Source organism: Camelus bactrianus, chromosome X, assembly GCF_048773025.1.
Source record: "Camelus bactrianus isolate YW-2024 breed Bactrian camel chromosome X, ASM4877302v1, whole genome shotgun sequence".
Taxonomy (NCBI): Eukaryota; Metazoa; Chordata; class Mammalia; order Artiodactyla; family Camelidae; genus Camelus; species Camelus bactrianus.
The window spans coordinates 35,910,189-36,032,084 of NC_133575.1; the positions used below are offsets into that span (position 1 = coordinate 35,910,189).

The 121,896-nt window shown below is 40.1% G+C and overlaps 1 long non-coding RNA gene across 1 annotated transcript; it reads right to left on the reverse strand.

Moving 5' to 3' along the window:
- Positions 1-29,133: 29,133 nt before the first annotated feature.
- On the reverse strand, positions 29,134-121,027 carry LOC123612167 (uncharacterized). The gene is made up of 8 exons (XR_012504585.1): positions 120,778-121,027; positions 119,903-120,004; positions 118,540-118,641; positions 92,641-92,804; positions 81,911-82,057; positions 52,756-52,926; positions 30,994-31,036; positions 29,134-30,886 (listed from the first exon to the last, which is right to left on the reverse strand). It is a non-coding gene; the product is annotated as an uncharacterized LOC123612167 (long non-coding RNA).
- Positions 121,028-121,896: the final 869 nt, after the last annotated feature.

Here is a 121,896-nt window from a genome sequence, read left to right on the forward strand (position 1 = left end):
TAAAAGGGCTCTCATTTTAAACAGAACTTTCTTCTTTTGTCCTATTGGATTTCAATTATGTGCCAGCCCTGTAGGGAGACACCAAGATGGAGAGGACGTAGATCTGACCCTTACAGCTTAAAACCATGCAAGGAGATGATTCTGGATAGCCAAAAGCTGAATAAGAACATAGGGCTAAAATAATAGTAAGAGAAGACGTTGAACAAGAAAGGGCCCATGCAGACCTTGTTTGACTTTCAGGTTACCATTACAGACAGAATATACCAAAGAAGGTCTGAGGAAAGAGGAACACCTTGGGGGTTGTGGTCAGGAGGGCACGCGAGGATGGAGAGAGGAGTTCAGATCAGAGATGCATCTGGAAGGAGTTGGAAGGCAGAGTTGCAGGGGAAGGTATCTTAGGTGGAGAATATGTGGGCAAACAGGGCCACCAAATGAGGTTGCACAATCCATAACACAAGGGATTGCCATTCACATCATATTCTCTGCACAGAATACAATCTGTGTGGCCACTGGTGGCAATCTTGGGGCAAAAGTCTAAGAGTTATCCAGTATAAAATCTCTAGTGGAGACAAGGAGTAGACTTGCTACCTGGATGTAAGTACTCAGAAGGCAAGGCCTGGGTCTTATTTGTCTGTGGATCCTCAGAGCTTTGCATAATGCCTGGCACATCTTAGTTATTTAATACATGTCTCCCAAGTGAATGAATTGTATAACTCAATCTTATCCACATCCCACCAGTTGGTTGGTCCAAATGAGGGGGAAGTCACAGAATGGGGAGAACTCATATTTCTTTGAGAACTCTGGATAATGTTGGGACTTCAGCCCCCACACTAGTCCCATCCCAAGTCATTTCAGTTACTCCCAGGACTTTAAAGGGTGTTTTACAGGTGCTCATACACAGCCCTCTCTTATTCTTCCAGTTTGGTCTTTATCCAGTGTTTTGAAAGGGCCAGCACCCCTGCCATGCCCACTCTGCAAAGCCTTCACCCCTTCTGCATGTACAGTATATCTATCGCCCAGGTATTTATCTGCAGCGCACCCAAAGCTGCTATAGGAGAGGCCATGATGGCGTCATGGTTCTTTTGATTCCTGGGATTGAAGCCTTATTAATTCTATGGAGGAATGGAGAGAATGGCCTTTTGTCCTCCAGGGTCATACACATAGACACGAAGCTATTGTTGAATGTCTCATATCTGACACAGCCCTCCGTAAAAAAAATGTCATCAGCTTCTGCTGATCCCAACAAAGAGATGCATGTCATGCAGCTCTTTCTACACCCTGTTCTCGAGGATCTTTCTGTTTTTTGTGAAAGAATGCACATTAGAAAATATGGGAGGTCTGTGGGAACATAGAGTATTTTAGTTTGGCTGGAGCGAAAGTTTTGTCCAGGCGAACGGGGACAGAAATTGGCTCAAAGGGAGACTGAATTAAATCGTCAGAATGAATAAATATGAACCCTAAATATTATTTAGTGGAAAACCATTTGAAAGTTATTTGACGAGAAGCCATGGTTTTATGATTAAGTATGGAGAAAAACATCATTATGACTGGTTAAAAATGTAACAAAAGTCTGGGCAGAACAGGACAGTGGAGTTACACAGACCCGGGTTCAAGTCTCGGCCACCTTAGTTAAGTCACTTAACCTCAGGGACTTCCTCGTTTCCTTATCTGTAAAATACGTATACTACCCACTTCTCGGGATCTTTTGTAAGAATCATTCATAAAATGCTTAGCACAAAACCTGGAACATAGTAAATATCTAATAAAATGACCAGAAAAAAGGAGCATATTGTAAGGTATGCTCACTTCTGGGGTGATCAGGAATCCCCAAACATAGCTAAATAATAAGTAAGCAAAACTGCAAAGGAGACAGAGTTTTTTACTTGGGGCTCCTTATCTTCTCCTTAACCAACCAATGGCCCAGATAATAACTAGGGAACCAGTTTGATTAATTAAGTCACATTGTGGTGGTAGCACCTGGTTTTCTCCCATAAATTCCAAAAGGAAGGAGGCTGGGAGTCACCCACGGTAGAAGTTCAGAGATCAGCAGCAGTTTGGGACAAAGATGGTGGTCTTTTGAGTATGATTTTTTTGTCCCTAACCTTTTGCCCCTAACTTTTTGTACCACACTTAAGATGACTCATCATTACCCAGAGTTTATTTTGGATACAGTGGCTCAAGGCTTTTACTCCACTGAGCACTCTGTGTATTTCAGTCAAAGTTCATTGTGGAAGACTGGCACTGGACATCCAGAAGTGTGACCTACAGTTGCCCATCCACCATTTTTAAGCACCCTATTCCCAGAAGCCAGAAAGCCCTGGATTCCAGGAACAGGCTCCACTTACCAAGAATTTCTAAGATCCCTGAAGATCAACTTCCACCTTATCAAGTACCTTCCAATTATTTTGGAAGAAGTGACAACACTACCGTCTCTTAGGATTATGGTTGCAAGTCTAGAGGTTCCTGAAGAGAGTTCATCATTGCATTTTTAAAATTTCCATTGACATAACTTCCAATAATATGAAGAAGAAAATTTTTAAATTGCAAATCCTGGCCATTTTGTAATCGATGGTGTATTTAAGGATGAGTCATACTTATGGTTACCAAGGGGGAGCGAGAGAGAGGGATAAATTAGAAGTTTGGGACTAGCAAATACAAACTACTATATACAGAATACATGAACAACAAGTATAACACAGGGAACAATATTAAATAACTTACAATAACATATAATGAAAAAGAATATGAAAGAATATATATGTATGTCTATGTGTATGTATAACTGAATCCCTTTGCTGTACACCAGAAACTAACACAACATTGTAAATCAACTATACTTCAATTAATTTTTTTTTTAAAAGAGAATCATTCCTACTAGATGGCACTAGAGAAACAAGAAGTTTCTTGATGTGGTCTACTTCCCTGAGACACAAAAACCGCCAAATCTTGTCTCAATCTGAAAACTGAGTGATCAATCCATGGGATGCCTGACTTCGGAACAGAGGAATAGGACCACGCCACATGTGGGGGACTGGATTAAGAGCCAAGAAACCTGGGTTCTTCATTCTCTCTGCCCATATCTTGTAGCCTTGGAGAAGAGAGTTTCCAGGAGCCTCCTCATGATTTATGACACTGCTCACCTTGGACCAGGAGAGTTAAGAGACTTAAGGAAAGAAAGAACTTGGTAAGAGCTTCGAACTAACTGGCACTAGCAAAGTCGTCCACCAGTAATACTCAAACAAGGAGTCCTCGAGAATACCAATGTTGTAGCCAATCTTTCTGACATGTCAGCAGCCTGAGAAATGCCAGTGGGTTTCTACTGTCTGGGGCAGAGCTTCCTCTGAGGAAGTCCTCCTGAAGTGGCAAGTGTTTTCTTTTCCACTGCTTGAAGGTCACACCAAATCACTTCTTCCTCAAATAGATCTCATTTTCACAGGCTCATAAAATGGCCAAGTTAGGATGTGTCTTGGTTGATGAAGTCAGTTGAGGGTGTGAGGCTGACTCAGGCTTACCCAAGTTCCTCTGTTTATTCAGTACCAGGAATATTTTAAATCAGAGCTGACCTTAAAATAACAAGTCTTTTGAAAAAGGGCTCAGTACTGACTCTTAAGAATCTCCTACAGCGACTCCCTTACTTTTCTCTTTCAATGGTCACTGTTAGAAAGTCTATGACAATATATGCCTCGTGTCTGATATTTTCACTTTCGCTAAAGAACATGATTGTGCCACATAAAATTCTAGGATGCATGAGGGCTGATGAGAATACCTTAAATTCCTTTGCTCACTGAGAACATTATGGCAGAATTTTATCTCTTGCACTGGGATACTTAGAAATTGGCCTGCGTGAATATCTTTGTTTGATAGATATTTGAAGTATAATATTCTTCATTAAAGTTTTTAAGAAAAGAATACCACATTATTTCCTCTCATTTTATGTACTATGATCAAACCAATTTTGATCATTCTAACTACAACTGTGGACTCTCAAACTTCTCTCTTGGGGTCTAATTGGCTGCTATAACTTTCCACCTGAATGGCTCATAAAAACTCCAAACTCAGTGGGACTAAAAGATAATTTAAACCTATTCAGTTTTCTGGCTTCATCTTAGTTAATGACATGACAGTTGCCAATTCTCTCCAACTGGGAAACCTAGAGTCACTTCTCAAGCCTCCCCCTCATTCATCCTTATTGTGCAATTAGTCACCGTACACTGTAGATTCTCTGGCAGAAATGTCTCTCGGGTTGGTCCGCATATCCTTTCTCGGACAGCTTCATCAGCCTCCTGCAGAACCCTCTTGCTAATCTCCTCTCCAAGGGAGTCCAGGACCCACATCTGATCATGCCACTCCCTTGCTCTGAAACTTCAGGTTGTTGGAAGATTAAAATCCAGACTCCTTGGCTTGGCACTCACAGTTCTTCTTAGCCTGGCCCCAGCTGCCTCTGCAGCCTAATTTCCTGCCAAGTCACATCCCCTCCATCCCGTAGACTCCAGCCACGGTCATTTTTTCACCACTCTAGAAATATGGCTGACCTTTTTTGCCACAGTTACCTGGGTCCAGCCCCTTCCCTCGCTCCCAAAGGCCTCCTCCCTCCCATCTCAGCCCAGCCAAGTGCTACTTATCCTTCAATCCCCATTTCAAACGTATCCTCCCGAGAGAGGCCTTCCTTGATCTGTTCCCCAAACTCACCCCAAGTTAATGACTGCACCCTCCACTCTGCCTCAGCATTTATTCACAGCTAGATGATAATGGAACTCTCACTCAGCATTTGTGAGAACCTGGCAAGAGGTGCCCTGTCTTTTCATTTCATCCCTGGCTCTCAGTAGCCTTTGATAAATGGATTGATGGACAGATGGATGGGTTGGGTGGTAAAATTTTGTTCTGGAGAGTGGGCAGACATTAGAGATGAAATTGTATAAGAAACTGGAGAAAAGGGGAAAAAAATTGGAAATCATGTCTCTTCATTGACTAGCTTCTAAATTTTATTCAATTCATCCATTTTCCTTCAAATGTACTTATAATGAATGTTAATCTTCTTAACAGCCCTATGCCCTTGTATTTAAGAAGCTGGGAAATTAAATTTCCCTTCCAAATCTGCTTACTGAATTCATGAAAAACATTTTCCTACAAGTTTATTAGTGGAAATTGTATTGCCTTTTAAATATTTTACAGCAAACAAAAGTACTATGAGCAACTTCCTCTTCGAGCCCAGATGGAATAACAGGGAGAAGATTTATCTTCTTATCATCTTCGACAACTAAGGAATTGGACAAAATATATGAAAAAAAAATGGTTTTTAAGACATCACACAGCAGGCAAATAAAGACAGTGATCCCTGAGAGGAAGTAGGTTCTACAATCACTCCTGCTTGCTGTCTAGAGAAGGTATCCAGGTCACAGTGCAGGGAAGAACAACTCGGGGAGGGGGCAGAAGACTCCTTGAGTTGAAGACGTGGAGCTGAGAGATCAAGGCAACTAGAGCTCACAGTGTAGAGATAAGAGAGGTATACAGAGAAAAAAAACTCAGCAGATCAGCAGAAGGCCCCCGCTTAAGTATTCAGCAGAGTACTGATCACTGTGTGTGTGTGAGGAAACTACGCAAGGCTGGGCAAAGGACCACCCCAAAGGGTTAGAAGGAACAGAGTCCAGTGCTCACACAGAGCCAGGAAGAGTGCATAGTGCCTGGTCCTACCAGCCTAGGGATGGGTGGGGACGAGCAGGGCTACACGGAGTGGGAAGGAGACATTATCAAAGGTCAGGAGGAAAGTTTTGGAGGTGATGGCTAAGTTCATTATCTGGATTATAAGGATGGTTTCACAGGTATATATGTGTGAAAATTTATTGAACTGTATAATTTTACATCTATGCAGTAGATTTTATGTGAAACATATGTCAATAAAGCTATTAAAAATATAGCAATTAAGGGGGGTAGGGTATAGCTCAATGGTAGAGCACTGCACTTAGCATGCACAGGGTCTTGGGTTCAATCCCCAGTACCTCCATTAATAAATAAATAAATAAATAAATAAACTTATTACTTCCCCACCCCCCAAAAATAAATACATAAATAATAAAAAGAAATAAAAATTTAAAACTATAGCAATTATATGGTGGAAGTATGGAGTTTCTACAGATAATTCTTCTGTGTTTTGCTTTGAAACAATGATTTATGATAAATAGTTCACATAGATGTCCACCCATTCATTGATTTCAATGGTTTTTAATGCAAGTGCAAATAACTCACTACATGTAAAAAAAATTAAACATCCAACTGCTAATGAAAAAGAAAAACAAACAATTACATAGCAAAGTAAAACGTGAGCAGTGAGACATGAATAGGCTAGAAGGAAGGTGAAAGGTGGGCTGCTTCTGTCCCAGAGAGATCCTTGGGCTGGAAGAAGCTACCCCTCCACAAGCATCTCTCAGCTCCTGGGAATGGGTGAGGCATAAAAATCTGACTCAAGCTGGGTCATCTCTGAAAAATAAATCTCCATGTTCTCCACAGATTTTCTCTTTTATGTGGATGGATAGACCAACTTTATAGACAAGCAGACTGAGAAGCCTGGCTAATTCCCCAAATCACGAGTAGGGGTGGAAAATGGGAGAAATTAAAATTGTATGAGTTTCCAATTCAATTTGGTGGGTGAACTTGAACTCATTTGAAACTGCCTTGTGTTGGAATGAGCAGGTGCTCACCAGAGTGGAGGGGACGTCTACAAAGACATCTAAAGGACAAAGACTGCCTGACAATTAGCGGTGAATGTACTGACATACATTTTTTTTTCTGGCTGACAGAGTCATGAGGCAGCACTAGAATCAGGTAGAATATAGTTGGAATTACAACAATCTCCCTAATGGCTTCCATAATCTACAGCCACTTCAGGTTGAGGTAGGAGGACAGAGGCATGTGTGTGATTGGGCAATACTATGCCAGCTGTTTCTTCTTTCCTTGTTTTTGTATGTTTTTTTTTTTTCTCACGCACGGCTCATAGCCCTTTACAATATTTAAGGATCCATTCCTTTGTGTTTTTTGAGAAACCAATTGTGGAACATTTTGATTTCGATTCTTCCAGTTGCCCTATCCAGTACCCACTAAGTATTTGGCCTTCCTTGGGCTGCTCTTAGAAGCCTGACCACAGGCATAGATACCAGATGAAGGATGGTATTTGCCTGTGAGAAAGAGTGTGGCTGGAAACAAAAGATAGTTTTTAGGAATTCTCTAGAAGATCTCGGTATTATTTTATTTGCTTTCTTTTCTTGAATGATAATCAGAATGATTATCAGAAATAAGTCTCTTTTGGGGTAGATCAAGAAGAAAAGGTTGATCAAAATTGGGATGGTCAATTTGAATTAACATTTATTGAAGCCTGGTATGTGCAAAGCTGTGCTTGGCACTGTTGGAGATTTATAGGCAGGAAAGACTCAGATCTTGCTTTCAAGGACTCAGCAGCCTGACATACAATAAAGGTAGGAAATCATCCACACACAAAGCTAGTAGGAAGATTAAAAGACAAAAGTAGTAAAATCATCTACCACCACAATAGGCAGTTAAGGAATACACAAAAAAACTAGATGTAAAATATGATATCAGAAAGAGTAAATGTGAGAAGAGAATGCAAATGCAGGGTTGTTAAAATGCATCTGAAATGAAGACATCAGCAACTTAAAAATAATCACATATATACATAGATTGCTATATAAAAAGCTCATGGTAACTTCAAATCAAAATTCTTTAACTGATGCACATAAAAAAGAAAAAGGAATCCAAACATAATACTAAAGATAGTCATTAAATCACAAGAGAAGAGAACAAAAGAAGAAAGGGAAAAAATATATACCAAACAACCCCAAAACAGTGAACAGAATGGCAATAAGAACATACATATCAACAATTACCTTAGATGTAAATGGACTAAATGTTCCAATCAAAAGACATAGAGTAGCTGAATGGATACAAAAATAAGACCTGTATATATCCTGCCTATAAGAGACTCATTTCAGATCAGTGGGGAGAAGGAAGGGGGGGCAAGTTGGGGTAGTGGATTAAGAGGTACAAACTACTATGTATAAAATAAATAAGCTACCAGGATATATTGTACAACATAGGGAATATAACCAATAGTTTATAATAACTATAAATGGAGTATCACTTTAAAAAATTTGGAATCGCTATGTTGCACACTTGCAACTTGTATAATATTGTACCTCAACTATACCTCAATTGAAAAAAAAAGAAGCCAGTAGTCCGTTAAAGAGGAAATGACCAGTAGACAAATGGCTGGAACACAAAACACAGAGAAAGTCAAGACCTAAGACTGGGCCAGCAGATTTAAGCTGGGGAAGAATCTGGGGTTGTCCCCATGTCTTGCAGGCACCAGGCAAATTACTTTACAGTGATCTCTAGGGCTGGCATCACAGATAACCGAAGTCACAAAATGGCTTCAAGAACAGAGAGCAGGCTGGGTTGCTTGAATCCTGCTGGAGGAGTGTTGGGGCAGATTATTAAAAATCATACCTTCCTGTGTCCATGCCCCTTTGCAACGTGACCTTGCTGCTTTTCCCACCAAGACGTGACATATTTTCCCCTCCTCTTGAATCTGAGCTAATCTTGCGGCTTGTTTTGATCAATAGAATGGTCAAATTTACATCACCTGAGTGGGGCTTGTTCCATGTAATGAGTTCTTCCTAAATCCAGGTCATCCTGAATCCAGGAAAGAAAAAGAAAACGTTTTCTGAGCCCTTCAAGCACTTTAAGGCGTCACGTCCTCTGCTATCCTCCACTGTCAAGGATTTGCTGTCTCTTGCTTCTAGATGGGGCTTTGTGATTAGTTCTCATTACCTGGAGTGCACGGAAGTGAAGGGTCACTTTTGGGTTGAGGTATTAAAAATTCAGAGGTGGTGCGCCTTCTCTGAGTTTTCTCCACCTACCTCCTGTCTGTAAGCAGATGTCCCAAGGTAACTGTGAAGCTACGTGAAGATAGTGGGATCCCGCAATGAAAGGAACTGGATCTCTGGGTTTTGCCTGGAGCAGCAACCCCTGTCAACTGGTATTATATGGTGATGTGAGCAAGAAATAAAAATGTATTGTGTCAAGTCACTGAGAGGCTGGGATTGTTTGTAAAAGCAGCTCATACAACCAGTTGTGTGCTGGTAAATGTTTAGCAACTGGATCTCCAAATGATACAAAAGAAAAGAAAACAAAAAACCCTGATTTGTAGAGTTTACTGATTTCCATGGTATAAACACTCGCACCGTGGCCAATTTCAAGCTACCAAAGTGATGTCACTGAACACAGAGTCGGGAAGTGGTGCTAACCACTGGCTCTTGTGAGCCTGTATGAACGAATTCCAGCACACCACTGTGCATAACTTACCCTGACTAATTTACTCCGCCATCTTCAACTCAGGCTGGGTTTGGTGAGACTTCCGTCAGTGGGTCACATGGCTGGAGAAAGCTTGGGTCACCTCATCATCCTGCCAACGCTTGCTGACTACATTGGCCTGTGACTTAAGTGTTTAGTTACTGAGATTTAAGGATTGTTTGTTAGAGGCAATGCAATACCTCCTTAGCATCTGGCCCAGTGCCTTGTACGTGGCAGGCATCAATAAAGGTCTGCTGAATTGAATTCTTGAAGTTAGTTCTTGATGAAATTTGTGTAGCTTTCAAGGCTCATATACATTTTTTGGTGTTATTCTTAAGAATGCGGACTAGGAATGTTCAGAGTGCAAGTAGTCAAATTAGCCTTAATAATAGTTTTATATATACATATAGTTGTATCTGATAATATATCTAGCAGATATAATTGTATAACATATATAGCAGATATAACTGTATAACTGTAAAATATATAACCATATGTTATATAGTTATATCTGATAATATATAATATAGTATATATTATATATCTATTATAAAAATATATAATAAATTATATTTTTATATGTTTATATATGGAACATATATATATTATCAGATATAACTATATAACATATATCTGATATATATCAGAATTATATGTATCACATATAACTATTTAATTGTTACATATTATAATATTATATATTATAATTATGTATATAGTTATATGTACTTTTTCTTTTCTTCACATTTCTTATGTGCTAACAAAAATATTCAAAATGAGAGCTATATAGCCATATCATTTTGATACACTCCAGCTTATGATTACTCTTCTTTAAAGTTATTTTGCTAAAAGCAGATACATACCTTGGTTTAGCAGCAGGATCTCAGTACCCTCATCCGTAAAATGAGAGCAATGCGCTCTATCTGTGAATTGCTGGCCTCCCTGGATCTAAAGGAGCTTGAATAGGTAATATTTTTTAAAAGGAACTTATATAATATGCTCTAAAGTTCATTTTCTAATTCTTCAGTTTCTTGCCAGCTATGAGGTTGTTTTGAAAATGGGACCTTAGAATAAACAGAGAAACCAACAAAACCGGGTCCTTGTGATATTGGAAAGTAGCCCAAAGACTTTAAACATATCTTAAGTATGTATAATGCAGAACAGAGGGCAAGTTGATTGTCACATTTCTGCAGAGGGATTTTTTTTTTCGCTATAAATCTTCCAGCAAATGGCATCAGGACTTGGATTTTAAAACACTCTATGTTTGCCCTTTCACTCAAATTACCCAGGACATATTTCACAGAACTAAAACAAATCATAATAAAATTTATATGAAACCACAAAAGCCTAGAATTGCCAAAGCATTACTGAAGAGAAAGAAAGAGGCTGGAGGAATAATTTTCCCAGACTTCAGACAATACTATAGAGCTATGGTCATCAAGACAGCATAGTATTGGTACAAAAACAGACATATGGACCAATGGAACAGAACAGAGAGCCCAGAAATGAACCCACAAACTTCTGGTCAATTAATCTTTGACAAAGGAGGCAAGAATATACAATGGAGAAAAGACAGTCTCTTCAGCAAATGGTGTTGAGAAAACTGGACAGCAGCATGTGAAGCAATGAAGCTAGAACACTCCCTTACACCATACACAAAAATAAACTCAAAATGGATCAAAGACTTAAACATAAGACAAGATACAATAAACCTCCTAGAAGAAAATATAAGCAAAACAGCATCTGACATATATCTTAACGTGATTACAACTTTAGAAATGCATACCATCAGCTGAGATATGTATGTTACAGATTAAAAATTTTCTTCAGTTCTATGTTTACTCTTGGGACTGATTAAGATGTGAATATTGATGGACCAAAGGCTGTGTGCAGGTTCAGTCATTGGAAAAGGAGAGAAGGACATTTTTACAAGAGATCAAACATGAGCCCACATGGTAACTTTGACCAGAGGCCATGTAAGCCATGTAACAAACATAAGAAGTTACCAAAAAAAAAAAAAAAAAAAAAAAAAAAAAGCTCAGACTTTAACCAAACTCCTTGCATCTGAGCTGAGTTCAAATGAGAAAAATCCAGTTTGCCCAAAGGACTAAATACTTCAAGAACTCATAAAACTGATGATCCTTTAACTTTGATTCAGCTGCCAAACAAGCAGAACACAAACTTGCTAAAGGAAATTTCAGGGCAAGGAGTAGAATTTGGGGCATGTGAGCTAAGCCTTCCTTGGCTTATGGGCTAAATCCTTTTTGGTGGCTGCTTTCACAATGGTTACGGCTCACCGAGGACTGCTGGGGTAAAAATTTCTGGGTTTATTATCTTTGTACCAAAAAAATCTTTGTTTACACAGCAACTTGGAGTGACAACTGAATAAATGGAGAATATTCAGCTTACTCCTTTTGGTCACATATTATATTCTTTTATTTTATGAATGAAAATGAATTATTTAGCTATTTCTACCTTGGTGACATACTATCACTCTGTTTCCAATTACTGGTCTCTTGAACGCACTTCTATTTGCCATTCAGATGCTAAAAAAGTGTTTTCTGCAAATAAACACACCAAGCACCATGGTCCTCGTAGCATCCACCATAAGGCTGCATGAAGGTCTTGAGCATCTTGTAAGAGTCTCTGAAACTTCTATAACTAAACCACTCCCCACTAAACAGAATCCTACTGTGCCTCATTACAAAGAAACAAAACAAATTACTGGGAGAAGGGCCATATGCAAAGTGAGAGGGCAAACTCTTTAAAACTGCAAGTTTCTGTATCACTTACGCGGGTCAGGAATTCCTTAGAACTAAAAAAGTGTGATGTGAACAGGAATATTACTGGTTGCAAGAGTAATAAATGGCTTCTATAAAAAACTCATTTGGATATCAACATTGCTATATTCCATAAACACTAAAGTCAAACATTTGGGAGAGTATTTTAAAATTTCACACCAGATGATCTTTTGACCAAACATAGGGTCAGAGCCACTCCAGAAGAAGGTGTCTTCTGTTGAAGCCTGTGGACACTATAAGGAAACAGGCTTTCAAGGACACTGGGCTGATGGATGCCAAGAATGTCCAGGGACACGTTCACACTCACTCTGTATTTTCCTTTAAATGAGGATGGGGTCTTGCTAATGCTGAGTTTCCTCAAGAATTGCTTGCGTGTCTACTCTCCAGCTTGCTTCTAATATTTTAAGATATCTCTAAATAGTTCCCTTTCAGGGCATACATTTGTATAAATTCTTCTTCATTGGTACTGGGGTATAGTTTTTTTCCTTTTCTTTTTAATTAAGTATAGTCAGTTTACAATGTGTCAATTTCTGGTGTACAGCATAATGTTTCAGTTATCTCTCTCTATATATATATTCCTTTTCATGTTCTTTTCCATTATAGGTTACTACAAGATATGGAATATAGTTCCCTGCATTATACAGTTTATCTATTTTATATACGGTAGTTAGTATCTGCAAATCTCGAACTCCCCATTTATCCCTTCCCACCCCATTTCCCACCTGGACACCATAGTTACTTTTCTATGTCTGTGAGTCTGTTTCCATTTTGTAAATAAATTTATTATTGTTTTATTTTGAAATAATTATAGACTCACAGTAAGTTTAAAAAGAAGTACAAAGAAGTGCCGTGTACTCTTTATCCAGCTTCCCCTAATGGTGACGTCTTAATAACCATAACAAAATGAGGAAATTGACATTGGTACAATCTACAAATTGTACTCAGATTTTGCCAGTTTCACGTGCACTTGTGTATGTCTAAAGTTCTATGCAATTTTATTATGTGTAGAACTGTATATCAACTCCAGAATCAAGACACAGACCTGCTCCATCACCACAAATACCCCTTGCTACTCCCTAACAGTTACACCCATGTCCTTCTCTCTCCATACCCTCCCACCCAGGTCCTAAGTTCTGGCAATGTGTAGGTTGTTTTTTTTTTTTTTTAAATGAATTTCTCAGGTCAAGAAAGAAAACAAACAAAACACCCCAGCTGTGCATGTTCAGTGTCATTTGCAGCTTCCAAGGGATGCTAGGGAGAAGGCTGGAAGGATAAGCTTTGTAAACTATGCTGAACCTGCCCTTGTTCTGTTTGGCCAACTTGCTTCCAAGATGATTCCATGTTCTTTTCTAAATAAACTACAAGTTTAATCTAATCATCTTCTGTGTGTGTGTGTGTGTGTGTGTGAGTGTGCCTGCATGCACTCACGTACACTCAAACACATATGGTTTCTTCCAACAGTTGCACTGAAATCTGCAACTGTCATTCAGAACCTTATGTGTATATCATGAATGAGATCTAACATTTGAACATATGGCTAGATTGAGGGGAGAGAGGGGTGGTGGGAGCAAAGGGAGGAAATAAATGTATCAGAAAAGCACAAGACTATTATATTGCATTTAAGTTAAAAGGAGGGCACTGTTTTGGATAATAATGACCAACTGAACACACACATTCTATCAGCCATAGAGCCATGAGAACAAAGAGAAGAGAGAAGACAACAGCAATAAAATTATGGAAGGTGGAAACAGATGGAGAAATGGTAACTGACTTAAGAGACTCAATTCAGCTAAATCCTAAGCCAGCAGTGGAAAAGCCAAGAAACAACCCATTTTGCACCTCAGACTTTCCTAAGAGCGCAGGGATTGGTGGCAGCTGTAGAAATGGCAGTTAAGGTAAGACTAAACACAGGAGGTTTCATTGAATAATCTGTGTAAGAAGTTAAACCCCAAACTGTCCCTACACTCCCAACAGCCAAGAGACAGATCTTACCTCATCCTAGCAAAAGACGGAAGTTTTATTCCTTGTAGTGGGTGAGAAGGACAGTAAGTTTCTGGACTAGGGGACACCAGGTACAGCAGACAGAAGAGATGCTATAATGAACCTGAAGAGAATAAGGGAAATTTCACACACTAAATGTTGACATGGCCAGCTTTCTTTTCCCAGTCAGGTTCCCAAATGCTGGCAAGAGATGAGAGTCCTCTCTTGGGAAGCTGACCAGTTCAAGGGGGGAAATATATTATCACTGGGGATTTCCTAGTGAAACAGATCAGGCACATCATCCTATAGTGTCTCCCACACTTGAAAAACCTACTCACGTGCACAAAGCTTTATAATGTATTCAGACAATCAAAGGTCATCAGATATGAGAAATATGAAACAAAGTAAAACAACCAAACAGAAAAAAGAAACAAACTAACTTGGCCGAGAGAGGGAAATTTTTCTTTCACAAAGGAAAATTCATTGTCTCAGAGAGATAAGATAGATACTATATCTACAAAACAAGAAAAAGATGGTACAAGAAAGGAACCTTTAGGATATACAAAGAGTTGAAGAGCTCTTGGAAATAAAATTAAAATTCAATAAAAGATTAGGAAGATAAAGTTGAGAAAATCTCCCAGAAAATAGAGCAAAACATATGAGATTAAAAATAAGAGGGAAAAAAAGATAAGTTAAGGACCAGTTCAGAAGATGCAAATTTAAGTGAACTGAGTTGGTTTTGTAGAAGAAAACTGAAGTAACTTAAATCATTTGCTGAGGTAATCTAATGAGTTCTCAAAAATCCAGTTGTTTTTCTTATTTAGAGCTTAGTTTTGTAAAAGCTGCAGGGGAATCTACAGAGTTTAAGAGGCAAATAGGTCTATACAAACACAGGGCAAGGAAGAACAGATGAGAAGACATCATCAACAAAATAATTCCAGAACATTTCTCAAAATTGACAGACTTGAATTTCCAGTTTAACAGAGCTCATCACAACGGAGAAAAATAGATCCACATCAAGGCAGAGTTTTAATCACTTGAGACAAAGAAAACATCTCTGCAGAGAGAAAGAGAAGAAGAGAAAAAAAACTGCTTGCTTATAAAGGATCATGAATCACAGCATTTTATTTTTCCACAGCAACGCTGGGAAGCTAGAAAACAATGAAACAATGCCCCAGAACTTGAAGGAAAAAATAATTTCCCAACTAGAATCCTACATGCAATGAAAACTCTGAATTAATTATAAGGGCAAAGTAGTCTCAAAATTTTTACCTCTCATGCCCTCTTTCTTGGGAAGCTACTGGAGGATATACTCACCAAAACAAAAGACAAAAGAGGAAGATACAAGAAAAGGCAATAGAAAAATCAAGTCAAGAAGACAAAACAACCTATCTAAGATGGCGGTGAAGGAAGATTCTTGGATGACGGTATTCAGCAGGTGGAGGGAGCCAACTGTCCATATTTAAGCAGATCTTGAGAGAGAGTTCTCTGAAAAATAGACTTAACTGATAGAATGTCTAATGTCGTCAAACTTTACTGAGAGGAAGGACTGAGAAGAGTCTGGGGGTGAGGTATTGGTAGGCACATAGAAAACTAAACAAACAAAAGAGACAGGAAAATTATTCGTTCCAGGAAAAACAAAAAGGGACACAGTAAAGTAAAAGAAAAAGAGTACTTCCTGGCTTAGCTATGACTAGCTTTTATTACACAGTCATAATAACAAAACACTGAATATTGTTCTAATTGAGATGTCTAAATGGCTACCTGAGGAGAATAAGGTATGGAAAGTGTGCTTGTATGGGATGGCTAGGGGACAACTTTTAGCACAGAAAAATCAAGAAATGGCAGTGTAAGGATTGACTTAGAAATATAGAAGTAAATACGAAACAAAGGAAGGAAAGCAGTGGAAGGGGGGGTGTCTCCAGGGAGTGGGAGATGCTGGGGAAGGGGAGAGTTGAAGGGGGACATCAGGGAAGGCTGTTTCTCTTCTCCATAAATCTTACAGACCTGTTTGCCTTTTAAACTATGTGTATCCCCCACCCCCTGCCAACTTTCAGAAAGGTAAACTCTAATAAGAAAAAAACAACTAAAACTTTAAGAAACGGAACAACGTGTAAAATGTAATTCATAAGAATCCCTGGCCAAATGGATTAAGGTGTTTCAATTTCCTTCTACAAAATGAACACAAGTTGCTGATTACTACGTGCACAAATTAGGTGACAAAAATGCCACAGTTTAAGAAAAACAGTGTATAGGAGTTGCAGGACCCTAGAATAAATAAAACAAAAGTATGTTTTTTGTTTATTTGTTGACTAGATCAACTTTCTAAACGAGAGGTTAACTTGAGATGAATAAGACCCAACGGAAGAAAACTATTAAAAATGACATGTCCTTAATTTCAAATTTTGTGTGTGGTTAAAACAATGATATACACAAGTAGCCTGGCTTTCTAGAATACAAACTATGAAAAAATAACCGTAAAAAAAAAAAAACCGAAAAACCTCTGTTTCTCTCTCTTTCACTCAACAAATGACAACAAGCTGATTTCAGGGAGAGAAGAGGATTATTAAAACACGAAATCAAATCCCTGTAGGACGCTATACAATTAAGGATAAGGATTAGACATTACTAAGGAATTTCATCATCCCGATGTTTTCTAAATTAAAAACGGAAATAATTTAAATTTAACAATAAATGCATTTTGCTGAATTTTAAAACTTCGAAAGACCACCTCCCACGTGGGGGTGGATATACTATTCAGTTAGCCAAAATAACCCATTCCTAGCCATTGTGGATTAATTACAATTTATAGTCTCTATTAACAGATGATGGTTATCAGTTAAGAACTTCTTTTTAACAGCACATTCCTACTAACTTGGGAATACCTAGTCACAAACACAATGAATTATTTCAAGAGTCATACATATTTTACATGCAATCTATAATTCCAGTTATTATATATGTTCTGGGTTACCTAAGTACACTTGTGTTAAAATCTGAAATTGTATGTAAACTATTATTTACCAGATTTGCTCATGGAAGACAAGTAGGCTAAGTGCCATCAAGCAAAACAGAAGATTCACAGGAGACAAAAATATATTGCATCTGCCCCCAAAAAAGTCTTGTGTCCTTGCTAGCTAATTCAATCTCAATTTCCACAATTTGGGTAAAACAAAGCAGTTCCATTGTTAAAATGTGTGTCCTGTGGAATGTTTTGGAACACAGAATCAAGTGAATTTAAATTAAGATTGTCATCATCACATATGGAGCTTTGATAAAAATACCCATGGCCTTTAAAACTCTTACCAAAAGAGCTTAGGACACCCTTATTAGAGGAGGGGGAAATAAAGAGGCAGAGTTCTGAAACAGAAAACTTACAGCAAGAGAGTACATTTTAAATCTAGATGTCCACAAAGTTTGTTTTTTTTTTTTAAAGGAAATTTCAGTAATACAGCCAGTTCATCAACCAACGCTTTTTGAATTATTCAGAGAGTATCTACCACATTACCACGTGCTTGGGTATAAAAAGACAAGGTCATAACTCACGTACATCAAAATAAGTCCAGCCTCATTAGTAATCCGATAAATCCAAATTAAACCAAGACACCATTTCTACCCAACAAATTGACAAAGATGCAAAAAGTCATATTATAGTGATACGGTAGCAAGGAAATTGGAACCTATAGGGCTAGTAAGATTGTTAATTGGTATAACTGTCCCAGAGAGCAATTTGAATGAAAAGATTAGAAATATTTACATCCTTTGAACTCAGTTATACGTCTAAGAATGCCAAAATAGCAAGATAAACAAATCATTTTTATGTATGTCTGGTTGTCTAATTTACCATACTAAAAATTATTATGTAATGTCTAATAATCGATTGGTTAGATAAATTATAGGGTGACCATATTAAATAGCCCAAAATCGTATTTTAGAAGGATATTGAATGTTATGGGGAAAGGTTTTGATAGATTGTAAGCAAATCTGGACACAAACCAGTATGTAAAATATGAAAATATGTGTTCATAACTAAAGAGAGTGGAAAGATACTAACCAAACTGTACTTAGAGGTTGAATTTTAATTTTTTTTGTGCTTTTCCTACATTGAATGTTATTACTTTTATAACCAAGGAGAGAAAAAGGTTGCTTTTACTGGAATTATGATCTGCTAAATTTTTAATAAACTTCAATGAAAGCAAATTTAAACTAAATGAAAATAGCCTTACAAAAAAAAAATGCCAAGCAAGGGTAATGAAGTATTTAAATGCACTGTCCTGTTTTTGTAAATTTGATAAGTCATCCATCATCAGCCAGGCACTTTCAAATCAGGATTTCTTTATAGAGCTGACGGGTCTAAACAAACCAGCCGATCACCACCAGAACAGCCAGGGCGAGGCTGCCCGTGTCAGAGCTGCAATTTGCAACCCTGGGATGGGTATCGTCCCTGTGGGATACTGACTGAATTTCAATGGGTCTTGACTTTATCATAGATTTCATCCATGTAAAGCTTCCCTAATAAATGCGGCGCTCAACTCTGGATGTTTCTCAACTGTAGCATCATTACTCCCTTTCCTGTCATTAAAAAAAAAAGAACTCTCAACGGGTAGGGATATAGCTCAGTCATAGAGCATGTACTTGCATGTCAAGGTCCTGGGTTCAATCCCCAGTACCTCCATTAAAAAAGAAAAAACAAAATACTAAAAAAAAAAAAAAAAAAAAAAGAACTCTCAAATACGAGGAAGGTGACAAGTTGATATGCCTGAGATTTGTAAATTTGTAAATTTGTATTTGTAAATTACATCCGGGGAGTTTATTTTTCATTTGATTTATATAAAAGCAATAAATCACAGGATTAAAAAATTCAAACTTGACAGGAGGGAGGGTATAAGATGAAAAGCACGTCATCCTCCTCCCGCCTCAGCCCACTTCCCAGATGTAACCACTTTAATATTTTCTTGGGTATGTCTTCAGATAATTTTCATGTATACGTACAAATAGTGAATGAGATCATATTACACACATGACCCTACATTATGCTTTTCTCACTTAGTTATAGGTCTTGGGTGCACTCTCATATTAGTGCATTTAGATCTACCTTGTGATTTTGAACAGCTCCATGGATGTATTATTATGCACTTAGGGAATCCCACTTAGTAATTTTGAATATGCACATGGAAACAGTAGTTCGATGCTGAAACCTAGTGTAGTAAGTCAAAGGAATAGGGAAAGAGCGGAGTTGTGAGGTTACCTCACTAGGAGGTCAGGTGTTCCCAGCGTTGATGACAAATCAGATGTTTTGTAGAATCTCAGGTTGCTCAGAAATCACTTTCTCCTGTTTTCTTCACTCAGGTCCTTGGATTTTTAAATATTATGTAAGCTTCCTATCGAAGTATAATATACATGCAAGAAAAACCTAAGCCCCTTTCACTTTTGAATATAGATGCAAAATTCCTAGAAAAAATTGACCAAATTAATTTTTCAAAAGGTAACAGCAGCAGCATGAACAACAGTAGATCATGTTTACACCAGGAATTAAAGGATGGTATACAACAGACTAAAAGGAAGAAATCGTATATTATCTTAACTGATGTAGAAAAATAATTTGACATAATTCTTTACTTATGACTAAAAAAAAATCAATCTAGGAATAGAAGTGACTTTTCTTACTTAATAAAACTTACTTCCAGCATTATATTTATTATAGAAAATTCAAAATGCATTCCTCTTAAGATCTGGAATAAGACAAAGACACCCACTAAAACTGCCACTAATTAATATGGTCCTGAAAACACTAACCAGAGGCATAAGAAAAGAAAAAGAGATAAGAGATTAAGTGTTAGAAGGAAATATATGAAACTGTCAATATTTTCAGATAAGTTTATCTCCCTAGAAAAGCCAACAGAATATAAACTGTTACATCTAATAAACTGAGCAAAGTTGACAGGTACAAGAACAGCTTACAAAAATCAGTATGTTCTTCTGCATCAGAAATAAATGATACCGTTGATAAAATTTAAAAACCGTAATTTATCTAGGAATTATTTTATTCAAGAATATATAAGACATCTATGGAGAAGACAAAAATTTTACTAATGATTGATGATCTGTATAGAAGGGGAGAAATTTCATTTTCTTTGATGTGAAAACAATATTATAAAGATCTCAATTCAATCTAAATTAATTTATAAATTCAATGCAATTCTAATCAAAATCCAAGGTGGATTTTTTTTTTTTTTTTGGAAACACAATATATTTACTCTAACATTGGTACAAAATAGAGGTCATAAGCTAAGCCAACCTCAAAAAGAAAAATTTAGGGATATATCCAACTCAGTAGTAAGATCTTAATATCTACAGAATCTGCAGTGATGTCCCCTTTCATTTTTCATATAATTTGTGGTTTCTCTTTTTCGCTTCATCAATTGTGCTGGAGATTTTTCAATTTTTATTGGTGTTTTCAAAAGCTAGGCTTTGGCATAATTGACTTTTTTCTATTGTTTGTCCATTTTCTAATGGATTGATTTCTGTTCTTTTTTTCATTTCTATCCTTCTACATACAATGGGTTTACTCTGCTCTTTTTTTTTCCAGCATCTTAGGTAGAAATTTAGATAACTGACATTGGACCATTCATCTTTTCTAATATTAATATTTAATGCTATACATTTCCATCTAAGCATTGCTCTTAAATGTATCCTACAAACTTTGATATGCTCTATTTTCATTTTCATTCGGTTCAAAATATTTCCTAATTTTTTTTTTATCCCTGGATTACTTAGATGAGTGTTGTTTAATTTCCAAATACTTAGGGTTTTTCCAAATGTCTGTTGTTTATTTCCAATTTAATTTTGTTATACCAGAAAACATATCCTATATCCTTTCAATTGCTTAAAATATATAAGAACATGTTTATGAACATGATTTATGTTTATGATTATGATTATTAGCATGTTTATGATTGCTTGGTGAGCAATCCATGTGTATTTGGAAAGAATGTATATTATGTTGTTGTTGAGTAGAATGTTCTATAAATGTCAGTTAGGTTAAGCTGATTGATACTGTTATCCAAGTTTTCTATATCCTCATTGATTTTCTGCATTCTTGTTCTATCAATTACTGAAAGAAAAAGTGTTGAAATCAACCAGGAAAAAAAGTGAAAAGACACAAATTCCTTGGAATACACAAATATGAAAACTCACTCAAGAAAAAAACAGAAAATCTCAAGACTGGTATCTATTAAAGAAACTGAATTCTTAATTTAAAATCTTCCCATAAAGAAAACTCCTGGCTGAGATTACTTACTGGTGAATTTTTATCAAATATTTAAAGAAGAAATACTACCAGTCTGATGCAAACACTTTTAGAAATTAAAAGAGGAAGGAATAGTTCCCAGCTCATTTTATGAAGCCAGCTCATTTTATGATACCAGGGTTATCAAAACCAGAAAAAAATTACAAGAGAAAAAATATAGACCAACATCCCTCATGAACGAATCTGCAGACATTGTCAACAAAATATTAGCAAGGATTAGATGTTTTGACCAAATATAGTATAATGTAAAGTCGGTTTAACATTTGAAAAAACATTCCATGTAATTCACCTTACTGACTAAAAAAGATATGCCATATGATCATCTTAATTGGTAGAAAAAAATAAGAAAGAGAAAAGAGAAGTATGTTTGTTCTCACAACTTCTATTTAACATTGTACTTGAAGCCTTACCCAGGATAATAAGACAAGAAATAAAGATATATATATATATATATAGGAAAGTAAAACTGACTTCATGCACTGATAACATGACCATGTTTGAAAAAAAAATATCCTGAGGTATCTACAAAAAGCTACAAGAATACTGCAAGGGACTGAATGTCTGTGTCCCTCCAAAATTCATATTGAAATCTTAAACCCCAGTGGGATGGTATTAGAAGGTAGGACCTCTGGGAGGTGATGAGGTCCTGTGGGTGGAGCCCTTATGAAGGAGGTTAGTATCCTTATAGAATGAGACCTTGGGGAGCTCCCTCATCCCCTTTGGGAAGCAGACCCTCACCAGACACCAAACCTGCCAGTGCCTTGATCTTGGATGTCTCAGCCTTTAGGACTGTAAGAAGTAGATTTCTGTTGTTTATAAACCACACAGTCTATGGTCTCCTGTTATAGCAGCCCAGACAGACTAGGACAAATATGTAAGTTTAGCAATGTCACAGGATACAAAAATCAATTGTATTTCTATGTATGTAGAATGCAGAATTGGAAACTGATATTAAAAAGACCAGTTTCAATAGCATTGAAAAAACATAAAAGACTTGGAATAAATTTAACAAAATATGGACAAGATCACTACTCTGCAAAATATAAGTCATTGCTGAGAAAAAATCTCAAAGCCCTAAATAAAAGGATACACAGACACACACACACACACACATTTATACACACCATGTTCACAGATCAAAAGACTCAACATTGTAAAGATAATAATTCTCCCCAAATATATCTACAGATTTTATGTAATCCCAATCTCCCACTAGGTTGTTTTATAGAAATTAAAAAGATGATTCTGAAATGTATATGAAAATGCAAAGGATCTAAAATAACCAAATGAGATTTGAAAAAGAAGAATAAAGTTGATGGACATACACTACTGACTTCAAGTCTTACAATACAGCTTCAGTTACCAAGACATTGTGCTATTGACAGGAAAATAGATGTACCTGTCAACAGAACAGAATCGAAAACATAGAAATAGACTCACCCATGTACAGTTAATTGATTTTTTTAAAAATGAGGACAAAGTAATTAATTAGGGATAGGATAATCTTTTCAGCAAATGATGCTCAAAAAAATTGGAAATCTACATGGAAAAAAAGAACTTTGACCTTTACTACACACCACACACAAAACGTAGTCAGAAATGTATCATAAACCTAAATATAAAAGCTAAAAGTATGAATATTCTGTAAGAAAACATAATGAAAAATTTTCCTGACAATGGGAGAGGCAAAGAGTTCTTCAACAGGCCATAAAAGCAAGATAATCTTAAAAGGAAACGCATAAATTAGATGTCAAAATTAAAATCTTTTGTTCTCTGAACAATACTCTTAAGAAAATGAAAAGGCACTCAACAGACTGGGAGAAGAAATCAGCAAAACAGGTATTTAATAAAAGATCTACCTAGAATATACAAAGAACTCTTAAAACCCAGTAATGAGAAGACAAACAATCCAATTAAGAATGAGCAAAAAATAAAGAAATATTTAACCAAAGAAGATATATGAATGGCAGATAAACACATGAAAAGAAAGTCAATTGCTTTAGTCATTATTACTGCAATTTAAAACTATTATTAGTGCATCATTAGTGCAGTTTAAAACCATAATGAAATACTATTCAAATTTTAGTGTAGCTAAAATTAAAAAGGACTGACACTACCAAGGGTTAGCAAGAATGTAACGCTAATGAAACTCCCATAAATTGTAGGTGAGCACATAAATGATACAATCACTTTGGAAAACAGTTTATCAGTTTCTTATAAAATTATAAAATTAAAATTACAACTACCTGTGCCTCATAGGTATTTTCCCAAGAGAAAACATGTGCCCATACAAAGATTGAATATTCATTAACTATTCATAAAAGCTTTATTTATAATAGTAAAAAACTAATGAACATAAATACAAAACAGAAACAGAGTCATAGACATAGAATACAAACTTGTGGTTGCCAAGGGGGAGGGGGGTGGGAAGGGACAGACTGGGAGTTCAAAATTTGTAGATACTAACAGGCATATGCAGAATAGATAAACAAGATTATACTGTATAGCACAGGGAAATATATACAAGATATTGTGTAGCTTATAGCGAAAAAAAGTAACAATATATGTATGTTCAGGTATAACTGAAAAATTGTGTTCTACAAAGGAAACTGACACAACATTGGAAACTGACACAACACTGGAAACTGACACAAAATTGGAAACTGACTATGGCTCGATAAAAAAAAATAATAATATAATAGTAAAAAACTGATAATAACCCAAACATCCATCCACAGATGAAAAGACAAATTGTATGATATTTATACAGTAGAATAGTACTCAGCAAAAAAAAGGAATAAACTACCGATACATGCAACACGAATGAATCTCAGAAACATTATTCCAAGTGAAAAAAGCTTAACTCAAAAGGCTACATATTAAAAATAAATAAATCATACCTACATAAAAATGATCAAAGTAAAATTTGAAAAATAAAAAAAATAAATAAAAGGCTGCATATTGTATAATTCCATTTACATAAATCTCTAGAAAAGGCAACACAACCTACAGTGATAGAAAGCAGGTCAGTGTGTGCCTTATGTGGTGGCAAGGATGGGAATTGACTTAAAAGAAGTACAAAGGATATTTTGGGGATAACAGAATGCTTTGTATCTTGATTGTAATGACTGTTATGGGTATATACATTAACCAAAACTCTTTGAACTCTATACTTAAAATGATTTCATTTTAACACATGTAAATTATCTTATTAAAGGTGATTTTTAAAAATTAATGTAATTCACCACATTAACTAAACAAAGGAGACAAGAATTAGATGGTCATCTTAATAAATGTAGAAAAAGCATTTGATAAAATTCACTATCTTCTCATGACAAAAACTCTTACCCACCTTAGAGGAGAGATAAACTGCCTTAAAAGATGTCTACTCTACAAAGAAACTATAGTAAACATCATACTTACTGGTGAAATGTTGAAAGCTTTCCTTTTGATACTAAGAAAAGGATGCCCTCTATCTACTCTTCTTCTAGTCAACACTGTACTACTAAACAAAAATAAATAAGAAATATAGAAAGAAAGTAGAAAGAAAACTTATTCACAAAGAAATCTTCGAAAGAATCTACAGTTAATCTTGGAATTCACAAATAAATTTAGCAAAGTTGCTGGATACAAAGTAAAAACAAAACAAACGAACAAAAACGCTGCATTTTTATATACCAACAACAATCCATCACAAAGTGCACCTATCACTGCATCAAAAAAGATCAGATACCTATGCATCTAACATATGACTTACAAGAGCTCCACATGGAAAATTATGAAACACTGTAAGAAAATAAAGAAGACCTAAACCAATGGAGAGATCCCAATATTCATGTATCAGAAGCCCCAATAAAGTAAAAATGTCTATTCTCCCAAAATTGGTTAACTACAATTCCAATTAAAATCCTAACTTTTTTGTCAAAATTGACAAAGGATTCTGAAATTTTATAACACAAATGCAAGATGCTAAAATAAAGATCCCAAGCAATAGCAAAGAACAACTCTAGTGGATATCAAAACTTATATAGTTTAGTAATAAAGGCAATGTGGTATTGGCACAAGAATACTCAAATAGACCAATAAAATAGGTATCTACATACGTACATATATGGACAGTTGACTTAAATGTGGCACTGCAGAGCAGCGGGGAAAGTCTTTTCGACAAACAATGTTGGGTAAGTTGTATAGCCCTATATTAAAAAGTGAAATCTGATGTCTAACACACCCAATTTACAAAATGCAATTCCAGGAGAATCGTTGATTTAAATGTGAAAGGCAAAACAATAAAAAAAAATTTTTGAATAGGGGAAGATTTTAACAGGGTACACAAAAAACCCAGTACTTATTATGAAAGAAAGGATTGATAGATTGGATTACATTAAGAATTTTTGATCATTGAAGTGGAGAAAATGAAAGGGAAATCAGAGTAAAATATATTTGGAAGAAAATAACAAAAAGCTTACATCCAGGACAGATGAAGAATTCCTACAAGTCAACAAGTAACCCAACCCAATATAAAAATGAGCAAGAGATTTGAACAGGCACTCTGTACCAAATTGGGTATGTAAATGGCCAATAATCATATAAAAGGGGGCTCAGCCTCATTAATCATCATATTAAATACACCATAAATACCACTAAATACTTAGCAGAATTTTAATTCTTAAAATTAAGAAGATTTACAATAATGTGTCGGTGAGGATGTGGAGCAACAGGAATTCCGATACGTGGTTGGTGGGAAAGTATAAACTGTAACAATCACCACGTAACCTACTAAAGTTGACTTATCCAAACACTAGGACCTAACACTTCTTCGCCCAGGTATATTCCAACAGAATGAGTGTCTATCTGCCAACAGGCTATAAGTGAAAGAACTTTCATTGCAAGGTTATTCACAAGCACACACAAATGGAAATACCCAAATGTTTATTAATGTAGATTAAGGTGCAGCAATGAAAATGAACAAACTACACCTCTTCATGAAGCATGGAGAAATCTCACACTTTTTGAGAAACGTAAGTCAAACACAAAATATTATGTACTATATAGTTCCATTTATAGAAATTGCATTAACAAGCAAAACTAAGCTAAAATTTTTGATTTTAGGGGAGGAGTTTCCTTTGGGGAGGGGGAGGGATAGTGGCTGGGCTAGACACACAGGAATAGTGTTTCTGGGGGTACAAGCAATTTTCCATTTCTTGACCAGAGTGACGGTTACACAGATCCACTCAGTGAATTGTTCATTTACTTTATATGCATTTTCCCATCTGTGCACTACATTTCAGAATTTTAAAAGTTAAAAAATGGGAAAAGATATGGACTGGAGAATGATGCAAAACTCCCAAAGCTCAAATGCATATGACAAGATGTTCATAATCCTTAGTAACTAGAGAAATGCAAATTAAAACAAGAAGATGTCACCTTTTGGGGTTTTTTGGGGGGAGGAGGGTACGTTTATTTATTCATTTATTTAAATGGAGATGCTGGGGATTGAACCCAGGACCCTGTGCATGCTAATCACGTGCTCACCCACTATACCCTCCCCCCACTTGACACCTTTTAGACCGGCAAAAACATCTTCACTGAATCAATTATTGGCAGAGATAAGCATAGGATGTCTCACTCACTGATGTCTGGAGCATAGACCGATCAGACCATTCTGAGGTGTATGTTGTGTGTGAATGTGTGTGTGTGTGTGTGTGTGTGTTTATCTATTATGACTCAACAACTCCACTCCTCACCATATATTCCAAATAATTCCCTACACACATCCAGGAGACATGTATTAGAATGTTAATTACAACGTTATTTGTGGTGACAAGGAATTGGTTCCCATTTGGGGTCCATCACTGGAAATGGCATAGATGAACTGTGGTAGTTGCAACTCCATGGAGTACTATGCAGAATTAGAAGCAACAAATTAGACAGCAACGTAGACTGACCATGAAAACATAGTGCCTAACTTTAAAAAAGTAAAAAAAAAAAAACCAGAATGAGGTATAAGACAGTACCACTCGTGTAAATTAAAAATATCTGAATGCCAAAAACAAGATGTCTTTTCAAGAATATATAAAAATGAAATGATGTGTATTAAACATAGCTAACTTGGGTGGGGAATGAAGGAAAATGGGAGTACAGGATGGTGATAGAAGGAAATTTTTTTAAAGCAAGAAAGAAAAATGAAAATAGCCAGGATCAGACACCAACTTAACCAAATGATCGTTAACATCACCAGTAGTGGGACAAACCAACATAATGTGCCTTCTGATACGACACACTACGAATGACACTATGTCATTTGCGTGGTATTCTTGTCAAACATGTGGAACCCGAATTTAAGCAGAAGGAACCATCAGAGATATCCAACTGAGGGACAGCCTACAAAATAACTGGCTTGTATTCTTCAAAAGTGGCAAAAGTCACAAAAGACAAAGGGAGGCTGAGGAACTGTTCTGGGTTAAAGGAGACTAGAGACAGGACAACTAAACACAGCATCTTAGATTGGATCTTGAAACAGAAATAGGACAACAGTGAGACATGTGATGAAAGCTGAATGAGGCATCCAGAGTATATTAGCCTATCGATGTTAATTTACTGATTTTGTTAGTTACATGAGATGTTAATACCTGGGGAATTGATAAGAAGTAGTATGTGAGCACTCTCTGTATCTTTTGAGATATAATTCACATATCATAAAGTTCATCCTTTGGAAGCGTGCAATTCATTTGTCTTTAATATAGTCACAAAGTTGTGTAACCATCACTGGAACATTAATTCTAGGACATTTTCATCACCCCAAAGAGAACCCTTCTACCCATCAGCACTCCCCACTCCCTCCCTCTGCTAGCCCCTGGCAACCACTATCTGTCTCTCTAAACTTGCAGATTCTGGTCATTTCATGCAAATGGAATCATACAATATTTGGCCTGCTTTGTCTGGCTGCTTTCACTTAGTGTTTTCAAGTTTCATTCAATGTTGTGGCAGCTATCAGGACTTCATTCCTTTTTATGGCTGAATAATATTCCATCATATGGCTAGATCACCTTTTGTTTATCTGTTCATCTGTTGATGGGCATTTGGGTTGTTTCCACCTTTTGGCTATTATGACTAGGAACAGTGCTGCTGTGAACGTGTGTGTACGTGTATTTGCTTAAGTACCTCTCTTCAATTCTTTGGGGTGTATACCCAGGAGTGGAAGAGCTTGGTCATAGATATGGTAACTCTGTTTAACTTTCTGAGGAGCTGCCAAACTTTCCCAAAATAGCTGCACCATTTTAAACTCCCACCAGCATTGTCTTTGTATCATCTTTGGTAACTTTTTTCAAGTCTGAAATTGTTTCAAAATGGTAAGTTAAAAAAAATAAGAATATAGCCAGGATGCTGCGACTCTTTTAGAAGAGCCATCATACCCATGTCCATCCCTTCCTGGGTCCCACAGAGTGAGAGTTGAGAAAAAGTGAGAAAATACCCCCTAGTCATTTGCACCTTTATTCTTGCTTTTGAGGATCAATTCAACACTGGTCTATCAGACTTGAGAGGGAAATGAAAACCTGACCACGTAACGACAGAGGCCAGTGACAGCTACAGAACAGATGATGGAACTGACTGGTGGACAGAAAGCCAAGAAGCACACACACGCAAAAAAAAAAAAAAAAAAAAAAAGTAGAGTCTTTTAAAAGCTCCAAGTCATTAGCTTTATTTTTATTGAATTCAGCAGGGAGTGACAAAATACATTATATCATTACCATCGGCTATTACATGCAGACTTTGCTTGCGTTCCTTACATTCATTTTCAACTTTAAATCTGTTAATTCATATTCATGTAAAAGACATGATTTCTTACTGAAAAGTCTCCAGTTCATACAACCAAGGGTTTATAACTTCTCTTTTAAAAGTCATATTCTTTTTATTATTAAAAAATTGAGGGTTTAGCTTGATTTTTTCTTTCTTTTTTTTTTTTTTTTAGTGTTTAGAGATGTAAACTGATTTTCCATCATTCTTTTCTTCCTTTACTCCTGCAGACTGGTGGTTTCTCTTCACAAGTTCTCTGTCATTCTATAAGAAAGCTACTTTACTTCTGGTCTCGTAAGAGATGGGGAACAGTGGTAAAATAAAAAAAAAAAAAAAAAAGAAAGAAAAATCCAGTTTCCCTCAATTCTAGAGTTCACTTCAGGGAGCAAATGATGGGATTCGATGCTGGGCAGAGTGAGAGATGGATTTTGGTGAGACTGAGAATCACTCACAAAAATGATGGGGCTGTCTGTGGTGAAGACAGAACAAAAATAAACCAGGCCCCCGTAGGTGGGCAAGAAGCCAAAACGAGGAGGAATGGATGGTGAGGGAGCCGGGCATTGTGGTTAGGCCCATAGGAAATATGGACAGAAACCCAAACAATAATTAATAACAACATGTGAGTGACCCATCCTTGAGAGCTGAGGCAGAGAGAAGGAAAGACAGCATTACACCTTGGGTCCAATTCATTGAGTTTCCTGGGCTGATATTTGACCATCTTGGGTAAAATCATAATAAAATCAGTGTTTGCTATGGTGATCAGCCCTCCTGGGGTTCTTTCTCTGCATTTTGTCCAATGATAGAGCCCACGGATCATTATGCCTCCTAGAAAAGTTATTCCAAAACAGTACAGGTGAAGCATTGATGAAACCGCCATGAAGCACATGTTTCCAGGTAGCCTGAAACCCAGCAGACAATGTAGCTGTTGCCCATCAAACACAGAAATCTACATTGTATGCCAGGTTCATGCCCCAGACCTGGACGTCGGGCCTGTCCAGTCTTCCCACATATGATTTCCACATCACTTGCCTGCTTGCATTTGAGATTTCTGGCTTTCAAATTCTCTACCATGGGAAAAGGACAAGCACAAGTCACAATGCACTGCTGGGATGTATTTACGACAAGTGAAATGTCCTTAAACTGAAATCACCACGTTATTTTGAGAATGCCCATTTAAAAGTCAAGAAATGAAGAGAATAAATGGATGGATGGATGGATAGATGGATAAGATAGATGGACATATAAGACAGGTAGGTAGGTAGGTAGATGATTGATAGATAGATAGATAAATGTAGATAGTTTTGTAACCAAATGCTTGATTTATAGATCGACAGATAAATAGACAGACAGACAGACAGACAGGAGGATAGTTTTGTGACCAAATGATACCTTCCACAGGGGGCAGAGAGAGGGAAAAAAAAAAGAGACAAACAATCCATGGATAAAATAATACAGATTCCTTCCATTTGTGGTGTTGAAATCAAATACATCTCGTTATTCACAAGACCTTGACGGTCCCCCACTCCATCTAATAACAGAAGACTCATCACCCCAGAACTTAACTCTGGGTGGGTGTATGTTCTGTGTAAATCAAGGTAAAGCTTGCATTACTGAGGACTCTCCAATCGCTGCACTCAGGACGCTGTAACGGAAGGTAGAAGATGCCATCAGAGACCCAGTAGCCAGATGTAGCTACTGATTACCAAAGACAGGATCTACACTGGCTACTGAGCCATTGAGGGTACCTACACATCCAGCAGCCGGAGGATCCGCAGCCTCCTGGTAAAGGGCTCTGTGGAAGGAAAGAGAAGACGTCAATTCTGGAAACTGACATGGAAATGGTATCAAGAGATTTCAACCGCTTATCTTCTTTTAGTGACATTCGGACAATAATCCCATGAATGAAGTTTAAACCAACCTCTAGGCTGATTTACTTACACATATACTGACTAAGTAATAGAAAGTGCTAGAAAGTCTTATCAGGGGCTCAAAATCCAGCAGCAAACAAAAAAAGATGACAATCCTTGACCTTTTAGCGTGCATGCTTGTTTGTGAGGAAATCTACAATTGACTGGTGTGTTTTTGCAGTAAAATGTAAAAATATATATATTTATTTATATATTTATAAAAATACATATACATTTATATATATTTGTGTATATACAGATATATATAGATATATATATATATAAAAGAAAGACAAATGAGCAAGCAAACCAAAAATCCAATCTACCATTTCATTGTGCCCTTGGAGCATTTTTGTTCACTTGATGCCATTTTAACTTTGGGTAATCTAGTGATGCTGCACATAGGGCAAGTAAGTTGCAGTAAAAATATACTGTTTCCCCTATAAACTGAAGATGATAGAGTATTTTTACCAAATGTCTAAAACACCAGAAAACTGCAAAAAAAGCATGTTGCAAGGTATTCAAAGCAGCAGCTCTCCAGTATGTTGGTTCCAAGCTTTCCTCCCATGATACGATGTCGTGAGAGGATGGGTGTCCTCGTCATGGACTGACTGATTCACTGATTCATTCATTCACCCTAGAAATGCCTACTGAGTGCCTTTTCCATAGCTCCCACCAGGCACTGGGGATGTGACACTGAACCAAGACCCTACACTCGTGGAACTGAGAGTCTAAGATTTATGGTGAAGGTAAGGACCAGACAAAAAAAGAAACTCGACACGTAGGTACGGTCATTTCATAGAGGAATGCTATTTTCCAGAAGGTAGTCAGAGTGTGACTTTTGCGCAGACTCCTGGAGGAGGAGGAGGAGGAGGAGGAGGAGAACTATGTGCACACCTGGGGCCAGAAAACATCGCAGAGAAGAGGCAAGAGTCAGAACAAAGGCCCCGTCTTGGAGAAGGTGTTTTTATATTAAAATGTGACCACAGTAGCCAATTACTGCTTTCAACTTTGAGGATTTTTTTTTTTTAAGACTGTAAATGACCATGCAGCTTTGCTCCAACTACACACGTTTTAGAATCTGACCCTCTTCGGAATTTACAATGCTTTGGCTATCACTTCTAAAAGACTTAGGAAAGCTAAGATCAATTAGAGAAAAGCTATGCTCAGAACTTTGAAGGTATATACACAGTTTGACTGGACCTGCAGCTGGAATGCAAATAGTCATTGCCAGAAAAAGTAACGTTTAAAAAAATGTGTCAAGTATAAGAAAAGATGACCGGCTTTCTCAGAGCTTGAAATAATATAAATTGCAAGGGAATGATTTAACTCTAATCACAGATGTCTAATTTTCAGAGTTATAAGAATAGTGTTTCGCCAAGTGGTTAGCTCTTAGGAAAGGAGGAGGGTGGGACTTATAAAGTGAAGTAGGTTTTTGTTTGATGGCTTGGGTTTCTTTTAAAATAAATTAAGAACAACTCCAACTGTAAGTATACATTGGCGTTGCCTAAAAAGCCAGGGTGTACATACCAAGGTAGGAAAAAAGACTGCTTCGTACAGGTTTGGCTGAGTCTCACCATTAATGTAAAATAAAGCATTTTTGGAACATACAAATTGACATTTCATTAACCACTCAAACTAAATATGCAAAACTATTTTTATAAATAAGAAGGCTGATAATTAAAGCGAGGCAAGAGTTTAGTTTGGTAAGTTTTTAACAAAAAAAAAATCCAAAGGATTATCTCTTATAAATTTTGGTCTACATCTGGATTAAAAGAATGGTATTTTTAATTCTCAAAGCTCGCCTGAAGTATCCTCCAAATCTTCCTAAGTCTAAAGAACCATAAAGTTAAAATGGTCTTTGCCGTCTTCTTTTAGATTTATCTAGGTCATAAAAAAAAAGAAAAAACTATAAATGAAATTTTATTCAAGGCTGTTCTATAGATTATTGTCAATCACTAACCAATAATACACATTGTAAAGTTTATTAAAATATAGAGAATTGAATATATAAGGAATATAATATAACGGAGACTATTAACCAATAATACATCTTAGAAGTTCGCAAATCAAAGTCAAAGAAAAGAATTAAGTTCCAACTGAAAATGGCAAATTATATAATTCTATTATCTAATAATTAAGAAGACAGCTAAACCCCAGGGACAGGTGGCAGAGCTGTAACCAAGGTACTCACTGCTCAAGTCCTATTCACAGTGCAAATAAATGAAACAGAGACAACAATAAACAAACAAACAAGCATCCATTCTGGCTAAAGACCATTTATTTGAGGTACACAGAGTGGGAAAGAGACTTTAAAGGAAGGAAAAGACTAATTAAAAGTTAAGCCTGCCATCTGCTGTTGGAAAACCCATTTGGGACTGGGATAAAGACCATTTCTTGCAACATTCACCTAGAATTTGAAGAGCTTCCTCTCCAGAATTAGAGCAAGGGTGGCCGATAAACCACACCAAGAAGTAAAGAAACCCGCTGATGTTTAATGACAGATATAAAATGATATTCTCATCAAAGTTTCACTATAGAAATGAAAGAAATGCTGCTTCGTGGGTCATTCAACTGAAGGAAGAGGAGACATGCCTGTCTTTTGAAGGCATTACCTGGATGATTCTCTTTTGCACCCCCACCCCACCCCCATAATTTGCATCCTTAACTGTAGAAACTGTCATTTTTGGAGAAAAAATTGGACCCCAAGCACTGTAAGGGCAGTAAATGAAGAGGGATGAACAATTTCATAGCCTCACCAGGATGTTAACTTTCCTGAGCCAAAATTGCCAAGTTTGGCTCTAGGTGTCTAGATGGTCCCTCCAGCCCACGTCCGTGATATTTCACGTGTTTTAGCACATGTAGCCAGCAGCCTTCTGTAACCAAACAGGAATACAGTCCACCACTGCAGCTTCTATTATGGATTTGACAGAACACACAGCACTGTGTTCCTCCAGCAAAGAGTTTACTTCAAAAGTGAACAAAAGTTGTCTCCCTTGGTGTCAATCTCATGTTAAGTGTTCTGACTACACATACGTTAAAAAGAAAAAGGACAGAAGGGAGCTATGGGAGGTACTGGACATGTCTATGACCTTGGCTGTGGTGACGGTATCATGGGTGTTCATTCGCGTCTAAAAGCATCCAATTCTACACATTAAATACGTGCAGGTTCTCTGTATATTAAGTCTACCTCAATGAAGTTGTTTACAAAAAGACAAACAGACAAAATAACTGCCTTCCACATGGCTAAAAACAAAGAGTCTAATTAACTCTTAACTGTAGCCCAGGAAGAAATGCACACGGATATACGCAGGGTACCACGGGGTGAAATTGTGCCAGAGGGAAAACCAACTTTTTAAATACAGGTGTCTAATTAAAGTATGTTCTTGTGAACTTGGATTCCTCGCGTGTTACGTTAGAGGCTTGGAACCAGGGTCTCACCATAACCAGCTCGTGGTTGTAGCCCGGCCAACTCCTGCATACCTGAGATCCTGTGACCACACAGACCGAAAACATTTACACCAGCTGATGGTCACTTGATTCGCACATCGCTTATTTAGTAAATTGCTCTGCAAGTCAACTTGAAGACTGAGGTGAACATTTTCCGAGATGTTCCTGCTCATTTTTTTTTTTCAAAAAAACAAAACAAAACAAAACTATTCCCTGCCAGATAATTCTAGTCTGAACAGGCCTGGGAAAGGATGGGGTTGGCACAAGATCCTAAAACAAGCTTCTAAAGGCGAAACCACTCACAGCCCATAAAGACAGACTCAGACCAGTTCTTCCAAAATAATACTCAGCAATTAGGCACATGCCTTTAATCCGTCTCAACAAAAAACCAAATTTTTTAAAAAATAATCATCGGATAAAAACACTAATCATTTTACTCATTAAAAGCAATTCAGAGAAAAAGTAGAGTTTTCACCTAAGTAACTGCCTTTTTCAGGACAAGTTACATAAATGAATTGCACTAAAGCCATGTGCAAATCTCTCTTCTCTGTCACTCCCTCCCTCTCTGAAAGAAATTCCTAAATTCTCTTTACCCAATGTCAGCAGTGTGCAATAGTGGTGAGGCACTCCTATCATTGAGAAAAAAGACACAAAATAATTTGCATTCTATCCATGCTAAGTGAAAAAAAAAAAGATTAGCAAAATAAGGTGACTGTCTTCTAAACCTGTAAATAATAGAAAAAAAACAGATCTCCCAAGAATTCCTGACTTAGATTTTTCATCACCATCAACCCATTACTATTCTAGACTATTGCTGGGGTCTTTCTAAATTTGGTCTCATTTCTAAGCCTTGGCCTGTTTTCTAAAGGTACCGACATCATATACACCTAATATTGCAGGTTTTATTTATAATAGAATCTCTACCAAGCCTCTATACAGAACTCCTTTTGTCACTGAAAGTTCTCATGGTATAAAACTCTTCGCTTGGTCTCCCTTGACCCTTCCCATCAAGTTTCACTCAGCTCAGATGGATAAGGGAGGAGCAGACCCTTGGGCCTCTGCATCTTGCTTGCCCAGTTCCCCTTCACTCTGCTGGGCCTGGCTCGGAGACTTTTCTAGAATGTTCGAGAAGGGGGCTTCTTGAAGGCCTCCTTAGTTGCGTGCTACTCAGGGCCAGCTCCCTGATCCCTCAGTCTGTGTTCCAGAAACTCATGCCAAATTGTTCTTCAATTATTTGTTTAGAAACAAGTCTCCCTGTGAGAACGTACTCTTTTGAAGGTAAGGATTGAGTCCCAATCGTTGGGGATTTCCCCAGGCACTGGAACTACACACTGGATCACAGTCATCTTTTAATAAATATTTGTCAAATAAAGAAATCTGAGTGAAGGGCCTGGCACCTGTACTGATACACTTCAAAAAACAAATAACCAACAATCAGGTTCTACTGTAGAGCTCAGGGAGCTAAAGTCAATACCTTGTAATAACTTATAATGAAAAAGGATATGAAAAAGAATATATAAATGTATGTGTAACCGAATCACTATGCTATCCACTAGAGATTAACACAACATTGTAAATCAACTATACTTCAATTAAAAAAAAAAAAGACCCTGAGAAAAAAAAAATAACCAAAAACAGTGGGAGAGTATCTCTGTTTCAGGAAAATTCTTCTATTTCTTTACTCTTTAAATATTACTCATGTCCCATCTTAGTTTTAGGGTAACTTTCTACAATATTTGTTGGTGCATCTAGGATCAAGCTATTTGTAAAGGAATATATTTTCCCAGCAGAAGTGTGGACTAGTGAAAGCACTGTCTCAAAGTGAACATTTCAATACAATCCCTTGTAGCATGGAAGAGTCCTTGAAACTCAGGAAAGCTATCCCAACTGCCTTCCTTCGTCAGAGAAGTAAACTCTGATGAAAGGGGAAAATCAACACAATTGAACAGGTGATGGCGAAGGGTTGGGAGAAGAGGACAGAAGAAAGAACAAAGGGAACATCCATTGTTGCAATTTCCCCTGCCTGTGATGGCTGTGAAATGAAGTATATTCTGTGATCAAATGAAGCCTCTTCCCCAAATCTTCGATATCCACCAGGCGTTCACACTGGGCTTCAATTATTATGAGGTCAATGGTCGTATGTTGATTTCTAAAATTGTGTGCTTTGCGTAAATGGCTCATACCACAAAAGAAGGCAAGGGGAGGCAGCTAAGAGGTAAGTGTGAAGATACGGAGGTGCTAATAAAAACGATTAGAAAAGGATGGTGGGCTAAAGATATCAAGTATCAGCCTTTCTGATACTATCTGATGACCTAGCAGATACGACACCCACAAGACAGCAAAGAGGAACAGGAGGAAGATGTGAATTCTACTTGGGTAACTAACAAAGAGAAAATGGGAAAGTTAATTGAGATTTATAACGACTGCTCTGGTACGTGTTAAATGAAGGAAAAGGGGGGGGGGGGAATTGGCTATTTGTAAACTTCTAGAGAATGGAAGACAGCAACATAAAGTCCTAACCTACACAATCAAGTATTTGCCCCCAGAGTGGTTACCGCCCAGTGGATGTGGGATTGGTTCTTCAACTGGACATAAGGAAACCAAAAGTTGTTTGGTGGTAATAACTCAATATACAAACTAAGGGCCTGAAAAGCCTTGATTTTTTGCCTCTTTCTTCTCTCCTTCTCAGTTGATGCTGGACTACGTCTATGCATCATTTTGGGATTTGGGGATCTGGGGAATTTTGAAAAGGTATGGACGATTTTGTAGAACAAATGTTAAGTGTTTAAAGCAATGCTATCAATCTAATTAAAAATCAGATTCAAAACCATAATGTAAGAAAAGATCAAAAGATCAAGCTTGCAGCTTACAATGGGAGATGAATTTTTGAGATCGTCACCAAAGTCATCTGGAATGTAAAAGGAAAAAGGGATATTGAAGAAGGAGGGCCATTGAAAGTGACAAAGATCAGGGAGGAGCGATGATCGGTCAACACAGCCAAAAAGGGGTAGCAGAGAAGCCCAGAGCCCCACCACAACCCCAAGGCACTCATCAACGGGGCGACAGCTCCAAGGGGGTCCCATGAACTAGGCAGAAGAAGAAGTTTATGAGATGGAGAAAACCAGAAGGTTGGGAGGGGAAGGATATGGGACCAGTGACTCTCAGGAGTCTTAAAAAAAAAAAAAGTTAGAAAAGGTGAGCACCTGGAATCCAAGAGAAAGGGGAGATTATTCACCAGCCTGGGAAAAGTCAAGAGATGAGGGGAGGAAGTCTTTCTTCCTGTGCGGGGTCGGGGAGTGGGGAACAGCAGCAGTAGCAAACTTTATCGCTAGGTTGATAGGGAAAATGACAGAAACAAAATTACTGTTTGTACTGATGGTAAGTAACGTGGGGGAAATCTGGTTCCTCTTTCTATGAGTGGAGAAAGAAGTCAGGAGAGGGACTTGGCACTAAAGGATAGTACAACCTTGAAGGGTTGAAGAAGGACAAGAGAATGTGTGTGTGTGTGTTGTGGCGGGTGATCTGGGAGAGTGTAAATAGTGATGTGTTGCAGGGGTTAATTTCCAGTCAAAAAGGAACAGAGAAATCCTCTCATGGAGAGAAAAGGCGGGGTAGAAAGGAGCTCAGAAATGAAGCGGAACCCTCATCGTCTGATGGGAACACACTAGACGTTAGATGGTGACTCTAGAGGAAGAGTCAACCTCAAAACCTGATGAACAATCCGAACCACAAGACCAAGCCTTCCTGGGATACCCAGCTTGTGTCTCTAGATCCTGTCGGTTAGATGTCACAAGGCAGGAATGATCCAAGTTTCATAAGCCCAGAACTGTCTGCTCCCCTTCCCGACTCAACGTCCCGAACCCCATGTTCATTCTCCTGCCTCCCATTCCTAGCTCATAGTCAATGGCATGGAGACTGTTCAAATTTCTCACCGACAATTGCTAGTCATTCTGACACGCTCTGTCTTCCAAGTCTTATCTTGATTAAACTTTCTGGAGTCTGAGGAACAAACTATAAAACCACACTCCATATGGTGAGAATCCTTTTCATGCTGAGAGGTCAAACTCATCCTCCTACTGCGATCACTAAAAAGTTAATGCAAACCCTATGCAGATGGGAGGGAGCTCTCATGTCCATCATCATTTTTTTTTCATGTCTGCCCCTATGGAAGCCAGGACGGGCCACGGAGTCAGGGATGGAATCAATGAAGGTACTTAAAAGGGCAGAATCTAGAGGATTCGGTGAAACACACACACACACACACACACACACACACACACACACACACACACACACACACAAAAACAAAATAGGTAGTCCCTCAATTGGGTTTCATCCTTAGACAAAAACCTCAGACATGCCAGTAGAGACAGACAGAAAACTCTTAGGAAAACTGTCATTTTACCAATCTATCAAATAACAGGTTACAAAACATTACCCAAAGTGTGTTCTTTGAAGTATTAAACCAAGAGATGATTCACACAGACATACACACACACACACACAAACACACACACACACACAAAAACCCCACACAGTTCTCTGAATCTATTAAATTTGGGAAATGTTACAAATGCACCATATGTGCCTCTTGAAGTTTCAATACAAATATGAAAGGTTCTGAGAAGTCCTGCAGGAAAGAAACCTCTTCAATGTTCAACCCAGATTTTCCTGAACTTACTGGACCGTGGAATTTTTTTTTTCCTATCTCCTGAAAATATGTTTTGTGAAATGCCATCCTAGACAGTACTCAAGGTTCTACTGGTCCCCACACTGTGTATCGTGTACGCTGGGGAGAAGTTGGGTGACAACAGACCTGTCAAGAATTCTGCTGAGGCAGCTGCCCCCAAACCAGGGATGTAAAAAGGAAGAGGGATACAGAAGAGAGAGGGCCACTGAAAGTGAGAAAGAACGAAGAGGGATGTCAATCAACACAGCCAAGGGGCAAAGGGATGCCAGGCATGGGCCAATCTTCTTGGCTGAGTAAACTCAAATGGTACCTGCTTTTAGCTCTACTTTTGTCTCCTTTCAAAGCCACCGGTTTCAGTCACTTGGGCCAAACTAATGACTGTTTAGATCTTTAAAAGAAGAACTGAAAATAATCCAGTGTACTAGATTTCATTTATTATGAAACATGGCAACCTTGATGGAAGTCCTAGTGCAACTGATGGAAATAAGCTGTCATGTTTCCCTGTTGGCTTAACAAAGCCACTCGCTCAGTACCGTGCCATCAGTCATCAGGCCGGATGAAGGCGGTCACATAGTGAATGTCAACACCCGCTGCGTATACAGTACTGTCTGGCGCTCACAGCTGTTTCACATCCGAGTCTTTGCCCCTTGCAACAACCTCGTGATGCCTGCCGTTGTGTTCTTATCTATTTACAGATGGGGGAGCAGGATTAGAGGGGATCACTGCCATGAACACCTCATCTGCAAATAGAAGGGACCGCCCAACAAATTGGTAAGCAAAAAGTCCTCGCCAAATACTCAGTGACATGAGTTTGGGGAAGCAGCAAGGTGCCCTGGGAAGAATGGCAACTCTGCCAGAGATGATGGGGGCTCTGTGATCCAGGCAAACAACTGTCATGGGATCACTGAGACGACCACCCACACAAAATGAGGCTTATGCACGTACTTCATGAATTCAAACAGAAGACATTCTACTTCTCTGACAATGATGGAACATGAAGGTAGTATTTCCCTGTCTTTGCGATCTGAATCCTGCTCCAAATGCTTTAATCCGCATCAGACAGTGAGTGCCACTGTAGCTGTGTTTAAGTGCAAATTCTAACCAACCAGGCAGGCGGCTGCTCCCACAGTGCTGGACAAGATAATTTTCTGAACCACTTGTTACACACCTTGTAAACAGGAGGAACTAAAGTGGTAACGTTTACTATGTTCACCACTTAACTGTGGTTTCTCATCTGTACTAGAAGGTTCTATTTCTATCCCCAGACCATTAAAACTTCACCAGGCATTTTCTTTCCTAAGAGATGTTACGTCTTTCCTTTGCCAGATGAGAGCACTTTAAAACCCCTCCATCCACTGTAACAATGATGGCTCATTTTTTAAAGTTTTTTTTTTTTTTAAATTGAGGAATAACTAACACACAATAAACTGCATATATTTAAAGCATACAATTTGATACTTTTTGGCATACGTATACACCCACGAAACCATCACCACCATCAAGGTAGTGAAATTATCCACCAGCCCGAATGTTTCCTCGTGTTCTTTTATAATCACTCCTGCTTGCCGCCCCTACAGATCTGCTTTCTGACATTACAGATTTCTTTGCATTTTCTAGAATTGCATATAAATGGAATCATACAGTATGTACTATTTTTTTTTTTTTTGGTCTGGCTTCTTTGACTGAGTGCAAGGTCATCTGTGCTGTTGACTACATCCTATATCAATAGGTCAGTCTTTCTCATTATTGAGTTGTACCCATTGTATGAATACGCTACCATTTGGTGATCATTCACCTGCTGATGGATGTCAGGGTTGGTTCCAGTTTTTAGCCATTACTTTTAAAACTGCTGTAAACATTCATCTATAAGTCTTCATACAGACATACGCTTTTTTTTTTTTCTCTAGGAGTGGAATTCCTGGATCCAATGGTAGGTGTATGTTTACCATTTTAAGAAACTGCAAAACTGTCTTCCAAGATGTTGGTACCATTTTATGTTTCTACCTACATGTATCCTGAGAGTTCTCAATCCTCCAAAATCATGGCAACACTTGGGGTGGTCAGCTTTTTTAAGTGTAGACATTCAAACAGGTGTGTAGCGGTCGTTTTGCTTTGCATTTTTCTAATGACTAATGATGTTGAACATCTTTTCATGTGCATATCTGTCATTTGTATATCGTCTTTAGTGAAGTGTCTGTCATCCATTCATCCATTTTTTTCCCTATGTTGTCTGTTTTCTTACTATTGAAAACTCCATCAGTTTTAATGGGTGGTCCAAGACTGGTAACTAACAACTCAATCAAAATTTTACATAATTCATGAGGGCCCAAGAGAATAAACGATTCACAGTGATTATTTCCTAAAACCTATGCTGAGCTAAAATATTCTCTCAATGGTATGACGAGCTTGAAATTCTTTTAAAGCTTTTAAAGAACTTAATTATTTTTATCAGTATTGCTACTAGGTTCAGAACTTAATGAGTAAACAGAATAATTCTCTTTCCATATATTCCAGTAGAACATAAACCATTTTAGCTCTTCCTCAGTGCATTAGCTGAAAATCACCAAAGGTTGTCTCTAAGCTCCAATTCACACTGTGTACTAATCACATTCTTATTCTGTAAGACTTCATTTCACAAAAATAATTCTTTGATGTCAAACTTGGGCCCACATTCCAAAAGTGATGAAGGCTGAAAACCTCCACTGCATTGTTTCTGCAAATGGTAACAGCTAAAATGTGATTTGCAGGCACAGAGAAGAATTCTCCTTTAAGTTCTGGAGAGGAGGCTAGATTTGAGGACCACGACAGGCTTTCCTTTGAGGAAAAGCAGGCTGAGCTCTGCTGTGCAGGGCCATTGGTTCGCAGCTCAATTGTTACAGTTGATGTGGGTTTCCTTTGAGATGCCTGGAAAATGACTCTGCTGACCACATCCACATTCTGAAATACTTTTTGAGAACTTGTAACCAAACTGCAGGAACTGACTCATTTTGCAGTGCCCAGCTACCACACAATCGTACCAGAATAGACGCCAGTCAAAAGCAGAAATATCAAGGTCTGAGACCAGGGGCAACAAATTGCCTGTTTATATGGGGGAAGAAAGGGGGAAATCCCCAGGGCACATGGGGCAAAACGGCTCAAGCCCCAGGAGACCATCAGATGTGATCAGCCTGAGAGGAAAGACCGAACAGAACACATGATTTTAGGGGTAATCCGTGTGTTTTCCTCTGTATATTACACTTAGAAAGTAGATTCAGTTAAGACAGCTGTATGCAGGGGGAGAGGAGGGGAGACGATGTCTTGAATGCCCATTCCTGAATTCCTTGCTCAGTAAATCAGGAACACACCCCTCATCTCCCAGGAGATAAGCAGGAATAGACATCCGGCCAGGGCTCAAGGACACCTGGGCTGAGGACCAGAGAGATGTGCAGGTACCCTGAGGCTCCCCTACATCCTTCCTTCTCCATGTCTACATCATCCTCTCTCAGCTCCCAATGCAGTTCATCCAAGTGGGTCAGCTTCCTCCTGACGGGCGAACTCTCATTCCCTTGCCCAACGCAGAGGTCCTACCTGAGGGGGAGGACGGGAAGGAGCAAACGAGGCCCTCCTCCACGAAACCCTCCATGTTCCCAAATTGCTGATTTCTCCTCCCCACAAGTGAAACTGTCATTCTCTCAGTCAGTTTCAGCCAGAGGCGGGGAGGAAATCCGGTCCAGTTGAACGAAACTATAAATGACAAAACCATTAACTCTTTTCTGCAGGTGGGTTCCTGGCTAAAAGAATATGAGTGTTAACCCAAATGCATAACTAACTAGTCAGGCTAGGTCGGGCGAGGTGATAAAAATTAGATACAAAGTCTCAGATGGTGTAAAAATAAGAGAAACCTGGACAATACCTGCAAGTAGCTACCGAGTAACTGTGAAGAACTGTATGTTATCGGACCTGGTTTCACGGTCCCACGTTGATAAAACGATGTGTATATATGTTCTGTGTCTCATCTCCCTGATGTGATGTCTCTTAACATGTAAAATTCCAGAAAACGGAAACTGTACCTACCTTACACAAAAGGTAGGACTTTGAATATCAGATTATGGCAATGAAAGACTGACTACGGGTTGCAATCCATTTATAGCAATTAACTCTATCTTTAAGAAACTGCAAAAGTGTTTTTAACACAAATTTAAAGAAAAAAAGTAGATACAATCCTATTCTTCCCAACCGGTCAACTGCGTTTTTCTTCTCTTTTTGCCTCCAATTGTAAAATGTTCAAACAGTAAATTTTCCTCCAGAATTAGAAGAGGGAACCTGTCAAGTGATTGAACATAAAACTAGGTGCTACCAAAAAAACCAAAAAATAACAACACTTTTAAAGGCAGACTTACCTAAAAACCACGCAGTTCAAACGTCTAAACCATCTATCACTGAGGGTAAAATCAGCAAAGATGTTCCCCATGGAAAGTGAGTTTGGGACAAGTATAAATTGAATCAAAGCATCCCACTGCTAGAAAACTTGCTATTGCTAGAAAACAGAGCCTCTGAGGAATAGATGTGACAGAAAAAAATGACCCACTTTTGGATCTTTAGCTGATAAGGAATTGTCACCTCAGCTTTACCTTTCTTTACCAACATTTTCATCCCATAATCGTTTAAATGACAAAAGTAGCGTTTTACCGAAAGAGAGCCCTACGCAACTTGTACACCACCTGGGTATGAGGCACGATGGGCTGGACTCTCCAGGATCCCTACATAAATCACCTGTACCTTCAGAACCCCATCCTCCATCCCTTCGCTTATCATCTCCCACTTTCCGGCAGCTTCTTGCTATGGCCCACAGGGCCCTACGTGATCTGCAATTCACTACCTCCCAGAGCTCATCGACTACTTTCCCCCTCGCTTGCTGTTCTACAACGACCTCTTTTCTGTCCCTTGAACACACCAAGCTTGCTGTCACCTCCACTGCAAATGGTTCTGTTTTCTCTGCCTGGAATCCTCTTTGCCGAGATACGCGCATGGCCGGCTCCTCACTTCCCACGGGTAAGGCTCTGCACGAATATTGCAGCAGAGAGGACTTTTCTGTCAGCCTTGGATAAAGCAGCGCTTTCCCAGACCCCTGGGTACTCCCTATGTGTCTGATCAGGTTTGATTTTTCTCTCTAGCACCTTCTGACGCCCAGCATATACTTACTTGTTCGATCATTTGTCAGTTTCCATCCCCTCACCTCCCCACCCCATGCAATCAGGGCCCCTGCTCGCTGCTGTATTCCCAGACCAAGAACCCCATCTGGCATATGGGAGGTGTGCAATACATTGCTGTAAAATGAACATTTCCCACATGACATCTTTGTTCATTGTTCCGCTACGAGCTTATGAGGTCCGGTTGGCACCTGGGACAATTTTTGTTAACATCTTATCAAATCCCCCATCCTTCACGGGCCAGGTGGACAGGAGCTGAAGGAAAGTGATCATTTCTCCAGCATTCAGAGAAACTGTGCAGGGGTTGGGGGCGGGGAGTGGAGAGAGAAGTGTTTCTTTATACTTTCCCTGCTAGCCAAGGGTAGAAGATCAGGAAGAATCTTTTTTAGAATATGGCTCCCAGACAGGATGGAGGAAAAGGTAGAAATTTACTATCTTTATCAACCTAGCTTTTCCCAGTCAGTCCTTATTTGATCTTGCTCAGAGAGAAGAGCCCTGAGATGATGAGCCCTCCTTTTAGAGGGAGACCCTCTAAATGGTTTTGTTTTTAAATCCACATTCATATTTCCTTCCATGGGGCCATGTATACCTACTATTGATGGTGACTTCACATTTCATGCTGCAAGAAGGAAAGCATTTTCATTGCCTTTGTCGCTGTGGTCAGCCCAGTATCAGCAAACACACGTTTGTGCCGTTACAACGAACTTGGATGGTTAGTCACGTGTTTTCCAAAAGCTATGGAAAATAACGCCCAGGTTTAAATTCCTACTAAGTCACATATAAAAATTATTTTCCAAGCCAACATTGCAGAGGCCTTCGTTCTCTCTTAATTGTCTCCAAACAGAGAAATGAGTCCAAAGCTCAGGGGAATTCTTAGACTGTCTTTACTGACACATTCCCTGCTATGAGCCCTTCTACCACCACTAAAAAAAAAAGAGAGAGAGAAAGAAAACCATTTCTTGGCCTTATTTTCCTGTCATGAGCCTTTTCTTTCCCGTACTTTTTAAAAAAAGAAGATCGGCTGTCAAAGGAAGATGCTTAAAGACTTTTATGCATGTCAGTCTGTGAAATGTGCCTTGTCTCCAAGATGGCAAAGGATCAAATAAAAGATGGAGTCACTGAGGTGAAAGGAACAAAGAGTGAGCTTGTAGTTCCTCCTCTTCCTTCCCCTAATGGACCCTCAGCTCGGCCTTTCTTTCATCTGTCTGCAGGTAGGCGTTGAATGAGTTACACGAGAATACAGATAAATGAATGAATGAATGAACAAACGAAAGAAGGAAGACAGGTATGCTTTAATAGATCCTCCTACAGGGAGGCTCAGTCCAAGACCAGGAGATTTTTAAAAGAGATTTCTAAGCACTCTGAACCCATGGGCTGGGGTAGCCTGCCCTTGCCTTCAAAGACAAATCCTCAACCCACATTTGAAAGGGGAGGAAATTCTCAAGGTGAAACGTCTTTTTCCTGTATTCTGAAAATTAACCCCTCATCCAAACATAGAGTTTTACGCATATGGATGGCTTCTTATACATCTGTACTTAGAAATTTTGCCCCTTGAGACAGTGCCCAGAACAAGATGGAGATAAAGGAGAACATATTCGTAATTACTGATCCTTACTCATTTTATTTTCGATGGACTAATTCTATACCAGGTAGAAGAGTCTCCAGAAAGGCTGATGAAAATGCATCCCTAGGACTCAAATCCTCACGTACTTCTCCCTTCCGCCCCCACTTTCAAGTGAAAACATTAGAGGAAAAAAAAAAAAAATAGGGGAAGTTCCATGAGTAAATCTGTTAAGTGTGTGAGATCAACTGAAAACAAGGAATTCCCCTCCTGGACTTCAGTGGCCTAATTAAAACTCATAAAACACAACTGACTAAAACTGCTCCCACTGATCTGTGAAATAAGAAGCAGACAAAGTCAATCTGGTATTTCAATATTGAGAGGGCCAGGCCTGGAAGAGGCGACACTTTGCAAAATAGAAATGAGAAGACCATTTCTGAGACTTTCAGGTTCACTCAACTTTTGTTTTGCTGCCAGAGGTACTCACCATCTGTACTGGCAACATCCTATTGGGATTTAGATTCTAGTTCCACAGCTTATCAGCTAAGCATATGCCTTTACCTCTCTGGGCCTTACTGTCCTCATCTATGAAATGGGCACCATCACTGTACCAATGGGCTGTCAAGAGGACTAAACAGGCTCTCACAACTGGGAAGTGTACAATAAAGGGCACCCACCATCGTCATCACTGTCTTGCCTCATCTGATGTAAAGAAAAACACGTAACTTAGGGGGAGAGTGTAGCTCAGTAGTGGAGCATGTGCTTAGCAGGCACGAGGTCCTGGGTTCAATCCCCAGTACCTCTGTCAAAAGCAAACCAAAAACAAAAACAAAAACAAAACAAAATTAAAAAAATATATATCACTTAGGATGGAGCTGCAGGCTTTGAGACTAAAGTCTGTCCTGAAAGGCTCTGGGAAGGAACTCAAGTGTATTAGGTGCCACAGTCCAGGGACCACAGCATGTGCTCTACTTGTGTTATTTCGTGTTAACAGCCCTGTGAGTTAGTAAGGATGCTCCATTTGCTGGGGCTTAGGGAAACAAACGGGATAACCTATGCAGCTAGCAAAGGGCACCCCTGCCTCACTTCATCTATATATTACACAAACTCTCATTGAGAGAAATCAATGGATTTTCATTTTAAAAGTCTTTATCCATCTGCTTTTTGGAAAGGTAGGGAAACTAAGCTGTCTTCTGTTACCACCACCAGCCACGGGCTTTCAGTGGACTCGGTTGCTTAAAGAGAATTAAACTCTTCCAAGGCAGAAAGGGAAGAGCCTTTCGGATAAAAACCTTAGCTTGCTTTTCATAATCAATGACCCCCTCCTCTTCCACCTGAAAGCAACCAGTTGCACTTTGTTTTTAAGTATGTTAATACTTAATTAGATTAACCACTCAGAAGAAAGCAACTAGAAATTATTTTGCTATTAAAACATAACTAAGAAAAACAAAATGTCTCAATTATTATATTGACTTGCAAAAGCACATTATATTCAACTTCTGTAAGCACCTAACCTGTTCCTTTAAGAATTAATTCAAAGAAAGTCAACTCTTTGAGCACTCTACTGATGTATTTACATGATGATGCTATTTACAGTTAATAATATATATGCATTTAAAAATTTTTATATTTTATATTATCCTAAATACTTTGGAATGTATAAACTAAAACAAATATAGGACTGAAAGACAAGAGGTTACAGTTGAGAATGTAAGAACTTGAGCCAGGAAATGTCCAAGATGAAATCACTTACATTCTTTAATATAATATATAGAACAATCGTTTTATATTTTTTTAATTTTTTAAAGGAAAAGGGTAGCAAGCATGTGGGTTTAAGATGGTCTCATTGGAATAAATGTTATGTATAGTTCCCCAGTTTCGTATCTAAATTGAAGGTTAGTTCATAAAATATCGAAGAATTTTACATTGCGTGTTCTGCTTAGTAAGTTACAATCTTGATTTTTAAAATACTCAACGATCATATTCAAACTTGGCTAAGTGTCCTCTCCTGAATGAAGACAGTGATTCTCCAAATTCTGATTGCACAATCAAAACAGTTTGGTTAAGAAAAAGAAATCCTCATAGTTGTGAACATAAAAATGGTAACTAATAGCAAGAAAAACCCAATGGGCAGAAAAACAAAATCATGATTTATAACAATCTGAGATGGACAAGAGGAAATGAGTTTGAATATAGAGATCAAAGAGAAATAAATCTAGGACCCTCAAATTTGTTCCAAGATAACATCACTGCTAGTGTTTGACTGAAATGCCAAACAAATAAATAAGTAAAACGTACAATATGGCAGACAGGGGTAAGTGCGAAGAAAAACAATTAAGCAGGGTAGACAGTTAGAGAATTTGGGAAGTAGAATGGGGAGGCTGCTGTCAGCTTGGAATGAATGTTTATGCCTAGAAATACATAACTATTAGAAGACATCTTACATATTTTTTTTTTTTTGCGAAGTACTGTTAAAAGTAACCTTTTGTGGATTTAGAAGATCATGCAGCTCTAATTCCACAGGCTTCCAGAATTCCCCCAAAGGGCCCTTGCTGTGTCCCAGTGTGGCTCCCACGCCATGGAGCTCGCTCCCTGTGAGGGGACCCAGGCCCTCCTCAGAGCCCAGACCTCCTGCTGGGTCCAGGGCCCAGAAAAATGTCTACAGAAAGACTTTTCCCACTGTTCAAGATAATTTCCTTGGGGCCGGGCAAAGAGTTACTTTGTGCATCTTAAATTTTCAAGATTAAAAAAAGCCAGGCTGACAGCTGACTGCTGATCAATGCTGCGAAACCTCTCCAGAGATTAAGAGCCTCTCAGAGCCCTGGAATTCCCACCCTCCCACCCAGGAGACCTTGTTAGAAGCATTCCACAACAGGCCCCTGGTCATGACTAGGAATGAAAGGCTGAAACGCCCCTCTGACTCAGTCAGGAGTTCCAGCGCCATGTCTCCAGGCCTCCCTCACACTTGAGGTGGATTCCTTAAGAGCCGGACTACAGCTAGACCGCCTGCTTTCCCTTCTTGCTTCTCTAACTTCCTGGCTCTGACCCTTCAGGCAAGCTGCATCACCTCATCCCTCCATGGATAATGGGGATAATAATCATACAGACCCTGTTCAGCTTTTGTGCGGATTAAATGAGTTAATGTATGAAAAGCATTTTCTCCCCAAAACATATCTACTGAGTCTCTACCACGTGCCAGACACTGTTCTGGATGCCAGGGACTCATTTAGTCCAGTGCCTGACACAAGAGCTCAGTGTATACCCGTAATTAGAGGTCTGCAAACCCTCCTGACACTCAGGCTGATAATGATGATGATTCTTTTCTAAAGATAATAGGGTGAATCTTCTAGCTACAGAATATAGATATATTTTGAAGCTTGAGGCCTTTTCATGGACAATTCTCCGTATATACAGACATCCTTTTAGCTTTTGAATTTCTGGACATGCTAATGGCCAAGTAAACAGTCAAAGCCATCCAGCAGGAGAAAACAGGGAGCTTTTCAGGCATGGAAAACCCACAACTGTGTAATTAACCTCAATATTATCTAAAGAATCCTTCCCCACCAAATACAGTGCGCCATTAAGATTCTCAGTCAACCAGTTCCTTTCCACAAACAACAGGTCTCAAACCATTTTTCAGGGTTTTTAAGAGTAACCATTGACTATAGGGTAACATACTGAAGTTTTACCACTAGTATAATAATACCACCCTATCGTTCCCCCATGGAAGAAAGACAAGCTATGATTTTAAATGCTAAATAACTGACTTAAAAACATGTACCCTGAAAGAATACAGTCCGCTCTGTAGTCAGTCTAAGGGAGGTGAATAAATGTTAATGCCAAAGTGGAAAACTATCCCGCCACCAAAGGAATTTTCCCCACATTGCATTTAAGGAAATAACCTGCAGCTCTCAGAGAGCTATTCAGTAACCGGATCAAGATGTTTGCACTGCTGGTCCGCACTGGCTAAAGGATTTGCACAAACTCATGGAAGCTGACTTCTCTTGCCTCTTTATTACCCCCATATGTTGTTATTTATCTCCCCCAACTTCTCTGACCCGCTTCCATTTATTTCCTCCTGAAGGATCGCCTTGCTCAAGACCTAAGTTCACCACTCTCACGGTGCTCGGTACACAAAGGCGAGTTAGGAAGACATGAAACGAACAGAGATATTTATGTTGCTTCCTGGTTTTTTTTCCCCTTCTCATTATCCTCCTACTCAATGAGACTGTAGTGGGAGGTCTGAATGACATTTGCAAAGCAAGAACTTCAAGCTACATTTCAACACCCAACCCCTCAGTTGTCATAGGAACAACACTGTGAGGCTGATCTAGGGTCTGACAAACAACCACTTGTTCCGCTGGTGATTAAAGTTCCCCCTTCCAATCAAGTATGTACACACATGCATATCCAGTCCTCAAAAAATGTAGCTGGGCCAAACTGTGTACCACACGAAAAATTTGAAATACAAGCCCAACGGGGAAGGAGTTTATATTCCCGAATATGCAAATATCAATACTATTGCAGAGAAATTATTTTGAGCTCTGTCACTTGACTTGAGTCCCTTCAGTTTGTAGCTTTCCACACCCACAAAGACAAAGACAGGGCGTACTGCTAATATCTTTGAATAAAGTATACAAAAATATTAATATCTCTCCATAACTGTAGCAGAGAACTCAGGGCAATGCTAAGTAAGTTACTGATTGCACATGTATTTTTAAAAATTAATAAACTGATATCACATCAGAGGACACAGAATTGAAAACATGAAGATCTAAAGGAATGCTTCTGGAATAGATTCTCCAGCATTTACTGTTTCAATCTGCTTCTGTCATCTTTTCACCATTCAAAACAATGGCTTCTAAATGGATCAGTAAAACCTAAAATTTCGATAGAGCCTTTTTTCCATTAAGCATGGCAGTGTTTAGACAGATTATAACCATCATGTTTCTCCTAAGTATTTACCTGAAACACAGAGCTGAAAATAATTGTGACTCACTGAACACACACTAGCAGTCGGATATAAATTACCTGTAAATATCTTAATGCTTTGTCACCATTTTTCTGTCTTCAGGACTTTGAAACCAATAAATCCATACACTTCAAGGAAAGCAGTAGCATTTTCCCACATCCTCAGCCACATCTTAATTAAGTCAAATAACTTGGAATATTAACAAGTTTGGATCACCAACCTGATTTATTTGGAGGACCTGCCCTTAATGGTCACGCTTACCTTGCTTTTTATCTATTTCTTTGAAAATAAATATTTATACAGAAGTCCTGAGAGCTATTAGTTGGAGAAAAATAATCTTAAAAGTTCTCAAAGTATATAAGCAGGGGGAAAAAAAAAGACCAGTTAACAGATGCCACTAGATTGCTTTTCCTCCCCTCCACTCTCATCTCACTCTCATGCCAATGAGATAAACTGAAGAATTGTTCCCCTGTTTTTATTATACATTTTTTCCCTTCCAAGTGAAAGATTTTAAAAATTTCAAAAGTAACAGAATGAAAACCAAAAGTCAGAAATGCAGATTCAACTTTCAGTTTGAAACAAGGTACTTTAAAAAGTAAATAGATAACATTGTGTCCTCCATAGCCCCACACTTACAATTCTATCAAGAACAGTTTTAATTATATATAGTCACATTCATATAGGGCAAGCAGCAAAACTGCCTGTATGTTTGCTAGCAGTGAAAGAACAAAATATGTTTCCATCTGTTTCTGTGAGTGGACATCACATGATTGCTTCTGCTGACCAATAAGAAACTGGTAAAAATCAGGTAGCCACCCATCATTCTAGTTTTATTTTCTTATTTTATTCAACTTTTCCGACACAATCATTCTTAGGAAGCCAAATCAAGAAATCAGACACTCAATGCCTAATATAAAACTGTGTTTCCTTACAGTTCATGAACAAGAATCTATTGTATATAATGCAGTTATTCAAAGGTTTATTGTATTTTTCTGGAAATTTAAACGCAGGGGCTGTTTGGATTTCAGATTAGAAAACTGAATTTAAGGTTTCAGAGGAAGAGAGACACAGGCAGACCAGTAAAAACGGCTGATCATGATTTCTCAAAATGTCTCTCAAAATGAAACATATAGAAAGAACCACCTTTTCCCTGCACTAACGCAATCAAATAGACCAATCTTAAAATTCACGACACAAATGCAAAAAAAAAATCTCGTACCATCTTAATCTGCCCCTCACAATCAGCAGGAAATTGCTCCAATACATTACTTCAGCTTTCATTTTGTACAGTTCTAACTAAATTCTTGACCTCCTTGGGTAGAAAGAGGGAAAGGAGGGACAGTTGACTAATTTTGAAAGCATCCCTTCAAACATCTAGCATACATACTCTTTAGACTAAATGGAAATCTACATCCATGGAACGTTAATGCCACAACTCTACCAAACAACCCATCTTTATTTTTTTCCCCCTCATGAAAAGAAAAAAAGGGACGGGGGGTGGACCCAACTAGCTGTAGGACATATATTTGGCTAAACTGGTAACGCTCAGCTCATCTTTGTTAAATTACCTGGCTTCTTCGTAGCCTGTAATGCTCTATTCTTGGGCTGTTCCTTTTTAGAATTCCTCACTCTGTTTATGTGTTCTTTGGTTCAACACGGTTGTTAGGGGTCTGTGAACAATTTTACAATTCCCACACACACCATATGATATCTATTAGGGAGCAATGCCATTTTACGCTTACCAATTCTGGATAAAGCAGTATTTCCCGGTGACAGAATGCCGCTGCTTCCGTTGGCTAAAACGCCCTCTTCACAGCTTGATAAATCTGATTATAAAATGTCTTTGTTCCAGATCACACGAGGCGCTTTTTTTCCTACGAAAAGTTTTCTAAAGAGTTATCTGCATTTCATTCCTGTGACAAAACGAATAAGAACAGAGGGTGGGAAAGGGGGGAAGGGGGAAGAGGGGGGCGGAGGGAACAGGGAGTAAGTCCACACAAGTTCCTGGCAAAGATTTTTAGCTGCATTTTTCTGAGTTTAATCAGTAAAGCTATATATTAAAGTGACAGTTACCAGTTCAGGGAGCCAGAGTTTGAGCGAGTCAGCCACCACCGGTTTGGGTGTCTTCCACTGATGTGCGGACCCCAAGGAAGTAGTCCCTTGGTCATCTATCACATGTGGCTGAATCACTGGACCTGTCGCCCCCCCCCCCCACCCCCGTTCCTGTTGAGCAGCAGCCCAGGCAGGAGAGTGGCCGGACGCCCAAAGCGGGACCTCTTATAGGGACCCGCCAATTAGCTGCTGACCAATTGCAGGCTGCACCTAGTACCTAAGTCACATGACAGGGCAGTCCCTCTGACAGAAGGATTTCTGAATTACTGGGGTTACACAAAGGACACTCATTCAGGAAAAGAGAAAAAAAAAAAAAAAAGCCATAAGCCGAAACAGAAAACGCCCAGACTGTGACAACTCCGGCTTTAAAACAGGGAACACCCGAGCCTCACACAGACAGAGAAAAAGCCACAAGCAAGCCAGGATGGAAATCAGAGGAATGGCGGGCACATATTAAAAAAAAAAAAAAAATCCCAAAGCAGAGACTGAGTTTACAAACCCACTTCAGCTAGAGGTCGTCTCCTCCTCCTTCCCCTTCCTCTCCGGTCTCCCCAACACTTTTACATTCTAAACTTCTTTCTTTCTTTCTTTCTTTCTTTTTTTTTTTTTTTTTTTAAAAAAAAAAAAGCCCGGGTGAGCCTTTTTGCAAAGCCACGGTAGGAAAATACGGGAGACACACAAGCCCCAGCTCTTCTCTGCCCCTCAAAATACCCCTAAAGGAGATTCAAAGTCTGCCCTGAAAAAGTGTTGTTTTTTTTTTTTTTCCCATGAAATACATTTCTCTCAAAATGGTTGGATACATCAGGCAAAATTAAACACTGTCAGGACAAATTCGTGCCGTGAGTACCACATCACTCGTCTCCCCTTTTCTTTCTCCCTCTTCTTTCTCTCGCGCATGATCATTTTGGACTTTTCACATCAAGACCGTTCTTCTTAAGTAAATGAGCTCCCACTTAGTGAACTAGCTACCAATTTATTTTCATTTTAACACTCTCAATTTATTTCCTAAATCTTTTTTATGTCCAAGGAAGAATTCTACTGTAAATACCCTCACTTTTTCTTTGACACCCCCCCTCCCCACCAAAACGGTACTTACATTTGTTCCTTGTTTGTGTCTTGTCGGTATCTCCCCCTCCCCCGACATCTGAAGCCAAAATATGGGCTCCGTTTCAACCTTCAAACCTAAAAGGCCCTATTTTGATCGTGCAAGCTCCAAGAGCTCCTCCGAGGCAAGCCCGGAACATCGTGCTGCTTGCCATTCCCAATTTATGGAAGGAAGCGTATGTCAAACAAACCAGGTGATGACTCAGACTGCCTCCCCCAGCCACGTTTTCCCCAGAATGGGAGGGTAGCGTAAGTTCAGCCCATTTGGATGTGACTCAGTTTTATTAGACTGATGATTGTAGTTCATCTGACAAGCTCACATTTTTTTTCCTTCATAACTCGTACATTTCAGGATCAGAATGCACGTTCTAAATGGTTTCAAAGAATTGGATTCCGTACAGGAGAAAGTTGCAGGATTATTTTTAAGGGACGGCAAGGCGCTGGTCCTATTCCCAAATATTTAAAACTTCGTAATTGTTTGCTGAAATTTTTACAACGGAGGCTAACCGAACATTTGAGTTCACATGACAGCAGTAAACCAGTTTTATAATTTTAGGTCTGCTGGAGGCTTTTACCACGAAGCAGGGGGTGGGGGTGGGGTGGGTGGTGGGGGGACTCCGACTCTTTCCATCCTGAGGATCTAAGCTTAAGTCTTTAAGCCTGCAGCCCACACGGCAGGTTCTTTAGGAAGTGGTCAGGGGGCAAGAGCGCTATGTTGCAGATTTCACTTTTGCATTTACTGCACATTCTAACGTAAGCCACTCACACACAAACATACATGCAATACAAATCTCTCTCTCTCTCTCACACACACACACACACACATCTGTACTGTCCTTTAATCCCAACCTGCCTACAAGCTGCAAAATAAAAACTTGAAAAATCTTCAAATGTCATCTGAAAAAATTCCGATTAAATAAATTGGCATGCCTAAAAGTCTTCCTCTTCAATAAAAAAAAAAAAGTTTACTACCAAGACGGGGGTGGCATCACATGGAATAAATTGTTCCCAGGTATTACACAGACAGGAAGAATGCAGTAATAAGAAGTGCAAGTCCCCACACAAAAAATCTGGAAGGCTCGGTCTGAGCAGTTTAACTACAGTTATCTCCTCTCAGCACACTTCCTTTAGCCTTGAGCAAAGTCAGCAACTGCTTGGACCAAGGCTCGACATTTATTGTTGATTACGCCTTGATGGAGAGCTAATTTTGTCATAAAATAAAATAATACATTCTATTTCTATAATACATAAAAATGTTCAACTATCTAATTTTCCAATTGGTAGAGGAGGGCAGACGGAAGGGATACACACGGAAACAATGAAATTCAGTTCATTCGGGAGGTGACTCTGCACTTTGCAAAAAGTGACCCTTCAGGGTTTTACTGGAATAAGCCCAATGAGCTCCAGAAATTAAATCCACACAAAACAATTTGGCAGTGCATTTCCAAATTACACTTTCAACACCTTTCCATTTTAACTCTGTGCACGTATTTCTCATTCGGTTCTGAAAACACATTCATACTTCAACAGGGATGTATTAATCTAGCCACTGGCTTTTGTCAGTAAAATGGTTGGCTTAAAGTTACCTTTCTACAATACATAAAGAACGTAAAATCTATAATTATATGGCTTTTGATGGAAATAAACACAGACTATGAAAACAGCATATTAATAAAATCAAACACGTAAATTTTTGGCAGCTCAAAGAACCTGTAAAATATTTTCAAAGCCTGGAGCCAGACTTGCTGGGGTATGAATTCTGGCTTGGCTATACCTCACTGTGGCATCTGCATTAAAAATATAATATATGACCGGGGGAGGGTAGAGCTCAGTGGCAGGGTGCGTGCCTAGCATGCACAAGGTCCCGGGTTCAATCCCCAGTACTGCCATTAAAATAAATAAATAAACCTAATTACCTTCCCCACATCCCAAAATTTAAAATATATATAATCTATGGACGTGCGCTGTGTGAGGACTGGCCGTTCTCTCATTATTATCATCCAACCTCTACCCTTTACCTGCTCTTTGCGCCACCGTTTTAGAGTAACACACACCTTAGTCATTTCCTAAATAACATTTCTGCTTGAGGAAAACACAATTCCAAAACTTTTTCCAAAAGAATCACTTGTAATTATTTTACTAATGATGACAAACACCTAGTCAATCCGTATTTTCCTCCCAGAGTTTCAGTGGTTTAAGTACTCATCCGCTTTTACATTCGACATCTGTTGGGACCTTTCTATCCAAATTTCTCGGAGTTTCCAAAAGCCAGTGAAGGATCGGGCTGGGGCCAGCTGGGGAAGACATTCAAGAAGAATTTCCACTCCAGTCAGCCCAGATGGGTCAAGACATGGAAACTCATCAGCCAGAGAAGAAGGTGAATAGGTCAGAGACTGGGGCAAATACGACAGCCCTGTTGGGACAGAGCACGCACCACCCCTGACATCAACAAGGGGCCCCCAAACAAGAGGCATGAGGAAGTGGTTTCCCACCCAGAAAAAAGCACCCGAGATCCACTGTTTTTTCTCTCTACAGGGTCACGACATAAAATCCCAGCATAGTTACCCTAAGGGAAAACCATGGAGGGAGGGTGTGCAGGGTGGGGTCCGAAAGGAAACATACATGCATTCTCTCCTATGCTGTCTTTCATTAAGAAATTTTATTTCTTTAAGGAGAAAACTACGTGGATTTCCATGTGAAAACTATATGAAGAAATTCAAGCATCCCACAAACCCTCCAGTAACAAAAGCTAATCGTTTCCAGCCAGCATGGAACATATTTGACGAATGATAAAAAGGACAGCAACCAGACATCGCTGAGGTGCGGGCAAGCTTTATAAATATGGAACTCCCTCAAATATGGTGCTCCAATATACTGCTCTGGGGGAAAAGAGGAATAATTCTCTGTTTTGTTTGAGGGCGAGCAACTGCTCCAACTTGTCTTTATCCAGGCAATGTTTCTGAGACAGATGGTAACATAACGCAGGGACAGCCAGCAGAACGGAGAGGAGGTGATTAGGATTACAAATGAGTATTTGGGGGAAGGCTTGATTCCGTTCCCCTCCATCCGGGAAGTCAGTTAGAAGGAAGACGCACAGAGACCCGAGATGCAACAGTGCAGTGAAAGGCAGGTTTGGAACTTGGGCATAGAGCTCCCTCTCGGTCACCACTCCCGTCTCCAGACAATCTCTAAAACACCAAATGATCCAACTGTGTCGGGTTCCCACGAACCACAACTACAGGTCAGGATGCAGACAGACAGCCTGGGTTTCAATACTGGCTCTGGGACTATTACCTGCGGGGACTTGGGAAACTGACTTCGTTTCATCCAGGCTTTGGTGTCATTGGGAGAAGGGGGATAAATGAGCAAATACACAGAAGGAAAGAGATCATGACGTCAGTAATGTTTGCCACCACCATCAGCTCACTGGGGGTGAGCTGCCACCCCCAGTACCAATTTTCCAAATCCTCGGGGGGGGAACCCCAACAATGTTAGGCTTCTAAGTCACACTGTTCATTTGAAGGCTGACAAAACGACTCTATCACCTATGTTTGGCAGCGATCAGAAATTTTTGGATAACTGCTAGACTGGCTTTTTGATGATAGCGAAGCATCCTACTTTGAGATCAGAAGACTCCTTTTAGATACAGTGGATGTCAGAGCCCCAATATTAGAAAATGTTCATAGAAAGCTGCCCTATGTGGCTATGAGTCTGCTTCTACAGACGTGCACACAAACTATGTCTAGACTTACATAAGACGATCTTAACATTTCTTTATGAGAGTTTGCCTCCGTTCCATGCTTTTCATGTTATGTAAGCAGCCACTCTGCCTGTCTTCCTGCCGTGATTTCAGATCTCAGCAGTATACTTCGCTCAGAAAAGTTTGTATTAGTTGTCTTCTGTCCCCACCCATTTGAAAGAACAACTGACTCAGTTTTCTGATGGCAACGCCACTGGGTGGGAGTGAATATGGGAGTGGGCAGGGTGGGAGAAAGGGAGGAGGAGGAGGAGGAGGTGGGAGCCAAGAGCTGAATCACAGCCATGTGAGTAATCTTAGGCTTTTTTTTTTTTTCTTCCTAAGGGTATGAATCAAATTAAGCTTGTTTTGCTGTGGGTGAAGAAAGAGGAATATAATAGCGTGAATCAGAGCAATTATCAAATATGTGGCACTCACTAAAAACTAATTACAATCACTGCCTTCTCTCCAGTGTCTGCCGGGTGATACTGGAGTGCTTTTGTTAATCAATATAATCCTTGACAAAAATTCTGAGGCGTTTGAACTCAATCCTCACCCTCTTCCCTTTAAAAATTTCCTTTGACATGTGAACTTCAGACACAGCAATTATTTCGGAGCTTCTGTGAGATAATCTTTGGCCCTTAGAGATAAGTGGGAAGACAAGTATGGCTGATCCTGGGTAGAGACTAGGTTATAAGCCATCAAGCCGTGAGCGCTGGAAGCAAAATTCTGAGTTTATGAAAACAATCGCTCAGAAACCAGTTGAACCTCAAGAGCATCCCAATGGGAATGCTGCGACCAACAGCAAACCCTCGGGGAAAAGTGCGCGCTCCTTTCCTTGATAGTTTTCGGGGAGAATCAAGTTGTCATATCAAACTTTTGAACTGCCTTCTGCTGAAATAAGTGGATCCTCATCAATTAAAAAATGTATTCAGGGAAAAAATAATTTATTAGGAGTGATACTGAGAGAAGGATGGATCAAAACATATAAAAATCAGAGTGGCTTTTTTTTTTTTTAACTTACATAGAGAATAAGACCATAGCTCAGTTATGTATAGTCAGGGTGCATTATCCAACTAGACTTATTGAAAGGTATGTCCTTTTCTGCCGTATTTTTAACGCAATCTATTTAGTTATTTGTGGAGCATAAACATTACCAAGGGAAAAACTAGCTATCTAAAGAAAATGGCTCCAATGACCAAATATTTTGTACTCCTGGGCAAGTCGATGCATGAGGAAGTCAAAACAACATATTTTGAATTTTACTGACACATTTCCATGTTTCACTACACCAGCGAGCTCAAATGCATTGACCCTTTGGTTATTTACACATGTTTTTTTTTTTTTTCTTTTCAACATAGGTATAGAAATTATGTACAGAAGCCAATGCACCCTATGGTTTGTAGGATCCTCACCGAATATTCCACACACAGGCGCTCAAGAAGAGTGTCTATCACACTGTCAGGTTTTCCAAAGTTCATGTCTATTTATGGAACAGTGTTTTTTGTTCTAGCATGACCTTTCTTAAGGTCTCCAAATAAATTCTTTCAAGACCACTCCAAAGAGGCGAAAGCTTTAACTTTTCCATGCCTATGTGTTTCTCGAGTCAGAAATTGTAATCGGGAAGGAAGAGCTGTTTAGGGATGACCCATTTGTATGCCCGGTTTTACCTACCTCCAAATCTGCCTATCTACATGAACAGTTTGGAGATTTTAGTCAAGATATATTCACATTGTCTACAAAAATATACCAACATTGGGTTCATATCAAGGGAGCTAGATCTGTTTCCAGACCAGGTGAGCTGGATCTCTATTCCCCAGCCCCCAAGGTCCCTGCCACCCGACTCCAGCCAACTTAACAATATTACAGTATTTGACTTCCTCCCTTTCAAGTCCGTCCTCTCCCTACTTAAAATCTCTAGTTTCTTATGTAGTAGAAATTAGATTCCCAAACCTAATTTTGTCACATCCTGACTTGTATCTACCTCAAGGGAAGAAGTGTTCAGAAATTTTTCAATTCATATTTTAGTTCTTTCTCTTTCTTCAAATGTTATAAGTATAGCTGCAGGAGAAGACATTGAAACAAAGATCTTATCAATTCTCATATATAAGAGTTGTGGTATATTTATACAATGGAATACTACTTGGCCATAAAAAAGAATAAAATAATGCCATTTGCAGCAACATGGATGGACCTGGAGATGATCTTTCTAAGTGAAGTAAGTCAGAAAGAGAAAGAAAAATACCATATGATATCATTCATACGTGAAATCTAAAAAAAAAAAAAAAAAAAGAAAAATAGGACACTATGAACTCATCTACAAAAGAGAAACAGATTCGCAGACATAGTAAACAATCTTATGGTTACTGGGGAAAGTGAGTGGGAAGGGATAAATTTGGGAGTTTGAGATTTACAAATGTTAGCCACTATATATAAAAATAGATTAAAAAGAAGTTTCTGCTGTATAGCACAGGGAAGTATGTTCAATATTTTGTAATAACCTTTAATGAAAAAAATATGAAAACGAATTTAAAAAATCCTCAGAGTGGGAATGCTCAGAAAAGAAGAGTCCTCGGGGGTACCCTGCCTGGGCTCTTTCTGCTCCCCAATATATCAAATGTTTGGGGTGGCGGGGAAGGGGCGGGGGGGTGGTTTACCACTGCAATGTTTTACACGAGGAGAAGCAGAATTTCCCAAGGCATAATGGATGCTAAGTGTAAGTGAATTTAAGACTTTGTAAATCAGTCCCTAATTCTGCTGAGGTCCTCATCTAGCAATAGGGGAGAGAAATCACAAACAGCACCCAAAGAAATTTAGAAGCCAGGCACCCAGGCAAGGCCAATGGTGGAGGTGGCTGTGACGATGCTGGTGGTGGTCTCGGCTGGGAGGTGATGAGGTAAAAGAGTCAGTGAGGCAGAAAACAAGAAGTGAGTAGGAGGCTCGGGCTGGGGAGAAGGGGGTGTCGGGGCCCCTGGCAGTGCAGACCACACCCTGGAAGTCTGGCTGGTAGAAGGGAATAAATAACAGAAATGGGAAAGAGAAACCAGAAAGGGAGGGCACGATTTCATTTGCGAAACATGATTTTCATAGCGAGCTTTTGTTTCTAATCTTGTACCAAATCCTCTTTGTCATTATTTTTCCAAAAATGTATCTCTCAGCTCCCTCTCGCGTGTAGCTGATCCATCATTATCCTCTCTCCAGGATGTGGCCAAGCCATCAAAAAACTGCAGCCTGGGGAGAGGCGAGAAGCAGGGGAGTGAGGGAAAGTACTGAAACCACTACAGGATTAAAGGATCTCGACTTATTGAAGCGGAAGGAAAGCATAGAGGTAACTGGCTGTTGTCGGATGTGTGGGTAAGAAAAGCCCCACCACGTGGAATCCGGACTGAGGTCCCAGGCAGAGGAGGGCCTTTGGAAGAGCAGGAATACCAGGTTGGCAGGGATGGTGAAGGGACAGCCACCCTACCCAAGGGGTGGCTGACCTGATGTCCCTTCCGATCCTGTGATTCTAGAATGCCAAGCTGCCTTATTTCGAGCTTTATAGTGCATTTTAATTTGCTTTGTTTATGTGTTTCTTTATAAAACTCCCAAGGATTAATTTATTTCTTAACTTTTTTTTTTTAATTGACGTATAGTCAGTTACAACAAAACCACTTTTTCAAAAGAAACCTGGGGCTGAAACAAAAACAAATCGATGATGACTTCCTCTGTTGGAGAGTTTGAGGTCACAAATTAATTTACCCTGATTACTTCCTCTGTGAGGTGACAATCAATGTGTGACTCCCTCTGTAACATCGCTGCCTCTGGGCTCACCTCCTGTGACCCTCTTTTTCTAACTTCTTAGGAGCCTGGAATTATTTCAAGGGAAAAAAATCGATAAACAGAAACCTGTAGCTGTCTGAAAAAGTTATCTTCCAACTAATCATGAACAACCAAAGTCAGAACTCATTTTGGGGTCATTATTCCCAATGATGCTAACTCTCCATTTAACACCGGAGAAAGGCATTCGATGGGAAAAACCAAGAAACACGTAACACACAAGTACCTGGTCTAGTCTCTTCCCTTTTTGTTCAATGCCTAGGGAAGAGCAGCGTTTGGTATCAGAAAATCTAACATGTAAACTAATAACTATAAATGGCAAAATAAAGATTTATAAAATTGGAAAAGAGACCCACTCTTTCACCCAACCTGAAATGTCATTGATTGCAAGACATTCTATTCTTTTATGTACCAGGAGGAAAGAAACGAACTTTGCCAATTAACTTTGACACAATGCCTTAAACACAGCCCTGAGTGACAAGTCAAACTACTTTCTCGTTGCTTTTGTTCCGCGAGATTTGGCGATTTCTCCTGCCTTCACTTACATTTGCCTGGCGTGTGACTGGCAGTCCCTCTGGATGTATCTCGGCAACAAGTAACACGGCTTCAACTACTTGTATTTTCCTAGTTGTTGCTTTGAAAGAGAATGTGGGACCTCAGTCATTTCTCCAACAATGAACATTTGCTCCACTAATATCGAATTTACTCCCCACTGTTCGCATGCTTTTCTTTCTGTGTACACAATAACGTTTTGTTTTGGTGCCACTAAAATTTTATTTCAATATGTGTAATCTTTTTTTTTTGAGATATAGTGGATGCATAATATTATATAAGTTTTAGGCGTACAACACAGTGATTCACAATTTTTAAAAGTTATACTCTATTTATAGTTATAATAAAATATTGCCCACATTCCCTGTGCTGTACAATGTAGCCTTTGTTGCTTATTTATTTTCTCCACAGTAACTTGTTCCTACTCCTCCCCTCCCCCTATCTTGCCCCTTCTCCCCTCTCCACACTGGTCACCGCTAGTTTGTTCTCTGTATCTGTGAGTCTGCTTCTGTTTTGTTATATATTCACTAGTTTGTTGTATTTTTTAGATTCCACCTATAAGTGACACCATACAACATTTCTCTTTCTCTGTCTGACTTATTTCACTTAGCATAATACCCTCCAAATCCATCCAAGTTGTTGCAAATGGCAAAATTTCATTCTTTTTTATGGCTGAGTAGTAGTCCATTGTGTGTGTGTGTGTGTGCGCGCGTACCACAACTGTTTTATCCATACATCTGTTGAAGGATTGTAAGTGTAACCTTATTGAGAGCATATCAAATGGCAGGTACCCTCTGTCATATATGGAACCAACAATTCAACTCAACTAAATTTTTGTTGGCCACGTGAATGGCTGTGGCCAACTTTGTCAATGCATGGGCAATAGCAACTGCATCTTGACCGCTGCCTGGCAGATGGCACTTGGGAGAGGCTGTCCATTCTATTATGCATCCCAATTTTTCAAAAGTGGTCAAATAGGAAGGAGAGGGGGTGCCTTAGACTACATGGAATATTCTAGATGGGAGAGGTCCCCTTCCAGCCTGGGAAAACCCTCATTTCCCATGGCCTGTTCCTGACTACCTCGTTCGGGTGATTGATTCAGTCATTCATGAAGAAATTTTTATTGAGTTCTATTAACTTCCAGGTACTGGGTTAGGTTCAGGGGCTAACACAGCATTTAACAAGAGACAAAGTCTCTGACCTCATGGAGTTTCCAGTCCAGAGGGGAAGGACAGACGATCAAATACATGCAAAATATGCTAGGTGGTGATGAGATCTCTGGCAGGATAGAGAAGGCAAACAATCCTGGGGTTGCAGGTGGGCGCAGGAGTGTGGGGGTGGCTGTTATTTTGTTTAGGGTGATCAGGGAAGAAAGGCCTCTCTGATCAAGCAGCCATTTGAACAAAGTTCTGAAGAAAGGGAGGAAGTGGGTTCCATGAAGATCCCCCGCAACAAACGGGGCGGGGAGTGGTAAGGGCAGAGGAAAGAACTTGTGCAGGGGGCACTGAGGTGGCATCCTACCTGGTCAGTTTCAGGGACAGCAAAGAGGCCGGGGTCACTAGAGGCAAACGGGAAAGGAGGGAAGAAGGAGGAGATGACACTGAGTAGGTTGGGCAGGGACGGGGTTGGAGGGGAGCAGATCACAGAGAGCTTTCTAGGTTATTATCTTTCAAGGGCTATGTTCTTTACTCTGAGAAAAGTAAATACTATACAAGGCTTTTGATCAGGAGAGTGGACTGCCTTAGGAGAAGATAACCTTTAAGATCAGTGGCCTGGCCTAGGGTGGGGATAATGGCGACTCGTCAGATTCTGGAATATATTTTAAAGGAAGAGCAGAGAGCATTTGCTGACGGGAGACAGAAGCTAAAGAGAGGAGTCTACAGCGACTGCAGGGTTTCCAGCCTGGGCAACTGAAAGAACGGAACTGCCATTTCCAAAAATGGGGCAGGCCGGGTATGACAGGAGAAGGGAGGTTCACGGAGCAGAGTGAAGAGTTGGGTTTTAGACACGCTAGGTTTGAGATGCCAATCAGACATCCAAGCCAGAGATGAAGTTGCAATTGAGCAGAGAGTTCCGAGATGAAATCATCAGTGTTTAAGTGGTGTTTAAAGCCAAGAGATTAATCTGACTTCGGGAGTGAGGACAGATAGAGAAGTGGGAGGAGGACTGAGGCACTTGAATAAGAAGAGGTTGGGGCGATGCCAGGAGGAATCAGCAAAGAAGAACTGGCAAGGAGCACCCTCTGGGAAGGCAGAGCACCAAGTGTGGCATCGCGGAAGCCAAGCGAAGACAACGATTTCGAGGAAGATGGCAGGAGAGCAGCTGGGGCACATCCTGTCGGCAGGCTCATGTGAAACGTGGAGGTCCTGGGCACTTTCGATGGGGTCATTTTGGGGGAAAGTGGGGACACAAAGCCTAATGGAATGAAGACAATGGAGCCTGGGAGGCGAGGTATTCACAGCAGTAAACAGAGACAACAATTTCAAAGACAAATAGCACAGTGGAAGGGGAGGGTGGGTGGGAGAAATGGATGGTGCTGGGAAACACATGAAAATTGCGAGAGCCTCAATTAGGAGACGGATGATGGGACCCGGTGTGTCGTGGAGAGGTTGGCCTACAAAGACTTTGTTGCTGTTGACGTCACCCAGAGTGATCTGAAGCTACGCATTGAAATGTCTGGCAAATGGTAAACCGCCAGCATGAAACAGAACCGTGAGTGATACATGGCATTTGCTTTTCGTTTACGTAGCCAAGAAACACAATGAACTCGAAGCAAAGTGCATCAGTACCAAATAATAACGCAAAGCCACGACAGCAACTATAGCCGTGGGATCCTTTGTATCTTAGTCACAGTGTGTGAAAACACCCAACTACGTTGCTTATACAGATCCATCACCTGGAGTCACGAGACAAACTTCAGATTGACTGTCTCTCTAGCAGTGACACAGATCACCCTGGTTAGAGACACACCTTGGTCTCTCTTGGAAGTTGACAAGTTGGCAGTCCTCAGGTAGAGTCTATCTGTGGCCACAGAACTGAGGCTGACCAAGTTCTTGGTAACTGAAGACATCAAGCCCAATCATTGAGCTTCTTGAGCTCTGAACAGATCAGTTACCTTCAAATGACATTCAAGTTTATTGCAGAAATGCTGTGCATCAGGGTGTGGCTGTGAAAAGCGACAACAAAATTCTTTGACCATGATCGATGACCGAAAAAAAAAAATCAGTTGGTTTCCCTGAATTAATTCATTCTAGAGGTGGACAGCAGAGTGAGGTTAACAGCACAGATTGGGGAGCCAGACCACCCAGGCTAAGTCCCAGCTCCACCATTTATGAACTGTCTAACTTTGGGCAACTAACTGAACATCTCTGTGCTGGTTTTCTTGTCTGTAAAACGAAGAGGAGCCAACAGGACCTATTTCATAGGGTTACTGGGAAGCTAAAGCGACTTGCTGTATGCAACCGTTATTATAAAGTCATAATCTTCATCTTGGAATTGAGAACTGACCACAAAAAAATGGTGCGACTCAGTCTGTTACCTAGCCTTGGGGGCATCAACTGTACTCCAACTCTTGAATACAATCAATAATGTGCTTTGCAAAAATAATTTTTACATTGCTTTAACAGAGACATCTAGTGAAGATTAAAATACAAATACAACCTTCACATTTCGGGATGTGGCAGAGACTTAATCAATAAATTATATGTATGCCTGCCTCAGGGCCTTTCATCTTTCTGAAACTTAAGGCAGAAAGCCTTGTCTGAGTCAGAGAGGGGATCTCGAACCTATGGGGAAATCATGCTGTGAGGGCTCCACTGTATTTAATCCCTAAAATTAGATACAACAGGCCTAGAAAAGTTCAGTGACTGCTAAAGGTTAGATAAATAGCAAGTGGTGAGGTTAACAAACAAATCAGGGCTCCCAACTGCCGGTTCAGCCATCCTTCCACCTTGCCCTGGGATGTGGGGGCTCCCCTAAACGGTACTCATTTGCCCAGTGAGAGATGCCGTGTTGTAAGTACACTATTTCATGCGGGAGAGTCTGGGAATCCCCAAGGTATTTCTGAGAGGACTGTGATCTGCACTCTGAATGCTGTCGAAGCCCCCAGCTCTCCCTACCTCCCTACATCAGGTGGCTTGAGGCTCCCAGGTCTGTTCCAGCCAGACCTGTCACCACCTGTCCCTTACTTTCAGCCTTGGGCTTAAACAGACAAAACCCGATCGATGAAAGAAAAAAAAAAAAAAAAAAAAAAGAGAGAGATGGTGGTATGGATGGATTCGATTTTCAAAACTACACACACGTTTTTTTAAGAGGAGCAAGGTATGGCTGTGCCCTCAGGAGGAAAGGGGTCTTTGGGTATTAAAATGTAAATGTGTGTCATCTATAAACTCTGTGCTCTGACCATCAGTAAATGAAATACTGATCTGCCTGTGCAACAAATACTTATTTTTTTTTTTACCTCACTATGTGCAGTTCCAGGCTGGGCTCTGGGAAAGAACAGAGACTATGCCCCCCCCCCCACAAGAATTCAAGATGCAACTGGAGAGAGTGGGTACGAAGGTTAGGAAAGATAATGAATAACATGAACATGTAGGCTCTAAATTTATGAAACAGACATTACTGTAAGCTTTGGAATGCTTTCTTCAAAGGAAATTTACAAGAAAGCCCAATATGTAAAATAGCCCAAAGGACGTGATCTGGTAGAAGTCGGAAGAGCCCCTGTAGATAACTCTGTTCTCTGCTCTCTGCCCCCAAGCTTTGAACCCTGCCGGTGCCCAGCCTTCAGAGCACTGGAGAAGGAGAGGCAGGATGTGCTTTCAAAGGTGACCGGCACCAATGAGGATGTAGGAAAGGGCCAACTAGGTAAGAAGTCCCTAGTTCCTGTCCCAGCTCTCACCACGCCTCCCCATCCCACAGAGTGACCCCTGTGAAAAGGAGGCACGTTTCTACAGGGGAACCCAACCGAGATGTCCCCTAGGGCTAAACTCTCAAAAACAAATGAGAGACGGAGGCCAGGGCAGATTGGAGAACCCAGACTTCTACTTACCATGGCAGGCATTTTTCAAGACCACTCCCCTAACCTCCCTGATGTTTTACCATGTGGGGATATAGGTCCAGGAGGGCCAAATCTCCCACTTTTCCACGAGAAAGAAACACTGCCCTGTTTATAATACTGCATGGGCCAAAGACAACATACGTACTGGCTAGTGTGCATTCTTACATTAGAAGAGGGGTCTGCATCTGTCTTGCCTACTGCACTAGCCCCAGCATCTTGCCCAGATGTGTTCACGTACATGTGTTCCACATGTATCTGCTGAGCGCACAAGAACCAAATATTAGATTAGGCAGAAAATTGGAACCCAACTTCTTTTGTCTCTCTTCCATTAGAGAAACACTACAGCTTAGGGTAACTATACGGGGTAGCAGGTTCTAAGTAAAGGGAATCCATGTATAAATTTATAAATTCCTCACAAGCCACTATTAACAACATCAGGGTTACTGCATTTGCCCTCCACACCTCAATTCTTCAAGCTCTTTTGTTTTGCTGTTATGATTACCTCAGTCTCAATCTAATTCTTTCCTTCCTCTTTTCTCTTTTCTCCCTCTTCTAATATTTCACTAAGGGTTTTACCAAGAAAAATAAATAAATAAAAATCACTCAGTAAATGAGAGTGTATGTGCAGTTCCACATGAGGGTGGCAGGTGGCGCTACATCAATCTCCAGCCTCAGAAGAGAGCTAAGACCTGGGCTCTGAGTCTCTGCTCTTCAGAGCCTTGGTCATTGCTGGAGAATTAGAAGGGACATGTGGGTACTCGTGGGATTGTGAGGAACATCTTTGGAGTTCTTATATCAGAATGTACTTCTGGAGTTTTTGACGTATCCCAAGTCTCTGCTCTCAGTAGCTCTGGTTGGACTTCACAGAAAGTCAAGTGTAAGGTTTGAGGATGGGTGAGTTCCAAGATGGACAGGTGAAAGTTCTACCTAAGGTATATCTTGTACATCTGAATAAAACAACTCTTTCAAGGTAATAAGGAGATGGCTCCAGAAACCCAACCACTGAAATGAGGCACTTAATCAGAACATCAAGATTGCTGCACACCAGAAATTGACACGTTGTAACTGACTATACTTCAGGGCAAAGACCAAAGTGTCCCTGAAATGCACAGTTCCTGGAAGGGCTGAGACTGAAGAAATCCTTGATCATCTTGCTGAGAGCATGAAGACTTGGGAGATGGTACCATATTCGGCATACGAACATATACCATTGTTCAGAGCAATGGAAGGTTTAGGCCAATTTATAGAGGAAAGGGGAAATGATAGGGCTGACGAGCAGAGGATAGGCTTCACTGGAAAAGCCCTTTTCCTGGAGGGTTTTTAAGAGCCAGATCTAGGAAGGTCAGGACTTAATAGTCACAGCTAAGGAATTTCCATCTGCGCCCCCTCTAAAACACTCCCCCCTACTCCCGTCATCTTCCCCGGACCCCAGACAGCTCCTGAGCTGATCCCATACCACAGGTGCCTGCCTTTGTACTTGGCCTCTAGCTGTGTTCAAATCTTCCCCCAGACCTTTGAAGAACACCAGTGGTAGTCCTGGAACAGGAGTTAGTTTCATCTCTTTCCGCTGCCTCTTGAAAAAATATTTTAATTGTAGAAACTCCTAAAAGCATCTACAAAAGTAGAGATAATACTATAATGAACCCTACATATCTTTAATTGGCTGTAATGGTTCTTTTTGCAAAACTTGCTTTATCTAGCCTCATCCACCACTGTTTTTTCTCTTTCGTTTTAAAAGTTAATAAAATTGGTATTAGAGAGGAAGGACCTCACTCAGCGCCACCCTGTTAGAAGCAGATAGATATACAGTTATAACTCAGGCCAAATTTTTAAAAAATTTTAAAAGGCTCTTTTGAGAGATTAAAATGGAAGGGGACAGAATATAAAAGATAGACCCTCCCTGATACAACCTACTATATATAAAATAGATAAACAACAAGGTCTTCCTGTATAGCACGGGGAACTATATTCAATACCTTATAATAGACTATAATGGATAAGAATCTGAGAAAGAATATATATCTATATCTATATCTATATCTATATCTATATCTATATATATCTGTATCTATGTATAAAACTGAATCACTATGCTGTACACCAGAAATTAACACAACATTGTAAATCAACTATATTTCAATTTAAAAAAATAAGATAGACCCTCCCTCCCTGAGTGAAAGTCACCTACCACCCTTTTCAGCAGATTTGCTCACCTCAGGGGGTTAAAAAGATCAGTAGGAAAATCGGTAAGCAATATAAGAGGTAAATCGGTTCAGGCCAAGAGATGTATTTTTTAAATATTGTTTTAAATGGTTAAGTTGGTTTGTCTTTTTCTGGGGAATTTAAATTATCAGCAGATGAAAGGTTAACGTTCAGTGAATTACCACAACAAAAGTCTGCATGTCCACTGTTCAACATTTAAAAAAAACGTAATGTGGAGGGGGGGAACTATTTTTTAAATTGAAATTCAGTCTTTATAATTAAGAAGATCATTCATTTGTGTGTTATTTATGCCCGTATATACCCTCTTGCTTTAGGAGAGAGAGTGGTGGCATCTTTTTAAAACATAATTTTCAGAGGGCAGAAATCATTTCTTTTTCAGGTAACTAAAGCACACTCCCTCGTTAAAACTGAGAAGCAGACATCTGGCCTTCTCCGACGACTATGATCAAATGTTTTATTTTATAAAATCCACAGCCTAGATTGTTGTATTTGCTGTTTCTTCCATCTGCCCTTTCAGTTCTAGCTAAATCCCATCCCTTCTCTTTCTCTCTCTCTCTCTCTCTCTCACATCCCCAGTGCCTCAAGAACTCACATTTCCTAGGCGCTCAAAAATATTTGATACACAGAATGAACCACTGTTGATTTACTCGATACTCTCCTCGTTCTTCCCAAACCACACCTCTTTCAGCTTTCCAGCTCCCTTGTCCCGGCTCCCTTCCATCTCTTCATCGATTTCAGTGTTCTGACATTTAAAACTGTGCTAAGTGTTCCAAAATGTCTAAGAATGATGGATTGCACCAGATACCATGGGTATGTTACCTTTTTACAAACCTACGGCCACTTGGAATGCTGAAAAAGGGAACCTGTTTGGATGGCAGATGGGAGCATGGGACCTTGAAATTGCTGAGGCCTTGAAATTCAATCCCCGAGTCTCCAGGCATAAGCTAAACATTTAAAAATAGAACTTAAGTGTTTTATTAACAAGAACCACATATTAATGCCACTTGATGCTAACAAAGCCATATCCTTACAGTGCATTATATTCTGACTCTGCGACCCTACCATTTTTTCATGCTTAGTAATAACCTAAACAATGCTGATACACTGGAGCACTCCTTCTGGATGTCGGTATTTAAAGCTCAGGGGCAATGTAATGGCAGACTCGAAATACCTTGGACAAAAGAATATTTCATGCAGAATGACTACCAGCTGATTATTACTTCCAAGGTGGACAAACCAAGTAGCAGTGGAAGAAGCCAACACTATACCATGAGAAATTCAGGACTGAGAAAAAGAAGCGTGTCCTGAAAGTGAAAACCTAGAAAATAATGGACCCTGGGAATCACATGCAGCTCCTTTTAGTTAATAAGCTATAGTTTCCACTACTTGAGAGGTCTTAGAAATCATGTAACTACTTGCTAGGATGGGGGACTCGGGCTAAAATGTCTTCCATACATCTCAGTGAGGCAGGGAGAACACTGGTTTTGTTTTTGTTTCTTTGAGTTGCAAATTCTTTTTTTTTTTTTTTTGAAGTACAGTCAGTTACAATGTGTCAATTTCTGGTGGACATTGGTTTTAATTGCTTTTCTACATTAATGTTAAGTTACGGTTGCTCAGTCCCAGCACTGTTGACATTTGGGGCCAGACCATTCATCGTTGCTGGCGGGGGGGGGGGGGGGGGAGCTGTCCTGTGCACTGTAGGATGTTTCACAATGTCCCTGGTGTCAATCCACTAGAGGCCAATAGCATCTCCACTCCTCAGTTGTGACAACCGAAACACCACCTCAGACATCGCCAAATGTCCCCTAAGGGGCAAAGTCATTCTCAGCATTGAGAACCACTGTTTTAAGTCCCCAAATACTCCCATTTGTTTAACCTCCTCTCTTTTCAATCCCCACCCAACAAAAGCCATACTCACCAGCCTATGCGTACGCGTTCATTTTCTTTCAGATCTATAAATTTACTTCAATGGACAGTTGTGAAAAGTAAAAGAAACCGTAAGCAGAACGAGTGACCTGCTTCTGGGAGGGCACGTGACAGGCACTCTGGAAATGCTGGTTCCCACTCTCCATTTCTGTTGAAGAATTTGTAGCTTCTAAAGCAGATACCTGTCCATTTCACATATCTTATTTCAAAGGTAAGCTCACATATTTTGTTTTGTTTTGTTCTTTAATTGAAGTATAGTCGGTTTACAATGTTGTGTTAATTTCTCGTGTACAGCACAGTGATTCGGTTATACATATATATTCCTTTTCATATTCTTTTTGATTATAGGCTATTACAAGGTATTAAAAATAGTTCCCTGTGCTAGACAGTAGGACCTTGCTGTTTACCTATAAGCTCACATATTTTGAATATGGAATTACATTCAAAATAATATAAAGATTATGATTTCTTCTATCTTCTCTCTCAGTAGGAGGAATACAAGTCCCAATTTTTAGGAGGAACACCAGAACTAAGTAAACGTTAGCATTTCAAACGAAATGCTTTTTACACTTCAGTGAATTCTTGTCAGGAGGCATGGCCTTAAAAACACAGTACCTTCACCAACGATATCTAATGGCAACAGCCCACAGGACTTATAGCCTCCCACCCAAGCTTCTATGGTGATACTTGAACTCAAAGGGTTGGAATTCAAACTACCTGGTAAATCTAAAGGGAAACCCTAGCCTCATTCCTCAAAGCATTTTTTAAGTAATTCATTGGGGGAGGGAAAAGATTAATACTTCATACTTTTTAATAAAATTCTTTTCTAAATAAAGAAATTAATTTTCATTTGAGAACTTCTCAAGTCCTAATGGACTCAGGATAAGATTCTAGACCCATTTTCTTTTTCCCAATCAGGAAATACTAGACATTGTTCAAACAGAGGCAGAGTTTCAGCATGCCATGTCGTTGAAAACTCACCAGCAAAATATTAATCACAGCTGAAACCTGACATGTACTCTCCCGTGTTCCTTAGGGACAATACATTCCAGCAATTAAAAATACATTTCATTTCTTCTAAGTGCACATTCAGTCTGTCAAACTGGATGACAACACCATAAAGCTGCTGAAATTCTGAAACCCAACCTGCTAAACATCCTGAACAGCCCTTTTCTAAAGAAAAGTGAAGACCAATGTCTGCATCCTTTTCAGATGAAGTCTAGAGAAATGTATGTATCCTTTTCAGATGTGAAGACATCTGAAAATTACATACGAAGGGTTTTAAAATAACCCCCTAATAAACTGCTTAATATGAAGAGCATTTCAAATTCAGCAACTTTCCAATTTCTGTATTTGTTGTAAATGGTACTCTAGTAAAAAAATTGTCCTCGTGCTCCTAAGAATGTTAAAGGGTTTAAGATCACTCTGGCAGACCGAGGCAGAAGCCCTTGAAAACCGTGGGTTGTATCTTTTAAAGGTGTCAAAGGAAAAGCAGATGAAATGCTGTAATCTCCACCCACTGTCACTTAAGACAGAACAGCCCACACACTCTGCACGCCCAGCCAGCATCCTGCATCCACCCTTTCTTTCAAGCCCACTGCATTAGACCATGGAAACTCAGGATGTGTGGCCACAGTGGCCCCTGCACTGTTTCCAGCTGGCCCACCACGTGGCGTGGCCGTGACCTTAGTCACACTTCCTCCTAACATCCTGTGAGTGGGCTCAGGCTGGAGCCAGCCCTTCCCACCGTGCTGCCAGCCCTGCTCCTGGAAATGACAAACCCCTACTCCCGAAAAACATCCCATTCTCCTCTAACACCAACATAGCTTCCTGTCCCCACCCCTCGTGAACAACAGGTCTTTGAGTACCATTCACCCCCCTGGTAATATCTTTAACCATTTAGCTATTGAGGGAGGGAGCTACAACTTCACTTCGACTGTTCATGGAAGCTGGTTCTCTGATTTTAACTGAACTCTTTGAACTATTATCACAATAATCACTTCTCCCAGAATTATAAGCCCGGCTAATCTTCAGAATCGAAAACAGGGCACCGAAAAAATCTGCACAACGGAGCTCTCTTCATTAAAGAAGTATTTCATTTAGTAGAGAGAGTGCTGGTTGGATTCCAATTTACAGAAGCACTATTTTTAGGGTCTTTTTTCTAGTTGGACTAAAAGGATTTTAGAAATCTTTGGCTTGTGTATATAACTTGTGTGCGTGAAAAGGAACTTTCACTTTAATAAATAGGTTAAGGAGGGAAAAAAACACTTGCTATTTAATTTTAGTTGTAGAGTCAAGAAAGAAGCAATTTTTCTTTCATCAGATGATGGAAAGAACACTACTGATTGGCAATATTAATCCCACCTTCCTCCTAAAATGTGCATCTGGGTCCTAAGGATGGTTTTTCAAGCAAAGCTGTAAAGCTGGGTGGAGTAACACTGAGGAGACCGTTCACACATCCCTGGTTTAGACTCATCTTATTCTACACGTTCAAAAGCAGACACAGAGCTTCCGGTTCTGCAGAAGCTGGAGTGAGCACGCTCCACCCTGTCTTTCCCAGGGAACATGAACTAGAAAACCTGGAAAGACTGCCTGGAGCAGCTCCTTGAGGCCTGCAAAGTAAATCGGAGGAGGCAGATTAGGAAAAGACCAGAATTCGAAATAGCACCAAACTGCCCGTGAGTTTACCATTACATTTTCCTCCAGTTTGCCCCAAGTCCGAACCCAATACACTGCCAGCAGGCACGGAGAACTGACAGAGAGGGAGCCAGGAGATGCCCTGCGGCTGTGGCTCGGGGAACAGGAAAGAAAACTCCAGACGCTCAGAGAGTGGGGGAAGTCCCCCAGTTTTTCCCCTCCTCTCTGTTCTCTCAGGCCACAGCCCCCAAGTGGCAATAGGGGCCCCCAGGACCAGAATTCTCAGGGATGAGGACCTTCCTCTGGGTTCAGCAGGGCTGTGGTTCCAAGAGGATGGGGCCAAACCTATTATTGTTTGGACACGGGGACGTGGGGACAGTTGTGAAAGTATGTGCCAGAGCAGAGTAATGAAATCCCCAGCTTTCTGGCTAAATAACCAAAAAAAAAAAAAAAAAAAAAAAAAGGTGGGGGGACTGGAAAGTATTGGAGAGATCACTGAGGGGGAAGAGTTCGGGAAAGAGACCCCGTAAGTTGTTTCTGAACTTGTGGGCTCACCTACAGCTTTGCATGCATGGATCTCCTCCAGAACAGCCTCCCGGAGACTACGGGAACTGAACTGCCTAAGTCCCAGACCAGGTGGAGGGGTACATATCAGACACATCCAAACAGCACTGCCAAGGCTTGGGAAATTGAACTGCCATTGGCAATGCACCTCACAGAAAGTGGGTTAGAAATTACTCTGTGAACCTCACCAGGTCGAGACTGCCTGCTAAGACGAAAATATCAACATTCTCCATGGGATTTCAACAAGATGCAGAGTCTCATAACACAATATTCAAAATGTTCTGGATAAAATCCAAAAGTACTCCGCATGGAAAAAGACGATCAACAGATGCCAATGTCACGATGACAGAGCTGTTTGAACTGACAAACACTTTAAAGCAGCTATTATAAAAATGCTCCAAGCCACCAATCATGTGCAATCTTGAAACGTACAGAGGAAAAGAAAGTCTGAGCAAAGACATAAAATGTGTAAAGAAGAACTGTTGGGAACTTGAGAACTGAAAAAGAAAGTAAGTGACATAAACACTCATTGGATGGACTCAATGAAGCACTGGAGATAAGAGGCCGTGAATCTGAAGATAAAACCAGAGAAATTAGCCAGTCTGAGCAACAGATGAAAAAAAGATTTAAAAACAAAACAACAGAGCCCCAGGGATTTGGGGGACAAGGACAGAAGCTCTGCCTTCTGTGTCACGGGAGTCCCAGAAAAAGGAGGAAGAGTTTAGAGCAAGAAAATAAAATCTAATAATATAACAGCTGAAACTTCCTGAATTTCTCAAGAGACATAACTCTATGCTTTCAAAAAGCTATCCTTCAGGGATGAAGGTGAAATACAGATCTCCTCAGATGAAGGAAAGCCAAGACCATTCACTGGCAGCTGACTTCCTCTGAGATAACAGCTAAAGAAAGCTCAAAGGGAAATGATACCACAAAGAACATGAGGAATGAAGGAAAAGAGAAGTGGTAGATATCTGGGTAAACAGAAAACACTATACTTCTCTTGAGTTCTTTGCTGAAAGCAAAAATTCTAACATTGTGTATGGGGTTTTCAAAGTATGCCCCCGTTAACAGATCAGATAAAAGCAGCAAAAGAAGGGAGGATAAAGGGAACTACATCATGGTTAAGTTTTCTACGGGGCACTTAAAGTGATAAAGTATTGATTCTAAACTGACTATGAAATACGTACATTGTAATTCCTAGAGTAGGTACCAAAAAAAAAAAAAAAAGCCATACAGAGAGATACACAAGAGATCAATTAAAATAAACCACTAAGAAAAATTCAAATAACTCAAAAGAGGGCAGAATACAAGAAACAGGTCTGAAAAATAGAGGGAAGAAACAGAAAACAATAATGAAATGGCAGGCATAAACCCAAGCATACCCATCATGATGTTAAACTTAAATGGTCTAAACATGTGAATGAAAAGGCAAAGACTATGAGGATGAATTAAAAATATGAGCCACATGCTAACAAAAACTCACTTGAAGTATAATACTGTCAAGAGGTAGGTTAAAAGTAAAAAAAAAAAAAAATAGTAAAAGGATAGAAAAAGGTATACCATGAAAACACGTCCAAAGCTGGAGTGGCTGTAGTTCTCTCAGACAAAACAAACTTCAAAAGAAAGACAGTTGCCAGGTACAAAGAAGGACACTACATAACGACAAAAGGGTCAATTTGCCAAGAAGACATGACAATCCTAAATGTATTTGTACCCTGCCACAGACCTTCCAAATATATGAAGCAAAAAATTGACAGAACTCGGAGGAGAAACAGGTAAATCTAAAGTTATACTGCAAAATTTCAACACTCCTCTCAGTCATATATAGAAATAGTAGACAGAAAATGCCACTAACCAACTGAATCTCATATTTATAAAACATTCGAACCAACAAAATCAGAAAACACATTCTTTTAAAGGACATATAAAACATTCGCCAAGACAGACTATACCCCGAAGTAAACTTTATTAGCAAATTTAAAAGAATTCAAATAATGCAAAATATTCTTTCTGATCATAACGCAATTAAACTAGAAACCAATAACAAACCAATAACATTGGGAAAATGAAACTTCCCAAATACTTGGAAATCATACAACATATTTCTAAATAATGTATGGGTCCAAAGGAAAAGTCTCAAGTAAAAAAAAATCTTTTTTAAAATGAACAAAATGAAAATATGAAGATGTCTGTGATGCAGCCGAAATAGTGCTTACAGGGAAATTTATGATCAATATTTCTATTAGAAAAAAAGAAAGATCTCTAATCAATCACCTAAGGTTCCACTTGCAGAAACAAGAAAATGAAGAGCAAAATACACCCAAAGCAAGGGAGGAAATAACAAAGATAAGAACTAAAATAAATGAAATTGAAAGCAAAAAAGAAAAAAAGAAAAAGAAAAAGAAAGAGAGCAAAGAAAAAGAGAGAGAGCAAAGAAAAGGAAAGAAAATCAATGAGAAAAATACCAGTTATCTGAAAATATCAATAAAATTGTTAAGCCTCTAGCAAGACTAACAAAGCAAAGGAGAAGAGAGAAAACACAACTTTCTAGTATCAGGAATGAAAGGGATGGTATCACTTACAGATCCCACTGACATTAAAATTATAAGGGAATATTACGAACAACTCTACATACATACATAAATTTGATAACTAATACTGCTAGTGTTTTTGATGATTTTTAACATCGGTATTCATAAGGTATATTGGTCTGGGGTTTTGTCTTTGTTGTTTTGTTTTTAACCATCTTTGGTATCAGAGTGATGCTGGTCTCCTAGCTTAAGTTGGGAAGTTTCCCCTCTTCTGAAAGAGACTGTCTAAAATTAGCGTTACTCCTTCCTCAAATGTTTGTTAGAATTTCCCAGCAAAACCACCTGGGTCTGGAGATCTCTTTTTCAAAAGGTTTTTTAAACTATGAATCCAGTTTTAGTAATGATTATAGAACTACCCGGGTTGTTGATTTCATCTCAGACGGGTTTTGGTAGGTTGCAGTTTTTGCAGGAATTAGTATTCAAGTTCTTGTTGAATTCTCAAGTTTGATTCCCCTTGGATGAGAGAAGAGACAACTCGATCCAGGATTTTCCAGATTGTCACAGAAAGGTTTCCAGTCCTCTTGGCAGTAATCAGATCATGATAGGGGGAGGTTACCGGGGGATCAGGGGAGGGTAAATTTCAGGCTCCTAGCTCCTGAGATTGGCCTGTCACACTCCACTGTAGTTTCTACAGTCATCAGAATCTCTATTAGCTGGCCAGGGCAGAGGATTTGAAATGTTCTGAGTTAGCTGGGAACTGTGGGGCTGGAGGTGAGGCAGGGGTGGGAGGTGAGAGTGGGGAGTGAGGTCAATTTTAAGTGTAAAGCTGGCCAGGGGAAGGCCACAATGTCTCTACCCTCCTCTCCCACCAGAGCAACTGCCCTCTGAACCACCTTCTGAGATTCTTCCATCTTCCACGCAGCAGACACCCAGACCCCGGTTAAGAGCTGTCATGGCTTCTGTCCACACATTACGAGTAGTCTCTTGAATTCTTTTCTTATTTTGAAGAGAATTAGGCTGCTACAGAAAAAGTTTGGAAAACACTGGCCCCAGATGTCCCAAAGGAGGTGACTCGGGTTCTGGCATGGGCTCCTGGGGAAGGCGATGGGCCAGCCATTCTCAGCTCAAGGCTGGGCACCTCAATGGAGTCAGCCTGGGTTTGGAAACAAGGTCGTGGCATCCAACTGACTGGCTGCAATCCTTCCTCCATTGAGTCAGACACACAAACTGAGACTCATAAAGCTGAAGGCAACCTCATGAATCTCCCTGTCTCAGCCCTTATTTCGCAGACGAGGAGACTGTGGTCTTGGGCCAGGAAGCAGCTGGCCCAAGGTCGCATACCTTGTTGAGGCAAAAATGGGACGGGGGCCCAAATTCCAGGGTCCCGGCATAGTGTTCTTTACACGACATACAAAAACAAGTATTGACTGGGCAGCTACTCTGTATAGGAGGTAATGTGACAACAGTTCCTATCATCATGGAATTTGAACTTCAGCGCGGAATGTGGACGGTAAACAATCAGACAGATAACTAAATAGGAAATAAGGGTGGGGAAGGTATGGCTCAGTGCTAGAGTGCACGCTTAGCATGCATGAGGTCCTGGGTTCAATCCCCAGTACCTCCATTAAACGATCAAATAAATATTCTGTATAGCACAAGGAACTATATTCAGTATCTTGTAGTAACCTATAATGAAGAAGCACATGAAAATGAATAGATGTATGTACACGTATGACTGAAACACTACACTGTACACCAGAAATTGACACATTGTAACTGACTATACTTCAATAAAATAAATAAATAAATAAACCTAATTACCTCACCCCTCTAAAATTTTTTTAAAAAAATAAAATAAAATGGAAACGAGTATTAAATTACTAAGGAGCAATGCAAGGAGTGGAAATCCACTGCCTTAAAGTTTCTTCCCAAAATATATAACCCACCAGCCCCAGAGTCATAGTGATCCCAATGGAAAAGTTTCACTTTGGAAGATTGGGGAATTAGCCTATGTGATCTTTTGGTGATGGAGTGAAATTTCATGTTGTTCAAGTCTGCAAGCCAGTGAGTGCTTTTGCCCTACATCTGAAGCACAATCGTAGACAGGGACATGGAGAAGGTCCCATGTCCTAGGAGCTAGACAAAATGATGGACACTGAAAGAAGTGATGATTCTGGCCAAGAATCCTTTCTTGGACCAGGATGAAAGAGTGAGGGGATTCAAGCTAAGCATGACCCAGATACTGCAGGTGAGTTAGCACCACAGCCACGAAGGCCCTGAAACAGGCTCCAGCAACCAGCCTGATAGACCCCAGAGAGCAGGAGCCCTCTGCCGAGTCAACCCAAAGTTCTACAGAGCAGAGAACGGATGAATGTAGGATTCTAGGTTTCAACACCTTGACAGTGAAGGAAGACCATGATGAAATACGCACGGATAAAGCTCCTAGTTTTAGCTCGGAATCTGATCAATGGAACACTTTGAACAGGAAACTCCTATGAAAGTTAGACAAGTCACTCTTTGGGGAACACCCTCACGATGGAAGCATTTCAAGTGTCTCTGATTGTCTCCTGTGCTTTCAAAGGATTAAACACAATCATAGAATCTGAGACTTGAGGTGAAAGTGACCATCACTTCTGCTTCGCACCTGGTAAGTTACCACATGAGAGAATTTAACAGAACAGACTCAAGTCTGTAGCCCCGGACCTGAGAATTGTATTGTATCAGGAGATCAGGCTCTTGTAACCAAAATGATAATGATCAAAATAAGTATGCAGTTCTATATGAAGCACGGAGCCTTCTGGGAGACAAAGCCAAGTCAAGTCACCTCTGAGATGACTGAGATAACTCCTAAAAGAGACTGTTTCCAGAAGCTTCTAAATCACAATGCAAAGTGGGGTAAACTGCACACATAGTTTGCGACAGACAAGCAGGAGTAACTGCCAAGGATTGTTACCAGAATGGGTAAGATTCAGTACACAGCACTACCAAACAGGTGTCTGACCACCCACCTGCCTGGGCTCTTGGCTCATCATTTCAAAACCTCTAAAGGTGCTTATTTTGGTAAAAGGTATAGAACTGAAGATTTTTTTTTAATTTCTTAATGCATTCAGCTTCAACCTTCATTGATACCTGCCAACTCTGCTGGTGCAGAAGTAACTGATCATCATTACAACAGGCTGCAGACGTCAAAAGCAGCAACGACCACCAAGGCTGAGTGGGGTCTCCCTCCTTGAAAGTTATTAACAATAGAATGGTTTAGTTCACGTTTCCCTCAGCCCCTCAGGAACTGGCCAAGTTCAGTGATTCTGTGAGTCAATGGGAAAATGACAACCATTAACCTTGGGCTCTATGTTTTTGTGCCTTGAGAGTGAAGACAGGACAGGATGAAATATGTACAGAGCTCTCCTGGTTTTATCTCAGGACGGGGCCAGAATTAACACTTATTTTTATATATGTTCACTGCTGTATCCAGAACACCTAGTACAGAGTCTGGAGTATTGCGGGACCTCCAAAGACATTTGGGGGCGTAAATTACACAATCGCATGATTAGACAAAAATTCTGCCAAGCTAAAAATATCTGCCCTGAAAAAAATCACTGTTTTGTTGTTATGCGTATTGATATGAAGTATCAAGTAAGGAAGTAAGTAGCAAACCAAACATTCATTTTGGTTTTTTTTTTTCTTGGTATGGTTTGGTGAAATCAGATAAGTAAGGATAATGCATACCTTTTTATTGGTCACTGGTTATGTGATTTGGGGCAAATGACTTGGATGTCTCCTCAGTATCTGTGGCCTAATATCTAAAATGAGGCCAATAATCTCTTCCTCATGGCATCGCAGTAACGACTCAGTGCAGTCATACTATTTTTGAGTCTGACACACACAACAGTTGTCCAACAAACCCAGGAGAGACTATGAGAAAACCTCTCATATTGTCCTTTGACCCCCCAAACACGAATTCCAAGTAGAGGTTCATATCATCCATGTCACTTTCTGAGTTTCTTCCCAAAGAAATGAGTCCTTCAGTCATTACAGCAAGAATCCTCTACCCTGACTGCAGATCGGAACCTCAGGGAAGCTTTCCAGTCAGGTGACCTGCTCACTGGAACTCTCCAGTCGTGGACGGGGTCGGGGGGACAGAGCTGCCTGGGAGGGCTTCTCCACCTGGCCCTGAACCCCCAGGCCCCGTGCCCTTAGGAAGGGAGCCCAGGTACTTGGGGACAGAGGAGCACCAGAACGGAAGTAGTCAGTACGCGAGGAGCGCGATGCTTTAGAGGTAGGGGACAGGCAGGCACAGCACAGGGGAGCACCAGGGAAGGATGGCGGGCCCAAATCAGGAGCATACAACCTCTTTCTCGGAGAAGCATCCTTAATTCACCAGTAAGTGAAAGGACGTTTGGAAAAAACTTCCGCAAGCTGTGATTTGACAGAAATTTCAAGTGAATATATACCTAAGCTTTCCAAAAAACAGATCTGAAATTGGCTGGTTCATTTGGCCTAAACCGTAACATATGGACTGATCTAAATGCTGCCGAAAGCTTTCATTTTTAAAGGCAACGTACGTGTTTTTTCCAATAGAAGTTTAACATTTTTTAAAGAAATCACAAGTGATGTCATCAGAAGGTCAATATACTCACCGAGATGAGCAAAAGGATTTCTCTTCAAGAGAGCACCAATCAAGGAGAAGTTGTTCCCATCTTTCCGTCCTAAATTAGCCATATGCTATTTTAGTTCTTTCTAGAACTCCAAGGATGCTGCAACGTTTTGTGACTCAGTTTCTCCACCTGTTGAAAAAAAAGAAATGCAGGAGGGATGAATCTAGCTAACTCTAAAGCACGATGTTTCTCTTCTGAAAACAGCAATCATTGTCACTTCTCTCTAGGCCAGGAATTTTATTCCCAAATACGCTTATCTTTTAATATGTGGTTCCTGAAAAGGAGGGACCAGAGTTTAAAAAAACAACACAACGAAAGGAGGGATCAATTAGGTGTTTGGGATTAACAGATACACACTACTATATATAAAGTAGATAAACAACAAGGACCTACTGTATAGCACAGGAAATTATACCCAGTTTCTTATAATAAGCTATAATGGAAAAGAATCTGAAAATATATGTATGCATGCATAGGTATAACTGAATTGCTTTGCTGTACACCTGAAACTAACATTGTAAGTCAACTACACTTTGATAAAAAATAAAATTTTAAAAATAAGTAAGCAATAAAGACTTCAAAAGGGGGGGGGGAATAACACAATGAGTGAAAAGCAGGCTTAAAGGAAGTTTTTTAGACCCCCTTGTTCACCCCAAAACAGGATAGACCACAACGCCTCCTTTTTCTTTTAATCAAATTTCCAAGGGGAGGGCATAGCTCAAGAGGTAGAGCGCATGCTTAGCATAGATAAGGTCCCAGGTTCAATCCCCGGTACTTCCTCTAAAAATAAATAAATAAGTAAACCTAACTACCTCCCCCTCAAGATTTTTTTTTTAACTAATCTGAACACCCTTGCTTATTAGCCCAGAGCTAGGAGTGGAGGATGCTGAATGCCACACCGCCCCCCCAAAAAATCCAAGACTCAAAGAGTGCTCTCATTTAGTACCGATGAGGGAAGAATCACATATATTTTTGTGATACATACAAACTAGAATCAAGTTAACATACCAGCAAAGGCCTCATTTTGTAACATTCTTGATAATGGAGGACAAGTCATAAAAACACAGTGTGCCCAAAACCAGACTATTTTAAAAGCAGGGGATAGTTAGAGTACATGAAGAAAAATGGATTTTTCATAAATTTCAATACAGAGAAAACCTTAATATTCATTCAACACTGCATAGACTCTTTCATAGGCCTTCAATTTGATAATATTACATGCTCTAAGAACCCAATGTAACTATAGAATATTCGACATTTTTTTAAGGACTAAGAACTGTACAAACTCCATAAGTAGAGAGATCGCTCGTTGACAGAACATAAGGATTCAAAAGCATCTAACAGTGACCAAGTTAGGGAAGAGTTTAACAGTTTCCTTCATTACAACAGCCCTGTTCTATAACCACTTGAAGTGTTCTCGGTTTGTAATCATACAAGTCCATTTTTTTTTTAAAACTGGAGAATTATTACTGTAGCCAAATGTTAATAAGCACCTTCGTTGAGAGTCAGTAAAAGAAAATCCATTAGGCAGAAGTGGCTTTGTATTAAAAGACAGTGTCTGCAAAGTGAAACTTCAACTCTCCATATTTCTAAGGGGAACATGAAGCCCTCTTTTCTTAGTCCAGCTTGTTTTTTGGGGAGCTTACCACTACGCATAAAATGTCTTACTTCTACCATTTTGAAAAGGTTCTTCTAAAAAGCACCAAGAAATGTTTAAGTAGAAGAGAATTAAAGAACCAGTATGACTTTTTTCCACTTACTCTAAGAGAAGAAATACACAAAGGAAGCCGAAATGCTATCAAAAATGCCTGATGGTAACCTCAAGCTGTCAAAATTAAATATGGAGGTTCATGAAAAATAATTATCGACCTTGCAAAACAGTAACATAAAAAGTATTTCTTAATGTGAAGATCATGTCTTAAGGGTCCAGTCTCGAATGAACATATAAACTTTTCCAGAAGTCTATAGTTACATAGGTAAATCCTTTATTTCTCTCATATTTTTCAGAATGTGTTCACATAGCTCTTAAGTTTCATTCGCAAGACATAAGATGATCTAGCCTGCCATGTAAATGGCTTCATTTGGAAAGCCTCCTTTCATTCATAGGCAAGAAGAATGCTTGCTTCCTGTGTTCCAGGAGACCATATTTACATAATTAGTAGTTTTTCTAAGATTTACTTTGCGTGCTTCTCACGTGATTGAGATACTGGCAGGGAGAGCCCCCGTGCTGGGTAGCAACTGAGCAGTGGCAAGATGCTCACTTTCGAGAATGTTCCCAAGCCTAACGTGGTAAGTCCTTGGTCTCTGGTGATTATGCCCCCGAGGCTTTGGTTAAGTTTCAGGTATTTTACCTGAAAAGAATAATACGGCTGACAGTCACCAATAAATTAATAAATACAACATGCTAATATATTTCTGTCAGCAAAGAGGACACCAGGTGAGAGGAAATTAAAAGTGTCTCTCCTCCCCCTCCTCCCCCATCCCCAGTGGCCCAGCTGGGTGGCCTGGGGTCTAGGAAATGAGAGAAAGGAGGAGGGTTCCTAATTGTAGGTGAGAAACCTGAAAGATTGATTTATCTACTTCCCTAGGCTGCCTGAAAGGCAAGCAATTCTGTTTTGTGTTTGTTTCCACTCTCAAGTAACTTTACCTATGCACATAGGGAAAGACAGAAATTAATATGTACTAAGAAAAACACAATGTAGAAGGCCCAGTTACACAATTCATAGAAAAGCAACACATCTGTATCTTTCAGTCAAGCATTCTGGGAAAGCAGACATTCTGGCTTCCCAAAACCCCACCAGCATCTGCAGTTTGGCTACTTTATGGGCGGACCACAGCTCAAAAGACCTGTTGGCATCCTGACGCCAGAGCACATCCATCCTTCCCTCACGCCAATGTCAACCAGATGATGCGTCTTCCGAGTAAGGTGACTCCATTGGCTGAAGGAGGCTCTCGCCACATCAGTCCTCTTTGGGAGGCAGTTTCATTTCATAGAGCATCACCCAGTGGGAGCTGATCTGGGAAAGGCCAATATGAAACTGCACTAGACGAAAACATTATATCCTCCGTGGATGTTCCAGGCCTTTCCACTACTTTTGGCCACACCAGAGTTCACTCTGATCGCAGTGCAAAAGGCAATACTCTGGGTAATGAAGCCCATAAACCAATAAAATAAGCTTCAGGCTGTGTCTTCTCAATGTGTTATTTTCATCTTTTATACACAGTGTCTTCTAAATTTAATCATGACTCTTCAAACCATTATACTAATTGGGGGCAAAAAAAAAAAAAAAGCCCTGATGCTGTTTTAGGGTCAAAAATTACTTGTATTTTTCAAAATAACTTGTAATAGAAGTATTTGTTTCAATATGCAAAGCAGCAAAACATTAGTTTGGAGCTCATGAAATAGATGGTTAAACTATTACTTTAAAAAGAGAGGTAAATACATATGTTGTTTAAATGTGACAAATATTTTGAGAGCATCTGAAAGTATTTAAGATACCAACTTTTAAAGAATAAAACCCGATTTATTAGACAGTCTAATTTCAGAAGATTTGTCTTTCATTTCAAAATTTCAGTTACTGTCATAATAAAATTGTTGGGAAAATGAGATTTACTTTGCAACTGCTGTGTAATTTGTCCTCTTTTTTTTTTTCCTACCTGCCAGTGTACATGAGACTGCTGTTCCAATTAAGGCAAAATATAAAACTTCCCTATGGCTTAATTTCCTTTCTAAGTAAAATGAGAAAACTGTCAAAGATTAGTTCCTGCCTCTACTTTTCAGAACAAGTAGAACTTATAAAGTACTTTGCAAATACAAAAAGCTATTTTAAAGGATCGGGGGGATGAAATTGTCTAAGCAGGATAAATATTTGTAGATGACAATTCATATTTTATAACTACCTTTTAATTGTCTATCTCCTGTATAATCAGATGTGTTTTACAACAGCCATGATCTCTAGAGACATGTTTTTAATAAATACTCTTTGAACTGAGGAACCGTCTCAGATTGGAGACTATAAAAGAGATATGATGACTAAAAGCACTGCGGGATGGGATCCTGGAACAGAAGAAGGACATAAATGGAAAAAACTGGTGAAATGTGAATCAAAGTCTGGAGTTTAACGAGGAGTTTTGCACCAGTGTTCATTTCCCGGTCTTGGTTAACTGTTCATGGAAGATTGAGGGAGCTGGGTGATGGGTAAATGAGACCTCTCTGTACTATTTTTGCAACTCTTCTACAAATGTAAGATTAGTTCAAAATAAAACGTTTAAGAAGTGTGAAGACAAAAAGAATTTAAGATAACAGTGAGAAAGGAAAACAATGTTACAAGTTTTCTTAAGAACTTAAAGCTTCTAAAATAGTGTTTAAGGCATTACATACCCTTTGATTCCACTAATGAAATGATTCCACTAGATGGCACCCTATTTTCTTCAGTGACCGGAGACCTCTCTTCACCTGTCTACCACCCATCACCTGACAGAAATGTTTCCTGAGCTCATTTTATAGATCTACTGGGCATGGTGCCCAGTATATCTTTGTATAACAGATTCTATGCTGTGATTCCCCGCATAAAACAAGGTTTGCTTTCTTTGCTGGAAATGTCTTCTTTTGGGATTCAAGCTTCATTATCATTCTAGAAATTTTCAGAGGTTTGTGAATTTGGTCTTTCAACGCATTTCTCAAGCCCTTACTTTGTGCCACCTCATCTATCTATAGCGTCCGTGGCAACTGATTATCTTGGCCGGTGACCGACAGGAAAACCTTCGCCTCCTCCTGCACACTTGAAAAGTGCCTGAGATCTGGAAAGCAACTTTGAAGAGGGAGCGAACGGCAGTCCGCTTTGTTTCCATGACTCTGATGCTGTTCAACACCTCCCTGAGCTTTCCTGCTTAAAGGAAAGGATAGCTATTCTAGATTCCTTTTTTTTTTTTATATGAAGTTAAATAGGCTCCTTTTTAAGTTAAAACCAAATAGCTAAGAATCTACCTGGTGCCAGTATGGTTTGCCATCCGTACTCCAATCTTCTTTATCTGCAGCATTTCCTGGTCCATTCAATATCCTCCTTGTAAAACATCCCTGCCGTCCACACTCCTTAGTCTGCCACTGCTCTCTGCTGAGAAGCTCTAATAAACCCACGACGCCGGGTGCCATTCCCTTCTGAAGTTTCATTTTAGGAAAGCAATTTAGAACATCACTCATGTGAATTTTTTTTTTTAAGGATTAAAAACCATTCGGAGGCGCTTATATGTCAAAATGAAAAGAGACTCATGCTGTTTACTAACCTATTTCCAAAGTTCGAAACTTAGATAAGGTTGGAAAACATTCAATCTCTGAATTTTCTAGAATAAGCATTTATCGCACTATGGAATAAACTGGAAACAGTGATTCTACATAAGCGAGACAATATCTACTTATTTATGCCTGGCCCTAGCCAAAAGCAGAAGACATAAAAACAAGGAGATGCCCTCAATTTGGATTAAGGGGTCATGCCGCTGCAATTCTTAAATTGAAAGGTCCATAGGAATCCCTCTCTCTGCATGCGTTTCTCATTCTCATGTACCAACAAAACTTATAAAGCATAGAATGTAATAACTAAACTCCATCTTAAAAACTCTTCCCTTTTAAAACAATTTGCTGCAATTGTGATTGCAAAATTTGTGGATGAAATTTTCCCTAAATATAACGCGAAGCACTACAGTATAGCTTTTCTGGTGCTCTAAACTTACCACCTGTAAGTCTGGAAAATGGGTCTGTTAAATTTAAGATAAAATTACTTAAATTAGCTCCAATTTTAAATGCAACCATATACCTTTTCACATTGAAGACATTACACCGAGGGGACCTCAGGATACATGCTTTAATAAAAATTTCAATTCACTATTTCTAAACCATTAGATTTCTTTAGGAAAAAAGCAAAACTGCTCATCAACTTGCCTGTGGGCTCACATTTATTTAAATAAATATTCCATTTAATTAATTGTTCAAAGAACTTTAGATAATATCCTCACCAAGGAAACCTGAGGCTTTCTCTTTCCTATTCCTGCCATTCAAATTCATGTACTTTCGAGTTAATTTTCTTACTTCTGTATCATACTAAAAGGGGAACATTACTTATTTATCCAAAGCCTTACCCAAATGAATAGAACTTGAGATTATCTTCCATACGTATGTGGAATATATTTATATTTCATATACATTTTATATAGAGAATATAAAATTAAAGAGTGACCCAAGTCCTTGGAAATCTCAAGTGAGAAAAAACAAAACAGCAGAAAAAAACGGGAAAATAAGCTCATTTAAAGATTTGAGCTCAAAACTGAATATCCAGCCGTGCCCTAGGTGTAGCTCTTTGATACCTTTTTCTAGAAAAAAAAAATTATGACATCATAATGCCCAAGACACAGCCAGATGAATCCATCTTTAATGTGTGATCCATGTTGTTCTAAGTTATTTCTTTGATCCAATAATAAGCGCCTGCTATATGCTAGACACTGGGTTAGGTGGGCGCTGGTATGACAATAATAACCCACGTGGTGTCCTTGTCCTTGGGGAGTTTAAGTCAAATGAGGACAAGAGACCACTCAATAATCAATGTCAACAAAAATAAAACAGACGCTATGATAGATGGCAAATCCCGTTATCTGGCTTAGGGTCAAATACTGCTGGGAAAAAGAGTTTCAAGGAAAATAAATGAACATTTCAAACTGTTTTCAACCAGAATGAAAATATTTTCTGATCAACACTCGCATAACTGGAAATTCCACATGTCTTTGCACATTTTGGCCAGTTATATTTTTGCTCTATTTATAGCCTATAATCATTCATTTAAAAAAAAAAAAGATAGCCTCTATGTTTATAAAAAAGATGGTTTGTCAGTTCTTATACTTTTCTACCATGATTAGAAACAGACACCAAGAAAATAAATTCAAACAAACCTTTTTGTTTCCAGTTTACAGGCACCACCAACCAAGCTTTCTGAAATCAATTGCTTGTTCTTGCTTCCCACCGGACACCTATGGCATTTCTTCCATGCAAAACCCCAAGCAAGTTCATCTGCCAAGAATTCCCCCCCAGGAAGCAAGTGGAAAAGGAGCCATATTTGAAAGAACTCGGTCTAATTTCCCTAAGATGACTCCTTTGGAGAAACAGAACTTTGTAGGGGTGAAATGAACTACTTCCATATTTCCCAGAGGGAATCCTTCCTTGCGACCAATTCAGCTGCCTTCTGTATTATAGCAATCTTTAAATAGTTCCCCTTCTACTTATAGCCCTTCTAAATTCACTATTGTTACTCATTATGAGTTCACTGGTATTAGTCAGGACAAGTCAGTTAGTCACTATATTTTTTAAACCACCAACTCCCCCCGCCCTTTCTGGTTTTCCTATCCCTTCAGTATTTTGCAACATTTAAAAGATGAGTAACTAGACACAAGGAATGCTGCTGGGCATTTTGAGTTCGTTTGTGGTTTAAACAGTGACCATATCCCCATCAATAAAAGGCGTACATGGTCACATTTCTTCTCGTGAAAAGGTGACACCTACATTTTAAACTTTAGGATGAAAAATTCAAGTCATATATGTTTGTTTGACCATCATTTCTCATCAACCTATTTAGAAATAGTTCACACAAATTCTTTATTCAGACAACACGGCGGTAAATGGACACCATTCCTTCTTTTGACAAAAAGACCCTTGTCTGCTAAGATTTCTGTTAATCCCAGGAGGGGAGTGGAAAATAATCCAGGAAATTTCGGACTGTTCTGGTCTTTTAAAATTATCTGTCAATTAAGGCCTGATGTAATCGCCCCAACTTATCTTTTCAACCTTATCTGCCAGGACTTCCCCAAATCTGCCATCAATTTATGCTGCATTGAGGGAAAACGCATCTCTGCTGTGAGCCATTCAGAGACCTTCAAAGCCCCCGCCCCTTCCTCGCTCCATCCACACCCAACCATTGCAAAGCACGTGCTCCCCTAGAACCCTCCCCTAACCACTGCAGCTGCCAGCCAATGCATGCTCTTTGAATTCATGCTACACTTTACTGCCTTAAATCCTTCCTGACCTATTATGTACCTACATCCCCTCTTCCTGAGCAGACAGTAGGCTCCCCCTAGACATTCTGTCCTTACAGATGTCTCTTTAACCCACAGCATCTGGCATTTGGACACACACACTAAATTACGTGCAAAACCAAATCTCCTCCATTTCCCCTTTTAAAGGCGGGACATCACACACACCCACAGCAAATTCTTGTCCTATCTGAGTAGCTTCTTTTCCATCATTCAAGCAGCTTAGCACAGCCGTGGTGTATGGACAATTAAAACAAACGTTACAAGGAAGGATTCCCCAGTGAATCAGTAATAAACAGAAATCAACATCTGCATCGCCCATTTTCCTAACGAGCATGACAAATGCACCTTCGCATATTAAAATAATCCACCACTTCACAGGGACATTTAATTCTACGTGGACACACACCATCATGAACTGCCACGGAATTAGCTATTTGGACTTTATAAAATGGCTATACTGAATCGAGGAACAGTTTTTTTGTTTGTTATGAAATATTGTGACTAGACGTTCTCATTGAATTTCTTAAGAAACGGAAAAGTATAAGAAAGTGGTTGCCAACATGCAAATGGCAAAAGCTAGAAGTTGCTTTTGAGCTCACCCTTCACTGTGGAGCATCCTAAAAAAAAAAAAAATCTTCACCAATTAATTGCTTTCCTTTTTTCCTCTCTCCTGTGTGTGGAGGGGATGGAAGAGAGGGGAAGGGAAGCAAGAGAAGGGCCAGGGTTCATGTTACAGTGAGCATCATCTTTCCAATATGCTCGTCATATGCTATGGTTCCCAACTACTTGCAAAACTTCACTTCTTAAATCATTTATGGAAATTCTGTGGCTAGCCAGCAGTTCAATTCTGTCCAAAAGAAAAAGTTTGGTTTTGTGAAAATGACAGAAAAAGACAGCACTTTACACAAGATTTGTACATTTCATTGTATGTCAATTTGAACTCAGAAGGAAAAAAAAACATTGAAAAAGAAATACTGAACTTAGAATGCAGAAACACTGATGGGTGTCTTTTTTTTTTTTAATGCATCAGAAAACAAGATGGGTTAATGGACGACTCGATGAACAACTAGATGGTTAGATATTTGATAAAGCAAGTATCTTAAAATACTAGTGTTCACTGTAAAATTCTTTCAACTTTGCTACAGACTTGGAGATTTTCATTAAAAATGTGAGGGGACAAAATTCACTGATGTAAATTTATCTCTTGGAAGCCATACACATCCACAAAATGACTTGCTAAAGATCTTTTCAACTATTTCTTTGTACCGCCCAATTGGCATCCACAAGGCAGAAAGCCGTTGGCTTCCCTCCGGCTCTTAACGCAGAGCCCTCACTGCAGGGGCCAGATCTGTCAGGGCCCTCACTTGACTCAAGCCTGAGAATCAGCTGACTGCCCCTGCCACTTGGCAGGGCTGGAGTGTGCCCCTCCTCCCCGGCACGCTGCCCTGGGAGGCAACACAGAACCAGCTGTCCCTGCCGCAGGACCGCCCCACCTGCCCCACATCCTCAGGCTCCATCCCTGAAGTGCCAGAGGGTTTGGTGTCTCCAGGTAGCCACATGCCAGGCACATAAGCGTTTCCCCAGACACCTTAGGTTTCTCCAGAAGCTGCTGGCCATTTCCGTAAGCTTTGCTTCTCCCCTCACCCAGCCAGCAGCACCCTGCCTAGCTTTCCTTGGAGGAAATCCAAGAAGAAGCAGAGAAAAAGGCAAGTCTCCCCCACAACCCCAGTCCCGAGACCAGGAAGGACCGGGACATTTTTTGATGATACACAGTGAGGACCACACGCTCTACGCGTAGGTCCCAGCAACTCACAGGGCAAAGAAAAAGAAGGGACTCTCCCATCCTCTGTTGCGCCTCACCCTTATTCAAAAATCAGGGCCAGGGAGGGAGGAAAAAAAGGCTCATTCTCACAGCTCGTGCTTGCCGAGGACAGGAAACTCCCGACTCGACAGCATCCCTGAGGACAAGGACCCCAGCCACAATCCAAACCCAGCCTCCCCATCCGCCTCATCATTTTGCTCAGAGGAAGAACCGGAGCTAAGAAGAAGTGTGGTGAAAGTCACACTGTGTGATTTAGCTTCCCAAACCACGGGTTCCTCCTAGTCAAAACTTTTGTCCTCTGGTCCTCCGGCAACACTGAGACTCGACCCAGAGCACAGAGGGTATTGTTTGTGTGGTTCGGCTTGGGCCAGAGTTGCTTCGACTCTGAGCTTGGGGCTGAAATCCACAGAGCCGCTCATCTATGAGAAAAGCCCAGAGTCCGGGGTGAAACCCCATTATTAACCCTCATGATCTCATAGGTCAACCCTTCCTGCCCTGCCCCGGTCCCCTTATCTCTTCCCTCTAGACACTGGCGTGAAACACAGACAGCTTGAGGAGAAAATGCCATGGTTTATGACGCCCTCCAGTAGTTCAGAGTGTCCCGCCTCCCAGGCACCCTGTCCCTTAAGGGACAGTCCGAGGGACTGTAATTCCAAGAGGGCTGGGCAGGAGTAGGGGAAACCAAGAGGGAGGTGTTGGGGGAAGTGGGAACCCAAACCACTTGTGCTAGAATTCGAGGTGAGGCAATGCCAGGTTTGGCGAGTATGGAAGTCCAAGTCTGACGCTAAATATCACAAAGAAAAATTCGAATTCTTACCACACGTGACTGGGATTTGAGTTCTCGAGGTCCTCTGTGGTTAGGTTGCTTTAACTTCCAAGAAGAGCTTGCATCAGAACACTTTACAAAAAAGACACACGACTTCCACAGGTAAGTGGATGAAGAAGATGTGGTGTCTACGTGCGATGAAATATTATTCAGCCCTATAAAAGAAGGAAATCCTGTCATATGCTACAAACGTGGCTGAACCTTGAGGACATGATGCTATAAACCAGGCGAGCCAGTCACAAAAAGACAAATACTGCATGATTCCATCTATGTAGTCAAACTGCTAGAAACAGAAAGTAGAATGGTGGCGGCTGGGGCTGGGGGGTGGGGTTGGCAGGGAGAAGAGAGATGTTTAATAGGTACAGACTTTCAGTTTTGCAAGATGAAAAAGTTCTAAAGATCTGTTGCACAACAACGTGACTATAGTTAACACCACAGTACAACATGTTTAAAAAAAGGTTAAAGTGGTCAAATTTATGCCAGGGTTGTTTTTTTTTGGTTTTTTTTTTTACCACAATTAAAAAAAAAATACCCACTGCCTTCACTATATTTTGGATATATTCTAAATCTCCAACTCCATATTTTGATATTAAAAAAGAAAAACAGAACAAATATTTAAGTGATTTTTTTTTCTGATTGAAAATGAAAACTCTCAAATTAAATTGCTTCGAAGATGCAAGCAGAATGATTAGAAAACACTTGAAAGCACTGCTTGCGACAAACTTTGTCATTTTCAGCATGCGTGACATTTCCATAGCAGGAAGAAGCCTGACGTTCTTCTTGGATGGCATGCGTGGTATGCTGAATTGGCTTCTAAATCAAATGAGACTGCTGATAAGCAGCCTTTTAGCAAAGAGAAGGATGTATCACAAGACCATCTTAGAGACTGAACACTGTGGCCATTATAACAAAGGCAGTAAAATGAATAATTCATGCATAGACGGAGTGTTCAGGCATTACAGGCAACTGTGACTCCATGAACCAACGTTCCTGCATCATTCTAGCAAACCAGTCTTTACTCTCTTACTACTCTAAATGCTAACTACATCATCCATGTCTCTGAAATAGAAAAGTGACTTAAGGAGACACATTTCTAAGAACAGTAACTCAAGTCGATGAAGCAAAAAAAGCAGGGCAAACTTTTATTCACCCGGCCTTCCTTTCTGAAATGGCTACACTCACAGGAAACTACACATTTTCCAAAGCTCATGATTTCAAGAAATTCCACTCTCTCCCTTTGTCATCCTCGCCTGGCAAGACCTAACACAGCCTTAGATCCAATTTTTTGCCTACACCATGTCTGTGCCCACTACACTGCTGGAGGAAAGACACACCCACTCCGGCACAAACCTTATTCATGGTCACCAACCTCTGATAATCATGATGAATTTTGCTGGTCCAATGACTCTCAGATTCTCCCAAATGACTATTTCATCCCCTTTGCTCTCTCTTCAAATCCCCAGTGCCTCCTCACCCACCTCACACTCAGCTTCCAATTTCACTTAAATACCAGCACAATCATAACAGACTTTCCACACGCCCTCACCATTACATCTGTCCTCTGATCGACATTTGTGCCTGTATCAGTTGGGATCGGCTAGCTAATGCTACAGCAATAACTTCAAACCACCAAGGACACTAGATGTCCACACCGGCCAGCTAGGAGCTCTGCTTGGTGTTATACGTACTCGGGGATATAGAAATTGATGTGTGGTCAATTTCTGGACTATTACCATTCACCATGGCTGAGGGGAAAATGATTTTGAAGCTTTTCCTGCTAACAGTTCAGTGCTACAGCCCAGAAATGCCATGTGTTACTAAACATAACTCTTTGGGCCACAACCAACTGCATGACCCCACCAAGCCATAAGGAGCTGGGAAGTACAATAATATAAAATAAAATAAAGTAAAATAAAATAAAATAAAACAGTAACAAATTTAGTACGTTTCTAATAAAGTTAAAATGGAAAACAACTAAACAACTAGAGTAAGTAAGAAGCAATCTATAAAAATCCTAATTAAAAAAAAAAAAACAAAAAACCCTACTGGTCTGTGGAACTTTTAGGTAATTCTAGTCTGAAGTTAACTCTGTTCTCAAGACATTCCAGCCACAGCCTGAACGAACATCACAAAGAGATGCTGTCAGAACAGGAGTTTGGGTCTCTGGAGCTGGCCAATTGGTAGGATTTAAGAGTGATCTTCCATGAGTAGGGCTGCCAAATGATCACCTCACTACAGAGATGTACTTTCACTTTTGTGTATTTCCCAGCAACCCGACAAGGCTAGTTTCATGGCAAGAAACACACCTCCTCTTTCAAATCCAAATGGACAACTTATTAAGAATCTGAAAGGTGCTAGGAAAAAAAAGTAAAGCTCAGTTAATTTGCCTAAGTAAAGGTCACCTTGAGTGCTATTACACATAACTCAGGTCATTTTCTTTAAGGTATGAGCCCCCATTTCCAAACAAATTAGAATACTGTAATACAACAGACTAGACAAATTTACAAATAGGCATTTATACACTTAATCATACCCAGTGTAACTATATTTAATTAAGTCACAACTTTAAATTCAACCATCCTTGTTCTACATTTGCTTGTATGAAAAATGCAGTCGTTAGACCAGATCATTTTTAAATAACTTCCCACAGATTATTTGGAGGCGCATGAGCCACATAATGAAAAGCAATGGCTTACACAGTCACGAGGCTGTTCTAACGGGCTACGATTGTAAAATAATTTAAAGAGAGGCAGGACAGAGGAAGCCAACCCTGACCAGAACAGAGATTAAACTAGGGCTATAACAAGTTGGTCCTCCAAGATCAGCATTAATATATGTATTACTTCTGAGTATAAAGAATGCATATAAAACATAAGGAATAAAGACTGAAAGGTAAATCCATCCTAAAAACTATAGCAACTTTGACTTTCAGTGATGAGAGATCAAATAATTGGGGCCAACACTCCCACTGAAGACAACTAAAGAAGTTGAGCAAAGGAGAACATCTTAAAAGGTATCAAAGAGCTATCAAGATGGTGAGGAACAACTGAATACCAAGTCTGGAAGTGGATGGAAGAGTATGTATAGGGCTATTTTTGCCTGGGGTATGTTTGCGGATACCCTAGGAACATGAGTGGATGAAGGTTACTTCTGATGGCTCTGGGGGAGAAAAAAACGGAAGGTGGGACCCACCAAGAGTAAGTCACTTCATTTTGGGATGAAAAAATAAAGTGAACAGAAAGTAACCAGCCCTCATGTGGACTTACAGCCAAGCTTCAATTCGTTGGGGTGGCTCAGATAACCTAGACTAAGACGATTCCAGAGAGCTACCTTCAGGCATCTGACCAAAAAAAAAAAAAAAAAAGAAAGAAACATTCTCTAGAGGCATAAAACTTCCAACTTTTCAAACATAGTATCTGGACACAACCAAAGATAATCACTTATGCAAGAAGAAAAGAAACCGTGAGCAAGAAAAAGTCAGCAGAGCTCAACAAGACACAGCGGGGAGGGGGAAACCCCAAGACTCCAAATATTAGAATTGTCAGAACTGGAGTATAAAAAACTACACTTAAAACATATTCAAGAACAAAAAGCCAGACTCAAAAACTTTCAGTAGGAAACTGGAAACTTTTTTTTAATGATACAGATTTGAAAAAAGAAGAAAATATCCATTCTAGACCCAGAAATACAATTTTTGCAAAATTAGAAACTCAACGGATGAAGAAAGAATTAGTGAAATGAAAGATAAGTCTGGGGAAAAAAGGTATTCGGAATGAACTACAGAGAGGCACTAGGATGAACAAAAGGACAGGGATGAACAATATGGTAGCAAGTCTCAAAGACAGGGACATACAATGAACCATGCTTCCCAGTACTCATGAACTTGTATAATCCCCCCCTTGTATAATTTAATAACATTAAATCTAAGTTAGCTTTAACTAAAGCTTCAGTTATCTTTAACTAAAGGAACAGAGCAAAAGTGATAACTAGTAAGCCAGAAAAAGAAAGAAAAATATCATATGATATCATCCATATGTGGAATAAAAAAAAAAGACACAAATGAACTTATTTACAAAACAGAAACAGACTCACAGACATAGAAAACAAACTTATGGATACCAGGGGGTAAGGGGGCGAGAAGGGGTAAATTGGGAGTTCGAGATTTGCAGATACTAACTACTATATATAAAATAGATAAACAACAAGGTCCTACTGTACAGCGCAGGGAACTCTGTTCAATATCTTGTAGTAAACTATAATGGAAAAGAATATGAAACAGAATATATACATATGACTGAAACATTATGCTGTACACCAGAAATTGACACAACGTTGTAAACTGACTATACTAAAATTTTAAAAGAAGATTCTATATAACAACAACAAAAAAAAAATGATAACTATGCCAGTTCTGGGTTTGTGTCTTAAGAGAGCCTGTCAGCTTCCACTTTCCTAGAAGCCCTCTTTGGGGAGCCCTGAGTCACCATGTAAGAAGCCCAGCTGCCCCGCTGCAGAGACCACGTGGAGAGGCCACAATGAGAGGCCAGAGGAAGACAGAATCCTGAGACTAAGATGTCCTGTCATCCCCGTTGACACCAACTTCCAGATGTCCCCATCAAGGGCACCAGACATGTAAGTGAAGGCATCTTCAGTGTTTGTCCCAGCTGTCTTCTAACTGTAGCCTCGTGACAGATCCTCAGCAAGACCAGCAGAAGAATCACCCAGCTGAGCCCTAGTCTACCCACAGAACCATGAGAAAGAATGGAATGGTTGCTGCTTTAAGCCACTATTTTTTTTTTTTTTTGGAGAATATTTAACACGTATTTCATCGGATAGGGAGGAATGAAAAAAATGAGCTAGAAACAATGTACAAAAACAATGGCTGAGAATTTTCCAAAATTCACTAAGGGTATCATTCTCAGATTCCAGAAATCCTAATAAACGCCCAAAAGATAAATGAAATCTATGTTTTAGCACATCATAGTAAAAATGCAGAAGACTAAAGATGCAGAAAAAAATTTTTAAAGTAGCCAGAGGGAAATAAAAGCAAATTACATTCAAAGGAGCAACAATTAAGACTGACAGCTGACTACCCCTCACCAAAAAAATCACTGAAGTCAGAAGACAGTGAAGTGGTATCTCCAAAGTGCTAAAAGAAACAATATGAATAGAATAGTTCCAACCTAGAATCCCAAAAGTGGTGAACATATCTATCAAAAATGAAGGTGAGAAAGACACTTTCCGAATAACAAAAACTGGAAAAAAAAAAAAAACCCTATCACTAGCGGAACTAAATGAAATAGAAATGATGTTTGTCCAGCATAATTAACACCCCAAAGTGTTTAAAAAGTAAATAACATATCTAAGTAACTCATGGGTCAAAGAAACAAATACCCACATGAAATATTTTAAACTGAATAACAAATATCCTGCACATTAAACTTGTGGGAATGGAGCCAAAGCTGCTTAGAATAAGAAATATATATGTTAAAAATAAGAACAGCTAAAAATGACCAAGCTAAGTATGTATCTCAAGACATTAAAAGCAAAATAAACTAAGAAAGCACAAGGAAGAAATATAAATAAGGGCAAAAATAAAGTAGAAAAAAAGCATAAAATAGTGATGATCCACAAACGTGTAAGTTGGCTGTTTGAGAAGATTAATAAACATGCCAGGCCTTTGATAAAGACTGATGAATAAAACAGAGAAAGAGACATAACTACAGACAATCAAGATAATTAAAGAGTATATTTCAATCAACCTTATTCCAAAAAGTTTAAAATTTTGGATAAATTGGAAAAAGTCTCAAAAACTAGAATTTATCAAAATGGTCACAAGAAATATAAAACCTGAACAGTGCTTTAAGAAACTGAATTTGTAATTTAAAACCTTCTCATGGTAAAAAATAAACTGCATGTGCAGATGGCTGTACCAGCAAGTTCTACCAAAACTTGAAGAAAGCAGTAACACTTAACACAAAGATTTATGGATAAACGATACAAACCTTGTCACAGAACAGAGCAAAAGGCATTATCCACAGCTTGGAGTCTAGATTGAGCCAAACATAAAAACACAACTAGAACTAAGCAAGAAGTGAAAACTATAAACCAATCTCACTCATGATCACAGATGCAAAAATCTTAAAGAAAATCCTGGCACACAAAATCCACATTATTTTAAAAGAATAATATACCCTGATCAAATTGAATTTAAATATGGAATCCACACTCAGTTTAAAATAATTTTTTAAATCAGTCAATATAATTGACCATATTAATACATTAAAGGAGAAAAATCTTCTCATCTCAATAGATGTAGAAAAAGTGACATCTATTAATGATCTAAAACATAAGCAACAGGCAGAAAATTCCTATTCTAAACAAAGATACATACCAAAAAACTACAATAAACATAATACTTAATGATGATACATCAAAAGCAGTCCCTTTTAGAAAAGGGAATGAGACAGGACATCCACTGTCATCTCTTCTACTCGACAGTGCACTAGAGGTCTTGGCCATGGCAATAAGGCAGAAAAAAGAAAGATTAAAAAGAAAGAGTTAATATTTACAGATGAGAAGATTATATTCATAGAAAAACCAAAGGGATCACTATTATTACAATTATAAAGGGTTTTTAGCAAGATTGATGACTATAACATCAAAGCTCAAAAATAAAATTTATGTTAAAAAAATAAAATGGAATTTATGTGTATATATCAGCAATTGTTATAAATAAAATGTTTAAAAATATGCCATTTTGATAATATTAAACAAATACATGGGACTAAATCTAACAAAATATGTGTAAGATCATTATGCAGAAAACGACATCAATGAATATGTTGAACAAATAAAGCCAGATGCAAGAGTATGTAGTATATTAATCCATTTACATAAAGCTCAAAAATCGGCGAAACTGCATCATCTGGGGATAAATATTTAGGTAGAAAATTAAAAAGCAAAATAAGGTTTGCATAGAGTCAGGATACCTCTGGGAGCAAAGGACACTGACTGGAAGGGGAAAGACAAGGCTTCTGAGGTCCTGGGACCATTCCAATTCTTGGCCTTGGTGGTGGAGAGATGGGAGCTCGCTGACAATATTTCTTTCAGCTGCGCACCTAAAACCACATTTCTGTATGTAGAGTGCATTTCATACATGTGCATACATGCAGAAAAGGTTTTTAAAAATCCCCATGGAAGCAGCTACAAGACAGGGGGTGGGAGGGTGGAAGCAGAATCCCAATTGGGAACAATCACTGAAGAAATTTAGTGAAATGTCATTATTTTTTTTTTAAACAGAGTAAACAGAGGAACAGTCTCCCTAGCAAGATCTTCTAGAGTCAGAAGACTTGGGTTTCAGTCTTAGCTCTACCGCTCACTAGCACTGCAGTATGGGGAAAGTCTTTTTTAGCTAAGTCCAGTCCTCTCTACTGCAAAATAAGAATTCCACTTAACTCCCGATTAGAGAGAATATATCTACAGTGTCTTGTCACATAATAGAAGGTCAGTAAATGGAAATTGCTTTTGTAATTATCTTTGCTATAACTGGAAGGAGGGGGTATCTTCCCGTTTTTATTAATAAGTTTACAGTCTTAAACTGACATATGAAGTTCTGAGCAAAGACATTACCAGTCATTCGGTTAATAAAAATTGACCACCAGGAACTACTTCACTTGAAATCATTATTAGATGACAAGTTTAACAGAACTCTCAATAAATTACATTTAACACATTCAATAAATAAGACTTCAGGAGGCTACGCCAATAGTTCTTTTCCGGAAAGAATTGTGAGAACCCCTTTTACGTGTATATAGTAGATGATCACAGTATAACTTTTCCATAAAAGTAATAAAGAGCCTTCACAGGCTGAAGACACTAAGGATCTCTATGTCGCCCATCAATGAGCATTCACATTGGTCCAAAGATGTTCAAACACATAGGTATTCACTGTGGCAGCATGAGTTGCCCGTGAGCTTTCTTGTCCTTATTTCTACATTCACAGCCCAAGCAACTAAGGCCATGGGAGATTCAAGCAACATGTGAGAATCAGTGTGATAAGATGCAAAAAGAATATTATCTAAGAGACCAACAGATCTGCTTGCAAATCCTGGCCCTGGCACCTCCTATTCAGGTATCCTCTTTCAGCCTCCGTGTCCCGAGTTGTCCAAATGGAATAAAACCAATCTCATGGGATCGTTTCATGGAACGTCTTCAGCGCAGAATGGTGGGACCATCATTCTGCTGAGTGAAGCTACCACTTAACTCTGATTTCTCACCCCACCATATTAGGTCTCCTTCCTCACAAAGGTGTTTCCTTGCTAAGTGTCTCAAATGAGTTGGCTAACGCAGCCATTAACGAGACATCTCCCACGGTACAGGGATTAGAACCCCAGAAACTCAGAGCTGCAGAGAGCTCTGAGACCACCAGACACTCTAGTTATAACCAGCTGCATCCACCGCAATTTAACATCTTTTACAGCATTTTACAGATCATCAGTATGATGGTGGTTAACTGTTAAGGATTTGCTAAGGGTCTAGAACAGGAATTCTCAAGCCTGACTGCACATTACAATCTCATGAGTAGTTTAACACACACACACACACACACACACACACACACACACACACACACACACACACACAAGGACATGCCCAATCTCAAATCAACGCAATCAGAAATTTGAGACCAAGCACAGGCATCTATATTTTGTACAAGCTTAAGACTCCAGGTGTAGCTAGGGGATGAGACCACCACAACAGAAGAAAAGATGAAGAAACTGTCAGTACTTAGTGATCAAAAAATGGCTTTAATAATTATGTGGGCATTTTTTCTATCCTACTGAAATATGAAAGAAAAGTCAAGTGAGAAGCAACTCAAGAGATCCAGACTGGGGGAGGGTATATACATAGCTCAGTGGTAGAGCACGTGCTTAGCATGCACGAGGTCCTGGGTTCAATCCCTAGTGCCTCCTCTAAAAAAAAGTAAGAGCGAGAGATCCAGGCTGTATTTAAAGAATTTCATGATCAAGAGAGTCAGCTGATGTGCTGTGCACCAGAAATTGACACAACACTGTAAACTGACTATAACTCAATATAAAAATAATAATTTTAATTATTAAAAAAAAGAGTAAGCTGAGATAACAGAATTAGAAAAAATAAAATTACCTCCTCTAGAACAACGTATTTCATGTGAAGAGCATATTTTGGTACTGTCATGCTAAGAAAAATAAATGGAAAAATGGAATGACGCTGATTTCTCTCAGGGCTCTGCACCTTCTCTTGTGATTTTATCCAAACCCAACAGGGCATTAGCAAGCCACTCAAAATGTCACATTGTAAATGATTCCATGTCATAAAAGTGTTCTTAAGAAAAAGTGGAATCAAAAGCATGACTTTTCTTTTGAGGTAGTCTCCATTTTGTACAAAATATATTTCTACCCAAGTCCTAGGGATTCCTGCTTTATTTTGCCAAATTTCTCCTCTAGAAAATTAGTTGTTACCATAGTAATATTTACCCACCCTGATATCATTTCCCGCTTGCTTATTCTAGGGCTTTTGCACATAGCAACCACACAGATCTCTACTGCAAGCTGCTCACAGCGCTCGGGTCCTTGGCAACATTCAGGAACAAATATATCTTTAAACTATGGGGACATTTAGCTGAACGCCATAGTTTTAGACATCTCTAAAGTGCTATTTGTGCTGAATGTATCCCAGATCTGTCAATTCTTATGAGTAACATATCTCTCCTCATCTTCATCCAACTCGATTGGTGAGAGCTACGGAAGAATAATCTGGTTCATAATTTTGCTCATAATTCCTGTATTTTGGAGCTAAAGACTTAATTGCAGCATATCTAAGCAATTGATTCTTTAAGACACAGGCATTTTATCACTTAAAAATTACTGTAAATAAATGATATCATCTTTCTTCCAATTTTGAGAATATTCTAGTCTTTAACGTAAGAACTTGGCAGTTACTACGGTAGTGATTTGAATCAATGGAATGTTGGTGGACTGATGTGGCATGGTCAACATATTTCATCTAGAACTAAGTGGAAAGCCAGATAATGAATAATGCAGTTCTTTGCATATTATTTTTAATATTATCTAACTATTTAAAAGTATTTACGTATATATAGTATGTATAGTATTTTTAAAAATATACCTACAACCACATAGAACAAAGCGTTAAGGAAATTGAACTAAAATGTAAATTAAGATTAAATCCCCAAAAGTCCTAATGAGAAATGTCTTTTTATTTTTTTAATGTTTACTCTATGCCCATTTATAGTAGGAGGAAAAGGGTTTCGAATCATAATAGGGGATTTTTCCAAATTGTATCCACCAGCAGGTCGTCCCAGTCTAATGATTCATGATCTCTTAGGTACACAATGGGGTTTCTTACCCCGGAACGGGGTTTGCAATGAGTCACCCCGTGGCTGATTCACTTTCCTTGATGACTAAGTTGTGCAGGAGTTTGTCAGTGAAGGGCCCACGGCCCACCACAAGGCGGCACCCCAGGGAAGGAAGAGCCTGAGATTGGCAGGTTTGGAAGGGAAACAGTCACTGGGCTGCAGGAGAGAGCTAGCATACATCCACAAAAAATATAAAAACATACACAGTTCATTGATGAACTAGTGCACTGTGTAGGAAAGTCAGCGTCAGAGCACCGTCTTCAGTCCTCTGAAAAGGAGTGGTTGAAAGACTTAAAGTTAAGTCCAAAAAGTGGCAAAGTTAATTTAACCTATGGTCAGCCCTAACACAAACAGATAATTTGGAAGAAAAGAAATAAAAACCTAATCAGTGTTAGATTGACTCCTTTTTTATCTAAAGAATCAAGACTCTTCCAACACCTTTGCTCAAGAATTTCACACACATCCAAATAGCTATCTTTCATTATTGATACCAGAGGTTGACAAATCTTTTCCATAAATGGTCATATGTAGTCTCTGTCCCTCTGCCGCCATTGTGTTGTTGAAATCAGCCACAGACCATTAAGTAAAACGGCATGGTTGAGTTCCAATAAAATTTGTATCGACAAACACAGGTGCACATTTGCCCTAAAGCCAGGCAAACACTTCACATAGGTTGGGCATCTGAGTTTGTAAAGGATTTTTAAACCCCACTGCATTCAGCGCCTCCCTCCAGTGAGTTAGATCCGCTGATATCTACACATAATCCACACGTAAGGAAACTCAAGGACAAGATGACCATCAAAGAACAGGAACAAGCAGCACAAAAGATTCTTTAGTTCAAGAATCATCACTTTGTTCCAAAGACTCAAGATGTTACATGTTAGATCACTTGTAACACTGCTTGAGTTTCATCTCATAAAAACCTGAGACTTCCGAGATTCAAATAAGCCAAACAAAATGTCATGGCCCAATAGCTTGTAAGCAAGATCCAAGACTTCCAGATAAAATAACATCGCTTTTCTTAGAAGTTAAAAAGGAAAAAAACAATGATTCTAAATAATTACTGTTCTAATTATGCCTATTTTAAATAAAGAGGTATACAATAAATTTTTTAAATTTTACCTAATTATTATTATTATTGATGTATTCATCGGGGTCAAATTGAAAGGCAAATAATTCAAAAAGAAAACTTCTTTTAAAACAGCATTTCTAAGGACCATCTACCTCAGTGCTATTCAGCTTCTAATACACAAAGGAATCCCCTGGGGATGTTGCTGAAATGCACACTCTGATTCAATAAGTCTAAGGGAGGAGCCCAAAGTCCTGCATTTCTAACAAGCCCCCCAGTTGCTGGGGAGGCCGATGGCCCGTGGACCACCCTTTAAGTAACAAAGAATACATAATCATTGGGGAAATGTTGATATTCACCCCTTGGGGATTCCTAGGGACCAGGAATTTAAAATTAGCTCCCACCAAAAGTAATTATGCACTTTTTAAAGGAATTTAAGGAGACTAATGCACAAATGAGGCGGATCTTTTCTTTAAAGACTAGAAAATCCACAATGGCTGTGTATATTTGAGTTAAAACTCAAGAAAGTCGAGTTCCATCCAAACAGGGGCACTGAAATGGCTCATTCAGTAACATGGTACTAACTACTATACATAAAATAGATAAACAACAAGGTCCTGCTGTATAGCCCAGGGAACTATATTCACTATCTTGTAGTAACCTATAATGAAAAAGAATATGAAAACGAATATATGTATGTATATGTATGACTGAAACTTTATGTTGTACACCAGAAATTGACACATTGTAACTGACTATACTTTACTTTTTTAAAAAATTACATCTTTAAAGGAAACTAACATTGACTAGCAGTTTATTCCATGTCAGGCAAAGTGATGCTTTCAACACATCACTTTTTAAAATCTTTCCACTTCAGAGGAAGCACCTGCAGACAGAGCCTCTGCTTGAGGTCAGAATCTGGATTCAAAACCCACCAGTCTGTCTATATTTACTGCTTTTATTTATTTCTATTTTTGTGTTTTAATCCTCTCTTTTCCCTTCCCAGTAGTAAATGGGATCATGACTCCCAATTACTTCTCCCTCTCTAAAATCGGGCTGCTCAACCTGTGGGCCGTCATGGGCCGTCATGGGCCGTCATGGGGGAGAAGTATGTGTGCCCACCTGGCGGACTCTGGGTTTGGCCCCAGGACACACTTTGATCACACTTTGAAATGTGAGCAGATATGTCACCAACCACCTGCAAGCAGAGGTTTTAACTGTGTTGCATGGTTTGGATTGTGTTCCTGCTCTCAGCCAAGAGAACAGCATGTCCCAGATAGTAACTGTTCTTTCAGTATTACTTGTAATCAAAAATTGGAAACAATCTACGCCTATTAAAGATAATAAAAACACATGAGAGGAAAAAATACATAATGTAAAATGCAAAAAGTACAATGTGACTATGATTATAGCTGTGGGAAAGGACGACATTCATATGCATGGGAACAAAAGGACTCCAAGGAAATATATCAAAATATAATCAAGATTTTGGTGAACTTTCAGTCAATTTTTGTCCTCTGTTGTCTACGTCTGTTACAGTGTCATACGGCTTTGATAAAATTCCAATTCATCCTCAACTTTCAAATTTGAAGGCAAGGCTTCTTAAAAATTAGTATAAATCACAAGCATGCGTTGCAAAAAAGGGAAGCTGTCACATCTCAGAATTTCTCTCTTTATGTGCAGTGAACCCTCGGGGTCACCAGTTACTAGCAGTGTGACCTTGTGTAAGTTAACCGCTCTGCGCCTGTTTCCTCATCTAAAAAGGACTTAATATCTATTTCTTGGATTATTTAGCACATTCAATGTGGTGATAGGCAGAAAGCGCATGACTCAGAAGGACCTCTTTCACTACAGCTAAGAAAGATCACAGAAAACCGATATGATTATATCTGTTATAGAAAAGAATTTATCAGTGAAGCATTAACCAAAAATAATATTCAAGACAATCTGAGGCCCGCAGCAGTCCATGAACTTTAGCTCTAAGGAGATCCTACAGCACATACCACTTTTAAGGACCCTTGTGATTACAGAGGGCCCACCCAGATAATCCAGGATAATCTCTCTATTTTCAAGTCAGCTGAGCACTCTTAAATTCCAACTGCAACCTTAATTCCCCCTTTGCCATTTCACATGTTCACAGGGTTCAGAGATTAGGACACAGACATCTTTGGAAGGCCATTATGCGACCTAACCTAGTACATTGTGGTACTTGGTGTAAAATAACTCAAGATTTACTGACTAGCTGATGTCACAGATTCCCACAACACAGCACAATGTGCACCTCTCTTTTCTGATTTTATACCTTGATGTTCCCTGTGGTTGAGCAACATTCAGCCCCTTAAATCAGAAAAGCACTTATCTACATAGCAAGTGTACTTGAATGAACGAATGCGTTCCTGCCCAGGAAGCACTCTCTGAACACGGAGGGGGCAGGGGACAAAACTGGAAATCCCACTGGCACTGAAATCGGGGCTGCTAGAGAGACTACCGAAGTTCTGTGGAGCTGCAGCTGAGGATGCTGGTAAAGACTTCCCTGAGGAAGGCACTAGGGCAGAATGCGGATGAAGAAGACAAGCAAGGGGCTGGAGGCATGGCTCAGCTGGGTGTGTCAAGGGTGCGAGGAAACAGCCCCCCTCCATGTCGGCTGGAAGACCAGAGATGGAGGGAGAGTGGGCGAGGGGCTCCGGGTTGCTGCTGAATTGCCCTGCAGAAGGACATCATCAAAAAAAAAAAAAAAAAAAATCAGACGAGGGGAAGAAAGCCAGCCTAGATCCCGAGGAGGGATCAAAGAGGCCAAAAGGAGGAAGAAGTGCCCAGGAGCTGGGGAGCAAGTTGTCCCCATGAGAGGCCAACAAACAGATTGCAACCATTGGGGGAATGGGCGGAGCAGGGGGCAAGAGAGAGGCAGAGAGTGAGAAAAAGGAAAGAAAACGAGGAGCAAGAGGGAGACAGAGGACAACAGGGAGGGCGGGGAACTTTTCTGGGCTACCACCAAGCCCCCCCATCACTGTGCTTGCATACCCTTGCGTAAGGAATACATGGAAAAATTACATAGACAGTAAGGGGCACGGCGGTTGCCAGGGGCTTGGGGGAGAGGGCCCTGGGGAGTTACCGTTTAATGGTGGTAGCGTTTCAGTTTTGCAAAACGAAGAGCATCCTGGAGACGGATGCTGGTGATGGTTGCGCGACACTATGGATGTATTTAGTACCACTGACGTGTATAACGTAAACATGGTACAAGCTAGCAAGTTTTACGTCCTGTGTATTCTACCACAATAAAGAAAATGAAAAAAGGAAAAGAAAAGGAAAAGAAAAGGAATGAAAGTAAACGGCTTACCCATTTCTCTTTCAAGTAGCCAAGTACTGAAAAGAAGTAGTGTGTGGGACAAAGTAAAAACAAAAGAAATTCTATGACAAGCTTGGGTACCTCCACAGGCTAAAGAGAACCAGCAGAAAGGGAAAGAAAGATAAGACACAGATAGGATAAGGGCTGGAATAAATCCCGGAGGAGGCAAACGGGGTCAGAATCAAAAGCACATGTTGTTGTTGGCGGGGGGGGGGGGGGGGGGGGGGTAGCAGCTTTGGGTGAGAGGTGGAGAACTCTCTCTTCTGAAGTAGGGGGAGGCACCACCCACTAGGATGGGAGTGGGGGCTGTGAGGCAGGAGACAAGTGAGCGATGTCAGGAGGTTAGGGAGAAAGGAAGTGGAAAATCCCAGTGTTTGAAAGCAAAAGAAATCTCTTTATTTCGCTCCTTGACCAACATTGTAGAAGTAATTGTCCAACTCGAGGTTTAAACAGAGAGCAAACACTTACTGGTCCGAGTTGTGGGCTTTACCTAGAAGCAGCTCTGTTCCCTTAAGTCAGTTAAAGTCTCTAAATTGCATCTTTAAAGGAGGAGGATTTGCGAAAATAATCCTACCGTCCCAACCAGCTCTGCATTTCAAGGGCTTCAAAGAGAGAGCTTACACCTTGAATACATTGTCAGCTTACCTAGACCCCTTCCCTCCCACCCCCCACCCCCCACAAAAAGTGAAAGGGGAACAAAAGTCAAGGTGGATATAATTTAAATACCCTTGGGCTGTTTTCCCATCTCACTTCTGACAGTGACAGCCACAACAAACAGATGGTTACTGCTGACAAGGTGTCATTCCAGTCCTAATGATAATGGACGTTTTTACAGCTCCTTAGTGTTTATAAAGAGCCTTCACACATGAAGTGAAGTTTTAGTCAATCATCACAACAGCCCTGAGAAATAGGTAAGGCTGCTCTCCTATTCTACCCATTTTCCGGTTGAGAAAACTGAGGCTTATAGACATTGAAGATGTGCCCGAGGCCCCCAAGCAGATGAACGATAAACCTGGGATTTGAATCTAGGCACTCACAACTCAAAGGTACTATTTTTTTTTATTGTTTCTTAGAGAGAGACACATAGCTTTTGGTGTCGCAAACAGAAAATCCATGAGTCAAAAGAAATTGGCATAGCCGTATTCTTTTCATTGATCCTGCAATATAGTTTACTGAAATGCAAGTACAATCTTAATTTCCAAGTGGGGAACGACTGGAAGCCAAAGGGCAAGATCCTCATCCTCAGGATGAGAACACAGGCGTCTCTTGGGACAAATGACTTGTGGCAGGCAGAGCTCACACTAGATCTCAGGGCTCCCACTAGCCCCAGGGCTCTCAGCACCAGCCATGTCTCACACAGCTTCAGAGAAAAGTCAGCAACACAACTGCTCCCTAACAATGAAATGGTTCCAATTTCAATCATTTGAGGGGCTCTTTTTCTCCTTTAACATGTGCAAACCATATGGATGCTGCCTATTCATGGTACTAGAATTCTTTGCAGCAAATTCGTCTCACGAACGGGAGGGTCTGTAATGACAGTCGTGCCTCATTTTAACACAAAATAGAAGAAAATGTATCCAAGAAGGAATCCATCTGAGAGAGCTTGAAATCAACTGAAACTACCTCCATTACCATCTTCTACCTACAAAAAGGTTTCTAGACAAATTAAAGCTGAAAAAACTGAACAAATGCAATGGAATTATTTTGAAGGGGACCATATTGTTTAATATATTCCCATTTGCCTCCTTTGGAAGGATTGGAATGAGTCAGCAGGTGCTTGCTACCAAAATTACTTTTATCACGAAGCTGAAAAATGTTTCACGTTTAAACAGAAGACCTCATGAGCAGAATAGATGAGGACGTGAAAATGATGCATTCTGAAATTGCAGACCCCATTTTATATGTTTCATGCAGGGAGAAAAAAAAAAGGATGAGTCTTCCATTAGACCATAAAGGACTCCAAAAAAGATAAAAATGTTATTTACAAACCAGAAATAGACAGACACAGAAAATAAACTATGGTTACCAAAGGGGAAAGAGGAGAGGGATCAATTAGGCACTTGGGATTAACAGATAAACATTACTATATATAAAGCAGATAAACAACAAGGACCTACTGTATAGCACAGGGAGCTATATTCAATTTCTTGTAGTAATCGATAATGGAAAAGAATCTGAGAATATATGTATATATATGTTTGTGTGTGTATATATATAATTGTACACTTGAAACTAACATTGTAAATCAACCACACTTCAATAAAATTTTTTTTTAAAAATACAAAAATATTTTAAAAAAGAATAATAAATGAAGGGAGCCCTTCTGAGGTGAGCAGATAATCACTGATCTTCCTGTGGGAACTTTGGGCTCATATGGATGAGACTTAACCAGGAGAAAGGATTTCTACTGAGGCAAAGAAACCAGCAAAGCTTTTGGATGAACATGCGAAAGCCAGTGTGACAGATGGAAAATACTGCCATTCGTTCCGTTCTGGAGCTGGGAGAGGGAAGCTGAGCTATTAAGGCTGAAGGTTTCTAAAAAGCCAGAGTGAAGTCTCCAGTTTCACAGGGCATCGGAGATGAAGTTTTTATCAACGTAGGAGTGTGGCCTCAAATACATAACCAGCTTTCTCCTTGAGACAATCATAAGAATTTGAAATTAAGGGGACAGGAGACTAAGCCCAAGACTGCCAAAGGGGAAAATTTAATCTCCCACGGTCTTTCAGCACTAAGAAGACAAAGATCCTCTAAGGTTTCAATCAAAAGTCCAGGAGGAAAAAAAAAAGAAAGACACTTGCAACCTGTACATTCAATTTCTGATGGAGTGAAGGTGATCAGCACCTCACTGTTATTTATCTAACAGAGGAAAATAAGGAAATCGTCTCTGGAGGAAGATGTAACCTAGAACTAGTAAGATCCTTTCACCCACTGTGTCTGGCACAAAATTAAAAAATTCTTAAGACATGAGAAAAGCTGCAAGTAAATGTAACCAATATTCAAAAGGAAAAAAAATACAACAGATGCAGGCTCACAGAAGATTCAGATTATTGGATTCAGTATACAAGACCTTTAAACTAAATGATTATCTGGTTAAAAAGGAAGGAAATGGATGAAAAGATGGAGAATTTCAAAAGAGAATTAGAATCGATATAAAAAAATCAAATGGGCAGCCTAGAAAAATTAAGTATCTGAAATTAAGAAAAACACAGTGTCTGATATTAACTCACCGGATGGGTTCAATACCAGACTAGAGACAGCAAAAGACAGGATTCATAAACTTAAAGATAAAGGTTGATGGAATAAACAACAAGTTTCTACTGTATAGCTCAGGGAACTATATTCAATATCTCATAGTAAGCTTTAATGAAAAAGAATATGAAAAGGAATATATGTATGTATATGTATGACTGAAACATGATGCTGTACACCAGAAACTGACACAACAGTGTAAGCTAACTATACTTCAATCAAAATAAACAAATCAATAAATAATTCCAAAAGAAAGGTTAAGGGAAAATATCCACATTAAAACTCAAATAGAAAAGAAAAACAAAAAAGAACAGATCCTAAGAAATATGATTATGTGATTGGAGAGCCAGAGGGAAGTGAGGACAGAAGAGGACAAAAGCAATATCTGAAGAGCCAATGGCTGAGAATTTTCCAATACTGATGAAAGACATCAACCTTCAAATTCAAGGTCGGCAGACCAAAACAGGATGAATATAAGGAACACCATACCTGGATTAGTCAATGTCACATGCTTAGTACAAAAACTTGGCAAGCACTGAGGAAGTCACATAGCAGCCCCCAAACTTAGTCTAGTACAAACTTAGCCTTCCTATTCTTGAAAAGATGAGAATAAAGAGGTCAGTGTAGGGGTAGGCACTCCACTCAACATTAAGTTTACACTCTTTATTAAGATTATAGTCACTCTGCTCTTGACCCAATACGATAAAATTCTACAATGACATAAATCAGAATATACTATGATGGATCAGTGCATCCTGGTTTCCACCTAGCCACTGATCGCCTTTCATTAACCTTACTTATAATCATGTAATTCTACATTTTATACAATCAAACAATTTTAATCGCAATAATAGTTTTTAGAGGCTAATAAAATTAGGGGGAAAAAAACACAACCACAGCTTTAAGACTGATGGGTTGTCAGAATAAGATGGGACTTTAAAGATAAATAGTCCAACCCTTATGTTAGAGATGACATAACTGAAGCCCAGAGCAGTAAGAATGATGAGTCCAGCCCCATGGCTATTTAGAAGCCTGCTGGGAACCAGAGCAGCAATGTTTCTCTCTCCACATAGTATAGATGTATTTATACATTAGTAAATATACACATTACGCAACATGTTGGGAATATAATACATAAAATGTTTTACAATGTTGTCTATAATATCAAACTAGCTCTTTTAGAAAAACAAAGCACAAGTTAACCTATAAATGCTATCTCAATCAGCACCCTATTGCAAGCTGCTAAAATTCCTTGATTTGATAAATTTTTAACAGAGAAAAAAATATTGATTTTCTAACTCAAAATTGTCGTGGCCTTCTGAAAACATTTCACTGTGGCCACTTGAATTTATGTTGTCATGTTAAATAAACTGCACATGCAATCCAGAGATTTAATAAGAAACTGATCGATAAATAGGGTACAGTAAGTGAGATAAGAACTACATCTTTTGTTCTCTAAAAAACAAAAGGAAAAACATCTCATAAGAAAAAGCTCCAAGAAGATATTTTTATCACAAGTGAAAGTTCTATTTTCGCCCATAAATAGTAGCACATCTGTTATGTAGACAGAGGCTTACTTGAGTTGTGGATTTTTCATGCCTCTAAACTGTGTCAATGGCCGATCTAGGAGTGGTGCAGAGCAGGAGGAAAACACGTGAGAGACGTCATAAGGGGTCTTTAGGGGTCTTAAGGCCCTTTAAGTGCCTTCTATTCTTTTAGGCTTTTTGGCTGCCTATCAGTTCATCTGTATCTCTAGGATTAGTAGAAATAAGCTCGAATGATGTAAAATTTTTATCTGTTTTCTTAAACTCCTTCAACCAGCTCTCCTGAAACATACAGATGTGTACTAAAACCAAGTTCTGGACAAACTCATACCTACCCATGGTTACTATATTATCTCTGGAAAACTGGCCTCGCTCATGCTTTACTAAGACTATTTACTAGTGTACACTTCATGTATATTGCAGCTAGGCTCCTCCTTGTATAGAGTAAGGATGCTTCTTCCTAATGTGCTCTCTTCCTTCTATAGGATTCTTCAATAGGTAGTAGATCAGAAACATTTAGATTCATGTGTCCATTCTGAAGAGTTTGTAACAGCTGGAAAAGCACACAAACACGAAGACTGGGTAAACTACTGCTATTTCTCAGTAGGAGGACAGCTTCAAATTTCTCACGTGGTAACGGAGAACACAGATGCACAGCCCCGATCAATTAGATCTGTTTTCACTTCGTGACATTCTCCTCTTCCAAAAATGCCTCTTAAATCAGATGCTAGAGACAAATCCATGGCAAATTCTCAAGGGTGCTCCGTAACGAGGAGGTCCCCAGGGCCCGAGGGTATATACAGCAGAAGACAGCCCACAGCACCAATGGTACTTCATCAACGCCAAAGGAAACTGGGACTGTCTCAAATAAACTTTGGATAAAAGGACAAGGAGAGAGGACTTGAGAGGAGCGCCGATGGAGGATGCTAAGAACCACGGGGCTATCTTGGTTGGGGCTCCTCTTAGATGCAAACAGTCGACGCCATTAGTCAGGGTCAAGTTTTGTTCTCCCTGCTGGTGACCCAAGTGGAAGCAGCCCTCTGGCCCAAGCCTCATCTAATCTCATATTCCTGTTCCTAGCTAAGTGTAAAAATGGCTGTAATTAATCTCTCTCTCTCTCCATCTCTCTCTCTCTCTCTCTCTCTCTCTCTCTCTGCTCCTTGCGACATGACTGCAGCTCCTCCCTTCAGGAGAGGGAATCTATTTCCCCACCTCCTGAATCAGGGGTGGCTTTGTGACTTGTTTGGGATAAGAGAATTCAGAGGAAGTAACCTGGTACCCGTTGCAAACCTAGCCCTCAAGAAGTCCTGCATGCCTCCACACTCGCTTAGAACCCTGCCACCCACAGTGTTAACAAGTCCAGGCTAGCCTGGTTAAAGCTGAGAAATCAGGTGGAGAGGAGCTGAGGCCACCCCGGAGGAGCCAGCCCCCAACTCACCCAGCAAAAAAAAAAAAAACGTGCCCAGATCCAAAGAAGTGCCCAGCTGAGTCCTGTCCAAACTGCCAACCCACAGAGTCAAGAGCGAACTAAATGCTGGTTGTTTTAAACCACTAACCGAACCAATATTGCGGTGCTTTGTTAAGCTTCTTCATGAATTATTTATTCAGTGAACATTTGTTAAATGCCTTCCATATCCGCGGCAGTGTTCTGGGGGTATAAGGATTAATATGCGCTAGTGCCTGCAATTACGGAATCATGCCTCTAACTGCACCAAAGGAAGTAAGAATAACAGGGTCGACTTCGAGGAAAAGAAGGCTCGCTCGAAAGACGAGGTCACGTGTGAGCTGGCTTTAAAGGGAAAAAACTGGGAAGTCACCAGTGGACAGGAACAGACATTGAAGTAGAAGCAGCGGTGTGTGCCAAAGCACAGACGCAGGAAAGAACTCAAGGAATGTTCTAGGAATGGAAAACAGTTTAAGACAGATGGCTTGCCGGGAGGAAACGGCCGATGACAGAGCCGGAGAAGCAGGTTGAAGGCAAATAATGAAGGGTGTCATACTGTAAATCAGGTGACGGGATTTGAATGCCTCTCGGGGGCGTGCAGAGCTACAAATCATTTTTTAGGAGGAAATGACATGATTAAATCTGTCTTTTAGGAAAAGAAAGCTGAGGACAGGTGGAGGATTAGAGGCGAGAGGAAGAATCGGGGAGATCAATTGGGAGGCTATTATTACAAGCCCATGGGGGACCTGAACCACGAGGTAGCAAATATAGAGAAGAGAAGATGCCTTTGAATGATGTTTCAGAGACAGAAGAAGGACCCAGCAGCCTTGACAACCAACTAAATCTGGGCTATAAGGGTGATAGAAGTTGCGTGGGAGGATCGGGGGCAGTGCCAAGATTTCTACTTTGGGATCCTAGATGAATAGCAAATATATTAATGAAGGCGTAACAGCAGAACAGCAGACTGGAAAGGAAAAAATGGATATCTTTTATAAAGTTGCCGGGGTATCTAGTGGGAGATGATTAAGAGGCAAGTAAGAACACGACCTGGACCTTGCATTGAGGGATGGGTGGTGGGAGCAGGAGATCTAAGACCTGGGGAGTCTTCAGGACACAGGGCAGGGGGAGAGGGACAGCTCAAGACAAGAGGGAACGTGGACACGAGGCATTCAGGGGAAAGATGCAGATGGAGACGAGAAAGCAGCAGATATTTCAGAGGCAAAGGAAAGAAGTAGCAACAAACAAGGGTCAGCCCTCCTTTGGGGATGGAAGAGAGGCAGAGAAGGATCATTCAGAAAGTCTGGATGACAATTAAGGAAAAACTGGAGACCATCCATTTTGCCACATTCTTTCCTCTGGCCAAGTCATCATCCACCGAGCTCTTCCCTAGGGTTCCTCCCACTTTAGGGGGACCCTGAGGTCATAACTGGGGGGAGGAGAAGGCAACAGGAGCCACTTGAGTCAGAGCATCTGTGTCCATGTATTTTATTGAAAAACACACTTTTTTCCAAACCCCTCCTGGCACCTGCTGCAGCAAAGAACATCACTAACTTTCATTTTTAGGGTGCTTTTTTGGAAATACACTTCTGGTTAATTTCCTGCATCCAAACTGATTGCCTTTATATATTCTCAGTTAACTAAAAGGGAAGGTTTTTTTTTTAAAAAAAATAACCCCAAAGGGGTCAAAGATTTCATGCATAGAACACAAAAAGCAATAGCCATAGAAAAAAAATGGATTATTAAAAATCATCAAAAAAAAAAATACCATGAAGACAATGAGAAGACAAGCCAGATTGGGAGAGAAAATCCACAATACGTACATCCAACAAAGGACTCATGTGCAGAAGATACAAGAAGTATCTTGTATCTTCTGACAAAGAACGAAGAAAAAGACAAAAGATTTTAACAGGAATTTCACCAAAAGGTATCCAAATGCCAAGAAGTAACTGAAATGGCATTTAACAACATTACTCACCAGGAAACATGAAGTAGGACCATAAGGACCATCTCGCACCCATTAGGATGGCTACCATCAAAGAAACAAAAACAAAAAAACCCCAAAAAACAGAACATAACAAGCATTGGAAAGGGTGTGGAGAAACTGAAACCTTTGTACGTTCTTGGGAATGCAAGATGGTGCAGTGGCTATGGAAAACAGTATGGTGGGTCCTTAAAAAATTGCAATAGAATTACCATGTGATCCAGCAATTCCACTGCTAGGTATGTACCCCCAAAATAAAAGCAGGGTCTCAGAGAAATATCTGTACACCCATGTTCTTAGCAGCATTATTCACAATAGCCAAAAGTCAGCAGCGACCCAAGTGTCTGCCGACAGACAAATGGAATAACAGAATGTGGTGTAGAGTCATGCAATGGAATGTTATTTAGCCTTAAAAAGAAAAGAAATTGACACATGCTACAACATGAATGAATCTTAAGGATATTATGCTATGTGAAATAAACTATTTATCAAAGAACAAATATTCTATGATCCTACCCATATGAGGAACTTAAAGTAGTCAAATTTATAGATAGAAAGTGAAATGGTGGTCGCCAGAGGCTGGGGGAAGAGATAATGGAGAGTGATTGTTCAATGGGAACAGTTTTACAATGGTAAATTTACGTTACGTCTATTTTGCCACAATTTTAAATTTTTAAAAAGTTTTAAGACCCACAAGGAGGTAGCACTATGCCCCCACAAAAATAGCTAAAATTACAAAAGACTGGCAAAACTAAGTGTTAGTGAAAATGTGGAGCAACTGGAACTCTGGTACGCTACCGGCGGAATTTAAATTGTTACAACCACCTTGGAAAACTGTTTGGCAGTATCTATTAAAGCTAAATATAAGCCTTCTCTGTGAGCAGGCAATTCCATTCCTAGGTATATGCTCAAAAGAAGTAAGTGTGTGCACCAAAAGCCACAAGAATACTCATAGATGCTTTACTCATTTTAGCCAAACACTGGAAATAATCCAACAAACCAACAGAATGGTTAAACACATTGTGGTATGTCCATACAATGGAATTACTACTCAACAATAGGCGAGAATGAACTACAAATACGCATAACATGGATGAATCTCAAAGACATTATGTTCTGTAAAAAAAGACACACACACACACAAGAGTCCCTTCCATGTGATATTATTTATATGGGGGTTAACAGCAGATTAAACTAGTGGCTGGAGTTTGTAAAAATCACAATGTGAAAACAAAATCACAATGTGGTTGCCTTCAGCTTGGCAGTGGGATGAAAACTGACCAGAAGGGGAAAGAGGAAGAAATCTTCTGGGGTGCTTGGAAATGTTCTCTATCTTGACTTGGGTAGGGGTCCCATGGGTATATACACATGTAAAAATTCATTGAGCAGTACACTTTAGATGATTGCATTTTGTACACTTTATTGTGTATATGTTATATCTCAAAAATAAAATAAAACATCTCTAAAGCACCTGGTGTCTCTATTATGAGAATGCTCTAATTCCAAAAAGGAATAAAATCTCAACGTTGTGCTTTTTCTTTCTAACTTGGATTAGACCCTACTCCTCTTAGACCCATGGGGCGAGGACGAGTTACTGCCCAGTTTACTGAGTCAGAGAATGAATTCAAATCCCACACAGTGCAAATTTCCGTGTTCCTAAAGGTCTGTGGGCTTTCCTGAAGCCACTCCATCTCCATGCGATCTTTCCAGTAAACAACCTTTCAGCCTTTAGAGCCCCCAGTGTGCTTTCTATTGGTAAAGTGTCCCATTTGATCTTTATGTTAAGCGTCAAGAACAGTATCTGATTTGTTTGACACTCTCACTGGCAGGGGCTAAACAAACCCCTCCACAGCTGTAAAGGCAGAATGTCAAAAAAATCACAAGGTATCACCACGTTCTGCCAATGCATGAAGGCATACACCCCCTCCACCCCAGGAAAGAGAAAGCTTCATTCTCGTAACTGCCATTTTGATCCCCGCCGCCCATGCACAACCACCATCATAGTAACTTTAGTTTCCCTGTGAAAAAAAAGGCACCATTAGCTCTGGCCCACAAATTTAAGGAAAGAAAATAAAAATCCACAAAGGTGAACTCTGACCTCTGCTCTGGCTTCTTTTACCATCCATAATAGTATGCTAGCCAGTGGGTGAAAAAGAGTCTTAATAGGCCAAACTTTGTCATTTAATGATGACCCAAGGCAGATTCTTTTGAATTGCGTCACAAGGAAAAACTTTCTGAGATTGAGACCTTGATTATCTTTGATCCCATATTAACCCCGCCGTTAGCTGAGTCAAGGGGGCGAATTAGGAAGGTATCTCTAATACGCTGGGCTTGGAAAAGCAGCAAGGTAGGGAAGAATGACAAAATGCATTAAAAACAGAAGGGCTGATTTAAAAGAGGCCGCCTAATGCATCGGTATTCTGATAAGTGAGATGTGCAGTCAACAGTGAGACACCGTTTTTGGAAAAAGCAAATACCATTCTGCTGGCTCAACCCGGTGATTTTTGGTAACAGTGTCCCAAAGTAATTTATTCAGAACAATAAAACTGGCAGTTTTATACAGTTTCCGGGGAAGTGTCTTTAAAAGCAGAGACCAAGAAACAACGGGTTAAATGCAAAGGCACATGGGCACCTCTGTTTTTGAGCAGTCAAAAGTAATGCAGTTTAATAACAAGCAGTATTTGTATTTAAATACACTGTCTGAAATAAAATACACTTGTTTTCTCCTTTGAGAAGACCTCAAGATACATTATACTTCATAAAAGTCTATGTAAATGTCAAGATTCTGGAATGCAATCATTATAAAGCCGGTTAGATGGATTAATTGCTCTACATACCTGTGGTTTTTCAGACCCCTGTGCTTGCTTACTCCGGTATATTCACTCTTATTTTTCGGAAACCACTTCTGGAAGCTCCCGTCTTGGCTTCTACACTGCCACCTGTAGACGTAAAAGCGAAATAAGCCATGTATTATTCATCAACCACGCATCTTTCCTAGGCATCTGACAGGGACAATTGGAGGCAAAGTGGCAAAATATTTGCTCCAAGAGATCAAAGTGTTCCTTCTCCTCTGTGTGGAAAACTGGTGAGGTGTCCCTCTCCCGCAACGGTTTGATAAAATTATCTAGAAATTGAACCATACATAAGTCTCAGATCAACACCACTCTGATCAGGTCATTAAAGAGACGGAGTCACAGAACCATTTTCACGCCAACCTACAACGCATTTCAAGACCCTTCCTTTAAAATTAGAAGACAACTTGACCATTTTGTTAATCGGGTAATTAAGAATTCTGTAAATTGCTGCAAAGACAAAAAGAGGGAAAGATCTAGGCAAAGATGACTTTCTCACATGGTAGTAAAATGTCTATTTAAAATAATATTAATGCTAACACCAATTAGAGCTTTGTCCAATCTAAACAGCAATTAGGTGGGGCATTGTCATCATAAGGCCCTATTCTTGATTTGAATGTGGGTGAGTGCTGAAAGGTCTTTCTGACACCCCACAGATTTTAATACGGGTAGGTATTTTATCTTAAAAAAAAATGGGGGAGGGTAGAGCTCAGTGGTAGAGCTCATGCTTAGCATGTGTGAGGTCCTGGGTTCAATTCCCAGTACCTCCATCTTAAAAAAAAATTTTAAACGTAGATGAATAAAAATCTATGAGCAAAAACTATCAGTCAAAGCAGCCATGAGATGAGAGGGATGTGTGGAGAGGGGAGGAGAGACAGACAGACAGACAGACAGACACACACACACACACACACACACACACACACACACACACACTGAGATTCTAGAGTTAATTTAGAATAACAGATCAAACCAGGGTGTGTGTGGTGCGGTGTGGATGTGAGTGAGAGACAGAGACAGACAGACAAGCAGACTACGCCAGGGTGTTGTGTGTGTGTGTGAGAGAGAGAGAGAGAGAAAGAGGAAGAAACAGAGACAGACAGACACTGAGATTTCAGAGTTAATTGAGAGTAACAGACAGCACCGCACAGCTTTTTGCCTCCTCCTAGTCCCACAGTCTACCCAGGACGAGTGTCCCAGCTCCAGCACCTTAAGCCAAAAACAACACGCAGCACCCCCTACCCCCCACCCCCACCCCCTAGGCGAGGTAGGGCCAGAAGCCACCCAGCCAGCAGGCCTACCAACCCGGGGGCCGTTTTAGCCCCACCAGGGACCCGTCCCCACTTACCAGTAATTTACTTTAACGCCCCGAAAGCCTGGTTGGGTTTAAGGAACTGCAGCAAATCCAGGAAAATGAAGTCTCCTTGAGCCACTCTCCTCCTCCGCCTCCCTAGGACGGACATTCACACACACTCACACTCTCCCTCTCCCTTCCTTCCCAACCCCAAACGCGCGCTGGGCCATCCCAAGAGGCTCTTTTGGGGGCCCGCCAGCGACCAATCCTGCTCCCACGTGCCTCCATTAAGCCCTGGTCCAAACGTGCACAAGGCGCCAAGTGCGTGTATGCAGTCAGCCTCCGGAGATAAGTTCAGCAAACCCATTTCCCGCCCCCCTTCCCCCCCAACACCACCACCTCTGGCCCTGAAAGCGCGAGGGGAGCGCGCGGACTCAGGCACCCGCCCCGGCAGACAACACTCGAGCAACTCCTGCCTTCCCCGCACACGCCCCGGCTGGTCCTGCCACCACTCTCCCCCGCCCCCAAGGTTCCTACAGTCCCGCGGGCCCGGAGCAGGGGCGTCCTGATGGTGGCTGGGTGGGGATCGCGAAAAGGGGGGCGAACCGCACACACCACCGAGACTGCAGGCGAGGGTAGGGGGAGGCGCAGTCCTCCCAAGCCGCTCGGGTGGTCAGCTCGTCCGAAGGGGGTTGGGGTGGAGACAGGGAGCCCCGAGGGAGTGAATCCCGAGGGAGGCAGCTTTTCGGCACCTCTTCCCCACCTAGCACAGCGCGCGCGCATAAGCGTGCACACTCAGGGGCCGTGCGCCGTCCTCCGGCCCCCGAACCTGGCCAGCCCTCGTCCCCGAGCTCAGTGGCCTGGAAGGGATGGAATCCGGCTCGCGGCGGCCCGGGAGGGGACCGAGCGCCGAGCTCGAGGGTGCCCACCTGCGCGCAGGGTAGCCGTTGCGGCTGGTGCGCCCGCCGGCTGCGCTGTCTCGGCTGCAGGAGGAGGCGGCGGCGGCCCGACCCCCGGCCTCCCAGCGGCTCCTCGCTCCTCCGCGGCGGCGCTCCTTGCTTCCCTTCCTCCCCGAGGGTGAGCCTCCCACCTAGCCCGCAGGTTCTGCCACCGTCCCTCTGCCCGCCGGAGCCTGAGCTGTCCTCCCCGCCCCTTTCCCGCCGCCCCGCGCTGCGCCGCGCTGCGCTCCGCCCCTCGTCCTCCCCCCCCACCCCCATCCTCGCCCGGGCCCTGCCAGGGGGGCCGTGGGCCCCGCGCCTCGTGCCGCAGATCCCCAGTCCGCGGCGGAGAAGGGTGGAGGGGTTCCGCCTCCACCCCGCGCTCCTAACCCGCTCCCCTCTCCCCCGGCCGGCGGCGGCCGCCCGCACTCGCCCCGCCGCCAAGGGTGTGGGTACCAGGCGCTCTGCCCTCGCTCTTCCGGTACCTCTTCACTCCCCGCAAGGCACCTTCCACGGCCCCGAGGGTGCCTCGTGTCTGGGGTGGTGGGGGGGGAGGAAGGGGGTTGGTGAAGCGGGGTGGAGCGTGCCGGAGAGAGGAGGCGAAGAAATTAGCATGTCAACTGCCACGGGATACAAGTTGCTGCCTGTGCCTTGTTTCTGTTACATGAAATACCTGGATGTGCTGCTTCCCGTGTTACCACCGCAGCGATATTCAGAAGCATGACTATAAGATGTCCACGCTAACTGGTTGTGGGGGCTTTTTTTTTTTTTCAGTTTAATGATGCAGAAGACAACAGATTCACTCTTTTTAAAAAGTTCCTTGATATGTATGGCCACATCTCTAATTTTTAAAAATAGCAAAATATAAATAACAGAACAGCTATGTTTTACAGAAACAGATCCAGCGTGTATGCGTTATTTAAGCCCTCTGTAATTACATTAATTGGATTCGTTTTAAAGTGTATTGTAGGTCTTGCTTAAGAAAATGAGTTCAGATTTTAGGGCTTTAGGAACCCGAAAGTTTTAATTTGGCTTTTTGCCATAGTTCAAAAATGTCAATTTCATGGAAATTATTAAATGTGGTTATGTAGGAAAATGGATCCTTTTTCT